The 144,179-nt window shown below is 41.8% G+C and overlaps 1 protein-coding gene and 1 pseudogene across 4 annotated transcripts; one reads left to right on the top strand and one right to left on the bottom strand.

Annotated features, from left to right (window-relative positions):
* Positions 1-53,524: 53,524 nt before the first annotated feature.
* CA8 (carbonic anhydrase 8) lies at positions 53,525-119,492 on the top strand. 4 transcript variants are annotated; one of them, XM_060116213.1, is made up of 9 exons: positions 53,525-53,624; positions 54,898-55,089; positions 66,369-66,493; positions 99,533-99,628; positions 106,358-106,420; positions 108,684-108,732; positions 110,356-110,472; positions 111,029-111,072; positions 119,358-119,492. In XM_060116213.1, exons 1-9 carry the CDS (start codon positions 53,525-53,527, stop codon positions 119,490-119,492), a joined length of 921 nt encoding a protein of 306 aa, XP_059972196.1. The 4 variants fall into 4 exon arrangements, with proteins under 4 accessions (XP_059972196.1, XP_059972197.1, XP_059972199.1 ...); XM_060116214.1 differs by lacking the exon at positions 111,029-111,072 and having other exon boundaries at positions 110,356-110,468; XM_060116216.1 differs by lacking the exon at positions 119,358-119,492 and having other exon boundaries at positions 110,356-110,474; positions 111,029-111,055.
* LOC132501096 (developmental pluripotency-associated protein 2-like) lies at positions 95,917-96,838 on the bottom strand (annotated as a pseudogene).
* Positions 119,493-144,179: the final 24,687 nt, after the last annotated feature.

Raw genomic sequence — 144,179 nt, 5'->3', positions numbered from 1 at the left:
TCTAATAAAAATATAACGTGAACCATATATGTAATTAATACATTTTTAGTGGCCACATTAAAAAATAAAAAGAAGCATGTGAGGTTATTTTGAATGATACATTTTATGTAACCAAAATATTGTCCAAAATATTATCCAAAATATTATCATTTCACCATGTAATCAACATAAAGAAATTACTGATGAGACAATTTACATTCCTCCTCCCGTATTGTCTTTAAAATCAGTATGTATTTTACATTTAAATTACACCTCAATTTGTTCAATTTGTGGCATTTCAAGTGCACTTTGGACACAAGTGACATTGGACAGTGCAGGTCTAAGCCCTTAACACAGTCTCTGAGTCTCGTATGATTCTGGTTGGTAATTGGGTTTTTCAAAGGGCTGAAGCATAGGTTTTCACCCTTTTCCTAGGAAACTCCAGATTCAGCATTTTGCTCTTAACGTCCTCAGTTTTATTTATGGAAACTGTGTTAAGTCTATTTCTGTATTTCATTTCTAGGACATTCCTATTTAACTGCATTTGTTCTCTAAACTTGGTCATAAGAGACATGATTGGGTTGATTACAAGAAGCAGGTAACACTGTCTTGTAATTGTCACGGAATGTGATCAGTGTCTGTCTCCAAACTAGCTCCTGAGTCATCTGAGGGCAGGTTAGACCTCCAGGGCCTAACACATAATAGCTGTGCTGTAAAGTTTGCTGGATGTTAAGTGAATATTTCCACAACAGACCCTGTCAACTGTTTCTTTCTTTTGGTGAATTACTTGGAATCAGGCTACTATGCAAGATCCTGAAAGGTTTCACCTGTAAATCTGTTCAACTCTGACATGGATTTTGGACCCAACAGAGTCACAAAAGCAATCTGTATATAAGTGAACTTGCTATTTCTTGTAAGTTACCAGTATTATGAAATGGAGAGTTTTTAGAACACTCTTGAAACATTTTAAAAACAAGACCTGGGACTTTCCTGGTGGTGCAGTGGTTAAGAATCCGCCTGCCAATGCAGGGGACACAGGTTCCATCCCTGGTCCAGGAAGATCCCACATGCTGCAGGGCAACTAAGCCCGTGCACCACAACTACTGTGTCTGCACTCTAGAGCCCGTGAGCCACAACTATTGAGCCCGAGTGCCACAACTGCTGAAGCCCGCGTGCCTAGAACCCGTGCTCCACAACAAGAGAAGCCACCGCAATGAGAAGCCCGTGCACCGCAACGAAGAGTAGCCCCTGCTCGCTGCAGCTAGAGAAAGCCTGCACATAGCAATGAAGGCCCAGCACAGCCAAAAATAAATAAATAAATAAATTTATTAAAAAACAACAAAAAAACCCAAGACCTGATAGCCCATTAACAGGAATATGGTTTAGTTTGCAGAGTGATTCATAGAGTTCATGATCCTTTTTAAATTCATGTTACCCAAGTTTGACGACTATCTTTGCACAATCACCAAGACTAAGGTCTACATGAAAACAATGGGCCTTGGCTGTCAGGACCTTGCCTACTCCAGGTATTTTTTATTGTATATTCCCATTTAACAAATATGAGAGCTCAGGTTGGGATATGCTGCTGATAGGAGCAAAGTTTTCCTAACAGTGAGTTTTTACTCTGCTTTTTGGTTGCTGGAAATATAAGTTTCATCTTGCAGACTTCTATTTGGTATTTCAACCACGTTCCCTATACATTCCCAAATGTCAGTTGTTCCCTCTGTAAAACTTGCAATGGAATTTTTACTGGCACACAAGTGTAGATTTTGCTTATCCTCCAATCTCTATCAGCAAATTGAGGTTTGGGATTTGATGGGGTCATGTCAAAATCAAATTCCCTTAATTCTCATTTTAACACAGTGTTCTATCTAGTTGAAATGTCTTCTGCTCTCTCGATGTTTATTTCTTCAACATGGGATGAATCAAAGAAGGAAGTATTAGAGTCTTGGGTTTTAAACAGTCTGAACTCTGGCAGTAATGGCTGATGTCTCCTACACTGTGGATTCTTAACTATGGTATATGAATGGGAAGTTATGGGTTTGAATGTCTTGATCGAAAATGACTTTATAATATATCAAGTGTTGATGACTTGTCCCAATTTCATGCATATTTTCAGCATAGCTTCATCTTGTAAACACACATTATAGCAGCAATATTAAACTGTTAATTTGATGTTTACAGCTCTGTGATTCACCTTTTCTTAGGAACAATACTATTTTCTATTTTGTCACTGTGTCTCCAGTATTTTTTGGACCATTTTTTGGTGACTTTGTTCTCGATGTTTTTGGGAAACATATTCCTGTCGGCTGAAGCTGTTGCAAGTAAATGAATAAATGAAACCCTTACTCCTGTGGAGCTAGTCTGTTCTTTCATTTTCCTAAACTTAGAGTCAAACCACAATATCTGACCAGCACTGTCTAGTGGGATTTACCATGATTACTTCTAAGGTGAAAATTTTACATTTGATTGTTAATATTCTTCTTTAAAAAAAGTACTGATTTTTTGGGGGGGGTGTTTGGAAGGGGTCTACATTTTTGAAAAAGTTTAGATAGAGGTAAAATGCATACTTAAAATGCATAGTTGAACATACCTAAATTGAAAAGGACTCAATAAAATTCACATCCTGAGTCCCTGAAAATAAATACAAGCATTTTATTATAAGTGGATCATATGTTTTGAGTTCAATGAACAAAGAGTGACCTTAACTGACACCTGGAAAGCCTTCCTTTACAAGTATTTCCAGAAAGAAGGACTTTAGAAACTAAAAACTCCTAAGTTTTTCCACACTCCCCTAACCTACAGCCAATAGGGAACAGCCCTATAGAGCAGGTCAATCCAGTCAATCATGTTAGGGCCAATTCAGCCAGCTATCTTGGGAGGTTTGGTGAGTAGTTATACTACTTAAAGTTGGATCTCAAAAGGGGCTTCAATGAGATTTTTTTTTCCTGAGATTTTGGTAAATAATTTTCCATACAGAGATGCTTGTTTCCATGTTCTAAATAACAGAGCTTTGAGACTCAGCTGCTCATTTTTCTGTGTATTGGAGTAGAAAATCTTGCTTGTGTCCCCCATACTCTTAGCACCCTCACTGCAGGACTGGTGCCTTCCTACTCTGCATATGACTTTTTTTAGGTGTCTCAGCTTTTATAACCTTACCCCTCTCTCAGCCTACTACAGAAATACACATGTTGGCTTCTAAATGGCAACAGGGAACTCCTGCACTTTTAGGTACTGGCAGGAGGGTTCCTATGATCCCAGGGTGCTATGATGCAGTTTTTAGGGTCATGTGCCTGAAAGTCGTGCAGCCCATTTTCTAGATACCCTCACTTTTACTTCTACTTTTTTATTTTATTTATTTTTGGCTGTGTTGGGTCTTTGTTGCTGCGCCCAGGCTTTCTTTTAGTTGCGGCGAGAGGGGGCTACTCTTCGTTGTGGAGCATGGGCTCTAGGAGTGTGGGCTTCAGTAGTTGTGGCACGCGGGCTCAGTAGTTGTGGCGTACGGGCTTAGTTGCTCCATGGCATGTGGGATCTTCCCGGACCAGGGCTTGAGCCCGTGTCCCCTGAATTGGCAGGCGGATTCTTAACCACTGTGCCAGCAGGGAAGTCTCACTCTCACTTTTATTTCTTCATGAAACCTAAACCACATTGTTTTTGTTCTCCTACAATGAAATTACTTTGCTGAATTCAGTTTATATGACATGCCATGGATATACTTTGAAGGAATATTATAAATGCCTTATGAATATTCTTGTGTTTACTATAAGAATATTGGTGAAGATACAGGGTACTAAATTAAAGAGAAACTTCTTTATAAAGACCTACCACAGGAGACATTATGCTCAGATTTCAGATACTGAAAGTTAAAGATTTTGCTTATGATTTCGTTTTTGTAGTGATTGCTAGAGAGCTCAGAGTCAAATTTTCAGGCCAGCTCAAGCAAGTGTACATGCTGTTATGCACTGTTTCATCTATGGCTTTATTTTTATCTTTCAACTATTAAGTTTCTATAAACTCAGTTCCTACTTGTTATCATGTTTCATTGTACAAATTTCTGGACTTTAAATCCTTTGGAACTAGATATAGTACAAATAAAGAAATAGCACAGAACTAATTACTTTTGGGGGGGGTGGTTAGAACCAATTAAAATGTCCACAGAGTGCAATTCCAGTGGCAGGAAGTGACTCCAGCATCTATGGCAGTGGGTAGGCCTTCAACAGCTGGGTGGGCAGCAGACTGTGGTTCTCACTAAAAGGGGATGGGAGCAGAGTGATAATAAAATGACAGGTTCAGGGTGATAGCAGACAGGATAGGAGCCATCCTCTCTCCTCAATAAAAATACCTTCCAGAAATAACTGGAGCCGGGGACTTTCTAATGGGAGGTACTGGGATCACAGACGGATGGATAAATCAGTGGTTTACATGTCATTGCTGTTGGGACAGCTTGATTTTAAACAGAAAATGGGTTGGTCTAAGGAGACAAAAGTTACATACAAATGAGGTAAGCAATTCTTCAGGATGAATTCTGAGGGGAAGCTCCATAACCTGCTGTAAAGACTGCACTGCCATGATTTGAACTTATCCCGAAGAATGAAAGTTTTGCGTTTTCAGGAGTCTTTTGTTAAAGATCTGTAAGTCTGAAGGCAACACAGTGAGATTTGGCTGTCACTACCAATACACGGGGACTAGCCTATCAGATTATTTATGTCTGGGAGGGGATATGAAAGCAAATGTGTCACAGAGGAAAGTACGAACTCTGCCTGGTTTGGGACATAAGACCCAGAGGACAGGGAGGTGGTCTAGCCCTGGGAGAGAGAAGAAATGCCATGAGAATAGAACTGGAATCTGTATCGCTGTGGTTTAAGAACCCTTCTAGAACTGAGGAGGCTAGAAGTCCTACACCAAGGAAGGTGGTCCTCAATTCTGACTGATACTGAGCAGGACCCTGGGGGGCTCCTGGGCACAAAAGCCTTTCTGTGTCCCCTGTTTCTTGATTACAGGAAATAGGCTTCATTCAGCCTCCAAGACCTTCCCTGAGTTCTAACAAGCAGATTCAGTTGCTAATAGGGAAGGGAGGGGATGCCAGACAAGGGAGGAACAGTCAAAAGAAACAATAGTGCAGCCTTGGGGCAGGGTCCCTGTCCTCCCTCAAGAAATACACAACAGTATCCCTGAGCTGTTTTGAAGGTACTGAGACCCCCACCAGGTGGGAGAAGTTAGCTGTGTGCTGCCCACAAGCACATAGACCCCAGACGGGTTGGAACCAGAAGGTTGATGCCGACTTCCACTTACCTTACCACCGACCAATCAGAAGAACGTCCATGAGCTGACCATGCCCTCTTTGAGCCATTACTATAAAATTTAATCAGAGAAGTGAGAAAATGCAGAAACAAAAGAAAACAGTCAAAGGAGACCAAGTAATAACAGTTTAGTCATTAAGCAAAGTCAAGGACTTTTAGTTCCTCCTCAAGGGCTATAGATAATATTCTGAGCCATATCCTGTGAGCTGTCTTATAGGTACTGAAACCCTCACCAGGTGGAAGAAGTTAACTATATGATGAGCAGACTGTAGCCATGACATAAGCTGCCACAATTCCAAGAATTGGCCTCAAAGAAATGGGAACAAACCGACCCCATTGAAAATTAACTGTAGTTAAAACAATCAAGATGACGCCGACCAGACCACTGATGACCAATTTCAAGATGACTGTCAGAGCTGACTGTGCTGTTTCTGTGTGTAGCCCCTCCCTGCACCTGTGAAAGCTCTTGCCCCCTGGTTGTTGCCGGGAATGTGTTGGCCTTTGGACAGGAGTCCTCCTCTCCCCCACCCCAGTTGCCAGCATCCAAAAGAAAGCAAACTCTCCTTTCCACCAACCTTGGCCTCTTTATTACCTTTTGAGTGGTGAGCAGCTGGACCCCACCTTCGGTTATACTAAGAGTTCTTATGTGTTCTTGAAACAAGTCCCTTATCAGATGTATGACAGGCAAAAATGAGTTGGGAAGTGTTTCTTTTCCCCTCTTTTATGTTTTGGAAGTTATTGTAAAGAATTGGTATTAATTCTTCTTCAAACATTTGGTAGAAGTCATCAGTGAAGCCTTCTAGTCCTGAGCTTTTTATTGTGGGAAGTTTTTTTTTTTGATTACTTTTTGATTAATTCAATCTCTTTACTTATTACAGGTCTATTCAGATTTTCTATTTTTTTTGAGTCAGTTTTGATAGTTTGCATTTTTCTTGGAATGTATCCATTTCATCTAAGTTACCTAATTCTTTGCCATACAGTTGTTCATAGTATTCCTTTACACAGTAATTCTTTTTATTTATGTAATATTTGTAGTAATGTTCCCTCTTTCATTTTATGATTTTAATACTTTGAGTCTTCTTTCTTTTTCTTCTTAATTAATCTAACTAAAGTTTTGGCAATTTTTTGATCTTTTTAAACCCCCCCCCCCCCGCCACCAAATGCTCCTGGCTTCCCTGGTGGTGCAGTTGTTGAGAATCTGCCTGCCGATGCAGGGGACGTGGGTTCGTGCCCTGGTCCGGGAAGATCCCACATGCCGCGGAGCGGCTGGGCCCGTGAGCCATGGCTGATGAGCCTGGGCATCCGGAGCCTGTGCTCTGCAACGGGAGAGGCCACAACAGTGAGAGGCCCACGTACTGCAAAAAACAAAACAAAACAAAACAAAACCCAACATTTGGTTTTGTTGATTTTTCTTTATTGTTTTTCTAATCTCTATTTATTAATTTTAGCACTAATTCTTATTATTTCCTATCTTCTGCTTGCTTTATGTTCAATTTTCTCTTCTTTCTCTAGTGACTTAAGGTGAAAGGCTAGTTTGTGGATTTAAAAATCTTTCTTTTTCTTTTAAGGTAGGCACTTGCAGCTATGAATTTCCCTCTAAGCATTACTTTAGTGACATTCCATAAGTTGTACTACTACGTATGTCTTCATTTTCATTCTTCTCAAAGTATTTTCTAATTTCCCTTTTGATTTCTTCTTTGATCCATTGATTATTTAGTAGTGTGTTGTTTACTTTCCAAATATTTGTGAGTTTGCAAAATTTTTTTCATTTTAAATTTCCTATTTCACTCCATTGTGATCAGAGGAAATAACACTGCATGATTTCAATCTTTCAAAACATGCTGAGGTTTGTTTATGGCTTAATATATGGTCTATCCTGGAAAATGTCCCATGTGCACTTGCTCTCACCTGTGAATCAGAATTTGCAGAGCCCCTGACTATTGTGCTGCTGGGCTTAGGGAGTTGCTCTTGTTGATTTTGAATTCTCCTGTTCTCAGGGCACTCAGTTGCCCCAGTTTCCTTTTTCCACATGAATGGAGATATCAAGTAGGTCTTGTCACTATTGGTGGTTCAACCCACACTTATAATAATTTGAAATTCTTATCAACTAGTTTTATTGTAGATTCTTATATTCCTTTGATAGTGTGGTTTTACCCTAGATATCACCATACGAATACATATGTGGTTTCCTTCAACTTCTTAGATCACACCTAGAAATAATTCTATACTTTTAAATCTTTATGTGAATCACAGAATACTGCTTCTAAGCAGAGGGGAGATGACAGAATGACTGTCTAGGGTTTTTCTCACAGTGGTGAGGTCTCTGAGTCTGCTTAAACCTGATGAGCTGGTGTCTCTAAATTTCATCGTATCTGAACTTTGTCTCTGATCCAGTTCTAAAGAGCTTCAGAAGGGAGAAGTGGCAGTTTAAGGCCATTCTATTTCTGTGTTAAAAAATATTCTCCAACCTAGAAAATTAATGTCTTCACCCTATGAAATTCTTAGTCTCTTGAAATCACTAGGTTTTTAACTAACCAGGCCTTGATCTTCAATTAGAACTAAAATATACAAAGTCCTTAACTGCCAAGGTATTTGATGATCTACTTTCAAGGCAAGCCGAAAGTTATAAGCTAATCATATATATGCTAAAAGAAATCACAGTTGAATTATGGTCAATTTTTCATTATCAGAGATGAGGCTTGGAATTTTCAATGAGTTCCCAGAGTCAGTTATTTTACATGTGTATGGGGTTAGAAGCAGTGAACATTTCTTTGCTGAACTGCTGGTGTATAAATCTGGGGCATATCCTACTTTACTAAGTTCTGTAATAAAATGTAAGAGCTGGAGCTATTAAAAAAAAAGCAATGCCCTAGTGTGTTGAACCTTTCACTTGCTCAGAGACAGAATAATTGATGGGATTTATTTATTTATTTATTAAAAAAATTTTTTTTTGAAAAAAAAATTTTTTTACATCTTTATTGGAGTATAATTGCTTTACAATGGTGTGCTAGTTTCTGCTTTACAACAAAGTGAATCAGTTATACATATACATATGTTCCCATCTCTCTTCCCTCTTGCGTTTCCCTAATTGATGGGATTTAAAAAATCATAATCATGACTTTGACATTCCTAGTTTCTTTGGTCCAATTATTAATTACTGTAAATCTCATTTAAATTTTCCATGCATTTCCTTATCAACAAGTAAAAGTGTGTGATCTCTATTTCCTTTGGAATCATATGGAGATGGAGAGATAAAGAATGGGAAAGAGTGAAATAAAACAAAATAGAAATTATAAAAATATTTGCTTCTATATATTTCGAATACTTGAATTCACAAAGAAATTTGGTTTCTTTGAAGATTAAAAAAATGGCAACTCAATGGTCTACAAATGGACTGTTTCATTTCATTCAGTGTGTTTTCTATAATTTTTTCTCTTTAGTAATATAAAACAGTTTCCAGCTTGCTCCCCAAATTTCCTAGTGATATGTGTTCCAGGGTCCTGCTATCTGTTGGAGTAGAGACTGAAGGGCTGCTGGGAAACTATGATTCCCACTTTCTGCAGCACTGTAAGCCTCCAGCAACACGAGATGGAATAGGACAGTGAAAGGAGAGAAGCAGGAGTGCTAATAGGCAGTGCACCACTGAAGAAGTCCTGACCCCCTTTCCAGAGATTACTGTCAGCTATGTGCTTTTGGAAGTAGAATTTTCTATTACATTCTCCACTTAGGATGCTACTCTCCATACACCAAGTAGGCACAGCGAATAAATGAATTGAAATTCTGCCCAATCAGGATAAAACTCAAATACTGCTTCCTCTTTGAAGCCTGCCTTGATCCCTAGTCAGAAATGATCTCTGATCCTTACCTTCTCTGATGGCTTATGGAGTCCTAAGAGGAGATGTGTTTCCTGGTGTTGACCAAATTCAGGGCTCATCCTAAAATCTTTACCAGAATGTAAGGTTGTGGGGAATTGTATTTCCTGTTGGTGGCTACTCTTATGTGTTCGATCCCATCCCACTGCTCTTATTACAATATGACTGACACTCCTCCCACCAAGAGATGGGGCTATTGGAGGTTGTATTCCCTCTTCTTGAGTCAGGGGAGGGTGGGGACACTCACAAATTGTCCCAGCTGCCCCAATGGAGTATTGCTGAAAGGGTCCTTTGTGACTTCTGAGGCTCCGTCATAGAAAGGAGACAGCTCCTTCTTCCCATCCCCCCATGATCTTACCCTCAGAACCCAGAGCTGGTTTTGTAAGGAAGCCTAGGATGCTTCTCAATCTGTGACCAATGGCCAGCATCAACACCATACATGTGTGAATGAATCTTTGGATGATTTCTTTTTCTTGCCTAATTGCTCTGGATAGGACTTCCAATGCCACATTGAATAAAAGTGGTAAGAGTGGGTATCCTTGTCCTGCTTAGAGGAAATCTTAGAGGAAAAACTTTCAGCTTTTCATTGTTGAGTATGATGTTAGCTGTGGGCTTGTCATTTATGGCCCTTATTATGATGAGGTAATTTCCCTCTATACCTACTTGTTGAAAGTTTTTTTAAATCATGAATGGATGTTGAATTTTGTCAAATGCTTTTTATGCATCTATTGAGATGACCATATGATATTTGTCCTTAATTTTATTAATGTCATCACATTGATTTGCCAAAGTTGCACAATACTTGCATCCCCAGTAAATTCCACTTCATCATGGTGTATGATCTTTTCAGTGTGCTGCTGAATTCAAATTTGGTTGAATTTGCTAATATTTTGTTGAGCATTGGTTCATCTATATTCATCAGGATATTGGTCTATAGTTTTCTTTTCTTCTAGTGTCCTCATCTAGCTTTGGTATCAGGGTAATGCTGGCCTCGGAAAGTGAGTTTGGGAGTGTCCCCTCCTCTTCAAGTTTTTGAAAGTGTTTGAGAAGCATTGGTGTTAATTCTTCTTTAAATGTTTGGTAGAATTCACCTGTGGACCCATTTGATTTTTGTTTTGTTTTGTTTTGTTTTTGAAGGGGAGGACTTTATGGAGTTCCAGAGGAGAGGAGAGATATAAGGGGACAGAAAGTTTATTTAAAGAAATAATGGCTGAGAACTTCCAAAATCTGGGGAGAGATGGATATCCAAGTTCATGAAGCTCATAGGTCACCAAACAAAATCAACTTAAAGCAATCCTCTCCAAGACACATTGTGATAAAACTTTCAAAAACCAAAGACATAGAGAGAATCTTAAAAGCAGCAAGAGAAGAAAAGCTTATACCTTGCAAGGGAACCCCCATAAAGCTATCAGCAGATTTCTCAGCAGAAATCTTACAGGCCAGGAGAGAGTGAGATGATATATTTATTCAAAGTGCTGAAAGAAAAAAAAATCCAGCCAGTTTTTACTGGTTGGGAAAGTCATTTTCTCACCTTCATTTCTGAAGGACAGTTTTGCTGGGTAAAAACTGGTTCTATGTCTCCCTGGACAGGAACAAACTCAAGAAGAGAGAACAAACTCAAGAAGAGAGAACAAACAGCCATAACTTCTTATGTGTTTTCACTCCTATCTGTACCGAGTAAGAAGTCTCAGGTCATGAAACTCTCATTTGAAGACCAGTATGAGAAGATTAGGGGTGGGGCAATTTCTCTCTGTCCCTTTGTCCAAACACCCAAATAAATAGGTCCTATTTTTTTTTTCTTTTCTGTGCTTAGCATTAAAGTCAAGATATTACATTGATTTAGCCTTGAAATGGGTAACAGAGAATTGAAATAAGCTGTCTGCAGCATTTTCAAGTGAATCCAAGAGTCAAGTCAGTTATACTTTCATTTTCAGGTGGTACATCATATTCTGCAGCCAATGGAAATTATATTTCGTTTCTACTTACCAAATGATTCAGTATTCTTAATATCACTTTTCAAAGAGGATTTTGAATCGGGGACAAGTTTTACCATTTTTCTACTCTTGTATTGTGGAGAATTTGCAATCTGGTGAAGCTGGATGGAATGCCTAATTTCAGAGCAGTGACTGAAAATAAAAAGATATAAAATTCACCAAAGTAGCATGGCAAACAGAGTACTGCCTATAGTCTTTGTTTTTAGTATATACAATTATGGTTAAAAAAAAATTCTAGAACTAAAAAAAAAAATCTTTGCACCGAAAAGAGTAGCTAATTTAGTTTAGAAGGAAATGGGGAGAACTGTAGAGTCTGAATTTTATTTTTTTTTCAGCGTCCTAAGTCATAGAATTTCATCAACTCCTCATTTAACCTTGCATCAAAAGGGGGATAAATCCTTTGGGAAGCAGGTTTTCAGGGCTCCCCTGCATTACTGCAGAACTATTTTCTCTTGACATTATAAAGTCCCTTTGAATTCACATCCAAATTGTTCATTGTTGGAATTCAGACATTCAGGCGTTGACAAAAAAGTCTGCTTCCTCTGATATATGCTTCTCAAGCGCATTCACAGTAATCTTCAAAAAACTGCACCAGAACCTCATTTGGGATAGAAGCTATGTTTTTAAAATAGAAATCGATGAAGAGCATCATGTTTTCTATTTTGTCAATAGTTAATCATTACTTTCCTCATCACATGCAGGGTTTTAAAAACAATAAGAAAAAAACCAAACAACAATAACAACATCAGACACCAGCCTTGTTATCTCTAAGCCGCCCCGCCTCTTTTACTTCTAGATGTGGGTGGAGGGGAGAGAGTTTGCAGTTACTTGGAGGCCTGACGTTTCGGCCTCCTCTTTTTAACGTGTTTGCAACTTTAAACTTTGAATCTTAGTTTTAGGAAGCTGACGATGAAATCTACTGAGTAATGAGTTTCTTCCCCTCCACCTTCCTTATTTCTCTGACTCATCTGATCTTGGGGATATCCTGGGGGCCGTTGACCTTGACGAGCCTCATAGTGTAACCCCATCAAGCACACAGGGCTCCTTTGTGTGACTGGGTGTAGAAAAGAGAAATTTTTTTTCCCTAAATGTTTCACTTTTTCCATACACAAAACCCTAATTTTGTAGTAAACTTATCTTTCCTCTGATTCGAATACTTGTTCTGTATAACTATTTGCAAGACAAATAGTTTTCTCAGGGTATATGCCCAGTAGTGGGATTGCTGGGTCTTACGGTAGTTCTATTTGGAATTCTTTTAGGAAGCTCCATACTGTTCTCCATAGTGGCTGTATCAGTTTACATTCCCACCAGCAGTGCAAGAGGGTTCCCTTTTCTCCACACCCTCTCCAGCTTTTATTGTTTCTAGATTTTTTGGTGATGGCCATTCTGACCGGTGTGAGATGATATCTCATTGCAGTTTTGATTTGCATTTCTCTAATGGTTAATGATGTTGAGCATTCTTTCATGTGTTTGTTGGCAATCTGTATATCTTCTTTGGAGAAATGTCTATGTAGGTCTTCTGCCCATTTTTGGATTGGGTTGTTTGTTTTTTTGTTATTGAGCTGCATGAGCTGCTTGTAAAATTTGGAGATTAATCCTTTGTCAGTTGCTTCATTTGGCAAGGAAATTTCATGCCCAGTAAAGAAGATCCCTTGTGTTTCCTATCACAACTAAGCAAAAATAGATGCCAAACCAGGTAGTTCTTAATGTTTAAAAAAATTACACTGAAACACTCTTTACTGAGTCCTATTAATATTTTATTGAGGAAATAGCACATTTACTTCTGAGTAAGGGTTAGTTATTGCAAAATAATTTTTATTGCAAAACAATTTATTTGCTCCCTCCCACTCCCCCCCACCCCGGCCCCTGCCCAGGTCTCCTAAAGGTCTTGATTATAACTCAACAAACCTGCTACAAAAAATATATAGATGGTTCGAAGTGTTTTTTAAAGTTCATTTGAAAAAAATCATGGCAAAAAATTGTACTGGTTTATCAGCTCATGTTGACATTATGTTGTTTTTGTAATCCTCTTTCCCGAGTATTTATTTAGAGTATATGGGAATATGCATCGTTACATACTTAACATGAACAGGGGCTTCAAATATTTTACAAAAGCAGGTTTTTTTCCAGCACGTTTGGTATATATGTGCCAAATGCTGAGTCAAATGCTTGACATGAATTATTTCATGTATCTCTACAACAACTTACTGAAGCAGGTACTATTATTACCATTGATCTTTATAATTTGAAGCTTCTGTATTCTCAAATTCATTTACTTGCTAAAATTTACTTGTAACCCCACATGGATGCTTGCCATACTTTTTCAGTCATTTGTGGACACACACCTGTTAAGAGCAGGCAAAAGTTCGAGTTGCTTGATGCACATGTTCCCAGGTGAGGTGCAACAAGGCCACACTCGGCCTTCTTGTTTCAGCCTCACACTGAAATGAACTAGAGAAATAATCCCTGAAAGTCTAGTCTTAGCCTCACATTGTAAATAAGTGTCCTTTTTTAGGGTCTATGTAGTGCTGTTTTTGTATTTTTATGCTTTATGTTGATTTCGTTGTTTAAAATGGCCCCCAAGCACAGTGCTAAAGAGTGTTCTTAACAGTATGGAAGTGCCTTAAAAAAATAAAAATAGAGCTACCATATGGTCCAGCAATCCCACTCCTGGGCATATATCCGGAAAAGACAAAAAGTCTAATTCGAAAAGATACATGCACCCCACTGTTCATAGCAGCACTATTTACAATAGCTAAGACATGGAAGCAACCTAAGTGTCCATCGACAGATGAATGGATAAAGAAGATATGGTGTATATATACACAATGGTATATTACTCAGCCATAAAAAAGAATGAAAGAATGCCATTGGTAGCAACATGGATGGACCTGGAGATTATCATACTAAGTGGAGTCAGTCAGGCAGAGAAAGACAAATATATGATCTCACTTACATGTGGAATCTAAAAAAGTGATACAAAGGAGCTTATTTTCAAAGCAGCAGTAGACTCACAGACATAGAAAACAAACCTATGGTTACCAAAGGGGAAGCGCGGGGTGGATAAGTTAGGAGTTTGGGATTAACAGATACACACCACTATATATGAGATAGATAAAACAACAAGGACCCACTGTATGGCCAGGGAACTATATTCAATATCTTGTAATAACCTATAATGGAAAAGCATCTGAAAAAGAATAGATATATATATCTATAACTGAATCACATTGCTGTACACTCTAAACTAACATAACATTGGAAATCAACTATACTTCAATAAAAAGTTGCTTGTTTTGGGAAACAAACAAACAAACAACAAAGCTAAACAAAAAGAGTGCTCTTAAGAGATGTGCCTTATGGAGAGAACAGGTGTGTCAGATAAGCTTCATTCAGGTATAAGTTAGAGAGTGATGGTGGTTCGTTCAATGTTAACAAGTCAACGACGATGTATATTAAATAAGGTGTCTTTAAACAAAGCATACATAAAAGAAGGCCGGGTGTTGATGGGTTGATAAAAATATTGTGACCAGAGGCTCCGAGGACCCTAACCCTGTCTTTCCCATAGGGTCAATGGTTCCACATTCACGAATTCAGTGTTTACGGCGGCTTCATAGAACGTAACTACTGTGGACACGAGAATAACTGGTATCTCCTTTTGTGGACTAGGAAGCTGAGACGTGGAGGCCTGTGTCCGTAGGCTTTCTGTGCCTAAGTGGCAGCACTGGGATTCCGTTCAGTGCAATGACTTTCCTACTCTGATGCCTCCAAAACCAAGGGTAAAATGGTTCTTCTGCTTCTTCCCATCGTCTCCCGCTGTGTATACTTTCTCCTTCAGCCATTTGTATTCCGAGGAACCTGTCTTCCACTTAGACATTTGTGGATGTCTGTTTGCGTTGGTGCTTAGGGATTAGGGCTGGCCCTGATAACAGATCAGCCCTGGGTATTCTGGACCCACTCTCCTGAGTCCACAGGGCATGAGTGTCCACGGTCCCTGGTCGTTGGGGCAGAAGGAAAGTCAGTCCACGTCTAGGGTCAAAGTGAGACAGGCTGGGACCTGGGACCCTTTGCTGTGCTGCTGCAATGCTTGCACCTGGTAAAAGGTCCCCCAGAGCAACAAAATACAAAGAAACTATAAGGGACTAAAAATAACTGCATGCATGCACAGTTGGGGCAAATTCTGGACAAAAGATATAAAAAAAACCCCAACTGCTACTTCTGAAGAGCTGGGAACAAAAACAGGGTGTCAGGAGCAAAAGCAGGGTACTGCTCATGTGCCCTGCACTCAACACCACCAAAGGGGTGGGCAAACCACCTAAGCTGCTCCCCACTGCTGCAGCAGGGGCCCTGATAAAGCCTTGCCTGAATTTCTTGTCTGGCCTCTCATCAATTTCTACTGATTGGGCAAGGCCAAGAATCCTAGTCGGTATCAAAAGGAATTGTCAACCTTTGTTCTTATGTCCAGGAATTCTGAGCACAACACCTGCAGGAAACTGTTATTGCCTACACGCTACTTCTTGGCCGACATTTTATTCCTTGGCTGTTTGCTTCAACCCACCGGCCCCACTAAATGCTCATCCAAAACTTCCTGAAAAAACAGATCTGTTTTCAACCACTTAAGGGAGTTGAAGCATTATCATTTGTGAACACAAAATAGCTAGTGGGAAGCAGCCACATAGCACAGGGAGATCAGCTTGGTGCTTTGTGACGGCCTGGAGGGGTGGGATAGGGACGGTGGGAGGGAGGGAGACACAAGAGGGAAGAGATATGGGAACATATGTATAACTGATTCACTTTGTTATAAAGCAGAAACTAACACACCTTTGTAAAGCAATTATACTCCAATAAAGATGTAAAAAAATTTAAAAAAAGGAGCAACAGCACGCATTTCTGTTTAACGTAATACAAGTCAACACATACCTTAATCTGCAAACCTTTGCTCTCAAAGAGCTCAGAGAGCTTCCAACGACTGACATTTGTGCTCCCAAATTTACTTTATTGTTCTGGAAATTACTTTTTTCTGAATATAAAACTAATACATATTTATTGCAGATTATTTGGAAAATATAGAAAAGCAGAGAGAAGACTATAGAAGGTAGTTGCTAATCGCATCACTCATAATTCCTCTTAGAGTTGGGGTGTGTGTCCCTTCAGCTTTTTCTTATAGTTTATACAGTACAAAATGTTACATTCCAGGCTTTTTCCCTGAATGCTATTCTATAAATATTTTTCTATTCATTTAAAGATTGTTATTACTATTAAATGATAGCAAAATATTCTAGTGAAACACATACACCATGAATTATTTAAAGATTTCATATAGCTATATATTCAGGTGGTTTGTTTATTTTTTTAATATTATAAAACAACTCTACAATAAGAGTCCTTGTAGCTCAGTCCTTGCACAAACCTCTAGTTATTTTCTTTGGAAAAATTACTAGAAATGAAATTGGTAGGTCAACAATATGCACATTTTTGAGGCCTTTGAAAGACTCACACCCAGCTGCAGTGTAAATATTGGTTAGCATCCAAACATCTTTTACTCTTTAGCTGGATTTCCTGCATTCCAGCAAACGTATTACTGGTATGGTGGACAGGCAGGGTGAGGCTTAGAAAAATAAACTTCAAGGACAACATTTTGGGATAAAAATGGCTACCTTTTAAATCTTCCAAGTATTGATGGCAGCAAGATAAGGGTAAGCTAGAACCAGATTGAATGTGTGTGTGGGCATCTCTGTTTGGTAGCTGTCATCAGGGGTCCACTTTTTCCCACAATAAGTTCCAGACCATCCTGACTTAGGATGTATACTTGAACTTGCCTGGAATAGCTGCTGTAATGGGATCCTGACTTTTGAACACCTTACACTCAGAACCTGCCACCTCTCCTTTAACTGGCCAAATTCCCAAATAATACTCACTGAAAGCTTGAAACACTTGAAAATAAAGTAACTTTTGCAGGTGTAGTTGCTGTAGGGTAGAGCTCCGTTGGGTAAGTTCTTCATAGTGATGAAATAGAATCATTTAGGACAGAAGGTATATGCAGCTGCATGAATCTATTTTTATCTCTTGGAAAGACAGCCATTGTATCATCCGTGTACTATGTCATTGGCTAACTGGTGGCCATTATGTCTACAGAAAACCACCACCACCATCACCATTACTTCAGTCTTTCTGCTTAGAGAGTAATTGATGATCAATTCTTGGTACAGGATATGTATTGCTTACATTTAGCAATAAGGAAATAATCACAAATTCCCATAATGTGAATGTGAAATGAATTAGATCCAATAGAGCATTGCCCATTGTTTACATGTCAGATCAAAATTTCTTTTTGGGGTCTGAACACATCAGATGGCAGAGAGCAACAGCATTCTTCCTTTTCACCAAGGAAACTTTTATTGTGCCCGGTTTCTGTTTATGCATGCCCAAATTTGTCACAGAGACACGAATTTGGTGCTTCCCTGGTCTTCCAGGTAGCTGGTGGTGGCAACGAATGGTATTTACGCTGGGAACTCTGCTTGCACTAAACTCACTTGTGCGCTGGCAAGCAATCCAAGTGCCGGCTGTCAGGGCTGGCAAACCTGTGGTAGGCTGTTTGTCTCTGAGGTTCCTACCTCCCCTCCTTGTACACTTTCTTCACTTTCTGTTCTTCCTACTTCCTCTCTTGCAGCCTGGGTCACAGAGAAGAAAGATCCGATAAACAAATTTTCAGTTAAGTTGATAACAATGCATGTTACTCCTCCTAGAAATATTTAAAATTTAAAGTAGTTTCCCAAGAAGGAGGACATTCTTAACAAAAGAGTAATTAATTCCCAATGTGTGCTTCACTGCCGTTTCCATGTGTATGTACATCTTTATGGAGACATATATTTACTTTGGTGGTAAGAAGGCGAGAAATGTCAGAATAAAGCGTAGAAGAATATAGCTTTGTAATGCAGTTGTTTTTATTTGGTCCAAGGATTGTTGATTGATGTGACAATTTGTCAATGTAAACAGCCATTTGGTTGGTGCAAGATTCATTCCTTTTTCATTTATAGTTCTTTACCCTTCATCTGTTCTCCTACTATTAACGGGAGCAGAATTTAGAAGCTGTTAGTGATTTGATTACTATGAAAATCACTGACTATTTTCTTGCATTGTTAAAAAAATTCTTCATGGTTCACTGCAGCAAATTTCTGCCTGATTATCCTGGAAATGTTCGCATAGCTCATTATATTCTTTTTGAAATAAGGAAAACATTTGCTACGATTCCTAGTCACTAGTGGAACATGTAGGGCTTTAAAAATGTAAACAAGATAAATGCATTTTGTCCTGTATTTATACTCCAACGCTTCCTGTTCTTTTAGAATTCAAATTTCTTTTTAGGTAAAATACCTACTCATAAAAGGCAAAGAAAGATTGAAGAGACTGTATTCAAATAAACAGGAGATTTCTAGTGTGATTTCATGATATATACCTTTTAAATTATTTTATGTGCTTTTATTAGGAAGAAAATTTTACTTTATCCTTTTGGTAATAGGTAGTATACATTAGAATCTATGGGAAGCATTATGTATTTTTGCCTTTAATTTTGCTTGGAGGAATAAACTCTAAAAAGAAAAATAATTTCTTTGGTCTTTTAGGATAGTTATTGCTACGTATTGTACAGAAAAAGCTCCATATATATTTTCATTTTATTTGTTACCCAATTTTTAATGACTTTATTTCAATGTACCAGGAGCTCCTCTTTGGGCAGATCAAGCTATGAGGATTCTTCATCACCGTGAGAAGATAGTTCAGTGCCGCAAAAGAGGATGTGCCTTGTAGGTCTGTTGAGTTGACTCGGCACAAATCAGTAGCTAAAATTCAGGTAAAGGTAATAAATATCTCACAAGAAGACCAAGACTCTGGTCAGAGATTCTTCGTTTCTTAGGCCGTTTCTGAAGAAGTCATTTAATTTCTCAAGTTGCATCAGATGTTGCTCTGATGTTTTCATTTCTTTGATTCACTCTCTAAATACCAATAGCACTTACTGTATGAAATTCCATTAGCACGCTGACATTCTGCTCTTTTCTAAGATGGATCGTAGCACATAGAAAGGGCGTTCACACCACCACCACTACCACCCTCACTGTCACCAGCATCAACAACTTGATTCTGGCTTGGGTTGAAGCAAATTCATCTTTGTGGGGTTTCAAAGAGCAAAGGTGGAGTAAAGAGGTATCTCCCAGTCATGCTGTGCTTTATTAAACACATGGATCCACAGAGGACTAAACTTGCACTGCAGAAATGGGTCAGGTCAAGCAAATGAATATTTAATTAGCAAAAGAAGTTCACCATTGAAATGGATGGGAAACGCATAGAAAATTGTTCCTGGAAAATTTTCCTTTATTTATTTATTTAGGTATTTATTTACCTTAGGTAAAACGTTATTCTCTGTTTAGAAAAAGTCTTCACGTGCTGATCAAATGTCAGTCCTTGAGGGCTTGGGGTCTTATCCATAAAGGGATTAAGAAAAGTATATGATGAGATTTCTGGAGAAAGCATAGGCTATTCACTTAGTGAGAAAACGAAAGGACTAAATGTTGATATATAAACTTTTTATCATGTGGAACTCAACCAATTCACAGTCACAATTTTCACACTCAGATCCCCAGGATTCATGCACTTATCAGTCTAAGAAGTGTACGGAGAGTGGCTGCCACATGTTGGCACTGGGATAACTGTTGGAGATAAAAGGTGAATGAAGATCTCTGTTTTTCAGAAGTTTATAGCCTTGTGAGAAGACAAGGCTTCACAGAAATAACTATGGAAATTAAAAGAGGCATGGAAATTGCTGTGACATCCTGATGGACTAACTCCAGCCTGGCGAGAGTTAGGAAAAGCTTCACGAAAGAGGTGACATTGATTGGAGCTGAGTCCTGAAGAATGAGTAGGAGTTGAAGATGGAGAAGAAAGGAAGGCGTCAGAGGCAAAGTGAACAGCATGTTCAACGACACAAAGCAGGGCTTCCCTGGTGGCGCAGTGGTTGAGAGTCCGCCTGCCGATGCAGGGGACACGGGTTCGTGCCCCGGTCTGGGAAGATCCTGCATGCCGCGGAGTGGCTGGGCCCGTGAGCCATGGCCGCTGAGCCTGCGCGTCCGGAGCCTGTGCTCCTCAATGGGAGAGGCCATAACAGTGAGAGGCCCGCGTACCAGAAAAAAAAAAAAAAAAAAAAGACACAAAGCAGAGCTTCTCAAAGTCCTTCTGAAGCATGGGGGCAGTGGAGGGTACTCTCTCAAAATGCAGATTCCTGGGCTCACGCAGCTATATTTGGAATCAGAATCTCTGTAGGCGGGGCCAGTTTGGCAAGTGTTCAAATGTATTCTTACGTATGCCACAGTGTGAGAACCCACTGGCATGGGGGAGAGACAAGAATTTCTAGATTTCCTAATATTATTAATAACAAAGGTATCATAGGTAGTACATATTACAATTATTATCATAGGCTGGCAATTTGATGTCAGATAAAGTAAATGTCCTAGGCAACTGTTGTCCTTCTTGCTTTACTTTGTGCTTCTTAAATTTTCATGTCTGGAGGACCATCACTGGTGGAGTTGTGTCCCCCAAAAGTTATGTGCAAGTCCTAACCCCCAGTACTTGCAAATGTGACTTTATTTAGAAAAAGGATCTTGGCAGATGAAATCAAGTTAAGATGAGGTCCTAAGAGTGGGCCCTAATCCAATATGATGTCCTTATGAGAAAGGAGAGATGCAGAGAGAAGCACACACAGGGGGATTCTGTGTGATGCCAGAGGCAAAGGTGGGAATTACGCTGCCAGAGTCAAGGGATGCCTGGAGCTCCCAATAGACAGAAGCAAAAAAGGATCTGCCTTCAGAGAAGTCAGAGGGAGCATGGCCCTGCCAACAACTTGATTTCAGACTTCTAGCCTCCAGAACTGTGAGAGAATAAATTTCTGTTACTTAAAAAAAAGGGGGGGGGCTTCCCTGGTGGCGCAGCAGTTGAGGGTCCGCCTGCCGATGCAGGGGACACGGGTTCGTGCCCTGGTCCGGGAGGATCCCACGTGCCGCGGAGCGGCTGGGCCCGTGAGCCATGGCTGCTGGGCCTGCACGTCCGGAGCCTGTGCTCCTCACATGGGAGAGGCCACAACAGTGAGAGGCCTGCGTACTGCAAAAAAAAAAAAAAAAAAGAAAAAAAAAAAAAAGAAAAGAATTTCTAGATTTTCCCTGAAAAAAGTCAGTCTTATAATGGAATGTAGAGATTTAGCAGGCCCTTCAGGGAATACAGTAGACTGAGTGGTTGCCATATTGGTAGAATTTTTAGGGGTCAGGTGATCCAGGCTGTGCCAGGACATCTCCTCCAAAGCACTGCATCTTACCCTGTCTTTCACGAAGAAGGGGTCACAGTGCCTGTGTGGCCTCTTTGGACTGTAGAAGCAGCGGGTTCCACGGCTGGAAATACTGTTCCAGCTCCCATGCTAAGTGGACCAAAAGGCTACTTACCAGCTCTGAACGGGACGGAGTAGGAAAGGTCCCTGCAGCAGGTGTGGGATGTATCAGCAGAGTCGGGGGCAGAAGGTGTGTGGAGCACGTGGAAGGCCGCGGCGGGAGAATCACAAAGCAGGCCCCCAGCCTCCGCTGTGCTCAAGCCATTTCAGAGCAGCACGGAATTATACACTTTTGAAAAGCATCTCCTGCGGTGTTCCTGGGCTTTGGAACACCCCGTGACCATGCAGCTGGATCCGTCCATCATGAGTAGGGCAGACCTAGTAACTCATAAAGTCAGGCTGGCCCAGCAACAATCCAGCACGAGGTGAAACGGAAAGTCCAGGATTGAGGCCAAGCAGCACGAGTGGGCAAAGCAGATGTCGTGAACAGCAGTGCAGACCCCAGTGCGCCATGTCTGTTGTTCCGTCCCCCAGTGGCTTAGCCCCATAGCCGTACAGAGCTTCCCACTGCAGGGAGAAAAAACCCATGCTTGCTTGTAGAGGGTGAGCTTGTTAGGTGGGTGCAAACTGCAAACGGATGACCACCATGTTGCAGGCTCCCTGCGAGGTGGCCTTGCTAGAGTGTGGTGAGAGAAAATTCTTCCAGTGGGCAGTGCACCTGGTCACCCACTTTAAAATGAAAGAGAAGTGGCCCAGAGTTAGAAATCATGAGAATCCTGGGAAATAGTGAACGGCCTGGCCAACTGGGCAGGAGTTTAGAAGGAAAAAGGTTGGAAGACCATGGTTGTGTGTGGATGGACACATGGCGGGGACCTGACGACCTTTGTGTCACACGTTAACACGAGACAGAGTAGCCTCTGAAGAGACACTAAACAACGGAGCAGACAGAACGCCCCAGCCTCACTGGTAAGCACCCTAGCACTGGTGTGAGGAGCCCCTGAATGCAGGGGCCATGGTGACTATGCAAGGGCCCAACAGCATGGACCTACACCCACCAAGACCCGTCTGGCTATGGCTGCCATAGAAAGTCTAAGCTGCCAGCTCGGAGAAGAAGTATGAGAGCTTCTATCTTCTCCAGAGCCCTGCCCTGGATCACTTCCATTTTATCCCAAAGGGGCTTCAGATTCACCCTCAGAAGAGCTTCTTGAAAAAACGAGAGATTGTTCACTTTGGAAATACTACCATCATACTTAGAATTCTTAAAACTCTTCACCTGCTGAGCTGCTAAACTGGACAGATCCAGTTTTCTTCTTCTTATTTTTTCTTTTCCTTTGTGGGTTATTACAGGATATTGAATACAGTTCCCTGTGCTATACAATAGGACCGTGTTGTTTATCCATTCTATATATAATAGTTGGCATCTGCTAATCCCAAACTCCCAAGCCATCCCTCCCCCACCCCACCCCTTCCCCCTTGGCAACCACAAGTCTGTTCTCTATGTCTGTGAGTGTGTTTCTGTAAGATCCAGTTTTAGTCCTAGTAGAAGTAAGATTTGACTTAAAATTCTTCAGGTTGTCTTTAGACAGTTAATAAATTGACATTTATTGAAGAAGTCAGTTTTAATAGCACTAAAACAGCATCACAGAACTCTCATGTTGGGAGAGGTGGAGGCCTCATGCAAAGGCCATGGGCGAGAAGTTGATTTTCTTTAAAACTCCACTTCCCCCATCTTTTAAATCAAATGTGTCTCAATTACTGTAGGAAAACTCAAAAGCATTAATATTACCTTTCATCAATTCACAGTATCTCATAATAACGGGTGAAAATCTCATAGAATATACTTTAAAACACCAATTGTGTTTGAGAGAAAAAAACCAAAGTGATCTTTCACAGAAGCCACTGGTCATATAAAAGACCAATTCCATAGCTCGGAAAACATGAGAACATTCATTTGTAATGTTCGTAATCCGTCAAGATGTGAATATACAAAAGTCTACCTTTTGAGAAATCTATTCTTGGCAGGAGAGCAATTTCAAGTGGCAAAAGTAATCCTTTAATCAGTTAATGAATTATCTGGAATTTCAGCATCCAGATAAAGCCTGCTTATTTGGAATAAACCTGTTTTGTGGTTCCAAATTTGTAAAACTTTGCCCTGCCCTGTATTTTGAACTTTATCAAAGTGACTGGCAAAAAAAAAAAAAAGTCTCTATAGGATTTTGCCCTAGATGGACAGCATCTTACAATGATCTCTGGAGGTGTGGTGTCAACTACAGCACAGGACAAAAGCTTCTCTGGTTTTCAGTGATAGAAATGATCACGGTGTACACTGTAAGCTGTCGGCAGAAGAGGCGTCTACATTCCTTCACCGCAGGCAACTAGGCAGCAGAGCCTAACTCTCTGAATGCCTGATAAATAATCCAATGGCAAATGGAACTTGAAAGAGAATAGGAATTGCCTCAGGCATCTTTCCAAAGACTGTGCCTTTGGGAGGCCTCTGCTTTTAGAGATTTTGGAAGCAAAATAATCAGTGTTTCTCCTATCGAATTAATAGCTTAAAATTGAATGAAGTCGTATTAGGAACTTACACCTTTGCTTTAGGGAAGACTTAGCTTTGCTCTTCCTGGGGTTCCGACACCCTTCGGAAAATCCTGTACACCTACCTCGCCAGTTCTACTTCTCAGCAAGCGCTCGGCTCTCTCACTGTGCTGTGTGCTGTGCCCTGAATTCTCTCCTGTCCTAATGCCCCCAAGCCTCTGCTCTGTTGGAAATCCTCCCCTGCCACCCCTGCCTCCTGGTATCCTATCCATTCTTGAAGATCTAGTTCAAATATCTCTTCCTTGAAGAAACCTTCTCTGATCCGTACAACAGGGATCAGTCTCTCCCTGGTAAGATCACTCATAGCACACAGAATTCATCACATTCAGTTGTGTTAATGAAACTGGGCAGGACCCTGTGGGGCTCCTGGGCATGGAAGCCTTTCAGACAGTTGCTAATCAGGGAAGGGAGGAGATACAGAGATGAGAGAGGAACAGTAAAGAAACAATAGTGCCACCTTGGGGCAGGGTCCCGGCCCCCCCATAAGGGAAACACATAACAATATCTTTCAGCTCTTCTGCAGAACTAAAACCCCCGAACCAATGCAAGATGCTAACTACTTGATGAAGCATTCTTCAGAGAAGATCAGGAGACCACCGGGGCCAGATTAAAGGAATGCAGGCCCTGCACACACCCTGCATCTTATCAGCAACCCTGCCCTTGAACCATCGCTATAAAACTCACCAAATCCTCTCAGGTTGGGACACATAGTTTCTAGAGGGCACAAGTCCACTGCGTCTCCCTTTGCCTGGCAAAGCAATAAAGCTATTCTTTTCTACTTCACCCAGAACTCTGTCTCTGAGATTCGATTCAGCACCGGTGCACAGAGGCCGAGATGTCGGCATAGGGTTTCGGCTAATGCAAAACCTATTTAGTACAAGTGTATCTCCTTCTCCGAAGACACAAGCTGAGACGGGGACTTGCCTCCCTTTTCCTCCCCTCCCCTCCCCTGCTTTGCACACAGCCTGTGCAGGCCTCTACTTCCTGGATGTCAACACTTAACACAGACTCCTGCCACTGAGGTCTGAACTGTCTGCCTCCCACCCACCCCACCCTTCAGCAAGACGGTAAACTTCAGGAAGGGTGGTTGTTCTGGAGGTATCTTGGGAGTCATTGTACCCAGTGTTCAAATCACGTGAAGAGCGCATGACCCACAGAGGGCATTTAATATATATTTGTCGCTGCTTTATCCCTCTGCACTTCCTTTCATAGTGTGATAAAATTAATAATTATTTTTTATTTGGGTCAAACTGCATTAATTAAGAAGCCTTCCCAATCTGTCAAGTGCTTTTGGAAATGAAATAATATTATTGTTGTCTAAGCCCAGCTCGGTTCCTCTAAAGCAGAGGCCAGGCACTATTATTAATGATTTGAATGCTTTGGAAGATTACCAGATTGTTTATATAGTCGAGAGTGAACTTCTGCAGGCACTTGGCCTCTCTTAAATCAGCAAAAGCCACAATGTTGGATCAAAAGGAAGGTACACAAATGAACACAGGGTACATTTCCAGTGTTGTAACTTTTCCTTTCACAAAAGGATCTCTGGAAGCAACCTGTAACCCTATATGTATTCCTGTGACTTCTCAACAGGTAACACTAAGGAATTGTAGCAAACTGGAAACTATCATGTGCTAAACTAAGTACATTAGAAATACGTACGATTTATACCTGTGGTTTTCTAATTTTGTAATGTGTAAGACAACTGTGAGGATTTGGTACGAGAGTTGGCAAAATGTTTTCGTCTAAACACTGTTACATTAACTAACTGGCTGTTCTGCAGGGGAAAATGTAACTTAGGAAAACTTCAGCTGAATGGCATGAATATGCCGAGTTCCAATTCCTTGACCGCAGTGAAACCCTATTACCCAAGTTTAGAAACTGTTTACATAAGATAACACTAAATCTTAGAACTTCTCAGATGTGCAAACCCAAGATTAAACAACAACACGAGTGACACAAACCAGGGAAAAGGCTGTAACCCTTCTCTAAAATAGGTCTTTTCATGGAAATAAAATAGGTGATTTTTTTTTTCTGAGTTAAAATTTGGTTCATTTCAATTTAGCGTTGCTATTTGTTCACCATTATCCCAGCTGCATAACATCTTTGGAATGTTCTTAGAAACCAAAGATCCAGACTCCTTCACTCTAGTGAAAAGAAAACACAAATGCAGAGTGGAGATTTTATGCCCAAGCCTGTATTTTGAATTCTGCAGGGGGCGTCCCACAGACTCTACTTCCAATTCTTTCATAATCACTTCTGACATTTTCCAAGAGAAGAACAATGAGGTTGAAATGTGGTGAAAGCTGATTGTGTGAATTTATTTGGTTTTACTTACTTGGCATTAGGGCCATTTGGGGAAAATCTACTCTGCGCTATCACTGAGGAAGAGAAAACACCCTCCTCACCGGCCTGCACAGGCTTTTCTACTTCCATATCTATGTCTGGGTCCGTTTTTGCAAACCTTCCCCCTTTTCAACTTTGGAGCCATGATAACTTTTTTGGCTCTGATCTTTAAATAATTTTGTGTCTATTAAAAATGCTCAAATACATCATAACTTGATAAATGTCTTCCTTATGATAGTTGTAGAATAGCAGTTAAGTGTGGGTTCTGGAGTCAAACTTCATAGATCTAAAACCTGATCCCATTGTTTGCTGGCTGTGTGACCTCTGGCTAGTTACTGAGCCTCTCCAAGCTTCCGGGCACCATCTCTAAAATGGAGATGACAGTTGAACCTCTGTCTCAGGGTTGTTATGAGAATAAATGAGATAATGTTTGTATATAGCTTAGCAGTGTCTGCTAGACAGTGAGTGCTCAAAAAATGGTAGCTATTGTTTATATGTGGGTTACCATTACTGTGCGATCTTCTAATTTTTCAAATTCTATTGGGAATATCATCTTATTTGGCCCTTCATTATAATCATAACTGGGTCATCCTAAGTTATCTCTTCCAGAGAGGTGCTTCAGGCCTCACCTTACCGAGCACTGATATTAATTCATTTCTTTTTAATTTATCAAGGGACTTCCATCAGCTACTAATTTAGCAGAGCCCAGAGTCTCCCTGTGTGTCCTTGAGCTAAGATGTAGAAGATAAGTATGTAAGTGAGGAACAGATATGAATTGCTTAGCCTGCCAGCTGTTCACCTTCTTGTTTTTCAAAATGGCTCTTAGCAGCAAGCAGGAGACAAGAAGAAGGTTGTTTTAAGTTGGAACTTGATTTAATGTGTTCTGGACACAAAACTTTCACTTTCAGCCCCGTCAAGCCTGAAATACATGAACTACAACCTGCAGTGTATTCAGTGCACTGTGAGTGGCCTAGAGGTCAAAGGGAATCAGGTATTAGGGGAAATCTGATCCTGTTGAGAAGTGGCTCCTTCAGGCTGGCTTAAGACGGATGTGCTTGGGCTTCCCTGGTGGCGCAGTGGTTAAGAATCCACCTGCCAATGCATGGGAAACAGGTTTGAGCCCTGGTCCGGGAATATCCCACATGCCCCGGGGCAACTAAGCCCGTGCTCCACAACTACTGAGTCTGTGCTCTAGAGCCTGCGTGCCACAACTACTGAGCCTGTGCGCCACAACTACTGAAGCCCGAGCGCCTAGAGCCCATGCTCCGCAACAAGAGAAGCCACCACAATGAGAAGCCCGTGCGCAGCAACGAAGACCCAATGCAGCAAAAAATAAATATAAGTAAAAAAAAAAAAAAAAAAAAAAAAGACGGGTGTGCTTGACTTGGTTCCTGACTTGGGAAGCAGGGACAGGGAAGTTAACAATGGCCCCTCTGGAGCAGGGACAGAAAAGCCTTTCCAGATTCCTTTCTCTTAACGTCTGACTTTAGGCAGACTGAAGTGGCCGTAGCTGAGGCCACAGGTCCAGTGGCTCCAGGCACTGAAAGGACAATTGCAGTGTGGGAACACAACACTCAGCTCTGTCAGTGCTCAGACCTGCAGGGTCCAGGGCCTGTTTGCTGAGAGTGGAAAGAAAAAGGCTACTTCCAGTTTTTTGGGGTGGAAATTGTTCCTCTGCCTTGTTTTGCTCTGTTGCAACTTGTTGACTTTTATTCTAGTTAAGACTCATCAAGGGGTAAAAATCTATAGAATCTGAAAGGATATTTGTAACAGAAAGTAATCTAAGGATTATTTTTCTTTTTCTCCACTCTGTCTTTATTCAGAAAAAAAATTACATGCAATGTGCTTAAGTTGAAACAGATTTTTACAGTTGAAATCATAATTCTGATACTAAATAGTTGTTTTACTTTGGTCCCTTAATATTTCTGGATGTCTGCTTCCTCAGATAAAAAAATGAGGGGCTTAGAATAGATGAGCTATAAAGACCCTGTTAGATTTAAAAACTTTATGGTTCTTCCAGAGGCTTAATTTATAAAGAAATATACACCCCCGTACCCCAGTCAATCCCAGACAATGGGCTGTTTTTCACAAACATTACTGATATAGCATCTATTTTCAGTTTCCTTTGAAATGGAGAACAATGTGACACATTTAAAAGCTAGCTCATGAGAATATTACCCTGCGTTTATCAATCCTTCTAGTTAATTCTCTTGATAAGAACCACATGATAGAAACCTTTCTTTGCTGCAAAACTAACAGCAGTCTAGACTATATTTGATAATACTGTACATGCATGCTGTAATAGCTCTGAAAAATGATTTCATATTTGTCGCCAATTGAGTTTGCTTGAGTTGAGAAAAAGAAGAAAATTCACTTTTATGTTCATCTGTCCTGAATGACTGAACAGTTAAAAAGACATATGGTTTCTCCAGATCGTTAGAAACTATAGCTGTTAATTTCAACATGGATTGCTCTTGTGTTGATGATCCAGAAATGACTGCTATTAAGATAATTAAGACATTTCTTTTTCAGTTTTAAGAAAATATTCTTCTGTTCACATACATGCTTTCTTAGGATGAATTAAAGGATGTTTACTAAGAAAGACAGGAGAGTAACTGAATAATGGAAAGCAGCATTATTTTAATAAATAACTCAGTTCACGGATGTAGTTTCCTAAATTTCATCTATCTAACAGCAATCTGGCTAATGTCTAACCGTTGGTGATAGCTAAAAGAGATAGTAAAAATCTGTTTCCTTAGAGAGGGACAAGGCTGGGAGATATTGGGTGAGCGAGGTCAATGGCCCCTCATCTTTATATTCACTTAGTAACAAAGCTCCTATTCCTGATTAGGGGCAAACACCAGAGTACATATTTTTAATGATGTGTTAACTTCTAAATGCGTAAGTAAAAAAATACCACAAAGTGATGGTACCTTAGCCAGTAGACATTCTGCACACAAAGATACTTAAGGGCTTTTTTTTTTTTTTTTTTCGGTACGCGGGCCTCTCCCTGTTATGGCCTCTCCCGTTGCGGAGCACAGGCTCTGGACGCACAGGCTCAGCGGCCATGGCTCACGGGCCCAGCTGCTCCGCGGCACGTGGGATCCTCCCGGACCGGGTCACGAACCCGTGTCCCCTGCATCGGCAGGCGGACTCTCAAGCACTGCGCCACCAGGGAAGCCCAAGGGATGCTTTTAAAAAACAAAAAACCAACCCATCTATGCTGATAGTACTTCCCTTAATACTTTCCAATCTCTGATATCCTTTCTGGAACGTGGCACACATGCACGCACACACGCGCGTGCACACACACACACCTCTTGAGTTGCTGATGGTGGGGAAGGAGGACACACCCTGCGGTGGCATCAGGGGCAGTGCTGAGTGGGGCTGGGAACCCGAGTCACGGCAGGAGCACCGCAGGAGCACCGTGGGTACCGTCCCCTTACCTCCGAAGGCAGCTGCAGAACAAGGTACCCAGGAGAGGGGGAGGGCAACACGGGGTGTGAGCTGGGGAGCATCCTCAGCCGCTGCTCAAGGATGATGCCTCTATCTCCAGCTCACTTTTAACAGCAGTGATACGGAGAGAGTGTGGAAAGTGAGTGACGGGAGAAGAGGACAGTGAGACGGAGGGTGAGGGAGAGAAAATGAGGGAGGGGAGAACGTCTCTCCATGAAGCTCGACGTGGCCTCCGAGAAGGGCGACCAGGCATCCTGGGTTGCCTGTTGTCCTCATATAATTAGAAATAGTGTTCCTTCACTCTAAAAGTGTCAAATATGGATGACAAATTGTTACCCTAGCTACATGCCCCAAATGCCGGTAGCATAACTGATGACAGGTTACCAGTCCTGGGGCTCTAAAGGGTCAACCGACACAGCCAAGGAAGGAAAATTGCTGAGGATTCGCTGATAACTCGGACAAAAAGGGAGACAGTGTCACTGCATTTTTCCTGTATATTTCTATGATTTGATTGCTAGGCTTCTGGCAGCTTAGCAGCTTGGCTGTGTAGAGGTGTTTTTGTATCAAATATTACAATCTTAAGGTTCAATAAGACTTTCCCCTCATCAAATCTCTCCCTCTGTCTCTGTCTGCCTTTTGCTGCTAAGACAGTTACAATCTTAAGGTTCAATAAGACTTTCCCCTCATCAAATCTCTCCCTCTGTCTCTGTCTGCCTTTTGCTGCTAAGACAGACCTAGTGGCGCTCATACCCTTGTGTTATCCCTTCCCCTTGAACGTAGGCTGGGATTTGGGAACTTGCTTCTAGCAGATAGAATGGGGCACGGGTGATGGGATGCCTCTTCCAGGTTAAGTTATAAAAAGACTCTGGATTCATCCTCCCCCCTCTCTCAAACTGGCAGCCATGTCCTGAGCTGCCTTGTGGAGAGACCCACGTGGAAAGGAACTGATGTCTCCGGCCACCAGTTACCAGGGACAGAGGCTGCCCATGGCCACATGAGTGAGCGTGGAAGCAGACCCTGCCCCAGTAGAGCCCCAGGATGACAGCAGCCCCAGGTGACACCTTGACTACAGACTCATGAGTGTCAGAGGGCACCCAAGCCAAGCCCAGAGTCCTGACCCACAGAAACCATGAGATGATGTATTTTAAACTCATAGTTTGGAATAATTTATTATGCAGCAATTGATAACTTAGATGAACATCATTTTTGTCCCCTTTCAGGGTTCGTGGAGTAGCTTCCCACTGACCACACCCGATTAAAGCAAATCCTATAACTGGACTATCACTGAACAAGGTTAATCGAGTGTCTGCTGCTTCGTAGGAGGGCAGGGAGTCAAGAGTTTCTGAGGGAAACGGCCACAGTGAGAGGGTGTATATGCAGGGGAGGTGTCATCCTGGAGAACGTGCCCAGGGCAGACCTGGCCTTACTCCCGTCCAAAGTCTGTTACAGTTCGTACCGTCTATGGGAAGACGCCATCTAGACCCCTCACATGCAGCCACTTCCCCTTCTTATGAGCTGCTCTTCAGCGATGGGGTCCTCATTCAGGTTCTCCACCCGAGGCCCCGACCCTTCTAGTCCATTTCATTTGGGGCGGAGGCCGAGGCCAGGCGCATGGAGCTCTCTCGCTTACTTTGTTTGAAGAGTGATGTTTCCACTTCCTGCTGCTGACTACGAAACTTTTGGTTGACTTGTTCCACATTTTACTTTGTAGGTTTGAAAGCACAGCTGATGTCATGGATAAATGAGGCCCCCATTTCTCTCTGATAAGGGCTCTTATCCGGTTTCATTCACTCTTGAGAAGCAACAAAACCTGGTGGTTCAGAGCTTGGCTCTGGATCTCGACTTCCTGGTTTCCAGTTTTGCTCTCATGTTTACCAGCTGTGTGACCTTGGGCAATCTGCTTCACCTCTCTGTGTACCCGTGTACTCAACCAAACACTGGGTAATAACAACTGTTACTGAGCACTGATGACCATGTATCTCTTATTTATTTATTTATTTTAAAAGTTTATTTATTTTTGGCTGCATTGGGTCTTCATTCCTGCGCGTGGGCTTTCTCTAGTTCTGGTGAGCGGGGGCTACTCTTCATTGCGGTGAGTGGGCTTCTCATTGCGGTGGCTTCTCTTGTTGCGGAGCACGGGCTCTAGGCGCGCGGGCTTTAGTAGTTGCAGAGTGTGGGCTCAATAGTTGTGGCTCGTGGGCTCTAGAGTGCAGCATCAGTAGTTGTGGCGCACAGGCTTAGTTGTTCCGTGGCATATGGGATCTTCCCGGGCCAGGGCTCGAACCCACGTCCCTTGCATTGGCAGGCGGATTCTTAACCACTGCGCCACCAGGGAAGGCCCCTAAGTTTCTCTTATTTATAAGAGAAGTTTCTCTTATTTATAAGCCCCATGTATCTCTTATTTATAAACACTAGAAATGGTTAGCTATTTTTTTTTTTTTAGGAAAGAACTAGAAACTGAGTTTGACTTTTTATTTATTTATTAGGCTGTGCCAGGTCTTAGTTGCAGCACGTGGGATCTAGTTCCCTGACCAGGGATTGAACCCAGGTCCCCTGCGTTGGGAGCTCAGAGTCTTATCTACTGGACCACCAGGGAAGTCCCAAGAAATGTGTAGCTGTTTTACAATGCTGAACAATCAGGAATACATGAGAACAGTCTCGCAGCGCGAGCATGAGGAAGTTAGCCTGTGCTTACAGGACTGCCTGGCTTTCAGAGAATGCTCTGTGAACCTCAGCTATTATTATCACAATATCATTTGGCACAAATCATTTAAAAATCAAAACACTTTCTTGAGCTCTGACTACTTTCTCCGATTTAAACTTTTGGAAGTTGCCGTGAATTGTGAAATAACCCATGGGCATAGAGTGGATTCTTAGAGAGTGGTGCATGACTCAGGTTCCTCAAAAGAAATAAGCCCTCCCTCTGCAAAGCCTTTGGAAGTCATTTGTATTCAAAGAGTGGGGATAAGTCCTGAATTCTTTCAAGAAAAGAGAAATTGCCTATTTAATGGGTGAAAAGAGAACACTACAGAATCGCTTATGGAAATTTTGAGGAACTGAGATATGTAAAATAAATGAGGCACTATGGAAAAGTCAGTTCTGTTAGTCAAAGGAGAGTGTGATTTAAGTTTCACTATTTAAAAAAAAATTTAATCAATTAATTAATTATTTTTGGCGGTGTTGGGTCTTCATTGCTGTGCGTGGGTTTTCTCTAGTTGCGGCGAGTGGGGGCTACTCTTCATTGCGGTGCATGAGCTTCTCATTGTCGTGGCCTCTTGTTGCCGAGCACGGGCTCTAGGAGCGCAGGCCTCAGTAGTTGTGGCGCACGGGCTTACTTGCTCTGCAGCATGTGGGATCTTCCTGGGCCAGGGCTCGAACTCACGTCCCTTGCATTGGCAGGTGGATTCTTAACCACTGCGCCACCAGGAAAGGCTGCTAAGTTTCACTATTTTTTATCGAGGAGATGAATCTGGACCCAGTGATGATGCAGAGATATCCACAATAACCTCATGTCATACATGCTATTCATAGCAGTAGTTTTCAGTGGACTAAGGACATGTATGTATAGAATGCTTGGTTTATAAGGCCTGGAAATTGATGATCTGTTTTGATAATATATAGTATATAATTATAATATATATATTATATATATAATATATATGATATGATAATATATGATATATATGATATGATAATATATTATGATAATATATTATATACATATATTTTGGCCGTGCTGTGTAGCTTGCAGGATCTCAGTTCCCTGACCAGGGATTGAACCTGGGCCACGGCAGTGAAAGCCTGGAATCCTAACCAGTAAGCCACCAGGGAACTCCTGAGTATATTATATTTTTAAAAAATGACAGCAGATCCTAGACCCTTGAAACTCAAAGTGTGGTCCTTGGACGGCCAGCACTAGCATCCCCTGGGAGCGTGTCAGAAGATCCCCAAAGATCTGTATGCCCATTAAAGTTTGAGAAGCATTTCCTGAGACACATATCAGGTTAAAAGTCAAGTGCTCACGTTGGTCTGGCATAGTGGTAAAAGCATGGAAACTGAAGCTAGCATGCCTAGGTTTAAATCCTGCTTTCACCACTTACAGTCTGAATCAGACAACTTTCTTAACCTCTCAGAGGCTCAGTTTTCTCATCTGTAAAATGGGAATGATAACAGCACTATCCTATTGGATTGTTAGTTGAACTAACAATTGTAGAATGCTTAGACTGGCATATAGTGCCATAGAAGCGTTGTTTAAACACATTTTTCTAAACCTACGTAACAATCAAAAAGTTCTAGAACTTCTTTACACAGTAAATTTATGGACTGATTACCAAGGCCTACCAATTTCTCCACATTCTCGCCATTACAGTGGTCCCTCAGTATCTGCAGGGGATTGGTTCCAGGACCCCTTGCAGACACGAAAATCTGAGGATGCTCAGGTCCCTTATATAAATATCCAGTCAGCCCTCCATACCCTCGAGTTCTGCATCTGTGAGTCAACGGAGGGTTGACTTACTTCCTTACTCCCCCTCTGGGCTTCCTCTGAGCCTCACACATGTTTCTACTCTGTGCTTAGTGCTCTGAAATGTGGCTATCTGTTTATCGCTCTGCACTCTACACTAACTAGGAGCCCTTGGGAACAAGGACTGTATCTTAGTCTTTTTGGTATCCCCCCAAAGTCTGGCACAAGCATCAACAAATCCTTTTAAAGTGAATGAATAGATGTTTGGTCACTTTTTTGTCATCTTTCTCAAGGCCCAGACATTTGTTTTTCTCATGCATTTTTCTCTTCATATCATTTTAACACCATCAGTTGATATTTGTGGAGAACCCATTATATGTAGCTGTATATATTTCTTGGTTTACTAAATACATTTTTGCATTATTTTTTTATTTTTTATTTTTTATTTTTTTCTGTACGTGGGCCTCTCGCTGTTGTGGCCTCTCCCGTTGTGGAGCACAGGCTCCGGACGCGCAGGCTCAGCAGCCATGGCTCACGGGCCTAGCCGCTCCGCGGCATGTGGGATTTTCCCAGACCGGGGCACGAACTTGCATCCCCTGCAGCGGCAGGCGGACTCTCAACCACTGCGCCACCAGGGAAGCCCCATTTTTGCATTATTTATATTTGAAAGTGGTGCCTGGTAGTCCTAATAATGCAAAACCCCGCAGATTTCTATAACATGATTTCTATGACATGATTAGAGCAGGGAAGATTTTCTGCTCTAAGTTTGGCTCCTGTATCCTTCGCAAACAGCAGGATGTGACTTCATCCAGTCTTAGCCCCTTTGTACGCATAGTATAGCCTGTATCACGCACCTAGTTATTTAGGCCTAATTAAGGCATACAATCCTACCTTTGAATACTTAAAATACTAGCAAACCAAATACAGCAATATATAACAAGGATTAGACACCATGAGAACTTGGGATTTATTCCAGGAGTGCAAGGTTGGTTTAACATCAGAAAATCAATGAATGAAATACACCATATTAATAGAATAAAAGACAAAAACTACGTGATCACCTCAACAGACACAGAAAAATACTTGACAAAATCTGCTGCTCCTTCATGATAAAAACACTTACCAAATTAGGAACTGAAGGGAAATTCCTTAAACTGATAAATATGCCAAAAACTATCAACAAGGATCATACTAAATGATGAAAGACTGAATGCTTTACCCTTAAGACTGGGACTAAGGCAAGGATGTGCACTGTCACCACTTCTATTCAAGTTCACAGTGTAGGGTTGTTGAGATGGGGGAATGGAAGTGATGCTAATGGGCGTAAGGGTTCTTCCGGCTGCGCCGTGCGGCATGCGGGATCTTAGTTCCCCGACCAGGGATCGAACGAACCCGTGCTCCCTGCAGTGGAAGCGCAGAGTCCTAACCACTGGACCTCCAGGGAAGTCCCTAAAGTTTCTTTCTGAGATGATAAAAATGTTCTCAACTCAGATTATGGTGATGGCTGTACATCTCTGTAAATACAGTAAAAACGGGCTTCCCTGGTGGCGCAGTGGTTGAGAGTCTGCCTGCCGATGCAGGGGACATGGGTTTGTGCCCCAGTCCGGGAAGACCCCACATGCCGCGGAGCGGCTGGGCCTGTGAGCCATGGCTGCTGAGCCTGCACGTCCGGAGCCTGTGCTCCGCAGCGGGAGAGGCCACAACGGTGAGAGGCCTGCGTACCGCAAAACAAACAAACAAACAAACAAAAAACGTAAAAACCATTGAACTGTACACTTTCAACAGGTAAACTTTATGTTACATATACTTGAATATAAGGGTTAAAAAGTCATTACAATACATACTGACAAATGACAAATGTTGTAACAGCAGCTAACCTTTTCCTAAGCACTGAAGGTATCCTGGGCAGTGCAGGCAACTATTTAAATACATTATCTCCAAAATCACATGAGAGGTAAATGTTGCTATTACATCTTACTGCGTTTTACAGGTAGGGAAGGTGAGGCTTAGAAAGTTTTAAGTGATCTGCCGAGGTTATACAGCTGGCAATCGGGGGAGATGGAATTTTGTCCTAAATACTACCAGGCTACAGTGTACAGTGAGATTAAAAGGGAAGAATCTGGGCTTCCCTGGTGGTGCAGTGGTTGAGAGTCCGCCTGCCGATGTAGGGGACACGGGTTCGTGCCCCGGTCCAGGAAGATCCCACATGCCGCGGAGCGGCTGGGCCCGTGAGCCATGGCCGCTGAGCCTGCGTGTCTGGAGCCTGTGCTCCGCAACGGGAGAGGCCACAGCAGTGAGAGGCCCGCGTACCGCAAAAAAAAAAAAAAAAAAAAAAGGGAAGAATCTTCCAAACTCTACTGTTACTGAACACATGCTTTGGTCATTAAATATTTATGCCATTACAATTCTGTGGACTTATACAGACCACTTCCCTTGGTATGAAGTGGGGGCCTGGACTCGCAAAAGGGGGCTTGTGTGAGTCATAAACCGTTCCAGAAGTGGGCTCAGCTGAAACTCAAATTCACACATGTGGGATCACACACCCTTTCATTCACCCTACAACAATGAGAACAAAATCCACCCAAATTATCAGCAACACACGCAGGCAGGGCAGTAGGATCTTTCTCTTCCTTCAGCTCCTGGGGAGACAGCACAGAGGTGGACGAGCAGCATGGCCTTCTACCGCTTACAAGGCAGCCTAGCCCATGAAGAGTGAGCGTTTGAGAAGAAGGGATGGAGCGCTAGCAGGTGAAAGGGACCACAGAAGGAGGTTTTCCCTCATGTTACTAAAAAGACGGGACACTCGGTGAGCGCTAAAGCACATGGTTCTTCTGTTCTCTTCTTCCGCAGAGGCCAAGGGGAACTCTTTCACCCTCGTGTACTCTCTCTGGCTTCCCTTTTGTGATGTGTCTTGACTTTCAGGGCTGTTGGGCGTTTCTTTTTTTTTTTTTTTTTTGGTGGTACGCAGGCCTCTCACTGTGGTGGCCTCTCCCATTGCAGAGCACAGGCTCCGTATGCGCAGGCTCAGTGGCCTTGGCTCACGGGCCCAGCCGCTCCGCAGCATATGGGATCTTCCCGGACCGGAGCACGAACCCGTGTCCCCTGCATCGGCAGGCGGACTCTCAACCTGGGCATTTCTTTTAATGTGTTTAAAAATATGGAATTAGAAGATGAGAATACGTAGGACAGGGTGAGAAATCTGAGTTTGCTGGGCTCATCACCACCCACAGTGATACATGGGACATGACTGCCAAGGGAGCTAGGACTTACTACTGGCCCCCGAGGGCCCTGAACCATTCTTTTGAAAGTTCCCATTAGTGTACTATAATTACAAAAGTAAGACAACTTGTTTTTATAAATTTGATCCTCAATTTCACTTACCTGTTGCTTTCAGAGCCGTCTCCCCATTGTTTCACTCTGGGAAAAACCCACGTTAACTTCAGGCGCTTGAAAATAGCTATTTATGAGACATCTAAAAGAGAAAACAGAATAAGCTCAGGACAACTTTTAAATAAACCTAATAAAAAATAGGTGCATGGAGGCTTGTATGTATCTTTTTTTTAAAATGAATTTATTTATTTAGTTAGTTTTGGCTGCGTTGGGTCTTCGTTGCAGTGAGCGGGCTTCTCATTGTGGTGGCATCTATTGTTGTGGAGCACGGGCTCTAGGCGCGTGGGCTTCAGTAGTTGTGGCTCGCAGGCTTTAGAGCGCAGGCTCAGTAGTTGTGGCGCACGGGTTTAGTTGCTCCATGGAATGTGGGATCTTCCTGGACCAGGGCTTGAACCTATGTCCCCTGCATTGGCAGGCGGATTCTTAACCACTGTGCCACAAGGGAAGTCCATTGTACATATCTTTCATAAGAGGTAAGGAGTCACAGAAACAATGACATAAAAATTGTGACCGTGCATAAATCAGCCCAGGTACTGCCAGCCAGTTAGCTGATGCAGAACAGATTCACGGGGAAGCCAAAGAAGCTCAGGTCAGGGTCCCTTACTTTCATGGGGTCACTTGCAAGACCCTTGAAGGCGCTCTGGCAATTTTATATTCTTAATTTTATATTATTATTATTTTTTATTATGAATGAAAAATTTTTATTCTTTTTTTTTTGGCTACAAACGCGTGTTTATTTAAAAATAATGTTCAGGAATTTATACTCACAGGACATGTTATAGTTAACATCCAAAGACAATCAAAAAATACTTCTGGATGATTTATTATATGCTTAGTACTAAAAGTACTCCTAAATCTGTACAGTATTGGCATTACAAGATTAGAGAGTTGTTTTTGGCTAATGATTTTTATAGAAAAACAATGAGGAAAATATCAACCATTACCATCAATCAGGTATAATTTTGTATTTCACAAAGGACAGTAGTTGCATTTAGCAACAGCCGCACTTATAAAGTGTACTCACTTCAAGGTTGTATTTTGATGCTGTTTCTTTTCCCTTCTCACAAATAACCAACCAGATACAAACTGCTTCCAACCGACAATCCAAACAAAGGAGGAATCATGGCTAACCATCGAGTCGCTAACATTTGTGAAAGGCAAATTGCAAACGTCACCAAAAGGAGTAAAACTGTTCCCTCTGACCACCTTATTCCATGAAAAAAAGTGTACTCTGACTTCTAAGATGGATTTTTAAAATTCAGGAGAAAGATTTAGGAGAGTCATTTTATTGATGTATAACGTAACATAAGGAAGAGTGGACAACTGTGAATTATTCTTCCAGAAGAGCAGGCCCCGCCCTCAGACTGTATAAGTCTTAGTCCTACCACACCCATGTCAGCCTCTGCTTGCCCTTGCTTCTGTAGAGGGTCTTCTTGCTCTTCCTCTCTCTCATCCCTCCTGTGGAAGCAGAGTTTGCTTACCAAAAGCATCCCTGAGTTCTGAGTGATTTTTGGCATCCAGTTTGCATTTTGATAAAGACAGAAATGATACAATAGTCATTTCTTCAGGTTGGAATAATGTACTCAAATTCTCAACATTAAATTTAAAAGGCATAAATGTAAGAAAAAAATCTAGCATCTGAGTTATAAAATAAAAGGTATTCGGTAGGGGAAACTTAGCTAGAGTATCATCTGTGAAGAAAAGAATGAATGTTTTGCTTCTGTAGTGCTAATGAGCTCATTAGAAAATTCTGGAGTTAGGAGATGTGGAGTAGCCAGGCAAGCAGAGAGGAGCCCACGGTGCTCAGCGCACATCCACTGCGTTATCCTATGTGCCAGGAATCCTATTTCAGGAGTGTTAAAGCATAATTTTCAGAAAGGTAAAATCACAAAAATAAAATGAATATGTGTCAAATATTTTATTTAACTCATTAATTAAAATCCACTTAAATGTGTTTTTGACTTATAGAGATTTATCTTCTCTGCCAGACAAACTTCATTTGCATTGCCATGAACAGGAACCATTTGCACTGCTATGGGCATACAACATTTGTGTTGCTATCTATTTTCTATAACTTAAACTCTATCCCTGCAGATTTGGAAAATGGCCTTGTCAATCAAGTGAAAGTGCTCAGCCCTTTGGAACTAGATAAGCCCAGAGGGTCTGGTAACAATGCCCTGAGCTCCAGAAATCACTTTGGCCCTTTTCCAATACGTGGACCATTTTTTGTATACGAGGGATATTTCCAAAGAGGAGGATGCTTGACAGAGTAACCGTGAAAGCAGAAGCTCTTGAAGTCATGCATTATGTGGACAAACGATGGTACAGGGGATATTTTCAGCCTAGCAAACACAAAGACACATTGTTGACAGTGGTTCAAGTTATAAAATACTGAAGAATTGTCATGAAGCAAAAGGTTATCCTTATTCTGTGTAGTTCTGGAGGTCAGAACTAGGTAAAGGAAAAAAACAAAACAAAAAACAAACAAACAAAACAACCAAAAACAAACAGGAAGTTACAGCAAGGCAGATCTTTATTCAATATATATGAAAGACCTGTTCAGAAGGTGCTCATTTGTGGATTCCCCGCCATTGAAAATATTTAAGCAGAGGTTATATAATTTTCTATAGGAATTTTGTGGAGTGAATTTTTACATTTTTAAGAAGCTTGGTCTAGAGCAGTCTTGTCCTATAGAAATATAATGCAGCTCATACGTAATTGTAAATTGTCTTATAGGTGGATTAAAAATTTTTTAAAAACCGATTAAATTGATTTAACAGTACACTTTGTTTAACCTGATATTCCAATTCATTATTATTTCACCATGTAATCAATATAAAAACATTAGTGAAATCTTTTAATTTTTTTTTTTGTACTATGTTTCTGAAATTCACTGTGAATTTTACACTTACCTACACATCTCAATTTGGACTAGCCATGTTTCAAATGCTTGATAGCAACTTGTAATTACCTTACTGGACAGCACAGGTCTAAGACCACTGGTTCTCAAACTTTAGCCTGGAGGACTTGTTAAAACACGATCGCTAGCTCTAGCCTCAGAGGTTCTGATTCGGTGAGTCTGGAGTGGAGCCCAGAAATTTGCATTCCTAACAATTTCTCAGGTGATGTGATACTGCTGGTCCAGGACCACACTTTAAAAACCACTGGTTTACACAGTGTTCACTGCAGCTCTATTTACAATAGCCAGGACATGGAAGCAACCTAAGTGTCCGTCGACAGATGAATGGATAAAGAAGATGTGGCATATATATACAATGGAATATTACTCAGCCATAAAAAGAAATGAAATTGAGTTATTTGTAGTGAGGTGGATGGACATAGAGTCTGTCATACAGAGTGAAGTAAGTCAGAAAGAGAAAAACAAATACCATATGCTAACACATATATATGGAATCTAAAAAAAAATGGTTCTGAAGAACCTAGGGGCAGGGCAGGAATAAAGACACAGACATAGAGAATGGACTTGAGGACACGGGAAGGGGGAAGGGTAAGCTGGGACGAAGTGAGAGAGTGGCATGGACATATATACACTACCAAATGTAAAAGAGATAGCTAGTGGGAAGCAGCCGCATTGCACAGGGAGATCAGCTCGGTGCTTTGTGACCACCTAGAGGGGTGGGATAGGGAGGGTGGGAGGGAGATGCAAGAGGGACGAGATATGGGGATATATGTATAGCTGATTTCCTTTGTCATAAAGCAAAAACTAACACACAATTGTAAAGCAATTATACTCCAATAAAGATGTTAAAAAATATATATATATGGAAATTGAAAGAAAAAAATACAGGATACAAGAATATCTGAGACTCATGAAAGAATCTGATAAAATTGATTAAATACAGTTTATTCTGAAAAAGAAAAATAAAAACCACTGGTTTAGACAAACCTAAGATCTTTACACATAAGACGAAAAATGCTTCTCTTGATAATGGGTATGCGTGTTGGATATTTGTTTCGTGTTTTTGTGAGATGATGGTGTTTGTTCAGGGAAATTAAGACTTTCAGGGTGGACTCCGAAGAATTCTGCCTTTCTCAGTCTTTGTTAAAGTTTCCTCTCTTATATCTTTATCTCATTCTTGAGCGCCTAGTGTTTTATTTGCTTTTGACTTCCAACAGAAGGTTATAGATTTTGAGAATATGTAAACATTAACATAAGAATAACTCAAAGGTGGAGTTTCAGATTGTTGTGTTCTTACAAAGGGCATTCAGTGCTGGGACATGATTTTCCAATGTGTTAGACCCCAGAGGCATCAATAGCCCTGTTTTTCTTTTGTAACATACCCATTGGCTATTGAACCCATGAATTTATCTAAATCTTTCAGAAAACTATAGATTTTTAAAACTATAGCATAAGTTTTCAAAACTTATTAATTGTACAAAATAGACTTTCTTTTAATTTTTCCTAAAATTACATCTTCTAATCTCCAAAAGGAACTTTCTTAATTTTATTATTCCAGAAATTGGCAAATACATCTATAACAAATTTACTGATGCCACATCATTTCCCAACTAGAATGTATCTAGTTATCTCCTTGGGAACTTCAGTTGGGGTTTTGCCCATTGGTGCTTATCCAATGGTTTTATCCCTCAATATCCATCAGGTATTCCTTTTTCAACTTATGCTATCAAAACTCATATTTCTTGCACAAGTTTTTTGGTTTGGCCCCTCAAAGATCATCAGTTAGTGCCAAAGCAGTTATGAAAAGGAAAAAAAAGGGAGGAGGAGTTATATTTCCATGTACTGGAAAAGGAGACAGGTCTGGGTAGTCTTGGTAGCCAAGAAGACAAAAGTTTCTTCTTAGTAGATACAAAGAAACACAGATCCTTACAGAGAAACAAAAGTTTCTTCTCCTTAGGAAGTTCTGGAATACAGCAGGGACCACTTTCTCACAGTCATCACAAATGCACATGGTTTCCATCAACTCCAAATACAAATGGGCTTGGATGTGCTCACTGGTCAGGAACAGCAGGTTCTCATCAGGCTTCTGTTACAGAGGGAAGCTTATCCAAGCTGGGGCAATTCCCAAGGAGGACAAAAATCAATGGTTTTAAAAGATGAAATGTAGAGACTTTCAAAATGTAATAAAATTTTATGAAGCGTTCCATAAAAAAGAACTGATTCAGATGTATTGTGGCTTAGAAACTCTGTGTAAGAATAGGACTTTGACCTTCAAAGTGTGCAGTATATGAAACAATACAGTTCAGTTATTTTTGCCTGGAAGTGTTCTGAATCACTTTTTGCAGACCCAGAATGTTCATTTTAGAGTCAAATTATGGACTTTCCAAAGCATTTGTTCTAGGTTATTTTTAAAATGATTAAAATCTGGTCATGTGCATTAGTCAACAAGCATTATTTTGAGTACCTGCCTCTTACTAGGTCTTGGGGATTCCAAGACGAATAATATGTAGTCACTGTTTCTTGAGAGCTTATACTCAAGCGCTGGAGAAAGATATGGAAGCAATGATTATGGTGCAAATGCTTCCAGAATAGCACCTGCTTTGGCAAACTGTGGGAGGTGGGGACACCTACATAGGGAGGAGGAACTTGAGCAGAGTGTTGTAGATAGTCAGGGGCTAAGAAGGGCTGAGGAGGGGGAACAGGAAGATGAACAAGAGGAGTTCTCCATTTGTGTGGAGAAAACACCACCTGCAATGTGAAATACACGGTATATCTGGGGACCAGAAAGTATCTGGTGTTGTAGGTACGGAAGAGGTTGATTCAACCCAGCTGAGACCAATTCTGTGTGCAGCGCATGCATGGGAATTTTGAGAGCATAGAAGAGTCAAGATTGAGAGAATCTAGGAGGGGTAACAGCTAATAGGGAATCGGCAACAGTCGGTGAGAGACGGTAAGGTCTAATTAGCTAACATCTTGGTACTATACTGTGTACATCGGTAGGGATCTAATACCTTTTGAATGTCAAATGCCTTTCTGAAGGACAGATTTTAGCTTGTCAGTGATCTGTCAGCAGGTATTTACTGGTTGTCCAACATGCTCCTTGAGTCACAACATTCGATTATTGGAGTAATGGAAGCCATACTATCTTTCAAGCGAGCAGATTGTGTGCATATCCTAATTTCATCACTCATTGTTTCTTTCATTTTGGGGAAGTTATATAAACTCTCTGGGCCTCAGTTTCCTCGTCTGTCAAATAGTGGTAATAAAACTTACATCACAGAGTTGTCACAAGGATTAAATGAGTAAATAAGTCCAGTAGTATTTGATTCATACTTGTTGCCCAAACTGTGCTCATTTCCAGCCCTAATTCCTTCCCCTGCTTTGGTGTGAAGTGTGGTTTTCCCGTGTCTGCTTACAGGATTAACATTGATTGGATTTATTTAAATAACATTTAGAATTTTTGGCATCTCTGGTTCACATACTTTGAGCAATCTCACAAATGTGCAAATCATAAAGACATTCCTGAATACGAATACAACAACAATAACATTAATAATGGAAAGATGGACAGTATTCAAACTAAATGATGACAATAATCAAATTAACTCAAAGATAAAATGATCTAAGAAAATAGCCAGGTCATATACACCAAATGTCAGTTTCTTATATTACAACAATAATAATTATACTATTTGAGTGCTTATTAGTGGCAGATACAGTCCATTTTGCTATAATGTGATACGTGTGTTCCTAAAAAACACTGTGTTATGAAAAATTGGCAAAAAAAGCCACAGGGCTTCTGGGGAAAATGGGATTAGGGGCACAGCACTCAAACCCTTCATTGGTGACACATTTAAAAAAAACCCAAAGGAATGGAATAAAATGGTAGCAGCTATTACACACTTCAAAGGTTAAGAAATGCATAAATGCTAAAATGAGTGCAGCATTTTAACTTGGAAAAGACCTGATGTTTGCTTGTAGAAGTGTTTGCAGCTTGTGACTGACTGGAGGGGTGGAAGGAGGGTTACCTGAAGTCTGATGGAGAATTGTCACGTCAGACATAGCTGGCCGACGTCTGAGTGTGTGCATGTGTGCACATGTGTAGTCCCTGCATGACTCAGGTCAACTGGGTGAAGTTTTTTCTGCTTCCGTCTCATGTTTCTCACAGAAAACAAAGTGGCCTGAGCAAACAGGGAAGTCTTGGTGTGCTCAAATTGTTCCCTGATATATCAATTGCATTGGAACAAATCTGCATTTTCACAACAAGCATCCTAGTAGAAGTGGCTCTTCTAGTTCAGATGCATTATCTATATGAACTTAGGTAATCTTCTCAACACTGCTTTTGGTCTGGTACCATTATTGTCCTCATTTTATTGATGAGGAAATCGAGGCAAAGAAAGCTTAAATGACTTCATGAAGATCAAACTTATTAAGCAACAAAGCCATTATACTATACCACCTTCCAACATAGTGTATTATGCTAAAGACAATAATCCATTTAATAAGATATGTATTTCCATCAGACGTTTGATAATTCTTTATACCTGATCATTATTCTGTCTCACCTAAATCTCTCATGTTGTAGTTTTAGTCTATTTCTATTATCTCCTTTCAAGCTGGGGACTATCAAGCTATAATGTTGTGTGTTGCTGCCCCTTAAATAATTAAGGTCCAGTGGAAACTAGTGCAGTCAGTCTGGTTTAGTGCCTTGTGGGGACTGAGCACCATGCTACCCTCTTTCTTCCATCATTGAAAATTATGCTAAAAGTGATGGTTAGTGAAGCCCAATCAATGGGGTTCCTACCATAATGTCAACATGTGTGCTCCAATAGCGTTAGGAATGTTTATTGCTTTGTGTATTTCATTAGTGTCCCTGGTTCCTCCTCATTACACAAACTCTTTATGAAATAGAAATATTTAATATAAAACACCCTGAAGGCTTTCTGTTTTTTGAGGAGTAGTGTATTATATGGCTAAGGAGGTACTTAATTTATATCCCATTGAGTGCTGGTTGCAAATGTGAATGGATGAATAACTAATGACACTTTGAATGGGATTTTGTTACAATAGTGGCTCAAACCTGACTCTAAGGTGAGAGGTGGGAAAGGGGCATGGAATAAGTGTTGGCTGTAGACCTGGGTAGACCTGGTTAACTCCCGTACTTGTTAGCTGTGTGAACATGGGCAAAGCACTTAATTCTCTGAGTTTCAGTTTCCTCATCTATAAAAAAATACTTTTTATCATATTATTATGAATTAATGAGTGAAATCACATTACACACATAATACATAATAGCAAGTTTTGATTAGCAAATCAACCAGTGAGAGGGACCCTGCAGTCTGTCAAGAGACATCAAATCCTGGGACTTCCCTGGTGGTCCAGTGGGTAAAACTCTGCACTCCCAATGCTGGGGGCCCGGGTTCAATCCCTGGTCGGGAAACTAGATCCTGCATGCATGCTGCAACTAGAAGTCTGCATGCCACAACTAAAAAAAAGGATCCTGCATGCTGCAACTAAGAACTGGCACAGCCAATATTAAAAAAATAAAAAGAGAGAGAGAGAGAGAGAGATCAAATCCTGAGTTGTTAGTCTGAGCAGGGCAAGCCTGAGGTTGAAGCAGAGGCTAAGACAAACAGAAGGACAGAGGGAGAGAGGTCAGAGGAGCAACAGAGATGGACTAATGCATGGCTGCAGAGTAGGGTTAATTTGGGAGCAAATCTCTTCAACATGGGATTCCAGCCACAGATTCCCTTTTCTATACCTAAGCAAAGTCTTTCTTTTTTTTGCCACTCCACACGGCTGGTGGGATCTTAGTTCCCCAACCAGGGATTGAACCAGGGCCACAGCAGTAAAAGCGTGGAGTGCTAACCACTAGACCACCAGGGAATTCCCACAGCTGGATTATGTTTGGAAATGGGATTCCAAGAGCAGAATAAAAATACCAAATTTCATCAAATCCCCAAGGCAGAGTCTTAAAGTTATACACAGGATGTACAATATAAAGGGTGAACCCTAATGTAATCTATGGACTTTAGTTAATAATCATGTATCATTAATATTGGCTCATCAATTGTAACAAATGTACCACACGAATGCAAGATGCTAATAATAGGGGAAACTGGGCTGACATGAGGGGGTAGGTGGCAACTGTCTGTACTTTCTGCTTAATTGTTTTGGACCAAAAACTGCTCAAAAAATAAAGTCTATTAATTAAAAAAAGTTTCAGTTCTGTATGGCTCTTTTTCCAAGCTTCCTTTCTTTTCTTTTTTCCTTTTTTTTTTTTTTTTTTTTGCGGTATGCGGGCCTCTCACTGTTGTGGCCTCCCCCGTTGCGGAGCACAGGCTCCGGACGCGCAGGCTCCGGACGCGCAGGCTCAGCGGCCATGGCTCAAGGGCCCAGCCGCTCCGCGGCATATGGGATCCTCCCAGACCGGGGCACGAACCCGTATCCCCTGCATCGGCAGGCGGACTCTCAACCACTTGCGCCACCAGGGAGGCCCTTTTTTCCTTTTTTTTTACAGTACGTGGGCCTCTCACTTTTGTGGCCTCTCCCGTTGCAGAGCACAGGCTCCGGACACGCAGGCTCTGCGGCCATGGCTCACGGACCCAGCCGCTCCACGGCATGTGGGATCCTCCCAGACCGGGGCATGAACCCGTGTCCCCTGCATCGGCAGGCAGACTCTCAACCACTGTGCCACCAGGGGAGCCCTCCAAGCTTCCTTTCTTAGCTTCCTTGACCCTTCTATTTTTGACCCTCTTGGCTCCAGCTGCCAAGGCTGGTCCAGCATACCTCCCTGTTTGCCCAGAGGCAGGATGCATTAGAGCTGGAGTATGCATTTAAATTGCTGTCTGGTTCTTAACTGTTTTACAGCCCACATTCTCCTGGTTGTGGAGTCAGAGCACATTGGCTGAGTTCACCAACTCTGCGGGCAGTCAGTTTGGCAGCTCCGAGCACAGGTTCTAAGAGAGGCAGATCTCAGGTCACCCACCCCCTCTGTCTATGGCCACCGATGATCTCATCTGAACATGGAATGATATTACTAAAGCTCTTATGAGACTTAAAGGAGACAATCTATGGGAGATGCTTGACATAGTGCCTGGGACACTGTTAGTGTTGTTTCAGTTCTTTATGCTGCACAATTAACCGCCCCAAAGCTTAGTGGCTTAAAACAATGATTTATGATTTCTCACAATTCTGTGGGCCAGGAATTCAGGCAGGTCTCAGACGGGCAATTTTTCTGCCCCACACACTGTCAGGTGGAGCCACTCACCTGGCTGCATTCGGCTGGTGGCTAAGCTGGGCTGGAAGGTCTCAGTCACCTGTGCCTCTGGGCTGCTCCAGGTGTTGTCACGTGGCTGGCTTGGGCTTCCTTACAGCATGGCGGGCTTGGGGTGGTAAAGTTTCTTCCAGGATGACTGGTTCCTAAGAGCAAAAGAGGAATCGGCCAGCCCTCTTAGAGGCGAAGCCCCAAACTGGCCCAGGGTCACTCTACCGCCGTCTACTGGACAAAGCAAGTCACAAAGCCAGCCCTGATTCAAGGGAAGGGGAACCAGCCTCCCCTCTCATGTGCCTCCAGGACAGGAATTACAGCAGCCATCTTTGGAGATAACTGTAGTGCCCGAATATGATTTCCCTATGAATTGGCTTCGCCATTTTGCACAACAGGCATAGCGCATCTCCTACTGCCAACAGCATGCTGTAGGGCGGAGTGAGGCATCCCAGTTGCTGTGGGAACTGAAGTATGAGTCAGGCCAACAGCCTACTCTAACTTGGCCGTTGCATCGTTTCTTCATGTCAAGAGGGCTCAAAACATTTTTTTTTAAACCTATTTTTTTTTTTTTTGGCGTAAAAGTCTCTGTACCCTTGAGGATAATTTTTTTATTTTTTTGGCCATACCGCTTGGCTTGTGGGATCTTAGTTCCCTGACCAGGGGTTGAACCCCGGCCCTCGTCAGTGAAAGCACAGCGTCCTAACCACTGGACTGCCAGGGAATTCCCTCAATACATTTTTAGTATTGTTGTTCTGTCAACAGTATGTACCTGCCTATCATTTACTTTGTACTTTATTTCATGTCATGAGATTATTTTGAGACTTAAAAAAAATCACTAAAACAGAGACACACTATTTAAAGGTGTCCTTTTGTCCTTTTACTAACACCACAGAAAGCCTTCTATTAACACCACAGAAAAAGAAAAACTTGATTACAAAGTGAACCCGGGCTGGCTTCTATATTCGAGTTTTTGCTGTTTGGTTTTCCTTTTCACTGGAATGTCCTTCTTGCCTCGCTTCCTTCTCCCTTCTGTGGGCAAAAGAACACTTATTTATCCTTTAAGACCCAGCTCACATGTCACTTCCTTTACGAAAGCCCCTATTGACACACCTGCCACCAAGTGAACTTGATCACTCCCTTTTCTGTGGTCCCACTGTACCCTGAAAGCTTCCACCTTAGCAATTGTAACTTTTATTGCACTAATATATTGGTAAAGGCTGATCAGGTGGCACGTGGAAGCTAAGTCCTAAGTTCTACCATGAGGGGATGCAAAGAGAAATGAGATGAACTTCTTGCCCTAGAGGAGCTCACTGTCTATTGGAGGAGGTTATACAACACGTACTTCAAACACAATCTTCATTTCAGGGCTAGAGATCTACACAGATTTATTATGAATGCACTTGAACCACTTGAGTGGGCGATTTCCTTTGGCAAACACTAGGAAGGCTCCCTGCATAAGGTTTTGCTTGTTATAAAGATAGATTGTGGAGCCATCAATATAATGGTCTCAGACATCCCAGATTCAGCCTCTGTCATTTTGGTGCTGAAGGGGGCACTGGGCCCCAGACATAATTGGTGTGATCTCAGAGAAGTGAAGAGAGCTATGGCCCATGTCTACTGGAGGAGATGGGGGGTTTTCCATGGATAAGGGCTTTCTCATGGTGTGGTGAGGTCGTGAGGATCCCAGTTAGGGCCAGGGCTTCTAAGAAGTTTGCAAGGCAGAGATAAGTGCACTGTTTTAGGCTGTTTAGTTTCCTTACAGGTCAGAGAGGTACTTTTACTTTGAAAAAAAGACAGGTGCAAAAAAGCATTTGAGCCAATGAAGATTACCCTTGAACTCATCTTTACCTGAATGGCTACTGTAACAATCAGCTTTTGCTGGGTTATGCTGCTGTAACAAACAGCCCTGAAATCTCAGTGCCTTATCAAAGGTTTATTTCTCACTGACATAATAGGTTGACTTTGGGGTGTCTGTGGTTCTGCTCTCTGCATGTTTTTTATTCCAGGATCCAGAGTGACTGAAGGAGCAGTGCCTTTCTTGGACTGGGTCATTTTGGGGCAGAGAGACAAATATGGTGGTGGAACCACATAATAACTCCTAAAGCTCCTATTGGGAAGTGGTGCATGCACGTCTACTGATATTTAATGGGTCAAAGCTGTGAGGTACAATCTCACAGAAAGGGCCAGAGAATGACAGAAAAGATACATACAAACCTTCAAGTTGTGAACTTTCAAAGATGTAAATGTACGTTGCATCAGTATCAGGCATGAGTGACATTGCAGCTTGCCCACTGTCTCCTGTTGCTGACGATCCTTCAGCTCTATCATCTCCCACCTCCTCTCCCTCCTCCAGCCAGTAACTCTTCCTGCCTGTTCACTCGATGCCAGCCCCGTGTGCCAGCTGTTGTACTGTACTACTGTATTTTCCAAGGTACTGTACTGTAAGATTAAAAATGTTTTATTTTTTGTGTTTGTTTTTTTATGTATTATTTGTGTGAAAAGTATTATAAACCTATTACAGTACAGTACTATATAGCCGATTGTGTTAGTTGGCTACCTAGGCTAACTTTGTTGGACCAACGAACAAACTGGACTTAGGAACGCGCTCTCAGAACGGAACTCATTCACATGTAGGGGACTTACTGTACAATCTTCCACAGCTACACTGAACCCAAAGACTAAAAGTTGATGATTCTGAAGACAAGAGACCAAGAAGAGGTCAAACAAATTAGGTTGATAAATGCTACTCGAAGCAGGCAAAATACGAGATTACTCTGTTGCAGAAAGAAATATGAAAGAATCAGAACTTGCCTACTAAACAAAGCTTGAAACCTTCAGAAATCAAAATGTACAGAGTGAGGAAAATTTTGACATCTATACTGACAAAACAAAAATCAGATTAGTGAACGTTAACAACCAGAGAAGCGGCTTACTTCAGACGTGAGCCCACTGAAGCGCACATTTTTTGAGCATCGCGGATGGGTTTTGGCAGGTCACAGAAGGCTCTCAGAGAAGAAAATGGATCGATGACAAGCACTTTCATGATTCGGCATCATTGGTCATGGCCGTAATCATACTCCCTCACTCACTGCCCACCCAAAAATCCTACTCATCTTTTTTTTTTTTTTGTGGTAGGCAGGCCTCTCACTGTTGTGGCCTCTCCCGTTGCAGAGCACAGGCTCCGGACGCGCAGGCTCAGCGGCCATGGCTCACGGGCGAGGCCGCTCTGCGGCATGTGAGATCTTCCCGGACCGGGGCACGAACTCGCGTCCCCTGCATCGGCAGGTGGACTCCCAACCACTGTGCCACCAGGGAAGCCCCCCTACTAATCTTTTATGGTGGGCCTCAAATGCTATCTTTTCCCAGAAACCCTCCTGAATCATTTCCTTGTGTGTGAATCGCGTCTTCCTTAGATGGTGATGGTACTTGCCTCTCTATTTAACATACTGCCTTTATTACACTTAATTATCTCTTCTCACCTCCTCACTCCCAAGACAACTGTAAATTCTTTAAGGGCACAAACAGGATTTTATTCATTCTGGGGTCTCCCACAGCAGAGCAGTGCACACAAAGGAACACAATTCATTGTTGGTGACGTTCAGAAATTGATCTGGTTCAAAGCTACTTGACATGCAAATATTAGCTCCATCCTTGAGGTGTTCCTAGAGCACAAGGTGCGCACAAGACGAAGGTAATGATCGTTTATGACGACTCTAGGGCCCAAACTCACCAGAACAGTAAGAAAGCCTTGGGAAGGTAGATAAAGGGTGAGAAAAGGCTGGGAGCACTGGGCTGTGTAAGTGTGCGGTGCTGTGATATCTCGATTAGTTTGCTCCTGTTAGGTATTTCTATTTCTCTTTTCTTAGTATCGGATAGTAATTAGTTACATATATCTTCGTTTTAATAAATTGTTTCAGGATGTGGTTTGACCTCAGTTATGCAAACGCTAAAAGCAAGCAATATACAGTTAATTTAAGGAATTATCAATAAAAATGATATTAGGTTGAAATGCATTAAAATTATACAGAGGGATATGTGTAGTACTAATATTCATAATATAGAGCATGAATATTTTTAGACTCTCTGATATTGGATTTAGGTGTGCTTCTTCTATCTTGTAAATCAAAGCAATGGCCTATATCTTTGATCTGTGTGTTTAGGTTTTATGGCGACAGATATCTTATAATAACTAGAAATAGAAACTCCATCTTTAGTGATATATAGTACAGCAATCTGAGAAGAGAAGGTCTTAAGGTGCTGTTAATTAGCAGAATTCTGAAGCACACAGTCTCAAAGCAATTAAGCCTGTTAATTGAATATTTGGACGCATGGTGGAATAGCTCATATGTTGCTTGCTGGGCAGGTATCCTAGGCTTGCAGAGAGGAGTTACATTACACACATGATGTTGAAAAATTCACAAAGAACAAATATGGGTAAACATACGTTTGTCTAGTAGCTAACTGTATTTACGAATGGTGATACATTTTGCTATATGCAAAATTGTCTATGAGTTGCAAAATTCAGCATTAACAATTCAATCTTTCAGCCTATCTGTTGTAGATACGGCGCACCATTTACTCATGGAAAACTGAGTTTTTCCCACAAGATTTTGCTGTCCTCTGGTTTGGTAAACATCTCTATAATTCATGTGATCCTTTAAATGAAATTGGTGGTCACACAGTGGTTGCAATCTAGCATCTATGCAGGTTTGGGGGCAAAGGGGAATGGACACTGCTGACGAGCTCAAGGTCACAAAGTGATCTATCTTGTTCTCAAGATCCTGCCTGGGTTCCATGAGTTGCAGCATTTGATGAACGTGTGAACCAACTACTAAAAAGAAAGTCGATTGAAATTTTCAAGACTGTGAAAAAGTTTTCAAAAACGGAAAAAGAAATAAAATGTTCCTTTTAGAAGAACTTCAGTGGAAAGTGGTTAATATTTTGGGCAGTGCTTATTATTTTTAAAGGCTATATCTTTAGGGTAGACCTCTGCTTCTGTCAATCCCAGGCTTATTGGGGTGCAGAGGGAGGGTCTCCACTAAAGAACACCAAAAGGCAGTGAGTGAAGAAGGAATTTAGTCTCTCTCAAACTGGGTATCAGTCCTCTGAATGGTGGACTTTCTGGTCTCTGTGTTAAGGGAAAAGTGTTCTCCTGCTTCCGCGCATTCGGCCCGGAGCCCCGGGGCCTTTTCATGCAGTCCATCCCGGGCCCCCGCCTAAGCGCAGGGGGCGGTCCCTCCCCTGCCAGCCACGCCCCGGCCGGGTTTATAACTCGCCTGATCACGCTCCCGGAGCCGCGGCTTCCCTCGCGCTCCGGCCGCACTCGGGCACGCCCTCAGGGCTGGCCGCCCGACAACTCCCGCCTCACACCGCTCGCGCTCGTACGCGCGCTCACACCCACGTTGCCCTTCACCGCACGCGCTCACACTCATTCTCGCGCGCTTGCCTCACGCACACACGCGCGCTCCCACCGCCCCGTGCGCCCTCTCGCGCGCTCCCCCTCGCGCTCCGGAGCGCTAGCCTCGCAGAGGCGCAGGCACCGCAGGCGAGAGCGCCGAGGGGACCCACGGCCTCCCCATGGCTGACCTGAGCTTCATCGAAGATTCCGTGGCCTTCCCGGAGAAGGAGGACGATGAGGAGGAAGAGGAGGAGGGTGTGGAGTGGGGCTACGAGGAAGGTAACCGGCCGCGCGTCGGGAGGCTGCCGCCGCTGGTGTCCCGCTGCTCTGGCGCGCTCGCCGCGCCCCGCGCCCGCTCGTTCCCACCTGCGTCCCCGACGCTTGCGTACGGCCCCGGCCCGTTTCGGGGCACCAGGCGCTCCGGGAAGAGCGGGAGTGCCAGCCGCCTGCATTCGCGTCGGGGAGCCCGGGCTTGCTGCCGGGCAGCGGTTGGCACCTGCCGCGATCCGGAGGGCGAGCCTGAAGGCTGCGGCGGTGACATTTCCGTCTTGCGAGTAGCGAGAAGAGCCGCGCTGTGCTGTACTCAACACCTTGAGAATACAGCGTTAGTGAAACTATTAGTTTCTTTTTTAAAAAAATTTTATTGGCGTATAGCTAATTTAGAGCGTTGTGTTAGTTTCAGATGTACAGCCAGGTGATTCAGTTATGCATCTACATATATTCATCCTTTTTCAGATTCTTTTCTCATATAGCGTTAGTGAAACTATTCGTTTCTTGCTTGCCTGCGGGGAGAAAATATTTGAGCCACTGATCTTTTCGCTGAGGATGCTGACACCGCTCAAGGCTTCCTAAGTTTTGTGCTGAATCAGTGGACTTGGCAAGACGGGGGCTGACCTTTTAATAAAAATTTAGTTTCCTAAATGTATCCCTGAAGATGTAGGACTCCTAACAGAGCTGACTACTGGTGCTGATGTTCGCTACATATGTTGAAACAAATGTAGAGTTTACAACTTGAATTATAAAAATACGAAAAGAGTATTATGTATATATTACGTATATACAGGTATGCGTATATACGCATATGCACACTTCAGAATACTGTGTTCGCATTTCTGATAAGGAGTGTTTATTCACTAGCAACAGATTTATGGTTTTTGGCTCTCACCAAGAATGCTGAGTGTTACAGGAATTTCCCAAGTACTGCACATAATTGAACTAATGAGCAGAGGAAATTTTTGTGGTATTTTTTTTCTAATCACTTAAAGATGACCTAAATTTTCTAGAGCCATAAATTAGTACCTTTATGTAGGCAAATAGAATATCTTATTAGCCTAGGACTTTGAATGTGTTCTTTGATAACATTAGATCATTCAAAATATGAATGCAAAAATTCACACACATTACCATATTTTATCTGTAAAGGGACAGTAGTCATAACCTTCTTAATAATGGCAAGGATCATAAGCAGTGTTTAAACTAGTTTTCCCCATGTTACATTTTGCTGTAACTTATTTTTTCAGTCTGTTCTAAGTTTGCTTCCTTTTGTCCTCAGGTGTTGAGTGGGGCTTGGTGTTTCCGGATGCTAATGGGGAGTACCAGTCTCCCATTAACTTGAACTCAAGAGAAGCTCGATACGACCCCTCACTGCTGGATGTCCGCCTCTCCCCGAATTATGTCGTCTGCCGGGACTGTGAGGTCGCCAACGATGGGCACGCCATTCAGGTTATCCTGAAGTCAAAATCAGGTATTTTAGATGTTTCTGCATGCTTCTTAAATTAGAAGTTTATATAGCTTGTGTAACCTTAAAGGTAGAACTAACCTAACTCTGTTGTCAGGATACCTTTATAGACTATAAAATGCATTTCGGGGGGATAATTTTCTGAAACATTTTTGGAAGGATGAAAGGATGAAATTATGAAGGTGTCAGTTGGTTGTTGCATGTTGTGTGATGTTACTGGAACAACTTTAGTTGGTCCAATTCCAACCCTGTGGAATTTGAGCAAAAGTATACACAAGTGTACCAATCTGCATTTTGTCCTAAAGTGTTGATTAGCTTAACAATATGTTCTAGATTGGTCAGTCTTAACAGTTTGCCTGCTGTATTTGTATTAACCATTTTCCTTGGGACTGTTCAAGCAAAAAAGGTAACTAACTCCATCTCCTTTTACACTTACTTGGAAATTTTGGTTAGAGTGTTTAACTGGCATGAATTAATAGGGTTGGATTTTTATTTTTAAGAAAAATTCACAAGCTAACTTCCACTTAATTCATTACCATTTGTTTTATTGAAATGTATAATTAACTGAAAAAAAGATTCTTGGGAGTACATTGTCATAACATTTAAAGAGATTTCCCTTCATTTAAACTAAATTACTATTTTATGTTGATCTGCATATTTCTGTATATTTGTCATGACAGTGCTTGCAGTCTATTTGGTGTACTGAGCAAATAAACTTTCCATTTTAAACAAACAAAAAAAATAAATCATGTAGATAATTATAATTCTCTGTTTTATTAACTTGTAAAACTAAAGATTCGGATTTATTGACATAATCTGACATTCAGGATAGACTTTCCAAATTAATTTTCTCTGCTAAATTAAAATGACAAGAAGAATTTTAATTAATAGCAATCAAAAACAGCCTGTAAACTCAGCAGAAGATTTAAATGGCAAACAAAGCTCTTTTACTCATTTATTTTTTAACTCTCTTCCTCACCTCTGAACCTATTTGAGATGGATCTGAAATGTTTTTTTAGAAAAGCTGTTGGGTAATTACCAAGGAAATTGGCTTTTGGCTTAAATGTAGGAGAGAGGAGAGTGGAATATTTTAAAATTAGCATTAATATCTTGCTTTTCATAGTGAATAATAACTCTATTTCCCTCTTGTAAAGGATGTAAAATTAGGAGTACGTTGAAATACTAGGAAGCATTTGATAAACAGAGATCAACTGTACTCAAATTAATTCTGAATCGATAAATTCGATATTTCAAGCCATAAAATCTTTGGGTTTATTATTAGGCAGGGCAGGTATTGATTACCAACTATGGATATTTTATTCATTGTGAATGTTCCTGAGCTTTAATTTAGAGTCTTTCCAGCTGCCCTGAGTGTAGTCAAGGTATGGGCATCACCCAAAACAGAATCTAGGTGTTGGATGTAGTCAAAGAGACAGCTTCAGATGTAAATTTGAACTTAAATCAGATTTTTTTTGGGGGGTTATCTATGATGGGACATTATGTATTATTTATAAAATATATAGTAAAATTATTGTATGCTGACTGTCCTGACATAAAAAACATTTTAAGGTAATGTTGGTTTACGTTTTAAGGTTTATTGGTATGTTGACATGCTTTTTCACTTCTGGAAATAAACGTTTATATATCTATACAACTAACTTGCATTTCACATCAAGCACCATGGTGATTGAATGTTGGTTTGTATACAAATGGATAAGAAGGTTCTTGAGGATTCCTATAAATGAAAACACAGTCGTTTAGAGCATCAGTGTAAATACGACATGGTAAGTGTTATAAAGTATCACGGGAGCGTAGAGGAATGACTGAGTCCAAAGGATGTCAATTAAGACTGTGTGTCCATTCCTGCTCAAAGATCAAATTTACTCCATCACATTGAGTTGACCATTTTCTTCTGGTAACTTCTCAAGCCTTCTCAACCTTTTCCTTGGCCCCCTATCCCCTCCCAAAACACAGCCGATCAAGCAGTGTTTCGACTCTCCGCCCACAGCGTCCACCCCGACCGCCGAGGAAGAGCTGTCTGTATTTTTGTCTGGGTCTGATTTGACGTGCATGCTCCAGACCCCTTACTTCTGACTCCTTTCTGCCAGTATAATCATTTCTTCATTGTTTCTTCCCTTTCAGTGTTTCTCCAAACTTTAAAAAAAAGTAACCAAAAAAATCCCATGTCTGGACCCGTTTATTTATTTGCTTCCTAGCATATATAAGTTTTTCAAAGGTCTGCAAGCCCTGAACACCCTGTATTTCATTTATTTAATTCAAGCTTTATCTTTATCAAGATAGAATGTAAACATAATTTAAATAGTTGGCTAGAACTATATTTGTCTCTGCTTCTGGTTATAACCCACCGCTCCCCACTTAAAACTGTTTGCCTTGATTACGACCACTTTCATCTCTGAGCTGTTTTCCCTGCTGTCACTGCCACGTTTCTTAATAGCATATTTATACTGTCGTGCTTTGATATTTAAGATACCTGTGAGCCCCCTATGGTGGACGAGTTATTACCTTCTCGTATTACCCTCCCCCATCGTGGGGTTGCCCCCCCATCGTCCCTGTGGACTTCAATTACAGTTGCTATTTAAATTAGCTCAGTGTTTTTATTATTATGACTGTGTAACTATCACTTCCAGCTGAGACTATATTCTGTTTCCTTTATTGAATAATGTGGGGTTCCCCGCCGCCCCTGCCCGGAGTTGGTATATTTTTGTTTCTTTGGTGTTTTGTTTACCATCATGATTTCATTTCCAAAGTCTCTGATGTCTAGCAGGCACATCTTCTCCCAGGACATTCAAAAAGTCCTTCCAGTCCTCTCGTCCATCCTTCCCCTCTTCAGCCCGTCCGGACTGCCATCGCCCACAGCTCCCTGGACCTCAGGCCTAGAAAGTCCCTTGGCTTGTCTGTGTGTCCATTTCCGTGTTTCCTGGAGGATGAGACATCCTCTTTTTGAGGTTGTTCCCTCATTTCAGGGATTTGTTGGTTTATTCCCTCCTACAGTTCATCTCCCAATAACTTGCTGAGAAGGAGGGCTTGTGAGAGTCATTGGTTACATACCTTGTGTGTCTCTCTGCTGGGTCCTTGGTGGGCCCTTTCAGTCAGGATAATTGTCTTTTATTTCTTAGAAATTTTCTTATATTATTTCATTGATAAGTTTTTTTTAAAAACTCTTTTTCTTCTACTTTCTGATAGATTTCCTCAACTTCTATCTTTCTATTAAACTTCTAATCTCTGCTCTGATATTTTTAATTTCTAAAAAATTGTGTTCTATGAATTAAAGAAAATATGGCTACCACTATTTATTTCATGATTATAGGATCTTTCTTCATTCTTTTCTGTATTGCTTTCTTTTCTGTTTCCCGTATGTCTCTGTTTTATTCTGGGATCCTTCTTCTGTTTGTTTTGGTGTCCTGTTTTATGTTGGAGATTCTCCTCAAATGTCCAGCAATCTTTGGCTCTTTGTTCATATTTAGGAATGGGTCTAAAAATTGAATCAGAGGCTCTGCACGTGGGCAGGGATTGAGGTCTGGTGGATGTCACAGTAACACGATTACATAGAACCAGGCTGTGTTGTTGGAGCAGCCTTTGTAGGTTTATGGATTTCTCTGAGGGAAGGGGTGTGACGGCTCACACCTGGCTGGCAGCATCTGGTTGTTGACCGCAGGCAAAACAGTGTAACCAGAGAATATCTCTGTTACAGTTAATGAACCTGCATTGACAGCTGAACCCTCAGCGCCCAAGTCCATAGTTTACACTAGGGTTCGCTCTTGGTGTTTTACATTCCATGAGCTTGAACAAATGTTTAATGACACGTATCCACCACTGTAGCATCGTATAGAATGGTTTCAGTGCCCTAAAAATCCTCTGCGCTCCTGTTCTTCCTTTCCTCTCCCCAGCCCTTGGCGATCACTCATCTTTATACTGTCTCCATAGCTTTGCATTTTTCACAGTGTCATATAGTTGGAATCATACATTGTATAGCCTTTCATGTGGCTTCCTTCACTTGGTAATAATGCATTGAAGTTTCCTTGGATGCTGCTTTTTTTTAAATAAAAATATCTGTAGAATAAGCACAATTAAAAAAATTTTTTTGCTTTGTTTATATTAAAGAAGAATACAGAATTACCAAAAAGAATGACAACAATTGTAGCATAATTTAAATGCTTCCACTTACTAAATTAAAGCTTTTAAAATAATCCTAATGGTATAGTTCCCATATATAATAACCCTACCTGGGGTTTTAAATTTGAGGCATGTCACGAACAGGAGCCTTTCACCCCCAATCCCCTGCTGAAAGTTCCCAAACGAACGTCATTGATAATCTCATTCTACGATCGAATGGCCACTTTATTTTTATTTTTTTGCGGTACGCGGGCCTCTCACCGCCGTGGTCTCTCCCGTTGCGGAGCACAGGCTCCGGACGCGCAGGCTCAGCAGCCATGGCTCACGGGCCCAGCCGCTCCGCGGCATGTGGGATCTTCCCGGACCGGGGCACGAAACCGTGTCCCCTGCATCGGCAGGCGGACTCTCAACCACTGCGCCACCAGGGAAGCCCTCAACTGCTGTTCTTGCTCTTTGCTGGTACACAGTCCATGCAGACCTGGGAGTAATATATATATATATATATATATATATATTTTGTTTGTTTGTTTTTGTTTTTTTAAAAATAAATTTATTTATTTACTTATTTTTGGCTGTGATGGGTCTTCGTTGCTGCATGCGGGCTTTCTCTGGTCGTGACGAGTGGGGGCTACTCTTTTTTTTTTTTTTTTTTTTTTTCGGTATGCGGGCCTCTCACTGTTGTGGCCTCCCCCGTTGCGGAGCACAGGCTCCGGACGCGCAGGCTCAGCCGCTCCGCGGCATATGGGATCCTCCCAGACCGGGGCGCGAACCCGTATCCCCTGCATCGGCAGGCGGACTCCCAACCACCGCGCCACCAGGGAGGCCCGGGGCTACTCTTCGTTGTGGTGCGTGGGCTTCTCACTGCGGTGGCTTCTCTTGTTGTGGAGCACGGGCTCTAGAGTGCAGGGTCAGTAGTTGTGGTATGCGGGCTCAGTAGTTGTGGTTCACAAGCTTAGTTGCTACGCGGCATGTGGGATCTTCCTGGACCAGGGCTCGAACCCGTGTCCCCTGCATGGGCACGCGGATTGTTTTTTTTTTTTTTTTCTTTAAAATGAAGCTTTTATACATAGCTATACACATATGAACAAGTAGCTCTGAAGGCCAGAGGACTCCAAATTCTGGAAACTTGGAGGCTCTACAGATGATACTGGTTTCAACAAGTTACAAAATCTTAGGTAATAGCACCTACAGGCTTGGACTTACAACTGTGTGGGAGAAACTAACTCAAGAGCAAAAGCTTCACATTCTGAACATAAATAGTGGCGAAACACAGCATTCCTGGATTTAGGGAAATCAAATTGAGAGAGGGACATGATTGGAAGGAAACCTCTAGAATTCTTCTAATCCCAGGTTCCTCAAATTGGTACAGATGATAGCAATCTGATAGCACCACCAGAGCAGTCCCCGTGGGAGTAATATTTTAATCCATTTTTTTTTTTGGCCATGCCACGCAGCATGCAGGATCTTAGTTCCCCAACCAGGGATCGAACCCATGCCCCCTGCAGTGGAAGTGTGGAGTCTTAACCACTGGACCGCCAGGGAAGTCCCAGACCTGGGACCTGGGAGTAATATTTTAAAATGCAAAAATATTAGCCTCCTGCTTAAAAGCTAACGATGATTCCCTCCACGATAAACTCCAGCCCCTTCACATGAGCTGCCATCCTGTCCTGATGTTCACACCTTGAGGGCTGCCTTTGGCCATTGGGTACCTCTGACTTTATTGTCTTGGAGTACCCTCAGGCCGTTTCCCATCTCTGAGCCTTTCTGAGCCTCTTCTCTCTGCTCGGAATGTACTTTCTCACTTCTGCTGTTAGCTTACCCTTCAAGACTCTGCTTAGATGTCATCTCTTCCAGAAAGTCTTCCCTGGCTTTCTGACCGCCCCTCCCCCACCCCTTGGTTTTGGCTTGGACCCTGCTGGGCGCCCTCTGAGTGCCTTGTGCATTTTCCCCTACTGCCTGATGCAATCACGTTTCGTTCCTTAAGCACAGAGAATGCCTTTTCAGTGTTGAGACTATATCCTTCCCTTTATACACTCAGTGGTCAGCACAGGGCCAGGCATGGAGACCATCTCAAAACGTGTGTGTTGAACTCAAATGAAACGAGGGGCAAACAGCTTTTGAACTATCTGGCAAATCTGTTTTCAGCAAAGGAGTATAGAAGCTTAAATGGATTTGGGTAAATGTATATATGTCATGTCTCTATGGGATTCCCATATTTTGCAGAAGCTTCTGAAGGGAACTCTTTTATGTCTATAAGCGTAATGGCTGTGCCTATCAAAGAAAAAGCATGAAAGACAACGGAGGTAGTGGCAATGGCATCGGTGTCTACTGTATTCTTTTCACAAGTTTGCTATATTCTCAGGAAACGTAGCATGTCATCAGTGTGAGGTTCATGTTTCCCTGTAATTTTATTGGACATAATGGCACCACAACTAATAAACCTGCCAGATAGTGACAAAATATCACTAAGCAAAGTTTGATCTTCATAGATGTAGGAAAAATGCTCTTCTTTTGGTATGACTAGTTTTCTTATAAAACAAGTAAATGGTCAAAAGGAAGAGTAATGCCTTGAGAGGATGTTTCCAAATGGATAAAAGAGACCTGCTATTTATTTGTAGTCTGTAAACACAATCATTCTTGGGGGATGAACAGGTAATGCTTTTACCTGGCACCTCATAAAATTCTGAATTCCGGATTTTGTCATTTTTTATGGCTTTGCAGCGCCTTGCGATTTTAGCGTGGTTTAACTTTGGATGCTTCTTCTGCAGCAAAAGTGAAAGGTACCAGAGCCAATTCCTGGCTGAAAGCTGCCCCTTTGTCGCCTCTCCCTGGGGACCAGGCTTGGGCAAAACGCTTCCCTTCTTTGTGTTCATTTTCAACCCAATAGAGTGTAAGACCCTGAGGATCTGGTTTCATTATAATTTTCTTGAAATAATGACCATGTAATGACCAAACATCACAGTAAAAGTCTGATCTTCACAAATATATAAATTCTCATTTCATCCCAATAGGATGTAAGATCCATGAAGCCGGTGAATTTTGTCTGTTTTGTCAACATCAGTGTATCTTTTGTAAAAATGTTATTTATATATTTTTGGCTGTGTTGGGTCTTCGTTGCTGCGCCTGGGCTTTCTCTAGTTGCGGCAAGCGGGGACTACTCTTCGTTGCAGTCTGTGGGCTTCTCATTGCAGTGGCTTCTCTTGTTGTGGAGCACGAGCCCTAGGCGCGTGGGCTTCAGTAGTTGTAGCACGCGGGCTCAGTAGTTGTGGCTCGCAGGCTCTAGAGCACAGGCTCAGTAGTTGTGGCGCACGGGCTTAGTTGCTCCGCGGCATGTGGGATCTTCCCGGACCAGGGCTCAAACCCGTGACCCCTGCACTGGCAGGCAGATTCTTAACCACTGCACCACCAGGGAAGCCCAACATCAATGTATGTTAAACACTGAATATGGTGCCTGCTACAGTGTAGGTGATCAAAAAATATTGGTTGAAATATTTTTCAGTGGAACCCCTGTGGGCCTGGAACTTCTCCCCAGTAAGACATACATCTGTGCAGTTTGAATTTCCAGGGCATTTAAAATATCAGTTCTATTCCCAAGGTTTAATCTAAAGAAATATTGGCCATCGGTCAGGTGAGGGGTATACGTGTGAAGCACAGATCTCTTTTTGGCCCCTGAAATCACTGACAGAATCAGCTTCATCCTTTGCTATAAGAAATTACTGGTGGACTGCTCTGTAACAGTTTCAGAAACTCTGTGTGTATGTGTGTGTGTGTACCTGATGAAAATGTTTTGGGAAAAGATATTTTTAATCCTCTTTCTGATCTCACATATGCTTCATCCCACAGTACTCCCGTTTCTTTTCCCCTGGCCGTGTGGAGCTAAGCCTCGTCCAAGACAAAAGCCTCAAGTCGGGTCGTAGACCCACAAGGTGAAGGGTGTTTCCATTTCAAGTGGTGCAGGCTGGAGTGGAGCAAGCATGAGGCTGCTCTCGGGGAGATAGCAGTGAGCAGTGGCTTGAAGCGAGATCTTAGTTCCCTGCCCGGGAGTTGAACCTAGGTAGCCTGAGTGAAAACCAGGAATCCTAGCCGCTAGTCTACCAGGGGCTAGAGGCTAGAGGCAAAGTTGCCCTGGCTCTTGCCCTGTTTGAAAAAGGAATTTCTCAAGGAGGCAAAAACTGCAAAAGCAGATACAGAGTTTATTATCAGAGACACAGCAAAACATGTGGGAGAGCACACAGAGAAACTATTTATTTAAGACAGAAGCAAGGCAGAGATACACACCTGGAGAGAAAGGGTGTGGGTGTCCTCCCTAAGGAGAAGCACAGTAAAGAGGTGGTTGAATCATTTATACAGGGCAGTTCTTTCGGCTCTTTGTCTACCTTTGGCCGATTATCTTTTTTCTCTTCCCACACCCGACCTGTCCTAGGGTCCTTCCCTGATACGTGTGCGCATCTTTTTGCCAAGATCGATTCCAGCGTGGAATGGGGTAACGCCCCCTCCCTTTTTGACTCCCGAGGAGCCTTTCTGTGCACTTGCAGTTGGGGAGTTCTCCTTGACCTCAGGAGGGGTCATCTTATCTCTTTACACCAGCAGAGCTCAGCTCCCGCTATTAACTTGGTCCTTGGAGTGTCTGGGAAAACGAAGCTCCAGTTTATTCCACTTGACAAACTCCAGCTGTCCAGTCCGGAGCCCCATCTACCTGCTACCTCAGGACTCCCAAGAAGCCTTTCCCATTTATTCTTTTTGGTTGGGAGGTGGGGTACCCAGTGGGTGGACTCCAGGCCTCTTTCCCAGTTTTTCTTAAGACCCGGTTCGGACAGCCATGGTAAGGGAATGAGTTTGGAGGGTATTCAGAAGCTGCGGCACGCTGGTTGAGATCAAAACACTTTAGACCGGGGCTTCCCTGGTGGCACAGTGGTTGGGAGTCCGCCTGCCGATGCAGGGGACACGGGTTCGTGCCCCGGTCCGGGAAGATCCCACATGCCGCGGAGCGGCTGGGCCCGTGAGCCATGGCCGCTGAGCCTGCGCATTCGGAGCCTGTGCTCCGCAATGGGAGAGGCCACAACGGTGAGAGGCCCGCGTACCACAAACAAACAAACAAACAAACACTTTAGGCCTTCTTCAGTCCACAGCATGATGGTTACTGAAGAAGATGCAGTGAGCCTGCATTGTGGTTCTGGATTCAGTAATCCCTTTTTAGCCATGTATTTACATTTTTTCTTGGATTGTTCAGGAAATAGGATGAGGTGTAATCCTCAAAGGAGGGGCTGCGGTTTAGAAATCTAGGCTTAAAGACCACTGTTTTCTGGGTCATGCTCACAGGCACCGAACGCTCGGTCTGCCCGTCTCACCGCGGGCTGTGGGTCACAAGCTCGAGTCCCAGGCTCCTGGAGCTGGCTCACTGGATGACTGGGGCTGTTCACGCTCAGCCCGTTTCCGCCACGTCGATGGGATGATAACACCGACCCCTCTGAGTTGCGTCGAAACTTAAAAAAAGACCAAGCGTGAAGAACGCATTACAATCTTGTGACATGGTGTCATCCTAAAGGCCATCACTACACTTCCCTTTCCTCCAGACGTGAGGGTTAAGCCCGTGAAAAATTAAAGTCCCTTTGTGCTGCTGCTGGTTTTCTTCTTTGTTGGAGCTGGAGGGAGGCTTAGCACCAAATCTGTAGGACGCTTTCAGCGAGGTCTGCGAGGCGTTCCTTTGTACCACGGCCTCGTCGCTCCGTCTCTTTTCTGCCTCTGTCTTTGTTTGCCCTTTGCTCTTCCTTCTGATGTATGCCATCTGGCTGCAGGATAGGAACTTTTTTTTTTTTTTTTTTTTTTTTTTTTTGCGGTACGCGGGCCTCTCACTGCTGTGGCCTCTCCCGTTGCGGAGCACAGGCTCCGGACGCGCAGGCTCAGCGGCCATGGCTCACGGGCCCAGCCGCTCCGCGGCATGTGGGATCTTCCCGGACCGGGGCACGAACCTGCGTCCCCTGCATCGGCAGGCGGACTCTCAACCACTGCACCACCAGGGAAGCCCAGGATAGGAACTTTGTTGGAAGCAGCTTTAAATTCTTTTGGGGAAAAGTTATTAGATGAAGAACGAACCAAACAAATATGGCTGCACCAACTCCCCTTCTTCTTCTTTGAGTTTAGAGGAAGTTTGGAGAACAAAGCTGGTCTGCAGTGGGGCACTCAGTTTGGCCACCGTTGCTTGCTGCACAATGACAATCCACGTGTGAACACTAACCTCTTTCAAAGAGACCACATCTGGGGGAGAGGGTGAATTTTGTCAGCTCCTTGGCTGAAAATAACCAGTAATTCTTAGCTGATACCATTTAGAATGAACAGTTTTGTTAACAGGAAGAATTCAAGCAACCTTTATTTGTGTCAAAATTAACCCTTTGTAATAAACTGAATGTCAGGTTTTTCCATATGATATCAGGGAGTGTTACCTAATCAAAGTGTTTTGTTGCTTCAAGACAAGATGTATTTTTTTTATCATCCTTTTGAGTGCCCTTGTTTGGGACAAAGTTCTGGGTTATCTCCAGAAATGAGACATAGAGACAGGGCTTTTAAGTATTGTTAATATTTTATTATAATTTTGTTTACATTTATGTGACACTGGATGATAGATTGCTTTTTAAAAAATGTGATTTCATTGTTGAAAAATCAACTTGGCTTAATAATAATTCACTGCATGGATAATTTTGTTGGCTGACATCTGTTGTCTCAGTTGAAAGCCTGCTCATGTAAATGGATTATCTGTAAACAAGGTTCAATTTATTGATAGGTCTATAGCGAATTATTGGTCAGCCTGAGACTCAGACCATATTCTTGTCCCCTGATCAATGATAAGTTTAAGTGTCGGGGAGTATAAATAGCTACTGTGTTTATTTTCTGTCAACTCCTATGCCTAAAATACACAAGAAGTTAACATATACATATCATTCCCAGGTATTTCAGAGTTTTTGAGCTTTTACTGTATTAAGATGACAGTATAAATTCATCTTACAGTTGTGATTCACTCTTCATTTTGGTTATGTGAATTTATTCTATAGAGCTCATGAGACCTTTTTGGCAAAAAAAAGTCCCTAGTGTTTATAGTGATGTGCTGATGAATGTGTTTGAGATGTAATTAAATAGAACTTATTTTCTTTTTTCAGTTCTATCCGGAGGTCCATTGCCTCAAGGGCATGAATTTGAGCTGTATGAAGTCAGATTTCATTGGGGAAGAGAAAACCAGCGTGGTTCTGAGCACACAGTTAATTTCAAAGCTTTTCCCATGGAGGTAAGAAGAACAAATCAGCTTGTAAGACTTTTGTTGTTCATGTAAAGTATTCAGCGATTTACTGAAAATGGTTTAGTTTAAAAGTAGATGTGTAGCTCTTGAATGTAGTCAATTTATATTAAAATAAAAAAGTGCTCCATGAAATATAAGCTTGGGGCAGCAAATGAGGCTTCCCATCAGCCTTAGTGGGCTTGGAGAATGCGCATGGGCTGTTGGTTATAAAGGCAATCTATGCTATTAAGTTTCATCTTAGTATTATCACTGTTGTAAAAATTCTGCTGCCTCTGCAAATTCAGGAGGTCACTTTTGTGGATGCTATGAATAGATGATAAGCTGAAAACAAATAACTTATGGAGAAACCTCAACAGTAATTAAGTCTGATTTAACTCTGGTTAAAATTGGTAAGTTGGTTTTATTCGCCTCAAGCAGTTAGAGAGCGAGAGAAAGAGTTTTAGAGAGTCATTCTTTTGTCTGAAGAATTCTCTCCCCTGCTTATCTTCTTAGCCAACTCCAGCTCTTTCTTCAGTATCTAGTTAGAGTATTACTTCTTCCATGGGACTTTTTCTGAGTTCCTTCTCTAAGCAGAACTAATTTCTTACTCTTCTATGCTCCCAGTGTCCTTGATGGATTGCTGCTGTGACATTGATCTCATGCATTGTAACCTTTAGTGTTTAAAGAGTCTTTCTCACTGAGTGTGGGCTCCTGTTATGGACTGAAGTGTTTGTGATCCCCGCCCCCCCCAGTGAAATTCATATGTTGAAACTCTGCCCCCTGATGTGATGGTATTAGGAGGTGGAGCCTTCGGGAGATGATTAGGATTAGAAGAAGTCATGAAGGTGGGGCCCTCATGAGTGGAATTAGTGCCCTGATAAGAGTCCAGAGACAGTTTGCTTCTCCCTGCTTTTTGCCGGGTGAAGACACAGGAAGACCGCCATCTCCAAGCCAGGAAGTGTGCCCTCACCAGACACCAGATCTATCGGCACCTTGATCTTGGACTTCCCAGCCTCCAGAAGTGGGAGAAATAAATTCTGTCGTTTAAGCCTCCAGTCTATGATAATTTGTTATTGCAGCCCGAGCTAAGACAGCTGCTGAAGAAAAAGTCTCCCTTTCACTCTCTGTGTTACTCCCAACATTTAGTGCAGTGCCGGGTACATTAGAGACAACCCACATTGGTGAAATTGACAGGATGTCTCTGTTGTTCATATTTATTTCTATAAGGACAGCTGTTCTCTCCTGGGAAATAGCCCATCAGTGTCAAGGAATAGTACATTTCAGGGGTGGCCGAAACACCAGTTTTCCTTGTCTCTTTCCCAGCGGCACATACTTAAGGATGGAATTGCTCCTGGCCAGACACCACATCCATACCTGCCTCATTGCCTGGAAGTCACTACTGTTTAACTTATATAAATGATATATGTGCCTTAAAGAATGAGGTTAGAGAAAGTATTTCTCAATGTTACTTTAATAATCATTAAAACATTTCTTTTGAAAGCCCAAAATATCCCTTTCATTAAAAAAAACTCAGGTTGGGCTTCCCTGGTGGCGCAGTGGTTGAGAATCTGCCTGCTAATGCAGGGGACATGGGTTCGAGCCCTGGTCTGGGAAGGTCCCACATGCCACGGAGCGACTGGGCCCGTGAGCCACAGCTACTGAGCATGCGTGTCTGGAGCCTGTGCTCCGCAACAAGAGAGGCCGCGATAGTGAAAGGCCCGCGCACCGCGATGAAGAGTGGCCCCCGCTTGCCACAACTAGAGAAAGGCCTCGCACAGAAACGAAGGCCCAACACAGCAAAAATAAATAAATAAATTAAAAAAAAAAGACTGAGAAACAACTTATTTCTGGATGGATTATTATAAAAAAAAAAAAAAAACTCAGGTCTTAAAAGTGAGATATTAGGACTTCCCTGGTGACACAGTGGTTAAGAATCCGCCTGTCAATGCAGGGGACACAGGTTCAAGTTCTGGTCCGGGAAGATCCCACATGCCACAGAGCAACTAAGCCCCTGTGCCACAGCTACTGAGCCTGCGCTCTAGAGCCCGTGAGCCACAACTACTGAGGCTGTGTGCCACAACTACTGAGGCCCACGCACCTAGAGCCCATGCTCTGCAACAAAGAGAAGCCACTGCAACGAGAAGCCCACACACCTCAACGAAGAGTAGCCCCTGCTCGACACAGCTAGAGGAAGCCCGCACGTAGCAACAAAGACCCAATGCAGCCAAAAAAAAAAAAAAAAAAAAGTGAAATATTAAATGTTTCGAGGATGGAGGGAAAAACAGTTGCAGTGTGTTGAATAATATATGTGGTATGTGATGCCGAGGACAGTAAGAGGAGACAGCTTCTTTAAGGCCTTGATGGGCGATGTTGGGTCTTCAAACGTTACCTTTCTAGGGGCTTTTTTCTCAGTTCCCACAGACATCCTATCACCTCTAGTGCCTTGAAACAATTCAGCCCTGTCTCTGTGTCACCTCTGGCTGTTGCCCTGTCCTCACCCAATGTGAAAGGGAAGAGTTCACACCAGAACATATCAAAGAAGAGGGAGGACACAAGACAATCCCAAACAATTAAACCTGCAGGGAAGTGGAGGGCCGAGGAGGGGCAGGAAAACACTGGGCTGTCAGGGCCTCGGCCGTGCCCTCTTCTTTGGGTTTGAAAAGCTTTTTCATCTCAGTCAGCCTTCAAAGATACAGTCTCATAATCAAAAATTTTGGGAGAGATGGGAGTCCTTGGGTAGGCTCCAGCTTCTGGAGGGGATTCAGTGACTTTGCCTGTGACACACAGAATTTACAGCCTTGGGAAGTTTCATGAGATTAGGCTAGGTGGTGATGTGTGCACTTCGCCCCACGGTCGAATAGAATTTTGGACCCAACGTGCAGACTGGTCCTGCTACTTGGTGCAGTTTTAACTGCCCTGGTCCATTAAGCACAGGTAATGATTTGGGTTGAGTGGAGATTAAATTCTGGTGGTGAGGCTTTGTTTCTGCAGAAGTATTTATACTTATGATGATGGAATTTCTGACTAATTTTTCCAAAATAGGTGATGAATAATACTTGAATTCTTTGTTATCTCAGATTATCTCTGATCCAGTCCTAGAGAAAATACTTCTGTCAGTCATCTGACGTTCGTTGAGTGCTGGATCCTGTGGAGTGCATCAGTGTTTTGGGTGCACAGAGTTTGAGGGGCATAGCTGTGAGTCAGGTGCTTTTTGTTTTGTTTTAATGGAGGCTGTGAAGAGTGAGCTGGGTTTTCAGGCAGAGAGGGCTGAGCTGGTGAAGGAGAGGAGAGAGGGACTCCATGTAGAATAGTCTGGGAGGGAATGAGATGCCTAATGTGGGGATAGGTAGGTAACTCCCCACCATCCCCCTGTTCTGTACTGCCATCAGGGCTGCTAGGAACCCAAGGACATAGCCAACAGGACAGTGGAGAGTGAGGGCACTGTTTACCTGGTATGTGATTTAAAAAAATAATTTTTTAGGACAGTTTCCATATCTTATTTACATTTTAAGACTAACTTTAATCTCCAAAAGACACATCAATACGTATTTCCTTTTTGCTGATTTCACTTAAACTTAAATGGATGGTTTATTCAGCAGCCATCTGTAAACAAATAATTACCTTGTCTGTTACATATAACGTGGGAATGGCTTTTTTAAAAAATAAATTTATTTTATTTATTTATTTATTTTTGGCTGTGTTGGGTCTTCGTTGCTGTGCGCGGGCTTCCTCTAGTTGTGGCGAGCAGGGGCTACTCTTCGTTGAGGTGCACGGGCTTCTCATTGTGGTGGCTTCTCTTGTTGTGGAGCACAGGCTCTAGGCACACGGGCTTCAGTAGTTGTGGCACGTGGGCTCAGTAGTTGTGGCTCGCGGGCTCTAGAGCGCAGGCTCAGTAGTTGTGGCGCACGGGCTTAGTTGCTCCGCGGCATGTGAGATCTTCCCGGACCAGGGCTCGAACCCGTGTCCCCTGCATTGGCAGGTGGATTCTCAACCACTGCGCCACCAGGGAAGCCCGGGAATGGCTTTTAACAGAAGCTCATCAAGCTCCCCTCTTGACTTTTTAAAATTATAAATACAGGTATAAACGCAATCCTGAATATATTTTTGATGCTACGAGTAGTCAGCACCCACGTCACTTCAAATATTAACAGAGTTTGTGACATTAAAGAATTTATTTATTTTTCAAAAGATTTATTTATTTATTTTTCTGGCTGTGTCGGTCTTAGTTGTGGCACACGGGATCTTCGCTGAGGCACGTGGAATCTTTTGTTGTGGCGTATGGGCTCCTCTCTAGTTGTGGCGTGTTGGTTTTCTCTCTCTAGTTGTGGCACGTGGAGTCCAGAGCATGTGGGCTCTATAGTTTGTGTCAAGCAGGCTCTAGTTGAGGCACGTGAGCTCAGGAGTTGTGGTGTGTTGGCTTAGTTGCCCCACGGCATGTGGGATCTTAGTTCCCTGACCAGGGAGCAAACCCGCATCCCCTGCATTGTAAGGTGGATTCTTTACCACTGGACCACCAGGGAAGTCACTAACAATTTAAACTGCAGCTCTTGTACTCAGCAAAATAGATAAAGCATGTCCTTTCTGCTTTTCCTTCTTGAGGTTTGTAGTTTTCAGAAACACACATGCTTCCACAGCTACCTGACATTTTTAGCCATGCTTTCATCTTGTAACAGAATTCTATTACGAATACTCCAGGTTTCTGCTTAAATGACAGCACCTTAACAGGAGAAAAGAGAATTGTGCTGCATTTTTCTTCCTGTTACCTGAAAACATAATGGGTTTGCACGTGTTAACTGTATTCTTATAAATGTCTGGGTGATGTCTACCAGCTGGAATTCTTAACGTGTGAGTATTTTGCATCGAGATATTTAATCAAGACAGCAAATGTGAGTAGAATGTTGTTGATTTAAAACAAGGATGGGATCCAGTCAAATTAATTCCTGTATGTTTGTCCTGGCAGTTGTGGTAGCTGCATGTTTTCTTTGGACGGCATTAGAGTCTTAGCTCTTGAAGTACAACTTTAATGCTGTGTGAATTTTGTGATTTCGCCAATAGCAGTATCCTTTCTGCATCCACCGTATCACTAGAATTATTTATTCTATTCATGTTAATTTTGTTACAAATCTAACTAATGGAGGAACTTCCAGGTATTTAGGTTCAGATTTAACTTTCAGGCTATGTATTGTGTTTTCGTCATTTTGTATGTGGAGACCGTCATGTTCTTTGCTACTTCGAGGTAGCCTAACTGTATATATAACTCCTGGTAAATTATGATTAATCTTTGCACATGAATCGCTACTTTCATACTGCTATGGGAAAGTACATCCCAGGCATTTAGACTTTATGCTGGAGCAGCAAAATTTAAAAAAATAATTGGGGGTTGGGGAGACCAACAGAGTGGCCAAGTTTTATTTTTTTCAAGTAACATTGTAACTCTCTGCTGTCCCCATCAGTTTGTAAAGAGAAGATCTCTAATTTAATAGTTAGATGTAGGAAGGATATGGTCTCAGAATAAACACAGGCCTATACATTTTTTAAAAATTTATTTATTTTTAATTAATTTATTTATTTTTGGCTGCATTGGGTCTTCATAGCTGCGTGTGGGCTTTTCTCTAGTTGTGGTGAGCGGGGGCTACTCTTCGTTGTGGTGCGCGGGCTCCTCACTGTGGTGGCTTCTGTTGTTGCAGGGCACGGGTTCTAGGCTCATGGGCTTCAGTAGTTGTGGCTCGTGGTCTCAGCAGTTGTGGCTCACAGGCTTAGTTGCTCCGTGGCATGTGGGATCTTCCCCATCTAGGGCTCGAACCCGTGTCCCCTGCATTGGCAGGCGGATTCTTAACCACTGCGCCACCAGGGAAGTCCCTAGGCCTATGCATTAAATAGATTGAGCTTTTAACAAACTCCCTACGTTATTTCTGTTTGTCTCATTTCACCCCAGATGAATGATAGTTTTATTAGGATGGGCACTGATCCTACCCACAGACCAGCTAGAGATCGTGTTCGGGAGGTTTGACTTTCTTGCCCTTTGGGCCTAAAAGTTTACAATTTGAGAGTGAATTATCAAGACAGAGCACAGCATATTGTAGGGCAGACTCTTATCTTTATTTACATTGTATTTAAAGTGCCGGTCTTGCTCTGTGTACTCTGAAGGGCTCGGTGATAATTGAGCCACATACCAGCTGTTTATGGAAGGCTGAGTGCATTAGATAGAGTTCCACTGTACAGAGCAGGAGTCTTTAATTGTGAAGAGTCCAGATCTTGGCTGCAAAATAGGCCAACAAAACATTATGACGAATGTATCTCATAATAAAGTGCCAATCCTGAATATTATACCTTACCCCCCCCACCCCCGCCAATGTCCTGGGTTTCCAGATAACCCTGCATTTCTTCTTTTCTTTTCGGGGAGATAGTAGTGTCTGCTATTTAAGTGTTCTTTTAGTGAAAAAGACCTGGCTTTTGGGCTGCTGCCTTTCCAAGTGATTTGCATATTCATTTGACAGAAAGATAGTTATTTTGATTTATTTGTTTTACTACTCCGAGGAGATACCAGGAAGAGTTTGCCCGGTGAATAGTGAATTGATGATCTTTTCAAGTTATTTGGTTTCCACAGGCATCCCAAGTTGAGCTTCGAGTTTGTGAACCTCTTCCAAAACAGAGACTTCCATTGCCTTTCCAAGGAAATGTCATAGGGTGACTTCAGTGAGTTAAACTGTCATGAGGGGGCTTCGCTGGCGGTCCAGTGGTTAGGACTCCATGCTTCCACCACAGGGGGCACGGGTTTGGTCCCTGGTCAGGGAGCTAGGATCCTGCATGCCGCGCAGCACGGCCAAGAAAACCCCCCAAAACAAAAGCATCATGAGGATTAGACATATAAGGCATATAGATAATTTGTTTGTAAAAAGAACTTTAGAGATCACCTCAAAAAGGTGTATCAAACTAACCTTCCAAACTCCTGTTTAACCCCGGAGAAATCTGGGGCTCCAAAAGGTTAAGAGTCTCAGAGCATCTTATAGGAAACCATGATGTATGGCCTGGATGAAGAAGAGTGTCTTTTGTTTAAATAAATATTCCATTTAAGAATTATCCTTTACTACTGGTCTTGTCTCTGGTGGTGTCGATGGAAGGAGATAACACCACAGTCTTTGTCCCCCTCTCCGCCGCCCCTGGGAGGGCTTTTATGTCTGCATGCAGCCCCATTTAGAGGTGAGCGTGTTTTAACCTTGCCCGGAAGGGTTCTAGTGAAGCTGTGGCCTCGTGCCTGGGTCTTACAGGCTATGAAGACAAAGCTCAGATGGGCTTTGTGAAGGTACAGGGGTATGGGATCTCGAAGGCAGAAGCATGCTGCCCCCTGAGAATTGGGGTGGATTTAATGGACCATCTAGGTCTGCCCTCCCCCCTGCCTCCCGCCCCCCCAAACCCACTCTGCCGAGATGCTCCGCAGGGTCCTGGGGGGAAGTGACTGGTTCAGGAAATGACAGAGGACACATGAGACCTGTGAACTGACTTCTGCTCTGAGGGATGCTTTTTCCACCTCCCAAAGCCAATTCTTACTAGGAAAAGCAGCTCTACTTTGAGATTTTACTTGCCATGGTGGTTACGACTTTGGATTGAGATTGCTTTAATGGGAAAAAAAGGGAATCTTGCCGTTAAGAGGAGTTAAGACTGACACTAAAGGAAACAATTTCACATTTGAATGTTCAGCTTCTCTGGGAAGTGTTATCATTTTGACCAGAAGCAGGACTCTGACTGTAATGGTTATTATCATTTGGGTGTCCTGGGATTGTCCACAGCACTAGCCTCACGGGTAAGCAGATGAAGGAATTAGATCCCCATGCTGTGGCCCCTTCAGTGGTCGTAATTGTGGGAACTCCCTCTCCCATCTGGGTAAAGAAAAATAAAAACAAATTTTACGTTTCCTGAATTCTAATGAACACTTGCCTTTTTATTCCATAAAAATCATGGCTCCTGCTTTGATTCAGCATATTTATTTATTTTTCATTTATTAAAATGTATTTGGAGCAGAAACCTCACAGTTTACCGAGTAGAAAATAAGTTATAGTGTTGAACGCACAGAAATGTTCTTTTAGTGGTACCACATGATATGGCAGTCTGCCGTTTCTGCTTAGAAATAGAATGGTATAAGACCAACTTGACCTTTAAGTAGTCACTTTGAAGCTACCTTCAATTTTATCTTTGTAAGGATTTCTTGTACTAGATGATTCATTGACATTGTTTGAGGATGTATGAGAGAGTTTTTGGCCAACTAACTGAAAGAAACATTAGTATGGTAGCTGACTTTACTATGTAAGGTAAATTTGTGCAAAATGAAAAATTAGTTTCTATAAACGAATATGATATATAATGAATTTTTAGGTGGTTGTAGACTTGCTGCATGTAGAAAATATTTTAATTTGGGTTCTTACAGATCGAAATCCTCCAGTAAAATACATCTTCTCTTAATAGGCCTTCCAATAAAAATAGACTCTGGTTTAAATATGTACTTCATAACCAAATGGTCATCTTTAACTCATCTCCATCCATTCTTCCATTTGTCCATCCGTCTGTTTATCCATCTATTCATTCATTCAATCAACAGGTATTTCTTGGGAACCAGCTGTTCAGGCTGTGGGCTGAGTGATAGGCATATATTGAGGGCAATAGACAACTCATGGCATTTTTGTTACACTGGGGGAGTCCAAATGCAGTGTTCAGAATTTGTCTCCTCCCCCCTTTCCTCTAAATCGATGAGTGTTTAGAAGACTTAAATGAGTGTTTCTGTGCCATGTAAAGGGCCTCATCCCCTCTATCCTGTCTATATAGTATACAAATTCCAGCTATTTAAAGCTAATTAGAGGAAGATTTTTTTTAAATTAGTTTTTATTGGAGTATAGTTGATTTACAGTGTTATGTTAGTTTTCTGCTGTACAGCAAAATGAATCAGCTATACATATACATATATCCACTCTTTTTTAGATTCTATTCCCATATAGGTCATTACAGAGTGTTGAGTAAAGTTCCCTGTGCTATACGGTAGGTTCTTATTAGTTATCTATTTTATATATAGTAGAGTGTCTATGTCAATTCCAACCTCTCAATTTATCCCCCCACCCCTTTCCCCCTTGGTCACCATAAGGTTGTTTTCTACATCTGTGACTCTCTTTTGTAAATAGGTTCATCTGTACCATTTTTTTTAGATTCCACATATAAGCGGTATCATATGATATTTGTCTTTGTCTGACTTACTTCACTCAGTATGCCAATCTCTAGGTCATCCATGTTGCTGCAAATGGCATTCTTTCCTTCTTTTTTATGGCTGAGTAATATTCCATTGTATATATGCACCACGTCTTCTTTATCCATTCATCTATTGACGGACATTTGGGTTGCTTCCATGTCCTGGCTATTGTAAATCGTGCTGCAGTGAACACTGGGGTGCATGTATCCTTTTGAATTATGGTTCTCTCTGGATATATCTAGAGGAAGACTTCTGAAGACATTTATTAGAAAGCCAATATGTTATTTGAGGTATAAATTATTGTCAGCTAAATGAAATATTTATCAACTAGTTTGCACAAGGCACTGTGCTAGGTACAACCCTGTTATAGGTAGTTGTAAACTAGAGTAACTAGGATAACCTAACAGCATTAGGATTGGTGAGAGACAGGATAGGAGAGTGTTGATGGTGAGGAAGAGTCGGGAAAGGTCTAGGTTCTGGGAAGCAGCCGGAGAACATGGCACCAGTACTGCTGTCTTGATTAACAGTGGAACCTTGTGGGAGGGAGTCAGGATGGTGTAGCTGGAAAGAGTTTGGGCTTGGAAGTCAGAAAACCAGGATTGAAATCCAAGCTCTGCAACCTTGGGCAAGCTAGTAAACCTCTTCCAGCCTCGATGTTTCTGTCTGTAAAAGGGGCTTGAAACTAGCTCAGAGGCTGGCAAAGAGTAAACCTGTCAGTATGTACTTCCTGTTATTAGGAAGAGATTGGGGACGTCATTGTGGTTGTGATGATAAAAATCTAGTGAAAATATCGTGAGGGGGAAACCAAAAGCGTTTTTTGTTCATACAGGTAAGAAATGCAGACACTATGAATGGAGAAAAAAGTTGTTTTTTTTTTTTTTTAAAGCCCTACTCCCCTGAATACATTATCTTCTACAAGTCTAGTCAGTATGTCATTTCCTGGTCATTTTTCCTGACACATCTCTTTATGATTGCTATGCGTGCATATGCAGTAAAATTTATGTTATCAGCTTATTTTGTAGTGAAAATCAAGTAAACATTTCCTGTGTAAACAGTGTGATTAAACTTCCAATTGAATAGAAGGATGTTAAGAGATTTTTAACTTCATAAGATCTTAACCAGTATAAAAACTGCATATGTTTTTCTGGTTGTTTTTCATTTTTCTTTTTCGTTTTGGATTTAAGAATGATAGGTTAAAATGGCACAGTGAAGTTATTAGTAAGATAATTTTGCCCTGGCCACTGCTTTGCTGTGCTTGAATACATTTTTCCTTTCGGCTTCTTAAGGCTACACACAACAAAAACTCACTATGGAATCCTAGAGCAAAGTAGCACGAAGCCTATGGGAAACTGGACTTTTTGGTGCCATGGTCCCCTAGGAGGCAGCCTGCTCTGGTGGCATAGATTATCAGTCAGGGAGGGCTACACTCTGACTCCAATTCACCATGGTGTTTGCTGTTGGACTTCTGTGTGGTTGTTTAACCTCAATTCCTTTATTGGTGCATAAGGATAATACAATTGTTCCCACCCTTGTGAAACTTAGGGAGAGGCTGTAAAAATTAATGGTATACCGTTGGAAGCACCGTGCACTGAATATAGTGGTGGAAAATAGTGTTATTAATTACAAAATCTGGTATTAAAGTGTTTCCTAAAAGCATTTTAAGGGCATAATTAGTGTTGGATGCAAATGTTGTAACATGGGACAGTACAATTGTTTTGTTTTTTTTTAAGAAACCTTGAAATGAGTAGAAACAAAGAAATCCAGATTTTAAACTGTTGACTATAAACATTAAGTATAAAAGAAAGACATTTGTAATGATAAGACCTGATAAATGAAAGATGGACTTTTTTTTTTTTTTTATCAATTCATGCAGTGGTCCCCAACCTTTTCGGCACCAGGGACAGGAAGACAATTTTTCCACGGATGACGGTGGCGGGGCGGGGGGATGGTTTCAGGATGATTCAAGGGCATTACATTTATTGTGCACTTTATTTCTATGATTATTACGTTGTACTATTTAATGAAATAATTATACAGCTCACCATAGTGCTGACAGGAGGGAGAGCTCAGGCGGTAACGCGAGCGATGGGGAGCGGCTGTAAATACAGATGAAGCTTCACTCGCTCGCCCGCTGCTCACCTCCTGCTGTGCGGCCCGGTTCCTAACAGGCCATGGACCGGTACCGGTCCGTGGTCTGGAGGTCGGGGACCCCTGAATTAATGTTTTCACTTGGGCACCCTAGGGCAGGTGCATTCTCTAAACCTGGCTCAATGAATCACTTAGCGCTCTGGATGAGAGAGTTTATTCAGTGGAAACCAATTTATTTGGCTTCAGAGTTCATGTAGTTCCCATGAATATTCCTTGGTGGGTCTATAAATTGGTGAGTTCTCCGGGGAGATCCCATAAAGAGATTGCTTCTCCCCAGCCTGAGCTCTGAGCAAATAGGAAGTAGACATTGTTAGAGTCCTCAGATAATGGAGAACAAAGCATCACCTTTATTATGGATGAAGGACACTGGAGACATAGCTTAGTATGAGGGAGTCAACCTGCTCAGTTACAGGCAGTGGGTGGAGGGAGGTGAGATAGGAGGGAAGGAAGGGAGGTGAGGAGGTGGGGGGCGGTGAGAGGTTCCAGGTTGGGTTTATTAGCCAGCTCTCCAAGCCTAGCTCAAATTTCAAAAGAGGAATAGAGAGGAGGGTGGAGTTGGTTGAAGGAGTGGAGTGGAAGGCTAGCTTTCTTTAGGGAAAATCCCTCTTTATGGGAACAAGGAACAGAGAAGAGGTATTTCCTGTTAATAAGACTAACTCTTCAGAATTCTCCCAAGCACCCTTTAAAGTTCTATGGCACTGGACAGTAGCATGAGACCAACCGCATCTGGGCATCAGTGAAGGAAGTCCTGTTTCCTTTTACTGCAGGTTTGTCCCTTTTAACCACCTGGGACCACATCCCTTTCTGCCTGCAGCTCCATTGTACCTAACATAGTCGCACAGTTTTCCACTTTCTAGAAGGAGCTGGGGCTTGGAGTGAGCCAGGATTTTGAAGCATGTGTAGGATTTAATTTTTTTTTCTTTCTGATTCACTTGGGTGGGTTTTTGCCCGGTTCACCATCTCAGCTGTTGTTTAAACCCAAGATATAACTGAGGGCAGTTTATGGATGTTTCTCTTTTCAAGACTTGTGACCCAGGTCCAGGGCTGACATCATTAATCCTGTTCCAAATTTGGGTTGTACGGCTCTGGAAATATTTTACAATAATTTTAAAACACAAATATCACTTATTCACCTTGTGATGGAGAACAAATATTACAGATTTTTATCAGTGGGCATTGTTCCTAATTAGTTTAGCAGCCCTGACATGCTTTAACTGTGTTCCCAATCTTGCTGTTTTCTAACTGATCTAGAGCTTGACTGTGTTTCGTGTGTTTCGTCAGTGGCTTGGGTCTTAGTGGGATAAAGGCTGTAGTGATGCCTGCTACCTTTCCAAAAAAGACATTGCTGCGACTTATGTCAGAGTGTTCTGCCTATGTTTTCCTAGACAGCATTTGTTTTTAATGATTCTGTTGTCTGGTTGGAAGAGGCAGAATTAAGATAGAAACATATGAAATGATAACAATGGAAAGGTTACATGACAATGGAAAACAATTCACAACATCCGTAGGAAGCAACTCCTATGTGTTTGCTACTGTGGTTGGTGCTGATATAGGGCAGTAAATAAGAAATAATCTAGGTCTAGAAGAAGTTCCCATTCCCTATTAAAAATGGCTGTTATATATGAAAATAGCTTTAAGGGATGAAATATAAAGGAGGACATACATCATGGAATAATGGATTTCTCCTGGGCTCAGAGAAAAACTGTGGGAAGGGGTGGATATTGGAGCTGGGCTTTGATGGCTGGGTAGGAGTTTGCTGGATAAGAATGACACGGATGGAAAGAGAAGAGGTGGATATAAAGATGTAGGAGAAGACATGGGGATAGGGCTTGATGAGTGATTAGAAAAGACCAATGTGATGCTGAGAAGTGGAACGCGAGTAATTGAAATAGTGATGGCACAATTAATAGGAAAAAGAGGGAGTCAGACAGTGAGGGATCACGCTGGGGAGAAGCTAATTAATTTGGATTAATAAATGATACTATTTTAACAGGTGCCATTTTATCCTATTACTACCTACAGTGCTTTTCCTCCCAGCACACTTTCAAATTAGGTAAAGAATAATAGTAGTTGGGGTCACAGTTCTTTGAAAAATTGAAAAGATGCCCTTCATTGTAGGTGAAGAGGAAAATGTTTGAAACTATACTAAGCCTTATATCATTTGAGTCTTAATTAGAACTAATATTTCTCCACACAGCGGAAGAGTGAGTTAAAGTAAAGATGACTAGATTTTAGTTTTTACTTGTTGTTACTTGGAGGTGATTTGTGTTCTCAAGGGAAAAAATTTTCAGCTTTGTAATTTCCATTCCCTCTCTTTAGTCTAATGGTCTGAATTTATTGATCTTTACAGGGTAATACATATTTCTGCCTGGGTTTCCTGGGCAACACCCAGCAGAACCTCTCCATTTTGGTGTTTTTCGAGGGACTTTTTCTTGATGTCTGTGCTCCTTGGAATTGCTACACATTGCTGTGGTCAGTTGCTTGTTCCACAGTCTCTCTCTTCCTCTGTCACACCCTTCACACGGTGTTTTTTTTCAACATAGATGTCCATGACCTGTCAGTGCACCTGATGGCTTGCATAAGTTTCTGTATTTTAAAAATTAAAGAAAGTGGCAGAAATAAAAAAAGTGAAAGCAGCAACTGAAGATGCTTCAGATTACCTGGATATTTACATTTACATCCATCTCAGTTTTAATGGAGACTTTATTTTAAAGTTCATGGAATTTTACTTTAGATGATTAGAATTTGTCTTATTGGCATTACTGATCCGGGTGAGTGAAAAGCCTCTGGAGAACTAGACTTTTTGCTTCTTGATTCTAGTTAAATTTGAGCCCTCTTTGTAGGAAGAATTATCCTTAGTTGTTTGAGTCTAACGTCAGAACCACTTAGGTGGCATCTCTTATTGAATAAATAGTGAGTCCGGTGGGGACAAAGATTGGAGAGAATGGAGGTGATTCTGCCTTTCTCTCTCTGACCTTCTTTTTTGGTGGCTTGGGGAAGATAGTAGGTGCAAAAGTGGGCTGACCAGCTACTATAATTTTTTGGGGGAATAATATTCAGTGAGCAGGTACATTGTATTATGCATGTCAGAAATGAATGGAGATTTTGATTGGGAGGCTTGGGAGCATTGGCTATTGTTAAATGACTTGGGGATGCCAAGAGGGAGAGGGAACTGGGGGGAAGATGTCAAGGTCAGCTTAGTCATGCTGAATTGGAGATTGCTTGAGATTTGTTTATAATTCAGCTGAAAGATAAATTGTAGGAATTTTCATGTTTGGAAGTTTGGTTTGACTTCTAATAGAATTTCAGTTCCTGGCATGTAGGGGGCCTTAAATATAAACAAGTGGGTGAAAGCAGAGATCGGAAAGTTCGAGGCTTAATACCAGGTGCTGGGGGTGTAAGTAAGACAGAAAGTCCTCACTGAGGGACTTCGGCCTCGCCATCTCTGTGTCTAGAATGTTCTCCCCCCCCGATAGCCACATGGCTGCTTCTTCAGCACCTTTGGGTCTCTATTCAAATGTCACATCATCAGTGACTGTAGCGATTCTAGTGAGTTTGAAGTGGTAGCTCATTGTGGTTTTGATGTGCATATTTCCCTAATGTTAATCATATTGCACATCTTTTTATGTGCTTATTGATGATTCACATATCTTTCTATTCAAATGCTTTGCTCATTTGAAAAATTGCGTTGTCTTATTATTGAATTGTATGAGCTCCTTATCTATTCTTGATACAAGTACTTTATCAGACATATGGTTTGCAAATATTTTTTCTCATTCTGTGGGTTGCCTTTTCACTTTCTTAATGGTGTTGCTTGATGTCCCAAAGTTTTTGATTTGGATGAAGCCTAATTTATCCATTTTCTTCTCTTATCAGTTGTGTTTTTCATACCATCTCTATTAATTAAAGTAAAAATTTTATAGCTAAATAACATATAGACAGAAAAGTAACCAAATCACAAGTGTACAATTTGTTGCAGTTTCACAAAGTGAACAAACCTGTGAAACCAGCATTCAGATTAATAAACAAAGTAACTAGTCTCCCTTCATGGCCTCTCCAGGGTTACCCATGATCTTGACTTCTGACACCATAGATAAGTTTTACCTGTTTTGGGATTTTACATAAATTGAGTCATACAGTATGGGTTATTTTGTGTCCAGCTCCTTTTTATTCACCATTATGTTTAGAGATTCATGTGCATTGCAGTGTGTACTTTTTGTTTACTTGTTCTCATGTATGGTATTTCATTATGTGAATTTTCTATAGTATATTTTTTCAAATGTTGATAGATGTTTGGATTGCATTCAGATCTGATCTGTTAGAAGGGAGTTTCTCTGAATATTCTAGCCTTTTGGGGAACATATACTTAGGAGTATATCCGGCGTTACAGGACGGTCAGAGTTCAGTTCTAGCGGACTCTGTCAAGTAGTTCACCAAAGTGGCTGTAGTAATCCACGCTCTTACTAGTTTTTGGATCTCTATTTAGGAACTAGCACACGTTTTCCCAGAAGTCTTCCTCATCTCCACCCTCAAGCGGAATTCCGTCACGTATCTTTGGCCAGAACTTCTGTGCACACAGGTTCCTGAAACAGTCATTTCAAGGGAAAAGACGAGGCTGGAATGGTCTTGGCTTGGTCAAGATTCACCCCACGGGGCTGGGGAGGGGTCCAACCTTCCCACTAGCACTTGACCTGCTGCTGTGTAAACGCAGTTGGGTTTCTGTTTGCCTGGAAGAAAGGATGTCGAGGGGAAGTCAGCTGTATCTCCTGAGAGAAGGAACATCCAGTGAAACCAGTTAGATGCCTACCTGAAAAAGTGGCTTTTTGCTCTACAAGATAACTCTTCTGGAATTATTTTGAAAATTTACCAGGCTTTTTAGTTTCAGGGTAGCTAAATTAGTAAGTGCTCAATAACTGTTTTCTATAGTGATTATATTTTTCTCACTTTAATTTACATTTTTATACCCGTATGTTTTCAGTAGGGCTGACATTATGAATTGAATGTCCGCGTTGGTACAGTGTCACTAGTCCTTATGTGCTTACATGTATCTCCATCACAATGCCTTCTTGAAAACGGGCTATGAAGTGCTCATTTATAAAGCTTTCCCATTTTCCCAGACAAACACATTTTTATTGAACTTTTATTTCTGTTAAAGGCTTAATAGCAAATTCATTAAAAAATATCTAGTACTGTGTTATATAAAAGCAAAGATAATAAAACAACTGTATACCTCTATAATAATTATAGATGCAAAATTATCTTCCAAGTTATGTTGCTTTATTTATTTATTTATTTATTTGAAGATTTAATTGTATTTATTTTTGGCTGTGTTGGGTCTTCATTGCTGTGCGCGGGCTTTCTCTAGTTGCGGTGAGCGGGGGCTACTCTTCATTGCGGTGCACGGGCTTCTCACTGCGGTGGCTTCTCTTGGCTCTAGGTGCACAGGCTTCAGTAGTTGTGGCACGTGGGCTTCAGTAGTTATGGCTCGCGGGCTCTAGAGCGCAGGCTCAGTAGTTGTGGTGCACGGGCTTAGTTGCTTCGTGGCCTGTGGGGTCTTCCTGGGCCAGGGCTCAAACCCGTGTCCCCTGCATTGGCAGGCGGATTCTTAACCACTGCACCACCAGGGGAGTCCAGCTATGTTGCTTTAGAGCAAGAAAGGCTCTTGCTTTTCTAAGGGACCCATCTCAATGAGTATATACTCATGAAAATAGAGTTTTGTTCTTTAATATATTTCATTTCTCTAAAACATGTATGTTATCAGTAATTAAAACTTCTAGAAAACAATGATTTTGTTTCTATTATTTGAATTTGCATAGGGTTTTGGAGGACAGTTTTGGATGGCCAGGATGATAAAGGCTTTGAGCAGTGGAGCGTATGTACTGGTTAGACAACAGTGACTACATGGACCAGGGGAATCAGGAGTGTTGTAAAACAGAGACTCCCCCAAGTCCTGGAGAGGCAGGCCCGAGGTAGGCAAGATCGGGCATAAGCGAAGTCCTCATTTCCTAACTGGTGTTCCCATATCTGCCCTCTGAGCATCTGAAGCACTTCAGCATTGCTGATTATACATTTGGGATTATGTGCAATACGTAATCATCTTGTTTTAGAAATGCTTTTCCCCCTGTGTCAGAATGAGCTGTACAGAATCACAGTGTATTGCCATGTAAATGTAGGTGAAGTTTCCTATCTGAATTGTGCTTTTCTGGTGCACACCCACTGATGTCTTTCCTGTTCCTAGCTGACCTTTTTTGACCTGAGCTGTTTTGGTACAAGTCCCACATCAATCAAGGAAATTGATACTTAACCTTATCACAGCATTGAAAAGAAACTTGGACTCTGTGTTTTAGGTCAGTAATAAGTCAAAATCCAATTTTCTAGAATGTCCTTTAAAATAATTTGATTCATACTTGGTTCCCTAGAGCCCTGCTCATGTGTTGGCAGGAAAGTTTTACACAAAGCTCTGGGAAGCACCATCCCCTTTAATTAGCACTGAGAAGTGACGTGGTTTATGGTGAGTTTGCTAAAGAATGGTTCTTTGTGCAACCGTCTTGAGCAACAAGTGAGTTGGATTAATTCATTATGATTTTAAAGTTAATAACAAAACTTATATAAATAAGGAAGCACTTTGTGGGAAGAAGCATAGGTGTCAATCTTTACAGAACTTTTTGTCCATAAGATTAGGGCAGCCTTTCTATGTTCTCATCTAGTTGTGTAGCCTGTCAAAGTTCACTCTTCTCACAATAATTCGAAGATGCAAGATGTTTATACTGTTGGAAAGTTTTCTGTCCCTTGAATTTTCTCATAGCCACGGAGTTAATGCAAGATTCATTTTACTGCAGTTCTCAGGGAATTGTGGGGACAGTGTTAACACTTTTGAAGGCCATCCGTGTGCCAGGCACATGCCATATCTTATTTAATCATTACAACATCCCTGAGAGGTAGATGTTATGTCTGTTTTTCAGGTGAATAATCAGGTCAAGAGGCATTAAATAAGTTGCCCAAGGTTACACTGGAAATGGCTGAGACCCAGACCAACTACCATTGTTTTCCCTCTACAATATGTGCCTTCTCATATTTCTAATAAAATGGTCCTCATTTTTGCTCTAGATAATTGCCATTCAAAAAGTGAAAGCCTCTGAGTATGCTTTGTTCACAGACAAGTACCTTTCCAGGTACAGTGAGGATTAAAATGGATTTTCTTCAACATTTTCAGATAAATGCATTCTTATTATAAATCGTAATCTTTTGAATATTGTAATTGGATTAAAAAAGTATTGTTTCTGAAAATTAGGTTGTTAGCCAATGTACTAGGTATATAATAAAGTTGGAGGGTGAAAATTGACAGTGGTATTTCACAGAGAAATGAAATAGTTCTGAATTTTAAATACAATTAAGATTGCTTTCTATGTGTTCTTACTACTAAAAAGAGGTTATTACTATAATTTTTATGACCAACTCACCTGAAACAGTTAATACATAATAAGCCAAATTTGCCACACTTTCAAAGGTTATAGAAAGACGTATTCTTTTAGTGCATTGCGAGGACTGTGCCCTATGGACAGGGAGAAGCCTCTGATGAACTTTCCCAGGTGGACAGATGACATAACTGCAAGGTGGAGTCTTCAATGAATTTGAAAAGCCAATTCTGGAGGCATGGAGGCTAGTTAAGAGACCTGGGCCATAATTCTGGCAATAGATTGTGGATATCTAAAGTAAGGAATTGCTCGTGGGAGGAAGCCGAGTGCATGGATTTGGGAGATGGTAAGGAGGTAGAAAATGTCAGCACATAGTTCTTTCTTCTTTCTTTTTGATTTTGTAAAACTCTTTGTATGAATCCATTTTACATATGAATTTCTATAAATACACTTACAAAATTTCTTTTCTGTTAAAGTTGCCTATCATTTCTTCAATTTTGTAGATTTCTGAGAATTAGTAGAATGTTCTTTGCCTGGTTGTCGCTCTTATATTTTAGTGTGAACACTAGCTTTCACTAACGCCTTTTCAACTCCTTGGTCTGGTTCTGTTCCGAACACACCTCTAAATTAATGCTCTAGCGAGGGTCAAGCACTTTGAGCAGTGATATTAGAACAAGCTCTCAAAGTTCTCTAATAAAGAAATATTAAAAAATTTTTTCATCACATTCACGTGGCTATATTTCTTAGTTGTAGAAGTTGCAGGACATAGTTCTTGGCTCTTTGTAAGGGAAGAAGAGAACAGAAGAGGTTTTTGGCTTGGGTCCATTAACAGCTGGGGACAAAGAGGGAGACAGAGGTCTGGGGGATGGTGGAGGGACTTCAATTTTGAAATGCTAACTATAAAATATTTCAGAAGGCAGTTTAGTAGAGGGATCTAGACACGGGACAGAGATTTGGTTAAAGATGTTGACTTTGGAATCATGGGCATCTAGGTGACAACTGAAGACATGGGGTCACCCAGCAAGAATATGATTAATGAGAAGAGAAGAGGTGAGAGGATGGAGCCCCAATGGCACCACCCCTCGGGGGGTGTCAGGGGAAGGAAACCAGTAGAGAAGCCTGAGATGAAACTGGTATCGAGGAGGTGGAAACCCACAGAGTGTGGTGCAAGGCATGCACGGGGAGGGGCGGTTCGAGAACAGGCAGGTCTCAGATGCTGTAGAGCCGTCAAGTCAGCCCAAGCCAGAGATGTGAGTTTGAAGAAGGTTCTGGTGAACTTGGCGAGAGCAGTTTCACTACAGTGATAGGATGAGAGATGGATTTCAGTGGATCGTGGAGGAAATGGGCAGGGAGGAAGGGTCCATGGGGATCATAGGGAAGTGTTTGAAAAAGTCTGCTGTGAAGAGAAAGTAGTAGGAAGGGTTTGAGGTCAGGGAAGTGTTTGTTTTTTAAAGATGAGAAAAATCTGCACATATTTAAATGATGATGACAAGGAGCTAATTAGAGAGGGAGGCGTCTGGCCGCAGACCTGATGGAGCAAGGCCCCTGGCGGGGGCAGGGAAGAACAGAGCAGAGGCAGGTGTTGACTCAAGCGTTGCCTTGGGAGGAAGGAGGGGAGGATGGCAGGATGTCCTGGCAGGAAGCAGAGACAGTTCCCTTTCCGATGGTTTTATTTTCACTTCCAGGCAGGAGACCTTGCTGTTGGGATATTAACGATGTTCCCGAGGGGCTGCAAACCGGCCTTTGGGGCTGGATTTACGGCTGGACCCCGTTGGCACTGTGCTTTTATTTATTTATTTTTTTGCGGTACGCGGGCCTCTCAGTGTTGTGGCCTCTCCTGTTGCAGGGCACAGGCTCCGGACGCGCAGGCTCAGCGGCCATGGCTCACGGGCCCAGCCGCTCCCTGGCATGTGGGATCCTCCCGGACTGGGGCACGAACCCGCGTCCCCTGCATCGGCAGGCGGACTCTCAACCACTGCGCCACCAGGGAAGCCCGGCACTGTGCTTTTTAAATTTGGGAGTTTAAGCACCGCAGGCAGGGCACCGATTCCCCTGTTTCACAGCCCCTCCCTCCTGCCCCATCCCACATTTCCCCCATTTATCAGCCTACTTCCTGGAGGCCTTTGAACGGCTGACTGACTTTCGTGATCTGGCTTTCTATAACGGAAACATTATTAATTATCGTTAAACCTTAAGAAAATAAACCTAGAGGGGTAGGATAGGGAGGGTGGGAGGGAGACGCAAGGGGGAGGGGATATGGGGATATATGTATATGTATAGCTGATTCACTTTGTTATACAGCAGCAATGAACACACCATTGTAAAGCAATTATACTCCAATAAAGATGTTAAAAAAAAAAGAAAGAAAATAAACAGCGAGTTCAGGCGGCATAATGAGAAAATAACCAGACAGAAGGTAGATGAGCACACCTTCGTTTTCAAAGATCGAGCTGTTTAAATACAACCCTGCCCACCTTCCCATGGCACCTCCTGCTTCTCTTGACCGTAATTGGCTCTAGCCAGCGCTTACTTGCTATTTACCAGGAACTTTTTACACATTAGGTGTTCTGATCTCTCTTTTACAGCTGAGACCCCGGGGGCTCAGATAATTTTCCCAGGAGCTTGTAGTGAGAAAAGAGCATTCATTCACACTGCGTGTGCTCTTGGCCTTGGGCACAGCCTGGCTGGATCCTAGCTGTTTCTTGGGTCGTACATTCTCCGTTCCTCTTCCCTGGTTTTTCTTGTCTCTACAGAGGACGTTGTTTGTCGTTCCTCCACGTGTTCTGTGAACAATCACTCTGAGGGTTCTAACCTGATCAGTCTTCTACCCTCCCTCTTTGGAGGAGAGAAGCAGCCTAGAGGTGATGGAGCCAAGCCACCTGGGACCAGGTCTGGCTCTATCCCTTGTCAGCTGTGCAACCCTGGGCTGGCTACTTCCCCCTCTGTGCCTCCGTTCCCTTCTCATTAAGATGTGGGACTGGGGTTTCCCTGGTGGCGCAGTGGTTAAGCATCCACCAGCCAGTGCAGGGGACACAGGTTCGAGCCCTGGTCTGGGAAGATCCCACATGCTGCGGAGCAACTAAACCCGCGAGCCACAACGACTGAGCCCGCGTGCCACAACTACTGAAGCCTGTGTGTCTAGAGCCCGTGCTCCGCAACAAGAGAAGCCACCGCAATGAGAAGCCTGTGCACCACAACGAAGAGTAGCCCCTGCTCGCCACAACTAGAGAAAGCCTGCACGCAGCAACAAAGACCCAATGCAGCCAAAAATAAATAAAAATAAAATAAATTTATATATTAAAAAAAAGATGCAGGGTTGGCAGCAGTCATGGCATCTACCATCGTAAAGATGATAGTGAGGGCTGAGCGAGGTGATGTTTTTTAGGCACAGCGCCTGGCAGAGCAGGTAGTACCAGTGCTCGTTAAATAAATACACATACTCAGCATCCTCTGTCATTTACAGGGCACGCAGACCCTTTGTGCTCATCTTTTTCTTCTGTTGAATTATCAATTTCATGTTTTTATTTATGCATGCCCTGGATTCTTTTATAAAACTATTGGAGGTCTTTGTATTTCCAGTGTTGAAAGCAGTGCACACTAAAACCCTAGATGTTATCGGTGCTCAGTAAATGTTTTGATGAATGCCTTGATTATTTTAGAGCTCTGTTGTCAAATGTGGTTCTCATTTGGGGGGCAGAGGGGGATCGAATAACAAATGCAGTCTCTAGATGACTTACACTCTATAACACCAAGACCCTTTGACAGTCTCTTTACCTTCTTTATTTTATAGAATGATACATGAAATATAGAGGATTTAAGTTATAGTGACTTAATTGCAGCCATAACCCACAAATAAGACAGAGGATATTTCTTGGCAAACCAAGAAACCAATGTCAATGAATCAGTTTTAACTGCTTCTGATCTTACATTAAATATAAAATATTTCAAAATGATGTATTTTTTCTTCGATTCGCTCCAATGAGCCTCTTCCAACCTTCCATAGTGAATTTCCTAAAGGCAGCTTTGTTTTTTGGGAAAAGAACCCTAACCACACTGTGATGCCCTGCTCCTAAGAAGGCAGCAAAATCGAAGTAAACAAAAGGAAATTAGCATTCAAAGAGGAAATCATTCTGCTTTGGAAAAAGTGTTTTCATAAATTACATGAAACTAGTACCTTTTCTTTTTTTAAAATAAAAAAAATTGAAGTATAGTTGATTTACTAGTGCCTTTTCAAATTGAGGATTCTGAACCTTAAGAACATATAAGTAGCTTTTGATATTAATATGTTAATAGATGAAGTTGCCCTGAAATGTTCCAACACAGCCTCCTATTTCTCTTTTTCCGATACCAGAAAGTACATAATTAAGTTTAGGCAAATGTAACAAGTAGGCGACAGTTAGAGGTAGAGTTTCAAATAATTTATTTTCCATTCCTTGCTTTACAGCGCTTTGTCACTATTCTATGTCTACACCTTGAATGTCCTTTTCTGAATAATAGCGGCATAATATATTGACGATGACATCTTAAATGCCACAGCACCTGAAAATAATATACACTAAATCTCAATTTATCTGCAGATGGATGGCTGCTCCGTACAATTAGGAGTGGATATGGAGAGAGGGGTGCTTTCTCTGCTGTTTTTCAGTTTTTCAAAGCTCCCATTTTGTTACTCAGACATTTCACTTCCAGTCTTCTTGTCTTTTTAAAAATGCCAATACTTAACATCTTCTTTCAACCCTCAGTATCATAAGTGTAGTGGAGACATGAACCTTTCTTTTTCCTTTTCTAATTCTGTAGCTCTTTCCCAGTGCGCTGAGAATGGATATTTTGGGTGTGATAGGGCACGGGTGAGAAACTCGGCTCCGGAAACTCAAAATCTAGTGGGAGATCTGCTACAACTCTCACGGTTGACTCTTTGGGACCGAGGAAAGCAGTTAAGTCAAGTCGGCACAAAAACCAGGACGTGCTCTTGGCGACTCCTTTTCTTCTGTGACTCTGTGTTGAATTGTGCCCTAGCTCAGAGGAAGGGTCTTGATGACTGTAGTTTTCAGAAAAATGGTTTTCAGATTCAGTTACATCTGTTGTCATAGGTGCATCGAATACTTCTGATTTTTCAACGTTTATAGCAGCCTGTGATTCTTTCAGGTTTTACTTTTGCCCATTAAAAGGGTAGATTAAAAGAATGTTACAAGGTAAAGGTGACACATGTGGAATCTAAAAGATGACACAAGTGAACTTATTCACGAAACAGAAACAGACTCACAGAGAGAACAGACTTGTGGTTGCCAAAGGGGAGGGGGAGAGGGATCCAGTGGGAGTTTGGGATGAGCGGACGCAAACTATTGTATACAGGATGGATAAACAACACGGTCCTACTGTAGAGCACAGGGAACTGTAGTCAATATCCTGTGATAAGCCATAATGGAAAAGAATATGAAAAAGAATGTATATATATGTGTATAACTGAATCAGTTTTGCTGTACAGTAGAAATTAACATTGTAAATCAACTATACTTCAATTAAAAAAAAAGAATACTGCAAGTGAAAGGTGAATGTTTCTTAAACTCAGGCAAATCCCTTAGCCCTCCCTACAGCTGCCTTCCGATGTGTTTTCTGATCCTCACTGCCCACCTCTAGGCTGAGCTGTTCCTGCCTCACGTGTTCATCCTGAGGTCTTTACACTCTGCCTCTGATCCTTTCATTGTATTGCAGCCGCCTTCTCCATAAACTTAAAGACATCAATCCAAAGTCTCTTTCTGTCCTCGTTTTCTTTCTTTTCTTTCTTTTTTTTTTTTTTTTGTAGCTATTGTCGCTTTGTTGTGGTAGAGCCTTGACCCTGCGAACCACACTTTCTTCCAGAAAGTCTTTTCTCGTTGGTCCGAACAGGACTTTGGAATTTTCTGGGTTTCCTCCTGCGTATTTGATAGTCCCCTTTCCCTCATCTCACCCTTACCCAAAGCTCAGTTCTTACCCTTCCGTTGGTCTCTTCTGTGACTTGATCCCTGGGTGAGCTGACCTTGTAAGGCCGTCTCTCTGGGTGTCTAGGGATGTCTGCAGTCTGCACCTCGAGCCCCTGCTTCTCCAGGCAGTTCTGGTTCTGCACCTCTGACTGATGGGACCCAGTTTGCCTGTATTGATGTAACTTTCAACACCTAAAACTGGACTCATCCTACTTTTGGTTAGTGATTTAGGATGGAGACCCGTTATCCCTTTCCCTTCGTATCTGTCGGTTCATGTTATCTCTATCTCCAGCTCCAATCTATCTGTCTATCAGATGCCTGTTGAGGCCTCGGAGGGTGGGTAGAATTTGGGTAAGTGGCAAGACGGGGGGAACAGCATTCCAAGTGAGTGGAACAGAAACGGAACGGGGAGGGTGTTGTGAGGAGTCAGGGGTCCCACCTGATTTGAGTATTTGGGGATAGTTAGGATGGGGAAGGATGGGGTTGGAGAAATTTAAGCCCTGTAGGGGCAGGCAATAAAGGAAGTTAGAGATTTTGAACAGAGAAATACGGTGAGAGCAGTGTTAGAGGGAGATTGGTTGAGCTTTGAAATGCAAATGATTAGGGGTCAGCAAAGCCTTGGTGAGTTGGAGATAAAGGGGTGGGGGTCTCCGGGGGGTTGGGGGCTCCAGGAAGAAAACAGTGAGATGGTGCCTTTGAAGGGAACAGTTGTCAGTTCTGGAAATACTCAGCTTGAAGTGGCTCGAAGCCACTTGAAAGGAAATGTCCATTAAGCATTTGAAGATAGAAGACACAGAACCTGTGTGAGTACAGGGCTGGGGAGAGAAACGTGTGAGTCATAATTACCTTTTCAGTTTTTATTGCTTTTCCCATTCCTCATGATTCATTCTTTTGTACTCTAATGCTGTTGTGTTATTTATGTTAATAATAAACCTCATTTATCTTGACGATAGCTTTCTGTTAGGCTGCCATGAACCGTTCAAACTTATTTTTTCTCGGTGACAAATAAATGATTATAAGGCTACGGCTTGTCACAGTTTCATAACTTTGGACACATTTATCTATCGCTGTGAGTTAAGTACATTAAGATGAACGTTTCGCAGGTACTAATGGCGGAGCGGCATAATCAATGGCCGGAAATTGGAATTTGTGAGCCCTTCAGCCAAAGAGCAAAGATTTTCTCTAAAACTGTAAAAGGGTGCTTTACCGTTGTTATCCTAGGGTCAGATTTTTTTTAATAGAAAGGAATGAGGGTCATGATGGCTGACAGAGTAATAATGGGTCTTCGCTCTTTTATGGCTTTGTAGTAACGTACATTGTTGACACACAAGGCCACATGCACGGAGGCCTTGGTGGGCGGGGCGGAGGAGGAACGGTAAGAGGTGAGGAAAGACTCAGCTTTACCTGTGGGCTTCCTGCTCTGATATCCCAGTTTGGGAGAAAGACAGAACATTTTGCTTCTCGAGGAAGAGTCCCTGAGGGGGTTGGGGAACTGCCCCTCATTTCCGTTGAGGAAGAATCATCTGTTGTTCGGCTGCTGTTGTTGGCAAGCTTGGCAGGAGTTTGGGTTCAAACTGCAAGAGGCAACCCCTCTGCCACCTGCTGTCCCGTGTGTTTACAGGCAAAGAAGGTCTAGGCTCCAGAGACCTTCGTGAGGCCAAGTCCTGGCTGTGTCGTCGGAGGAGTGAGCTGGCTGAGCGGGGGGGCCCCTCTGAGTCGAGGCAGCGGACGGAGTCAGCACACCCTCCAACCCTTGTCCTCCTTAGAAACGAGCAGTGTTGATGACCTTGGGCTGCACTGCAAGCTGGAAAGCTGCTTGCCGTCCTCCACGGCATCACCCCGCTTCTCTGCCTTTGTGGGTTATGTATAACTAAAGCGAAGGAGGGCGACATGTGATAGGAATATGGGGGTGAAGAGAGCCCAGCGGGAGGACAGAGGAAGTGTGAAGAAGCCGAGCTCTAAGGCGTAGCTCCCCTTATGGCATAGGGTGACATGCTCCAAGAGGTGGTGGCTTGTGAAGTTCACAGAGCTAGGAGCTGAAACAAGCATCTAAGGCTGGTGACTCCCAGCTCAGAAGTCTTTTATGAGAGCTGTTGCCTCTAAGAAGTTAGCACTAGAGTCGCACAAGTGCAGGGTTGCCCCGTGCTGTTCTGCCCTCTGCCGTAGACCTGCCCCGCCCCGGAGCGTGTCTGCACTGTTAGACTTGGAAATGAGTCTTCCAGGTGCCCTCAGCAGATAACTGTCTGCTTGGACCTCTGCTAAGCTTCCCTTGGACTCCATGGGCTGCGTCATCATTATCTAAACCATATCCTTAGTATCAAATGCCTTTCCGTTCAGATCCATTTGTTCCCAGACAAATTTCAGAGCACATGTCCTCAGTATGTGCATATTTATTACTAAATTAGTTCATGCACTAATATGTATTATAGATGTACTGATATGTATATTATATATATAATATATAATCTATTTTGTGTAGCATAGGAAAATTGAAATGAAAAGACATTGGATAAAAATAAATGTAAGCAGACGTTCTAATATGTTCTTTTTGAGCGTCAGTAGATCATTTTGTCCCCGACCCTTTGCCAGAGGAGCCATGTTTAGTCTTAGTAGAACAAATTGCAAACACTGTCACATTAATTGTTAGAGCCCTTTGTCTTTATTCCTGTTGCTTCTAATCTTGTTCAGATTTAAGCCTCCATTCATCTCCACACTTTTTTTCTCATCACACAGTTTTTGTTTGTTTGTACAACCTGTATTAGAGTTCTCAGGAGAAACATTATATGTATATTCTGAGACAGAGAGAGGAGAGTTAAGATTTATTTTAAGGAACTGGCAAATCTGAAGTATGCAGGGCAGGCCAGAGGCTGGAAATGCAGGTAGGATTTTTTTCACTCCAGAGGTAGAATTCCTTCTCCTTCAACTGATCGGATGAGGCCCACCCACATAATGGAGGGTAATCTGCTTTGCTCAGTCGACTGATTTAAATGTTATCACAGCTAAAAAATACCTTCAAAGCAACATCTAGACTGATGTTTGACCAAACAACTGGGCACCATAGCCTAGCCATGTTGACACACAAAGTTAATCATCACACGCCTGTATCATAATCTTCTGTTGGAACTTTCGTGGTAGCCACCTAGCTTACCTTCCCACCTCCCACGCCAAATACTTCCATCCATCCCCGTTCTGTCAGAAGAACCTTTGAAGGGGGATTTCGATTGATTCTAAGCAGCATAAGTAATAATAATATTCACTGCAATAATATATTGCTTAATGTTTCCCAAAGCACAGTTATGATAAAATTTAAACCTCTGTGCCATCCAAACCCCTCTAACTTTCCAGCCCCACCTCTCCTGTCACTGCTGGTCTTAGGTGCCCTCTAGTTACCCCCAAAGTACTCAGTTCTTCACAGGCACGGATGATTTTCCTGTCTCTAATGGCTTTGCTCTATGAAACAGAACCAACACTAATATAAGGCAAAATATAAGATGATAGGAATAAAGATGGGGCTGAGGGAGATGGGGAGGTGATGTGAATAATTCAGGCTTCTCAGACCTGAAAAAATTTCTTTAAGCTGGGGAGAAAGGAAAGGGGGAGATAGACGGTGTTAGGGGCTGCCCCTCCCCCCCACCAACCAATTCATATGTTGAAGTCTTAGCTCTTAATACAGCAGAATGTGACTGTGTTTGGGGACAGGATCTTTACAGAGGTTATTAGGTGAAAATGAGGTCACTGGGGAGGGGCCCTTGTCCAGTATGACTGGTGTCCTTATAAGAAGAGGAAATTTGGACACAGACGTGCACAGAGGAAAGACCATGTGAGGTCAAGGGAGACGGTGGGCATCCACAAGCCAAGGAGAGAGGCTTCGGGAGAAACCAACCCCGCCCACACCTTGATCTCGGACTTCACGCCTCCAGAACTTTCAGAAAATACACTTCTGTGGTTTAAGCCACCTAGTCTGTGGCACTTTGTTATGGCAGCCAGCTAATAGGGGTGGACTGAGGTAGGGCTCAGGGAGCACAGAGTGAGCTGAAGCCGAGAGGCAGCAAAAATGTAGACTGTGCGATGGGTGTGGACCGCTCACCTATGTGACTACTACCGGTTACAGCTGGTTTCCAGAATGTGTTGGAAAGTTGCCTGGTCCTTGAATTAACCATCCTCTAGTGGCTTGGAAAGGGGATTTCTTTTTTTTTTTTTTTCCTTTTGCGGTATGCGGGCCTCTCACTGTTGTGGCCTCCCCCGTCGCGGAGCACAGGCTCCGGACGCGCAGGCTCCGGACGCGCAGGCTCAGCGGCCATGGCTCACGGGCCCAGCCGCTCCGCGGCATATGGGATCCTCCCAGACCGGGGCACGAACCCGTATCCCCTGCATCGGCAGGCGGACTCTCAACCACTTGCGCCACCAGGGAGGCCCGGAAAGGGGATTTCTGATGATGATTTGTTTGGTCTTTTTTTTTTTTTTTCCACTGGTGTATTCTAACAAACATTTTTTTATATTGAGGTAAAATTTGTATAATGTTATGTTACAGGTGTACAACATAGTAATTTGATATTTGTGTACACTACAAAACTGATATAAGTCTAGTTACCATCATTACCATACATTTATCCCCCTTCACACATTTCACCCACACCCCACCCCTTCCCCTCTGCTAACCATTTATTTTGTATTAAGTCATGGCCCATCTAAAAACAATGATGTTGGTATGTCCAAACCAGGTTTCTTCCTCTTCCCCATTGCAATTAATCTTTTCATAATTTTCTTATTCCTCTTAGCACATTCAGGACATAACATATTATCTTCTAGGTCTGGGGATGGGAAAGTGCAGTCAGGTAACATGAAGAGAGAGATCATCCTCCTGGGAGTGTTAGGCACCCAGATCTGACCTGCATGGAACTGCAGGCGAACCCAACCTTCTGTGTCTGCCAAGAGTGGTCTGCCATGGACCACACACCACCGGACAGCGGAAGCTTGCGGCAGAAAGGACTCAACAGAGGTAGGCAGGCAACGTGGTTGAACAGTTCTTGCAGCAATTCTTGACCATGCTGCCAACATGGCTGCCTGAGCTGAAGTTATCAACTTCAACCATGTTAGTCCTTTCCTCATTCTCACTCATCTTCCTTTTCTGAACACTTGCTCTCTTGGTCACCATCTTGTGTTTCCCTGGACATGACTGCAATCTGGCCTCCCGTGATGATTCAGGAATATACTGATCTTTTTCAGGATAAGCATGTTTCTGGAGTCTCAGATAAACCTCTATTTTCTGACCATTGGTACTCAAATTAAGTTGTTGGCACCATTTCCGCAAAGTGTCCCGACTCACGTTGTTAATTGGAGGCAGTATGGTTGGCAAGGGATAAATTGGTTTACTACGACTAGATTTTGGGCAAGCTTTGACCTGTGCATCTGTCTGAGGAGGATGAACTTGATCATCTGGACTCAGTGACTCCACTTTGACTTCTGAAGTTGAAGAAACACTTGGTTCGGTTTGATGGTCTTCAACAATTTTCTCATTAACTGGAAGCAATGTAAGAACCATATTTTCTTCACGTAAGGCCTCTTCAAAGAAATTCTTCTCATAATTCGGGTGTGCCATTCCAAGAAACTCTCAGAGAAAGGCAGAGCCAGCCATGTTAAGGACATCTGCAATTTAATCCTCTTAACCTCTTGTTTGGTCTTAATGAGAGAAAGCACCTCCAAGAGTGGGGCGTTTCTCAGTAAATACCAGGCTGGAGCTTTGTTTCTGAAGTTTGGGTTCCTTGTGGACTGTGAGGGAAGAATCTCTTTTGCTCCTTAATGGAGTATCAACTGACTATAAGACCCAGATGGTAGAGAAGACAACGGTGGTAGAGATTCTCTTGCTATTTTTGTTCTGTGTTATTGTACTGGTCACACAAGGGTCATAGCGATCTTCTGTTATCCTTTTTAGCTTGAGTTAGTGGAAGTGCCAGGATGTCCCTTAATTTTTCTTTTCTTTCTTTCTTTTTTTAAAAAATAGGCTGTATATTTTAAGAACAGTTTTAGATTTACAGGAAAATTATGAATATAGTACAGAAAATTCCCACCTGACCTACACCCCGTTTCCCCTGTTATTAACATCTTACATTAGTATGGTACATTGGTTATAATTAGTGGACCAATCTCAATAAGCTAAGTATTTTACTCAGTTTCCTTCATTTTCATCTAATGTCCTTTTTCTGTTCCAAGATCTCACCTAGGACACCACTTTACATTTAGTTCTCATGTTTCCCTAGACTCCTTTTGGCTGTGACCTTGTCTCAGGCTTTCTTTGTTCTTTGACGACCTTGACAGTTTTGAGAAATACTGGTCAGGTATTTTGTAGAATGTCCCTCTCTTGAGATTTGTCTGATGTTTCCCTCTGGGTTAGACTGGGGTTATGGGTTATTGGGAGGAAAAATGTCATTTTCATCACATCATGTCCAGGGTGCCTATATCAACATGTCTGATGACTGCTGATGTTGGCCTTGGTCACCTGGCCCAGGTGGTGTTGGCCATATTTCTCCACCATCAGGTATTCCATACTGTGCTCTTTTTTTTGGGGGGGGGTGCGGTGGTGTGCTGCGAGGCTTGTGGATCTTAGTTCCCCGACCAGGGATTGAACCCGGGCCCCAGCAGTGAAAGCACCGAGTCCTAACCACTGGACTGCCAGGGAATTCCCCCATACTGTACTCTTTAAAATGAGATTGTCATGTACAGCACACACTTAAGGAGTGGAGACCCTCAATTTTTTAAACACAAAAACATGTGAAGTAGTTTTTGAGGAACAGGTGTGAGTGATGATGTTGCTGAATTATGGAGGAGTGGCAAAAAAAAAAACCCAAAAAAACCCCCCCAAAACATACTTTTTTTGGTTTGTTTTGTTTCAGAAAAAAAAAAAGCTCCATACTGTCACTATGAGAAGGAAGAAAAATGTTGATTTGAACTTTGCAATTTGTGGAATAAAAATAGATGTCAACCTTGGGCTTTTTTTGTTGATTTAATTAAGGCAATCAGTTCTTATCTGTACCACTGTACACTTATCTGTACCACTGGGGCTCCAAAGCTATTGTTGCAGCCAGAAAAGGAAAGATTAAATTGGTCTGTCTTTCATTGCTAACTGAAAGGTTATAGAACATCGCTTTCTTAAAGGCAGTGCCTTGACAGTTACATTTACTGGACAATCCAAGTTCATGTGGGCTTTTCATAGCCTGACCTGTCCTGGGTGACCGTTTCTATTATAGGCAGAGGACCTCATTACTTCCCCCTAGTGGTCAGCTTTATAATCTTGAATTCTAGTTGGACAAATTCAGCAGGAGAAACTTCAAAGTTAATGGCAATCCTCATGATAATTTTCCTTAATATTTTAATATGGATGCTAAAATGACATGGTGATTGAATTTTAGTATGTCTTTTTGGATTAAAACTAATTTTTAAATGGGTCAGTGTTTTCAGGCAGCAAGTAATGGTAACTTGATTAAAAGCTAAAGTGATGAAAATTAGTATTCTAGGCGGAAGGTTTACCTTGCTACTGTTCTACTGAGAACCTCAGCGGCCATTTGATTTTTAACCAGGGAATTGAATCTGGCTTCTTGCAAGTGTTTTATCAGCACTGTAGGAGCAAGTGCACATTCTAGATAAACCTGAAGACTACAGAGCTTTATGGGGCTAGTAGCGAGAGAATCTTCTGGAGTATTGTTGGTCATTCCTTCACGGGTAAAATTTTATCTCCAGGACAGGAAATGGCTTTTGTTTAGAGTTCTACATCAGCATCCATTATTTTACCATGCTTTAAAAAGATGCAGCGCTTTTTATAGGATGCTATCTGTCTACATATTCTTAGAGAGTGGAAAGAATTTACAGAATTGGAGACTGGTTTTGTATTATCCTTGATGGAAATACTGGGTGACACAGTACTTGAGTATGTAGGTGGTAATCCTTCGAATGAGTTCTGGTGTTTGTGCCCAGACTGGAGTGCTGTTTTATTGAGAGCCAGAGGGGATGGCGTCTAAGGAAAGGCAGCTAAATCAGTGTGAAATCTGCGAGTCTTCTTAGATGTGCTCCTGATTAGGACAAAAGCAGAACCTGAGTGGCATTCAGCACTGCTTCTGTTCAGAAATGAGAAGGGAGGCATTCACACAGAGAACCAGTATTAAACCAGTCATCTATTTGTGATACTTGCGTTGTGTATGACACCATACAGATACGGTCAAGGAGCAGTTGATACGTCTTTGTTTTCCTGAGCGGAAGTACACTTAGTAACAAGGTTACCTGTCTGTTGTTGCTCACCCAGCTCCACCTGATACACTGGAACTCCACCTTGTTTGGCAGTATTGATGAGGCTGTGGGGAAGCCCCATGGAATCGCCATCATTGCCTTGTTTGTTCAGGTAAATGGTCTCCTGCTATGATTGCTATATTGTTCAGAGATGCTTATTTCTAATTCATTTTGCAAAAGGTTTTTTGTTCTCTCTCATTTTTACTACTTAGAGGTGACATTAAACACCTATACAGAGAGCACTGATACTTTAAAAATGGAAAACTTGGGGGCTTCCCTGGTGACGCAGTGGTTGAGTTCGCCTGCCGATGCAGGGGACACAGGTTCGAGCCCTGGTCCGGGAAGATCCCACATGCCGCGGAGCAATTAGGCCCGTGAGCCACAACTACTGAGCCTGCGCGTCTGGGGCTTGTGCTCCGCAGCAAGAGAGGCCGCGATAGTGAGAGGCCTGCGCACCGCGATGAACTTGCCACAACTAAAGAAAGCCCTCATGCAGAAATGAAGACCCAACACAGCAAAAATAAACAAATTAATTAATAAACTCCTACCCCCAATATCTTCTTAAAAAAAATAGAAAACTTGATCTCTCTGGGTCAAGGATGAGCAGCCATATTCACTGGTAGAAAATGGTTCATTGGCTTATTAGAAAGTTTCTTCAGAGTGGCATTCAGGGTCTTTGGAGAAAGGAGTTAGAAAATGTGTCCTGAAGGCAGAGTTCATTTTATTATTGAAAAAGAATTTCAGAAAATATTTTTGGACCTCGCCTTCCTGCAAAATTTAAGAGAAATCAATACTATAATCATGTAGTAGATTCCTTTAGCTATTTGTTATTAATAATTTTCACTCTAAGATGATTTGAAGTGCCTTGTAGAAAACACTGATAAAATGAGAGCGGCAAAGACCTTGGTGGATATAGTCAATGTAAAGTTTAGATTTGAGCTCTTTGGTGGGCAAAGAATATTATATAAATTTAGTGAAATGTACAGAAGCGGACCATATGCTTTCAAAGGTAAAAATTTAATTTAGTTCCTAAGGTGAATCTTTTAAACTTTGTCTTGATGTAATTACTTGATGTAATAAAAGATTTAGAGGTGAAGGAGACCCTGGAAATTGTAGGCTTCCCCCTTCCGCCTCTTATAGAAGAGAAACCAAGGGCCAAAGAGGCCAAGTCATTGTTTATAGTCACACAGATATTTGATGTCACCAGTCAGGACCAGAAACCATTGTCCACTCTGTGTGGTCCCAGGCTGTCTTTGTTTTTTTTTTTTTTTTTTTTTTTTGCTGTACGCGGGCCTCTCACTGCTGTGGCCTCTCCCGTTGCGGAGCACAGGCTCCGGACACACAGGCCCCGCGGCCATGGCTCGCGGGCCCAGCCGCTCCGCGGCATGTGGGATCCTCCGGGATCGGGGCACGAACCCGTGTCCCCTGCATCGGCAGGCGGACTCTCAACCACTGCGCCACCAGGGAGGCCCCCAGGCTGTCTTTGGATAACCTAGTGGTCCTTAATAACTTAATTTTCCAAAGAGAGCTGAGGAAGGGGCCTTTTGAAACCTCTTTTTTTTTGGGTGGCATATATTTCAATAGTATTAATTCCTACAATTTCCTGTTATAAATACCTCTAAGATATTTCTTTATTGATGTTTGAAAGTAGCCTTCCAGTTTTATTTAGCCTTTTGAAATCCATGTTTTGTCTTTTTTTTTTTTTTTTTTTTTTGTGGCATGTGGGCCTCTCACTGTTGTGGCCTCTCCCGCTGTGGAGCACAGGCTCCGGACGTGCAGGCTCAGCAGCCATGGCTCACGGGCCCAGCTGCTCCGCGGCACGTGGCATCCTGCCGGACCGGGGCACGAACCCGTGTCCCCTGCATCGGCAGGCGGACTCTCAACCACTGTGTCACCAGGGAAGCCCGAAATCCATGTTTTTAAAGTATAACACATGTCATGGAATATAAAACAAATCCTTACATTTAAAAATAAATCTTCTTCTCACTATTTATTTCATGCCTTTTTCACAGGCAGGGCCCTATATTCCTTCTGTTTTATATCTGCATTGTATAAGGAGAATGGAATCACAAAATGTTGATGGAAAAGTGTTTTAAATTATACTACAAATATATTTTGATAATCTTTAGTATATTGAAAATAATAACTGTTAAAGTCCATCTTTTGTAACCTGAGAAAGTTAACAGAGCATCCAGATTTGACAGCACGAGGCAGTAGAAGTAGAGGGCAATGTCTCATTATTAAAAAAAAACTAAGAATAAAATAAAAATAAGAACACAAATAACCAAATAATCGTCTGTAGGAGGGGAGGGAACATGTTAGTTTCATCTTTGGAGGCGGTACTCAATACATACTTGTGAATGGAATTCAGTATGATCACTTGATGTTTTCACTTGCTGCTTCTCAGTGTAGAACACCTGACATGCAGTAATAGTGCACTAGATTGCAAGCCGAGTCTCTTGGGACCAAACATCGCCGTTCCCTGGAAGCAGCTCGTTACTGGAGGCAGGCAAAGCTTGGGAGCTTGTACTCTGGCTCTAACTTTCCATAGGAGGGAAAATCCACATTATCTACATGAAAATGCCTTTCTCGGGAGAGAACAGAGTCCCAGAAACTATAGAGCAAACATTCACGGAGGAAAGAAGCGCTGATGGGAGTGTCAGCCGAGGCAGAGAGGAAAGGACCACATGCGGGGGTCTTGCGCTTAGGCCAGAGGCTGGGAGAAGCGGAGGGAGGAAGTCCAGGCGGTGAGGATAGACTTCCCTTCAGGAAGCTTGACTCAAAAGACAGACGGGGTGATAACTGGTGGTGACGTGCTCAGCAAGGTTCAGATTGTTTCACACTGAGACCCGAGATGGGCCTGTGTTTTTATTCTGAGCAAAAAGGGCTAGTGCAGATGTTGTTTAAACCTACCAGCAAGAAAGGGGATAATTGATGTAGAAAAGCCTCAGAGAAGGTGGAAAGGCATGAGATGAGAGCTTAGGCATGGGATGGACTGACCCTGGACAGGACGGGTCCCACCCCTTCTCCGAAGTAGAGGGCCAGGAGGAAAGGGTGGGCACAAATGGCCCACATGTTTAGGTGAAAAAAGCCAGGAATTTAGGGGGAGTTTATGCCTGATGACCTGTATTATCTCTGAGACATGCAAAGCAAAATTATTTATAGAGCAAAGGAAATATGGGTGTGGGATTGGGTTTTGAGATAGCGCAGGAGAGGAAGGACAATAGACTTGACGGTCCTCGTGGGAGACCCACTTGAGATTGGACATCACAGGTGGTACAGGACAACGGATCGTGGGCTGTTCTCCATCCAGGGAGAGGAGCAGAGAATTCTAGCAATTTTCTTTTTTTCTGGCCATGCCCTGCGGCATGTGAGATCTTAGTTCCCCGAGCAGGGATCGAACCCATACCCCCTGCAGTGGAAGCACGGAGTCTTAACCACTGGACCACCAGGAAAGTCCCTCTAACAAATTAATTGTTGTATTGATCCGTTACAGAGCATAAGGTTTAGGAGGACAAAGGGATTAGAGAACGGGGAATGGTTGAAGAGGTGTCATTGAGCATAGGCAGGAAGGGAAAGAGATGAAGCCAGGAGAGACCTGTGGGGCGTGATGCCTTGTGATCAGTGAATAGGAAGAGAGAGTAAAGAAGAGAGAGCTGGACGGATGGGCACTTATGGTCAGAGGCAATGGTCTTTGTTTGGAGTTGCAGTTTTCAGAGTGAAGACAAATCCAGGGTGTGTTCTCAGGATTGGTTTGCTGAGGAGGGCGGGAGCTGATGAGCATGGACTGAGGGGTAAAGAGACAGGCCAGGGAGGGCACAGGTCGCGCACAGGGATGCTGAGGTCCTCCAGAGTGACGGCAGGAGGAGATGAGCACTGGGAACGACCGGTGGGTCAGTACGCGACAAGTAGAGCAGGATAGCATCGGAGGAGGGCAGTCCGCTCAGAGGAGGAGGATGGCTTTGGGCTTGTGGGGTAGAAGACCCATCTGAAAGTGACAGCTGGGAGCTGGCCACAGCTCTCACTCCTGTCTTGAGGGAGACTGTGCAGTGTCCACGCCAAAGGCTTGGGAGGGTGGTGGCCTTGAGCAGACCCGAGGGGTTCACAGAGACCCCCGGGAGGAGGTGGTGGGAAAGCTTGTCAAAGCTGTGGAGTCATCCAGTTTCAGAGGCTGCGGTGGAAAATGAGGGGGGATTAGCGTTAGAAGCGGAAAAGCACAGGGCTGTGCAGGGCTGAGGTTGTCGAGAGGAAATTCACCAGAGGGCTGGCATTTGGGGGGGCGGTGAAAGACGGCCAAGGGGAGGGTCAGGAGTTACTGGGTTCCTGGCAGACTTTTGGTCCCATGTTGCGTTGCCACCTGGACTGCTGTAGGATTTTAGGGGCTGAGGTGTGCAGGGGATCCATCTATATTTTCTTTTTGGTGGCTGTAACCCCTTCAGACAAAACTTTGACAAAGAAGGAAAGAGATCGAACAATAGCTGAAGTTGGTTGCAAAATATAAGTTTTGCCCATAAGGTAAAGAACCTTTATAGACAGAAGGAGCCAGTAAGAGTTATTAAGTGCTACTTTATGTAAGAACTGTATTCGATGCTGTGTAGCATTCTGATTAAGAGTAGTCTGGGTGATAGTCACTGAATTACAATGCACCGTGCCCTGTTCTAAGGTTTGTTTTTTTTTTAAATATTGATTGATTGATTGATTGATTTGACTACGTTGGGTCTTAGTTGTGGCACGGGGGAATTTTAGTTGCGGCATATGGACTCTTGGTGGCGGCACATAGGATCTAGTTCCCTGACCAGGGATTGAACCTGGGCCTGGCCCCCTGCATTGGGGGCGAGGAGTCTTAGCCACTGGACCACCAGGGAAGTCCCTGTTCCAAGGTTTTTGTTTGATTGAGTCTTATCTTCAATCCCATCACTTTTGTCCACCTCACTGTATAGAGGAGGAAGCTGAAGGACACAGAGGTTAGGTAAACTTGCTCAAGACTAAAAAGGGAGTCAGGCTCAGAGCCTAGCATCCAACGCAAGTGACCTTGCTCCTGGGCCACTACATTGTGTGGCCTTACAACACTCAGATGTGGACTCTTCAAGGAGTTAAGCTCTGACAAGAGATGCATGAAGTAAAGACAGAGCCGACCTGTGGGTGTAATCATCCTAATGCTACATTGTGGTTAAACCAGTACAACAGAGGGGTCTGTTTCCCCTGAAGATGGGGTGAAGATGTCTGCCTACAGGTCCAGGCTTTTGCACCCAGGAGTAAATTTTCCTAAGATATATATGTGTGTGTGTGTATATGTGTGTGTGTATATGTGTATGTATATATATATATATATATATATATATATATATATATATACACACACACACATATGCACATATAATATATATATATACATTTTTTAACTTAAGAGAATTCATTTTCTGTTTTTAGTGCCTATCTCAGGAATTGCAGACACTTGGAAAATGATGTCCCAATTATTTTGAACTGATTGGCCTATCTTAGGTTATGTAAGTTTCTTGTCTCACCTCTTTCCTCTGATGCCCTTTCACCTAGCCTGTTTCCCAGTTGGATCACATGGAGAGAAACAGGGAATATAAACATGGTGACAGCTCTTCTAGCTCCTTGTAGGTCATTCTCCAAAAATTTTTTTTTAACATCTTTATTGGAGTATAATTGCTTTACAATGATGTGTTAGTTTCTGCTTTATAACAAAGTGAATCAGTTATACATATACATATGTTCCCATATCTCTTCCCTCTTGCATCTCCCTCCCTCCCACCCTCCCTATCCCACCCCTCTAGGTGGTCACGAAGCACCGAGCTGATCTCCCTGTGCCATGCGGCTGCTTCCCACTAGCTATCTATTTTACGTTTGGTAGTGTATATATGTCCAAAATTTATGTGGAAGAGAAAAAGCCAACCGTAACAAGGATTGTTTGAGGTTATAAATTGTCTCTGCTGTGACTGCCCTCCATTATCATGGACTGTTGAAACTTGGCTGAAAAATGGAAATCAGATTGCACTTACATTTTTTAAAGTTAGAGTCAAGAATATTTAACACCATATTCTTTTTAAAGTCTCAAATTCTTTGGAACATTTTACACACTGAAAAAATGTAATGATACATAAAGCTTTAAAAGAGAAACCTACTGGGAATTCCATGGAGGTCCAATGGTTAGTACTCAGAGCTTTCACTGACATGGCCTGAGTTCAGTCCCTGGTCAGGGAACTAAGACTGTGCAAGCCACTCAACAGGGCCCGGAAAAAAAACATAGAAAGCTACGAACAGCATATTCTTATTTATTTAAGAATAAAAAGGGGATAATAGAACTATGTCCTGTGGTAATCAAAAATGTTGTCCTGATTTCAGTGACAGGACAATGATTACGTATGAAATCATGTACTCATTTTTCTGAGTTAATAAAATTTTTTCAACATGGATAAAATCTTTATAGTAATGACCTAGCAATGCCCAGGGTGAAAATGGAAGGCTTTGGGCATGTGATGAATAATTTTAATTCAGAAATATCCTCGAAATTTCTATATTGCAGTATTATTACTTTATATATATATGGCACAGTGGGTAAACCTGAACTTAGCAAGGTGAATTTAGAATGGATTCTTGAAAATGTCTAGGAACATATCTAACACTTTCTTGTACTGGCTTCTGTTACACCTTTAATTGCCTTCAGTAGATGTTGACCTGGCTATTACTAAAAAGGTCATTTGTTCCCCGGGAAGGACATTCAGGTGAACTTGAACTTCACTTCTGTTGGTTATCTTAAGTAGAAACTACATATTTAAAAGCTTTATGGTTATGGTTTATGCTTTACACATTGCAGATCGGAAAAGAACATGTAGGCCTGAAGGCTGTAACTGAAATCCTCCAGGATATTCAGTATAAGGTAAGTCATTCTTTAAAAGAAAATAATAACTACTGGCTGTGTCAGAGGCTTCCAAGCCCACCTTCAGGCTGGGACATTCCCTAAAAGGACTCACAGCCAAGTTCTTATCCTCCTGGTTGTGGTTTCTTCCAGCGGAAGGCTACAGTCCCAGAGAAGTGAGCCACAAGCTTCTAGACAGCCCCGCCCCATGGAGTCGCATAGGGACACACCTGATTCTCCTAGCGGTGATGTCACAACAGGTGTGAAGCATTGCCAACCAGGGAAGCTTTCCTGGGCCTTGGTGTCCAGGGATTTTATTGGGGGTCAGTCATGCCAGCTGGCAATGCCTGAGGGACTGACCTCAGCTACTCTGACTCTAGCCCTCCCCCACCCTGAGCAAAACCGGGCTTTCACCATAAATCACAGTGTTGGGATATACTTATCTGGTCCAACTGGTGAAGCCTGACCCAAGGCCTCAGGCACACAGAGCCACTCTTCTCAGGCAGCATATTCCAAGGGCTCAGAGATGATCTCCCAGGAGCCAGCCAGGGGCCAGTCTTGAAGACAGGCCTTTTAAATTTTTTTTGGATTGTGTAGGATTCGAGCAACCCAGGCCAGCTGAGTTACCCCTTTCTGCCCGCTGGTTATAGGAAGGTACTGTAAATGAAACAAATAAAAGTTGTGGCAACCACACTTCAAAGTATTTAAGTAAAAAGGCAAAAAGAGACAAGTACATATAAGCCATAAGATGATATATCCCGTAGAAGGTGATTTAGGTTGATTTGAGCCTGTAGCGATTCGGCCTAGCATTACCGGGAAGCCCAGTTCTCTTATAAACAGTACCTTCTATGCTCACGTTGAGTCAGTAGAATCTGAGTGGCCTTGTGGGGGAGAAGTTCAGTCCCATGTGGGTGCTGGAGATACTGCACAGGGGTCCAAAGACCCAAGGCCAACCCTAAAATCTGTCTGGAAACAAAGTCTCGCTAGCTCTAGACTCACTAGCTCAAGCCCAGAGCATCTGGAACCAGGCAAGAACCTCTACAGAAGGTCTCCTGAGCGCAGGCTCAGAGTGAATCCAGCTGCCAAGGGAAAGCACAGACTGGTCACAGAAGCTGATGAAAAGGGGACAAGGACACATTTTCATTGGCATTTGTTGAATAGAAATGGGTTGAGAAATTTTCCTTTATTGCTTCAGCTAATGTGACATCAGTCGTTATGGAATACAGGAGATTGGTGGGAGGTAAATAAGCTGGCTTCTTTAATGTGTCCAGCAGTCCCCGGAAGTAAGGAAGAGACCAAGAGGTCATGCACTAACATTCCCTGTTAATGTCTGCATTAGTGGAGTAATCTTATAAGAGACATCCAGCTGGCGTGACAGGTGTGTCTGTCTAAGGACCGACATTTTAAATGGGACTATTTAAAATAGTGATTAGAAATGTGAATTGGTGATGGTACAAATAGTTTATCAAAATTTAAATCTAGTTTTAAATTTTTAAAAGTTTAAAGTTTTAAACGTATATTGAAATTTAATATTTTTTTTTTTTTTTTTTTTTTTTTTTTTTTGCTGTACGCGGGCCTCTCACTGCTGTGGCCTCTCCCGTTGCGGAGCACAGGCTCCGGACACACAGGCTCCGCGGCCATGGCTCGCGGGCCCAGCCGCTCCGCGGCATGTGGGATCCTCCGGGATCGGGGCACGAACCCGTGTCCCCTGCATCGGCAGGCGGACTCTCAACCACTGCGCCACCAGGGAAGCCCTGAAATTTAATATTTTCATCTGAGTATCAGTTCTGCCTCTCTGGAGGAGGAGAGCATCCAGAATAGGTCCTAGAGCTGAGCTACCAAATCCAAAGGGGGCAAAACGAGAATTTGGAGGCAGCCCGTCCTGCCAAGAAGGTTAGGAATTGAGATCATAGTACCAGGAAGAAAGTCATTTCTAAAGAATTCCCTGAGCCAAGGCCTAAGTCTCTGGTCTGGATGTGCCAGGAGCTGGAAAGGTAGCTGACATGGGGCAGATGGACACTGGTCGATTTTAAGTTTCATACCTGGAATTATAGGGAAAATTGAGCTGCACCAGCAGAGAAAATAGCTACAGACTCAGAGCCGGAGTATCTTGTTGGAATCAACCCCTGTCGCTCCAATGAGAAGACAGATTGACACAAATCTGTGGGGTCTGATAATGCCATTCAGAAAAGACTTCAACCTGGATTTTTAGTGCTAATAAATGTTCTTATTCTAAAATTTAGAAATTTTATGTTAACATGGGGTACATTGTTTTCTGTTTCAGGGGAAGTCCAAAACAATACCTTGCTTTAATCCTAACACTTTATTACCAGGTAAGCATTCATCTGCATAAGATGAATTTTAACTGTGGATATGACTGCATTGTTTTCCTCAGAACATACACAACTGTATCTTATTAGTTAATAAAGTTTCTTTACAATTTATATTCTCTGTAGTTGGTACCCGTTTCAGATTGCTCTAAACCTGGGAGTAAACCTTTTGAAATAAACACTTTACCACTAGTTCCATTAATCCATGAAGAGGTTTTTTTTCGGATTTTCATTCATACAAATTTCTACCTCTGTGTAAAGCACGACTGTAATAACATAACCTTGATATACATGTAAGATTGGTCAGTGCAGTTCTTATTAATCTCTGGTGTGAAATAAACTTTATATCTAATTTTAAAAGATAACCTCTTTGCAATGATATTATTATTTAGCTATTATTTCTAAATATCTAGGTATGCCTGAACAGGTAAGAATTGTATATAAAATACTCAAAATATCATTTGTAGATAAAGGTTGTTTTGTACAAAATTTTGGTCTTCACATTTCTCTGCCTAAATTATGTGAAATTTTTTGGTATTCCAAACAAAACCAAATGCATTGTATCTTCTACTTTCTACGTTTAATTGCACTGCTACAAACCAGTTTTTTCCATATGTTGAATACTCACCCATCACATTTAATCACAAATTCTTCTAATGTAGGCTACAAGATTTTATAAGAATGATTTTTTTATTCTATCATAATATGATTTCAGTATTTTGCTATTGAAGAAGCAATATAGAGGTAGCTAGAACAGCATGGTTAAATGCACAGACTGTTTTCTTGTCTCTATTTTTATTAAAAAAATCAGATATATGATTTAACATTCTTAAAAGAATCAAAAGCTCTAAATAATCACACCTGGGAACAACTTAAGCAGTCTCTCCCTTTAAATCCCAATAGCTACAAATGGTTGACCTTTTTTTTTTGTATTTTACAAAAATTTATTTTAACTGAATTTTTAAAAAGATAATTTAAACACACAGACTTTGAAACCAGACTGCTTTCGTTCTCATCCTGGCTCTGGCAGTTGTTAGCCCAGTGACTGTGGGCATATTACATACCCTCTGTGATTCAGTTTCCCCATCTGCAACGTGCGGGTAATAATGGGACCTATCTCACTGGTTTGTTGTAAGAGTTAAATAAGTTAATGTAAAATGCTAGAAGAGCACTTCACATGTAGTAAACATTCAATAGATATTGGGTATAATCAGTCAGGTAAATCATCCAATAAAGTAAAAAGAAAAAAAAATGGATACACTTCTCCTCAAGTGAGTAAACTTGATATATAGTATATAGATAGTATATATATCAAGTATGTATATATATAATATAGTATATCAAGTTTATATACATCCAGTTTATATAGCCATATTTAAATATGTATAGTAACCCATTGAGAGAAACTGCTATAAATAATAGAAAGAGGATTCATCATGTTTTTTATTGATTGTTTTCTCCATGATGATTAGATTAAAAACACAGACGTGAGGCTCTAGTTTAAAAATGACATCAGTCTGAGAAGTGTTATTTGGACAGTTTGTAATTTTGAAAATTATTGTTGGAATCTTCCAAATTATTTTTCATTAACTTGCCTTTCCGTGACACGTCCACGTGATGGCACAGACCCTCTGCTGCGCGATTACTGGGTCTACGAAGGCTCTCTCACTATTCCACCCTGCAGTGAAGGCGTTACCTGGATATTATTCCGATACCCTCTAACAATATCCCAGCTACAGGTGAGTGCAGTGCTTTTAAATCTTCCAGAATGAAGTTCTGAGTTAAAGGTTAAATGTTGTCTCTACAAAAGGGAAACATGTCTGTTTTACGTTTTGGCTCCCTTTGGATCAGTTAGATCAGTCACATCTTTTCAGAAAAAGTTAAATGTCTTGAACCAGTGAAAGCAATGGAAAGGTCAAGGATGAAGAAAACCCAGCTCTCTTTTATGATCTGTATTTTAAAAGTCAGTTTTTTTTTTTTTTTTTTTTTTTTGCGGTATGCGGGCCTCTCACTGTTGTGGCCTCCCCCGTTGCGGAGCACAGGCTCCGGACGCGCAGGCTCCGGACGCGCAGGCTCAGCGGCCATGGCTCACGGGCCCAGCCGCTCCGCGGCATATGGGATCCTCCCAGACCGGGGCACGAACCCGTATCCCCTGCATCGGCAGGCGGACTCTCAACCACTTGCGCCACCAGGGAGGCCCTAAAAGTCAGTTTTTATACAGTAAATAGAAGTCAGTGAAATAGCCAAACTTTTGATTATTAGAGTTATTCCTTCAAGTGGGTTTTCCCAGGCATTGGAGAGAAAAAAGGTCTTGGAAGTAAAGTGAGAATGCCAGTTATTTCTGTAAGTCACATGCAGGCTTTGTAATAGCTCTTTCTTGGCTTGCACAGGAAAATCCTGTATGCAGAGGGTGAGGGCGCTAAAAAGAACGCCCCGGAAAGTTCTGGATTGTTCTCTAGCCTCATTTTTGTTCACCTGCCACCCACCTTGGGTACAGCATAGGTGCTCTAAATGCTAATGCACAATGTGTGTGGCTCCAAGGTGAGCTGTCACTAGGATGTTAGCTGGCAGAGCAGGAGGCAACATCACTACAAGGTGTTTAAACAATGGTTTTGATATTATTACAAAAAAAGCTTTAAATGTCTCCTATCTGTCTAAGGATGTGTTCTGGAAGGCTATACTTGTTCTTCATGATCAGTCTCAAAAGACTTGGGCCGTCCTCTCAATAAACCAAGATTCCTTTAGAAACTTTTTACAAACTTTTATTATATCCCGTATCATTTTATAAGAAGTTCAAGTTGACTCACTACTCAGGAAAGCCTTCTTTTGTTTGTCCTTAAATCTTTAAAATCCTTCTTTCAACCTTTAACAATTTCTGATTTCTCTTTTTTTCTAAGGATTAATTTAAAAAGTGCCTTATTCAGCATCTTCATTGTTTCATTATTTTAGAAACTTTGATCACACCACCTTTGGGCCTTTGTATTTTTAATATGACAACCCCCAATTCCTTTATTTATTCATTCATCTGTTTTTTTCTTACAAGAAACTGTTCCTGACTGCCAACCAGGTACAGAGGATGCAGAGATTCAGACACAGTGTTTACTCTGAAAAAGTTCACCATGGAGTTGTGGAGGCAGATGATTATTAGACAGCTATGTTGTGTCATAAGTAAGGTGCTCTGGAAACACATAGGACAGAAACCCAACCCGGACTGGGAGGTCCAGGGAATAACTCCTGAAAAATATTAGGAGTTAGTCTTGTAAAGGAGAGGGAAGAAATTAGGAGTTTGAGTCTAATGTTAAGAGTAGAGGTTTGGACTAATGACATATAGATTTGGAATTTAATAGCAAAGGTGGTAACTGCTGTAACAGATATAACTCAAAACTTCAGTGACTTATCACAGTAAGAATTTATTTTTTACACACGTAAAATGTGTTTTTACATTTTACAAATCCAACAAATGTGTTTTTGATTCACAGTGAAGGCTTTTCTTTGTGCATTCAGGGAACCGGGTTGAAAGACACTCTGCCATCTTTAATACCTCACTTCTAGGTCCTTAGGTGTGGTCATGTAGCCAGCAGGAAGGGAAAGAGCGTGGAGGCTCTCAATGGAGGATTGCTTTTAAAGGACCAGACCTAGAAATGGCGAACACCATTTATGCTTACATTCTGTTGGCTGGAACTCAGACACATGGACATACCTGATTGCAGGGGAGGCTGAGAAGTGAATTCTAGCTTCACGTCCAAGAAGAAGAAATGGATTTGATGATCAGATTAGCTCAAGTTGAGGAAGAGACAAGATAGCCCAGCTGAGTGCAAAACCCCAGTGTAGGTAGAGGAGATGGCACCACATAGGGAACTACGGACTTGCCCAAGGGCCTTGGGAACAGCCAGCAGGGCGTGAGTCCAGGACAGGAGAGAGTATCTGCAAGATGCGGAGAAGAAAGGTTCATAGTGACAAATGCTACAGAGAATTTAAATAGGATGCATGCTGCCCACCCAGGTAGAAAATAACTACACTGTATAAACATGTGCCCAGATGCCACTGCTGGGTTCTCACCCTTGACTCCTGTTTCTTGGTCTTGTGTGTTCACTGGTGGATCCTGGTATTGACACTTCTCTGTTGCTGAGCTTTGGCTTCTCTTCTCCAGTATTATTCCTCCACCATCCCTTCCGTTACGCTCACTCAGTGTTCCAGGTCAACACCCCAGCCCATCCAACCAGTTTGCCTTGAGCCTCTACCATGGAGAAAGCCTTCATTTCTTTTCAGAGTTGCCATCATGCAAACAAGATTCATGAACAAGGACCATCATTGCCAATTAACTGAATTGTTAACGGAAGTGAGATGTTTCCATGGAGTGTGGAACTGAAAGGAGAAGGGGACCAAGGGTAAAAGTTTTAACTGGCATTAGTCACAAGGAGGGGAGACTGGCAGAAGTAGTAGAAGCAGCTCGGGGTCTACAGTCACATTTGTTCAGCAGTTTAAAGGTAATTTTCTAAAAATAGGTCAAATCTTTTAGTGAAAAATAAAATTTTCCTCTATAACCACAATAAATGTCTATTTATTGCAAGTCAGTTCGAATTAACCTTGCTGAGCCACAGAAAAGAAAATTCTCAGTTCCACTTAGAATTCCATTAAGGATCCCTTGCTAGCACGGTGTGGGGAATGTTAACAGACAGTCTGTAAATGTGAACGCGGATGTTTTACTTCCATGTCAACCGGTATGCTATGCGAAAATCCAGAGACAAATCATCATGCCTTCCAGTCTCTCTGTCTTCAAAGGGAGCCTTGCTTTGTATTGTCCCTTTGAGTAAGGCCAGTGACAAAGTCTAGCCCTAACTCACTAAGTGATGCTCCTCAATTATTGGGAAATAAGCTGTATCTTCCTCAAAGGGAGCCAGAGCCAAAGGAATGTACATTGGAAGGAATAATCCCAACTGCTCTTGGAAATAGATGAGTTTCCAGTTAGCTGTGGCTTTTCAAGAAAAAAGATGTAGGTTCTGTTAGCACAGAGCTCCATTATAGCATCTGTTCAGAGGGCAGGAATGTTGAAATGGACACACACACACACACACTCGCGTGTAAATTAAAATGGAATTTAGAGTGATTTAGGAAAAAATTATAATTTTAGGAGAATATAAATCAGTCTGTCCTTGGCTTGAATGTTTCACTGTTGCTGCTCATATAATTTCATAGAAAGCAGAGCCCCAAATAGAGAAGGTCCAGAGAGGTCAGTACAAACAAGAAGAACCCAAGAGAGAGGATGTGATTCTAGAATCAAAACCAAGAAACATTGAGAAGCCTCACCCTATGTGCTTAAAGAGGAGCAGAGAGATATAGAGACGGAGGCAGAAAGAGAGAGACAGAGGACTGATATAGAAAATAACAAAAGAAATAGCAAATGGCAGGTGGAGTGGCCACTAAGTTGATTATATCGAGAAATAGAAAACTTTGTATTGAAAAAATAATGTGTCCTCTTATAGGCGTAACATGTAATTAAGCAGCTGGATATTATTGTAGAAACAATTGTATCTTGAAATGTGTCATCTGTCACAGGATAATAGTGTCTGCACTTGCAACGTAATTAAGGGAGAAGCTCTAGATCATAATGCTTTCCTAGGAAATGCACAGCTGCTGGAGGTGGGGGTGGCGGGGAGAAGGAGTTAGCGGCTGAAGTGTGGTGTTGACAGCTAAGCCTGTCGTGGACCATTTGCATCTTCCTGGGCACTAAGAATTCTAGCATCTGGGACTGGAAGCTCCTGATTGGTTGACTTTTTCATGTTATTCCTGGTTAGCACACCCTGTGCTAGGGGAAGAAACCCACACAATTGGATGGATTTGGATGAGTGTAATTTAAAACATTTAAAAAAGTGATCTGTAACCATTAAATTACTGTAAGATAAACAGTGGTGCAAAACATTAGGAAGCCGAAGTGAAAAAAAAATTTTTTTTTTCAGCTGGATTGTTTTTTGTTTTTGTTTGTTTTTGGTTTTTTTTGGCTGCACTGTGAGGCTTAGTTCCCCGACCAGGGATTGAACCCAAGCCATGGCAGTGAAAGCACAGAGTCCTAACCACTGGACCACCAGGGAATTCCCTCAGCTGGATTGTTATGTTTGGAAATGGGACTCTGAGGGCAGAATAAAAATACCAAATTTAATCAAATCTGACAACGGAAATTGTAAGACACATTCTGATTTCACAGTGACATTAAAATGTGAACAATATTCAGAATTGATCACATGTGGTATTTTGATATAATGGCACATGTATAGATATGTGAGCATGCCCATACACACACACAAATAATTGATTCTTCAGTTTTACTCTTATTTTCCTGTCTTTTTTCTCCATGGTCCTCTTACTCATCTGTTTCTATTTCTTAACTTACCTACTTTTCCCAAATTAGATGTGTCTGCCTTTGTTTATTCCTTTCTCTTTCAACTTCAAGTAACGCCAGTGAAACAAAGGAATATGGATGTTTTTATTGGTTTTCACCGTGTGGATATACGCCTGTTAGAACTCGGAAAACCATCTTAAATTTTGTTTCCTCCCAATCTTGCCTCTTCTTCATCCTTCCCCATTTCAGACTTCCTGTGGATTGAAAAGTGGGACTCTTCCTAGCCCGATTTCTGGCACAGATGCTTGTGGCCTGTGGGGTCTGGGAGCCCGTCTGGTCTTGGACCTCTGAGGGGCAGGCTTTTTTTATGCTCCATGTGGGATCTGAGTGGCCATGAACCCTGAAGACCAGGATGCTGTGGAACCCCAGCACGATTATGTTTGAAAATGATTCCAAGTGATTTGGAACATTTGTTGTGCATTTTCTTCTGTGTCTGTGTTTCTCTAATTTGAGTGTGCAACAGAATCCCCCCCAGGAGGGCATGTTAAAACACAGACTGCTGGGCTGCACCCCAGAGTTGCTGATTTGGTGGGACTGGGGCACTTATTCCAGGAAGCACACTTTTTTTTTTTTTTTTTTTTTTTTTGCAGTACGTGGGCCTCTCACTGTTGTGGCCTCTTCCGCTGCGGAGCACAGGCTCCGGACGCGCAGGCCCAGCGGCCATGGCTCACGGGCCGAGCAGCTCCGCGGCATGCGGGATCCTCCCGGACCGGGGCATGAACCCATGTGCCCTGCATCGGCAGGCAGACTCTCAACCACTGCGCCACCAGGGAAGCCCCCAGGGAAGCCCCCAGGAAGCACACTTTGAGAACCACTGTTTCTCATCTACCTGCATTTATGTCCCCAGCTAATTGAGGTCAGCAGTCTTACCACCAGAATGCTGAGTGCCTGAAGGCTGGTGTGCTGGGTGGCACTAGACCAGTCCTGTCCAATGGAAACACCGTGTGAGCCGCATATGTGAGAGAAAATTGTCTAGTAGCCACAGTAAAAAAAAGTCAAAATAAACAGGTGAAGTTAATTCAGGTAGTCTGTTTCAACCCAGTGAATCAAAAATATCATTTTAACGTGTAATCCGTATAACAGACCATTGATGAGATTTTTCACATCCTTATTTTCATACGAAGTCTGACTTTGTGTGTATGAATCCTCCATTTCCAGTACATCTCAGTTCAGACTAACAACATTTTGAATGCTTGGTGGCCCCGTGGGGCTGGCTGGTGGCTACTGTCCTTAAGCAGTGTAACTCTAGGACTTTCACTTGCTCCTGGGAGACTCCCTCTTTCCTTTCTTAATATGCGTTATTTTTAGGGACTTGTGAGAAAGTTTGTATTTATTCATCATCTTCCATGATACAGAGCGCTTCCCGTGGAGTCACGAGCTCTGTAATCTCTACGTCTGGAGTAAGTGTCCATCTGTGTGGCTCATTAGTAACTGTCCTAATGATGGAACGACAGTGGCCGAGCCCAGAGCCAGGGATTGGGATGATAGGAAAGTTTACATCAGTGTTCCTGGGGCAAGAAAGTTCTTTTCTCTAAGCTCTTCCTCAAAAAAAACAAAAAAACAAAAAAACAAAACCCAAAAGATCAGACTAAGGACTGATTAGTGACAGAATGAGGGTTGTTTTAGGGATGAAAGTTCAGGAAGAGAGAGCAATGATTCTAGAAAGAAAGTTAGATAATGGGCTAGAAGAAAATGAAACCAAAACAACGAGGTTCAGGACATGAAAGGTGGAGAGATATGTATGTGTATATATATATATATATATATATATATATATATATATGAAATCTCATTATATATACACATATATGGACTATTTAAGTACAATTTGCTTTGTTCCCTCTATTTGACTACCACAAGGAATCCTGTTCCTCTAATTCATGGATCATCATCGCCTGGCGATGAAAGAGAATAAGATGAGAACACCGACTTTTATGTGTTATTTTTCTCTTTTAACATGATGACATATGAACTGTAAGTCAAAATAAGTCTATTATAGGATGTGCACAGGACCTCGGAAACTACTAAAATTAATGAGTGCCAAACCTCAGACCCTAGACATTAGCCCTTTAAATGCAGTCATGAAAGCAGTTTGAAAGCTGAACTTTGAGTGAATCATCAGGGTCCTGCAATAAGGAGGGCACAGTAAATGCCTGAGACCCACTGGCGTGCCACCCGGGCTCAGAGGAGAGCGGCCGCTCAGCTCTGCTACCTTCAGCAGGTGAGGACTTGCCTCTGAAGTGTCGGAGCTCTGTCCTCTCCATGTGTCTCCTTCAAATTGGCTAAAAACAAATACCGTGTTTAAGTAGAGTAGCATTAAAAATCGATGAAATCGTACATCCTGATATATGTGATGACGATAGTCTCTGTACAGCCATGACATTTGAGTTTTGCTGAAGACTTTTATCCTGGACTATTATTCTGTTCCCTTCTCACTCTGCCTCATTTCAACGTGAGATAACGCAGTGTGTACTTGAAACCACTTGAAGTGACTAAAAGGTTCCGAGCGGTGGTTACTTCCGAAAAATTGGCATTTCAGAGAGATGTGTTTTACAGGGGATTCTCGTGCCGCCGTGGCTCTAGACATTTTTCAGATGCAGCAAGCAATATGGGTGCTGCCATAGTCCCCCCTCTAAGACCGTGTGACGGTCTAGTGGAAGACCGTTATGTAGATTAAACAGCTAATGGCTTAGCTGACTGGCACTTCTATATAAATACAGCATGTGGAAGTTATTTTAGTAAACAGGACAATTCTAGTTGGATCAGGCTTATCCCATTTAGTGAAATCAAACAGTATTTGAAGACATGGAAAAATGGAACATTAGAAGTCAAATTTCTAACCTGGGTTCTGATCTAACAAGCCATTTAATTTTCCCCAACTCTTGTTTTCCAACACATATATGAATGGTTTGAATCTTGTGAGGTTCAACTCTTTTGGAGTCAGGAACCTCTTCTTAAGAAACTACTACACAGGGAAATTTTTACAAGTCATTCAGGAGTTTCATGGATCCTCTAAAGTCTAGGTGTTTTTAGACTTTTATTCGAACCCTGAATTAGTTAATCTCTCGCATTTTTTTCACCTTATGATTGGGAGAAGTCTGTGGGTGTGCTGTATGAACCTTTGTAGGCAGAAGCCTCTGGTTCACAGATGGTGAACTTTTGGTGGATTGATGCTGTTCAGATCACACTTGCTCAACATTCTGGGATAAGTGCCAGATGTAGGGTCTACTGATGACTAGAATTTCTGAAGAGGTGACTGTGAAGCTGGGAAAGGAGCAGCTGGACTTGGCATTGTCAGACCCGGCTAATCTGGAAACTTCCTTAACCCATGTAGCCTCAGTTTCTCCTTTTGCGTAAGGAATGAAGAATATCTGTGGCATGTGATTTCATGGGGCATTTAAATGAAATAACAGACCGTGACTTAACAGAGGTAAGTCAACTGCTAGATGGCAGTGAGCCTGGTGAATGCTTATCACGTGCTTACTTGGTGTTCAGACACTTCCCAGAGGGTTGTGTCTGGCACACTATGGATTCTTAGGAGGTGCAGACCCGGCAAGTCAGGGAAACTGCAGTGCACTTAATGGGAACGGTCCCGTGGGACTATGGGAACCTCTTCGTGTGTAACAGAACACCACGGTATCTGGGGAGGCCTCCTGAAAAGGGAGATGAACTTGAAAATCGCTCTTGCCAGGGGAGGAAGATGGGCTTAAACTTTTGGAAAATCAGAGGCACTCTTTGGACCTGTGCTTTCCAGAGGGCTAGACGAATATCAAAGAGAGTCTTTTGATGAAAAAACCTCCATCTGATACATTTAACATCTGGTCAGTGTTAGCATACAGTAACACCAGAGTTCGTTACTTAAAGAGATACTTGGGAAGCATTTCAGAACACTGCTTCATTTGTTCACTTTTTCTCATTATGTCACAGGCGGCCGTAAGAGCTTCTTGAGAGAAGGGTGTATCATTTTCGTACAAACAGAGCCAGCAGGTTTCCATGGCAGTTTGGGTTGTCTGCAGACCTTCATATCCCTACTTCTGCGGTCTTCATTCTTGCAGGGGTTGCGTCTAATGTCTTAGGTCTGGAAGGATGAAGTTCTTTTTCTCTCTTTGAAGTTTAATTTGTCTCTTTCTAAATTCTTATAATTTATGCATATTTTAAGCCATTGATGAAACTGCAGTCTTGTTCATGGCCGGTAAGTGATTAATCTGTTTTGTTCTGCATTTATTTTCAGATTGAAGAATTTCGAAGGCTGAGGACACACGCAAAAGGGGCAGAGCTTGTGGAAGGCTGTGATGGGATTTTGGGAGACAATTTTAGACCCACTCAGCCACTCAGTGACAGAGTCATTAGAGCCGCGTTTCAGTAGCTGAAGAGAGCAGAAGCCGGTGCGTCTGCATCTGGGTACGTTTGGATTAAGCAAGGAAAGCGAGGCACACGCAGCTGAGCCTGTCACACCAAAGCCACTCTCATGATGGTCCTCATAATTTTGCAATGTCAGCGCACTTCATTTTTTTTCCAATTAATTTTATTTATTTATTTATTTTTATTAGTTTCTGCTTTATAACAGAGTGAATCAGTCATACATATACATCTGTTCCCACATGCCTTCCCTCTTGCATCTCCCTCCCTCCCACCCTCCCTATCCCACCCCTCCAGGCGGTCACCAAGCACCGAGCTGATCTCCCTGTGCTATGCGGCTGCTTCCCACTAGCTATCTACCTTACGTTTGGTAGTGTATATATGTCCATGCCTCTCTCTCGCTTTGTCACAGCTTACCCTTCCCCCTCCCCATATCCTCAAGTCCATTCTCAAGTAGGTCTGTGTCTTTATTCCTGTTTTACCCCTAGGTTCTTCATGACATTTTTTTTCTTAGATTCCATATATATGTGTTAGCATACGGTATTTGTCTTTCTCTTTCTGACTTACTTCACTCTGTATGACAGACTCTAGGGCTATCCACCTCATTACAAATAGCTCAATTTCATTTCTTTTTATGGCTGAGTAATATTCCATTGTATATATGTGCCACATCTTCTTTATCCATTCATCCGATGATGGACACTTAGGTTGATTCCATGTCCTGGCTCTTGTAAATAGAGCTGCAATGAACATTTTGGTACATGACTCTTTTTGAATTATGGTTTTCTCAGGGTATATGCCCAGTAGTGGGATTCCTGGGTCATATGGTAGTTCTATTTGTAGTTTTTTAAGGAACCTCCATACTGTTCTCCATAGTGGCTGTCCCAATTCACATTCCCACCAGCAGTGCAAGAGTGTTCCCTTTTATCCACACCCTCTCCAGCATTTATTGTTTGTAGATTTTTTGATGATGGCCATTCTGACTGGTGTGAGATGATATCTCATTGTAGTTTTGATTTGTATTTCTCTAATGATTAATGATGTTGAGCATTCTTTCATGTGTTTGTTGGCAATCTGTATATCTTCTTTGGAGAAATGCCTATTTAAGTCTTCTGCCCATTTTTGGATTGGGTTGTTTGTTTTTTTGCTGTTGAGCTGCATGAGCTGCTTATAAATTTTGGAGATTAATCCTTTGTCAGTTGCTTCATTTGCAAATATTTTCTCCCATTCTGAGGGTTGTCTTTTGGTCTTGTTTATGGTTTCCTTTGCTGTGCAAAAGCTTTGGAGTTTCATTAGGTCCCATGTGTTTATCTTTGTTTTTATTTCCATTTCTCTAGGAGGTGGGTCCAAAAGGATCTTGCTGTGATTTATGTCATAGAGTGTTCTGCCTATGTTTTCCTCTAAGAGTTTGATAGTTTCTGGCCTTACATTTAGATCTTTAATCCATTTTGAGCTTATTTTTGTGTATGGTGTTAGGGAATGATCTAATCTCATACTTTTACATGTCCCTGTCCAGCTTTCCCAGCACCACTTATTGAAGAGGCTGTCCTTTCTCCACTGTACATTCCTGCCTCCTTTATCAAAGATAAGGTGACCATATGTCCGTGGGTTTATCTCTGGGCTTTCTATCCTGTTCCATTGATCTATCTTTCTGTTTTTGTGCCAGTACCACACTGTCTTGATTACTGTAGCTTTGTAGTATAGTCTGAAGTCAGGGAGCCTGATTCCTCCAGCTCCGTTTTTCGTTCTCAAGATTGCTTTGGCTATTCAGGGTCTTTTGTTTTTCCAAACAAATTTTGAAATCTTTTGTTCTAGTTCTGTGAAAAATGCCAGTGGTAGTTTGATAGGGATTGCATTGAATCTGTAGATTGCTTTGGGTAGTAGAGTCATTTTCACAATATTGATTCTTCCAATCCAGGAACATGGTATGTCTCTCTATCTATTTGTATCATCTTTAATTTTTTTCATCAGTGTCTTATAATTTTCTGCATACAGGTCTTTTGTCTCCTTAGGTAGGTTTATTCCTAGATATTTTATTCTTTTTGTTGCAGTGGTAAATGGGAGTGTTTTCTTGATTTCACTTTCAGATTTTTCATCATTAGTGTACAGGAATGCCAGAGATTTCTGTGCATTAATTTTGTATCCTGGTACTTTACCGAATTCATTGATTAGCTCTAGTAGTTTTCTGGTAGCATCTTTAGGATTCTCTATGTATAGTATCATGTCATCTGCAAATAGTGACAGCTTTACTTCTTCTTTTCCAATTTGGATTCCTTTTATTTCCTTTTCTTCTCTGATTGCTGTGGCTAAAACTTCCAAAACTAAGTTGAATAAGAGTGGTGAGAGTGGGCAGCCTTGTCTTGTTCCTGATCTTAGTGGAAATGGTTTCAGTTTTTCACCATTGAGGACGATGTTGGCTGTGGGTTTGTCATATATGGCCTTTATTATGTTGAGGAAAGTTCCCTCTATGCCTACTTTCTGGAGGGTTTTTATCACAAATGGGTGTTGAATTTTGTCGAAAGCTTTCTCTGCATCTATTGAGATGATCATATGGTTTTTCTCCTTCAATTTGTTAATATGGTGTATCACATTGATTGATTTGCATATATTGAAGAATCCTTGCATTCCTGGAATAAACCCCACTTGATCATGGTGTATGATCCTTTTAATGTGCTGTTGGATTCTGTTTGCTAGTATTTTGTTGAGGATTTTTGCATCTATGTTCATCAGTGATATTGGCCTGTAGTTTTCTTTCTTTGTGACATCCTTGTCTGGTTTTGGTATCAAGGTGATGGTGGCCTCGTAGAATGAGTTTGGGAGTGTTCCTCCCTCTGCTATATTTTGGAAGAGTTTGAGAAGGATAGGTGTTAGCTCTTCTCTAAATGTTTGATAGAATTCGCCTGTGAAGCCATCTGGTCCTGGGCTTTTGTTTGTTGGAAGATTTTTAATCACAGTTTCAATTTCAGTGCTTGTGATTGGTCTATTCATATTTTCTATTTCTTCCTGAGTCAGTCTTGGCAGGTTGTGCATTTCTAAGAATTTGTCCATTTCTTCCAGGTTGTCCATTTTATTGGCATAGAGTTGCTTGTAGTAATCTCTCATGATCCTTTGTATTTCTGCAGTGTCAGTTGTTACTTCTCCTTTTTCATTTTTAATTCTATTGATTTGAGTCTTCTCCCTGTTTTTCTTGATGAGTCTGGCTAATGGTTTATGAATTTTGTTTATTTTCTCAAAGAACCAGCTTTTAGTTTTATTGATCTTTGCTATCGTTTCCTTCATTTCTTTTTCATTTATTTCTGATCTGATCTTTATGATTTCTTTCCTTCTGCTAACTTTGGGGTTTTTTTTGTTCTTCTTTCTCTAATTGCTTTAGGTGCAGGGTCAGGTTTTTTACTCGAGATGTTTCCTGTTTCTTAAGGTGGGATTGTATTGCTATAAACTTCCCCCTTAGAACTGCTTTTGCTGCGTCCCATAGGTTTTGGGTCATCGTGTTTCCATTGTCATTTGTTTCTAGGTATTTTTAAATTTCCTCTTTGATTTCTTCAGTGATCACTTCGTTATTAAGTAGTGTATTGTTTAGCTTCCATGTGTTTGTATTTTTTACAGATCTTTTCCTGTAATTGATGTCTAGTCTCATAGCATTGTGGTGGGAAAAGATACTTGATACAATTTCAATTTTCTTAAATTTACCAAGGCTTGATTTGTGACCCAAGATATGATCTATCCTGGAGAATGTTCCATGAGCACTTGAGAAAAATGTGTATTCTGTTGTTTTTGGATGGAATGTCCTATAAATATCAATTAAGTCCATCTTGTTTAATGTATCATTTAAAGCTTGTGTTTCCTTATTTATTTTCATTTTGGATGACCTGTCCATTGGTGAAAGTGGGGTGTTAAAGTCCCCTACTATGATTGTGTTACTGTCGATTTCTCCTTTTATGGCTGTTAATATTTCCCTTATGTATTGAGGTGCTCCTATGTTTGGTGCATAAATATTTACAATTGTTATATCTTCTTCTTGGATTGATCCCTTGATCATTATGTAGTGTCCTTCTTTGTCTCTTCTAGTAGTCTTTATTTTAAAGTCTATTTTGTCTGATATGAGAATTGCTACTCCAGCTTTCTTTTGGTTTCCATTTGCATGGAATATCTTTTTCCATCCCCTTACTTTCAGTCTGTATGTGTCTCTAGGTCTGAAGTGGGTCTCTTGTAGACAGCATATATATGGGTCTTGTTTTTGTATCCATTCAGCCAGTCTGTGTCTTTTGGTGGGAGCATTTAGTCCATTTACATTTAAGGTAATTATTGATATGTATGTTCCTATTCCCATTTTCTTAATTGTTTCGGGTTCGTTATTGTAGTTCTTTTCCTTCTGTTGTGTTTCTTGCCTAGAGAAGTTCCTTTAGCATTTGTTGTAACGCTGGTTTGGTGGTGCTGAACTCTCTCAGCTTTTGCTTGTCTGTAAAGGTTTTAATTTCTCCATCAAATCTGAATGAGATCCTTGCTGGGTAGAGTAATCTTGGTTGCAGGTTTTTCTCCTTCATCACTTTAAATATGTCCTGCCACTCCCTTCTAGCTTGTAGAGTTTCTGCTGAGAGATCAGCTGTTATCCTGATGGGGATTCCCTTCTGTGTTATTGTTTTTCTTTTGCTGCTTTTAATATGATTTCTTTGTGTTTAATTTTTGACAGTTTGATTAATATGTGTCTTGGCATATTTCTCCTTGGATTTATGCTGTATGGGACTCTTTGTGCCTCCTGGACTTGATTAACTATTTCCTTTCCCATATTAGGGAAGTTTTCAACTATAATCTCTTCAAATATTTTCTCAGTCCCTTTCTTTTTCTCTTTTTCTTCTGGAACCCCTATAATTCGAATGTTGGTGCATTTAGTGTTGTCCCAGAGGTCTCTGAGACTGTCCTCTGTTCTTTTAATTCTTTTTTCTTTATTCTGCTCTGCAGCAGTTATTTCCTCTATTTTATCTTCCACGTCACTTATCCGTTCTTCTGCCTCAGTTATTCTGCTATTGATCCCATCTAGAGTATTTTTCATTTCATCTATTGTGTTTATAACTGATGCTTGATTCATCTTTAGTTCTTCTAGGTCCTTGTTAACTGTTTCTTGCATTTTGTCTATTCTATTTCCAAGATTTTGGATCTTGGAAATAGAATGTTGGATCATCTTTACTATCATTATTCTGAATTCTTTTTCAGGTAGACTGCCTATTACCTCTTCATTTGTTAGGTCTGGTAGGTTTTTATCTTGCTCCTTCACCTGTTGTGTGTTCTTTTGTCTTCTCATTTTGCTTATCTTACTGTGTTTGGGGTCTCCTTTTTGCAGGCTGCAGATTCGTAGTTCCCGTTGTTTTTGGTGTCTGTCCCCAGTGGCTAAGGTTGGTTCAGTAGGTTGTGTAGGCTTCCTGGTGGAGGGGACTAGTGCCTGTGTTCTGGTGTTTGAGGGTCGATCTTGTCTTTCTGGTGGACAGGTCCACGTCTGGTGGTGTGTTTTGGGGTGCCTGTGGCCTTATTATGTTTTTAGGCAGCCTCTCTGCTAATGGGTGGGGTTGTGTTCCTGTCTTGCTAGTTGCTTGGCATAGGGTGACCAGCACTGTAGCTTGCTGGTCGTTGACTGAAGCTGGGTGCTGGTGTTGAGATGGAGATCTCTGGGAGATTTTCGCCATTTCATATTATGTGGAGCTGGGAGGTGTCTTGTGGATCCGTGTCCTGAAGTTGGCTCTCCCACCTCAGAGGCACAGCACTGACTCCTGGCTGCAGCACCAGGAGCCTTTCATCTACCCGGCTCAGAATAAAAGGGGGAAAAAGTAGAAAGAAAGAATTAGTAGAAGAAAGAAAGAGAGAAAGAAAGAAAGGAAGAAGGAAAGAAAGGAAGGAAGGAAGGAAGAAAGAAAGGGAGGGAGGGAGGAAGGAAGGAAAGAAAGAAGAAGGGAGGGAGGGAGGAAGGAAAGAAAAAGAAAGACAGGAGGGAGGGAGGGAGGAAGGAAAGAAAGAAAGAAAGACGGGAGGGAGGGAGGGAGGAAGGGAAGGTAGGACAAAAGAGAGAAGATAAAGTAAAATAGAATAAAGTATGATAAAATATAGTAATGTTATTAAAATAAAAAAGTAATTAAAAAAAAAACGGACGGATAGAATCCTGGGACAAATGGTGGAAGCAAAGCTATACAGAGAAAATCTCACACAGAAGCATACACACACACATTCACAAAAAAAGAACAGGGGGAAAAGGTCGCAAATCTTGCTCTCAAAGTCCACCTCCTCAATTTGGAATAGTTCGTTGTAAAAAGAGGAAAAGGGGAAAAAGTCTTAAATCTTGCTCTCAAAGTCCACCTCCTCAATTTGGGATAAATCGTTGTAAAAAGAGGAAAAGGGGAAAAAATCTTAAATCTTGTCCTCAAAGTCCACCTCCTCAATTTGGGATGATTCGTTGTCTATTCATGTATTCCACAGATGCAGGGTATGTCAAGTTGATTGTGGAGCTTTAATCCGCTGCTCCTGAGGCTGCTGGGAGAGATTTCCCTGTCTTGTCTTTGTTCTCACAGCTCCCGGGTCTCAGCTTTGGATTTGGCCCCGCCTCTGCGTGTGGGTCGCCGGCGGGCGTCTGTTCTTTGCTCAGACAGGACGGGTTTAAAGGAGCCGCTGATTCGGGGGCTCTGGCTCCCTCAGGCCGCGGGGGAGGGAGGGGCACGGAGTGCGGGGCGAGCCTGCGGCGGCAGAGGCCGGCGTGACGTTGCACCAGCCCGAGGCGCGCCGTGCGCTTTCCCGGGGAAGCCATCCCTGGATCCTGGGACCCCGGCAGTGGCCGGCAGCACAGCCTCCCGAGAGGGGAGGTGAGGATAGTGACCTGTTCTCGCACACAGGCCTCTTGGCGGCGGCAGCAGCAGCCCCAGCGTCCCACACCCGTCTCTGGGGTCCGCGCCTTTAGCCGCGGCTCGCGCCCGTCACTGGAGCTCCTTTAAGCAGCGCTCTTAATCCCCTCTCCTCGCGGACCAGGAAACAAAGAGGGAAGAAAAAGTCTCTTGCCTCTTCGGCAGCTCCAGACTTTTTCCCGGACTTCCTCCGGGCTAGCGGTGGTGCACTAACCCCTTCAGGCTCTCTTCCCGCCGCAGCCCCAGTCCTCTCCCTGCGCTCCGACTGAAACCCGATACCCGAGCCTCAGCTCCCAGCCCCGCCCGCCCCGGCGGCGGAGCGGACAAGCCTCTTGGGCTGGTGAGTGCCGGTCGGCACCGATCCTCTGTGCGGGAATCTCTCCGCTTTGCCCTCCGCACCCCTGTTGCTGTGCTCTCCTCCGCTACTCCGAAGCTCTCCCCTCCGCCACCCGCAGTCTCCGCCCGCGAAGGGGCTCCTAGTGTGTGGAAACCTTTCCTCCTTCACAGCTCCCTCCCACTGCTGCAGGACCCGTCCCTATCCTTTCGTCTCTGTTTATTCTTTTTTCTTTTGCCCTACCCGGGTATGTGGGGAGTTTCTTGCCTTTTGGGGGGTCTGAGGTCTTCTGTCAGCGTTCAGGTGTTCTGTAGGAGCTGTTCCACGTGTAGATGAATTTCTGATGTATCTGTGGGGAGGAAGGTGATCTCTGCGTCTTACTCTTCCGCCATCTTGCCCTGGACCCAGCACACTTCATTTAAATCTAGGACACATTCTCAAGCCCCATTAATTACAAGTCAGGTGGTTTGTAAAAATTTCATGCCATGTTGGACAGAAATCTACAGTCCTTATGTTTTCGAACTGAGCAGACTTTCATTCTGAGTTTTGCTCTAATATCGGCTTTCGTAAGGGAAGGTGCCTGTGGCAGGGGAACAGCGACACGCAAGTACCTCTTTGGTATTTTACTATGTTGTTGCACCCTTGAAACTGCAGCTGTCACCTCCTATTGATGGGGGAGTGTAAGGGAAGGGACTGGGGGACCTGTTGAGCCTCAAAGGGGCCCTTGTTCAGCGCAGATTTGGTCGTCTTGCTTATCGGGGTAGGTAGGTGAGGGCAGATCTGGCGTGAATGAAAATACTTGTCCTGTGGAAGTGCTTTTATTCGGTAGATCAAGAAGCCCTTGCTAATTATCTGAAGGTAGTATGTTTCTGTACTGATTAAAACCTAATATGGGGCTTCCTGGTGGCGCAGTGGTTGAGAGTCCGCCTGCTGATGCAGGGGACATGGGTTCGTGCCCCGGTCCGGGAAGATCCCACAGGCCGTGGAGCGGCTGGGCCCGTGAGCCATGGCCGCTGAGCCTGTGCGTCCGGAGCCTGTGCTCCGCAACGGGAGAGACCACAATAGTGAGAGGCCCGTGTACTGCAAAAACAAAAACAGAAACAAAAAAACCCCTAATCTGTACATTTTAATGTATCAAATTCAGTGTTTGTATTCCTTACCCTTAAGGACTAACAAAGTAAAACATCACAAACAAGGAAAAGATAAAATATACATAAATGCCTCTGTACTGGGTTACTTCTTCACCTTGTAGATTGCCCAGGGGCATGTACCTAGGTCAGTGTGCGTTGCTGGGAAACCACTGCTTCTCGTAAGAGGGAAGCGTCTGTTGGAACAGTTTCCTAGGAGTCAGGTCAGAGCTCTGGCTGCTTAATGGACCGTTAAGAGTATGTACTCTCATCCCGTGTGAAGGGTACAGTGGACCAGAGAGTCACAGAGGAGCAGACATCTCTGGCCTCAGGGAGCTCACAGTCTCGTGAGCCAGACAGCTGATAGAGGAATTTTAAAGGGTGATCACTTTGTCCACGTGTTTCCCTCTCCATTTTTCTTGCCCCTCTATTATTACTCTACTGATGCACCCAGTACTTCAGCCAGTCTGTCTTTTCTCTTTTGTGAATGTGCTTTGCTCACCCAATCCTTCCCCCCTTTCCTTTTGCTCGTTGAAACCCTAGCCGACTAGAGGCCCGACTTGCATACCGCTCTCAGCAGGAGTTCTCTCCTTGTCCCTTATATTGTACCTCTTGTTTCACATTTTTTCTTCCAATTAGCTATTCGTATATTTATTTCCTGTGTCAGATTTCAAGCTTCTTAAGGGTTGAAACATGTTGATTTTACTTTGAATCAATCATGGCATGTAACACTTGGAGTTGTGGATGTCGTTAGGGAAATTAGAAATTCCTTAGAACTTATGTGTGTCTTGTATCAGCCAACTGTGTTCCAGTCCTCCGTTCCTTCTCAGTTTCTGTGTCAGCCAGTAGATGATGAGATGATGGGGATGATGATGATGAGGCCAGGCAAAGTCACCTGTGGTAGGAATGAGAAGGAGCTTTCAGTAATTCATATATGATAACAATGGAGAACATCTCAGAGGGCTTTAAGCTGAGCCTTATAATGGATGAGCTAAAGAATTAAAATAATATTCAGTCAGAGGTCATTATTGAGCACCTACTATGTGATTGGTTCTGTGTATACAGAGATGAGAAGAACAGATGTGGTCTCTGCCCTCATAAAAGCTAGAGTCTGAGATGGGGAACCTGACAATGGAGAAACAAACACTTCTGGCACAGGGAGATCAGCTCCGTGCTTTGCGACCATGTAGAGGGGTGGGATAAGGAGGGTGGGAGGGAGATGCAAGAGGGAGGGGATATGGGGATATATGTATGCATATAGCTGATTCACTTTGTTATACAGCAGAAAGTAACACAACACTGTAAAGCAATTATGTGCCAATAAATATGTTAAAACAAATACACAGTTAATAAATTCCATGAATGAAAAGAACCAAGAAATGGAGTGAAGGAGATTTCAGATAGAGGGAATATCTTTTGCAGAGACCCAGAGGGCCCAGTCTCTGTAGAGGTGATAAGAATTTGATGCATTGATGCACCTGAAAGAAGCCTTGAGAGTCTGGGGTATGGAAATAAAAAGGGAAGGTCAGGCAGGGCCCATGACTTAGAGGGCCTCGGCAGCCGTGTTAAGACATCTTTATTTCATCGTCAGTGTGCTGAGATCTAGGCATTCTCAGGGGAGTGGCCTTCTCAGGAGTTCACAGTGGCTGGAGGACGAATGGATCAGATTATTGTGGGCCAAGCTGTGGCGGTGGAAGGATATTTTAGAGGTCCACTGGGTAGCCAAGGTGAAAGGCAGGCAGGCATGGGTACCAGCCTAGGAGCAGTGCATATGGAGAGAAGCTGACATATGTGAAAGGGTCTTGGAAAGTGATATCTAGGGATAAATTGGACGAGGGTGGGGGGAGATGGAAATATCAAAGATAACACCCGGGGTTTGGGGCTTTAGAAACTGTGTGGCTAGAGTGCCATTGAGTGACAAGAGGGAAGCCGGAAGAGGCTCTGTCTGAGATGGAGAGCGGGAGGGGACTGAGAGAGGCTTGTCAGTCACAACAGTGGGCCTGGCATGAAGGAAGCTGGAATTTCGAGAGCGGAGATCAGAAAAGAGGTTTGAACAGAATGCGGGAGTCGTGGGCATAGAGGTTTTATACATACAAGTGTGTACATATAATGTTCTCATGCTACATGGGGATGACCTCGGATGTTCATAAAATCTTACGGGATGCTTTATGGCCAGTTAACCAAAGCTCAGAGAAGTTAGGTCATCTGCTCAAAGCCACTGGGCAGCGGGCCTGGAAGTTGGACCCAAGCAACCTGCCTGGCAGAGCCTCTTGTTGTAAGCACTGCAGGACAGAGGTCAGGGAGTGTCCCCACGCTGGCGCTCAGGGTGGCAGGAGGACGAGGGAGGCGGTTGCAGTGGGCAGCGTGAAGGGAGGGGGTGAAGATACCTTGTGGTGGCAGCTTCAGACAAGCGTGTGTGCGTTTAAGGTGTACGACGTGTGCTTCGATTTGATCCATTTTTATATTACAATATGATGCCCACCTTAGCGTTGGCTAACACCTCTGTCATGTCCCATGTATATCATTTCCTTTTTGTGGTGGGAATGAGACTTTTTTTTTTTAAACAAAAGAAGTAGTAAAAGTTTTCTGTATGTGTGTGTGTGGGGGGGGGATGAGCCAATGGATGGGCAGGGCTGAAGGTGCTGTTTCTCGAGGGGCTGGTCCTAGCAGTGAAGTCCCTGAAAAGTTGCCAGGGGATGGGGCCCTCGGCACACATGGAGACCGACTTTTGTTATGGGAACGGACACTTTGTGTGCTATCACAGGAAGGAAGGAGCTGGCGGTTTATAGACAGCGTTTCACGACTTGCTTTACTGTTTTAGGATGGTTGGGTAGAAGCTAGAAGAGGTGAGCGCTGCCAGACAGCTGGGAGATGGGTGCAGAGTGAGGGTCCAGAGGGCTTACGGGCACGACCCGGTTGGAGAGGCAGGCAGAGAGGGGCGGTGAGGTTGGTGAACGTGAATTTATGAATTTCCCCAGTGTAGGTTTGGTATACACTCTGTGAATGTTGGTAACTATAAATGACGCTTTTTATGAAATAAGATTATTGGCTTTAATTTTTGATCCATATCTGGTCCTACACCAGAATTGCCTGTCTCTAAATATCTAAATAGCCATCACTACTTTATCTCTCTCTTGCATACACACACACACACACACACACACAATTTTAAATGTTTATGAGAAGATTACATATATTTCAGATACTTCATATTCATGGTATGATAGGAGGACAGTGTGTAATTTTCAGTCTTTGATTAATTGCAGTTTAGATATTTTAAGAGAGAGGATGGATTTATGTCCTTGTCTTGGTGGCTGAGATTACTTAAAGGAGGTCATTTCCCCCCAAATTCCTAAGAATGGTGCAGAAATTCTTTCAAAGGCGACTTCACTTCTGACCGTATCCTTTTATGAATACATTTTTGATCCTTTTATCTTGAAATGTGTAATACAAATCTAGTCATACTGCTACATAAAAATTATATTGGGAAATCAGACTTATGGATGTGTGCTTTTTATTTGATATTTAATAATGCCCTAAGGCAGGTAATTCAAATTTTTATTAAAGTGAAATGACTTGACAGTCAGACTTTGAATTTAATGCATGAATGTTTCATTTAAGCTCTTGGAACTGAAAAGGAAAAAAAAACTTTTTTTCTGATAGTTCTCTAAAAAATGTTCAAAATAATTCAGATTTATTTTAGCTATGTGCTTTACTAAAGTAACTTTAGTTTTTGGACTTAAAATGACATTTATTTTTGCATGACATGTCTAGACATCTGGAGGGTTTTGATAACCAAGACTTATTACTCCTATGAATTATCTGTGACTTTTTGTATTACCATTTAGGAAGCATGAACTATGGTTTTGTACTTGTTTAAAGAGTTAGCACATAAGTCACCCAGGTGCAGAGCCAGTTCAGATTTCTAGGAGCCAATTTACCCACTGAACTTTCTTTACGATGCAGGAGAACCAAATCTTAATAACAAACCAAAATAAGACCAAGCTTTATGTCCAGTTTCCTTGCTGCCCTTGGCATGATGATATTGGTACTACCCTTCCAGTGAAATGATTATTTGCTTGTTTGTTTCATTAAATATTAACCAATTTTTAGAAAGCTATTCTGACTGTTCGAAGATTTGCCTGCTTCCCCTGTGACTCAAATATTGTTAAACTGCACACGTTTGCAGTGACTATAGTTAATTATAATTATTTTCTGTAAAAACCAATGCCACAGAGCTCTTTAAATACCTCCCTGTAAACAGGTAAATAAATATCCTACATTTCTTGGCAACATTATTTCCAATTACATTAACAGTTTATCTATTTGTGAGATCTGTTATTTACATAAAACCATGTTTCTTGAGTTGATTTAGCTTTAGAACAAAACAATATGATTAAACAACATATATTTTAGCCATAGAATTAATATAATTATGAATAAAAAATGTTTTCTCCAGAAAAGAAAGTAACCTCCCTTACCCCCCTTAAAAGGGGAAAATATGTGTGCTCCAAATAGATGAGAAAAAAGAAAAACAGAAAAAAGGAAGAAGAAAAAAGAGGGTTATTAAACAAGTATCTCTGATCCATGTGTCAAACTTACCCTCATATTTGGGCAAAGACCCATTTTGGGTCTTTGAAGTCACATTCAGACTGTACTGAGCTCTTCCCCATGTGTATTTTTGCAATTAATAATGTTGTCTTCTTAGCTTTAATAAATGCTATAGCTAGCATCAATTTCATAGCAGCTTTCTTTTATAACCTGACAGAGTTGGAGGTTAGAAAAGACTAAGCCATTATGGAAAAGGAGAGGATTTGTGGGAAAGGCATAATGTCAACTCTGAATGACCAAGTAGGTAAAAGCTATTATCCTTTCAGGATAAATGGAAAGCTCAGAGCCGTATTTTCAGTCAATAGAACTTGGACTGACTTCACTCCAATGATTTAATATGATGTACAGCATTAGGGTGAGAAATGAAAGCTCGATGGTAGAGCTGTTTTCTGTTTACTGTATCCTATAGAATTGTCCGAAAATGAGTGGATTTCCTAAAGGATCTCAATATGATTTCAGGAAAAGGCCAAAATACCAAGGGTGGTCAACCCATCTATTATGTTTTGATTCTGTGATACAAAAATTGTTTTTAACCCAAGAATGAAAAATATCAAAGTGGTATAGACATTTCTTCAAGATTAGTAAAGAAGGAAAATAATCCCTGCTTCCATATCTGTCCTTTTTTTCCTTTTTCAGTATTAGAAAGGTTAATTTACTGTGGGTAAAAATTCCTGAATGATTTATTCCCCTCCCCACCCATGAATTTAAACAAAATTGTGTTTGGGAGGAAGGAAAGAGGACATCTTGCAGTCATGGGTCAGCTTTCATGTTGAACATTAATATATTATGATACCCTAAATATAGTAGATTTCATGATTTTAAACTTCATATATTTTCCATAAGAAAATCACCGAGACCAGGTTATCTCCTCTAAACATGTTGTATTATGTCTTTTTCTTCATGGATGCTCATTTTTGGTAATTTCCTCAAACCAATTTTTAAATTTTATTTTTCCAGTTTGAGACTTATTAAGAAAACATCGTTCACAAAGAAGCGTTCATTTCAGTTTCTTCCTCATTTACTGTCTGTCCTTTCCAGTTCCTCTTTTCCATGATGAAGTTCATAGAGACTTAGGAAAGCGGATTCATCATAGACCCAGGGAACTGTGAAAGCCCAGCACACAAAGGGACCTTCCTGGAGGCCACTTGCTGTTGGAGTCCCCATGGCTCAGCCTGTGGTGCTTCCTCTCTTTGTAGGTGGATCATCTACACCCACAGCCTCTGTTACCACCAAATGCAGATGACCCTCTCATTTATCTGCCGACACCAGGTCTCTCTGTTAAGTTCTAGAATTGGATGCCCAACCATTTGCCTCACTTTTCTTTTGGATGCATCAAAGGCATCTCACACTCAATATATAAAAGATTGAAGTCCTTCGCAGACTTGACCTTCTTCTAGTTTTCTTAGGAATTCAAGTCACACTTGACACTTCTCACCTCACCTCACCTCACATTTCCAATTTATCGTCCAGTTCACAGATTCGCCTTTGGATAGCTTCCAAATCCACCTCTGTGATCATCACAACCCATAAAGTTTGCATCAGCTCTCACCTGGGCTGTTGCAGGAACACCCCCCTCTCTTCGACATAGGATTGTTGAAGAAAGATTTGTAAAAATAAAAGACACGGGTGACAGAGAGCCCTCAAACTTGCGTGTCAACTCTGATTGACTGATATAAGCTGTCTAGAGTGTTGAGAAGGATTCTGCATCCACGGCTGAGCGCAGTGCGAAAGGGTGACAGGACTCGCGACATCTGTCGCTGGGGGCTGGTGGCGGTATTGTAGTTTGTTATTCCCATACGCAGTGGAAGGTTGGGTGATTGGCATCTGACTTAAATGTCTCAGTTGTGAAGTTGCAGAGTCTTGAATGGGTTTTGGAAAATTGACCTGCGTTACATCTACTGATACGTAGCTGGATGTTAGCAGTTATTGAGGAAATACAGAAACATGATGAAAAGACTGAAGTCCCCTGATCAACCTTCTTTTTAATATTTTCACTTTCTTTTGTATTAGTTACTAAACATAGCAAATAGCTTACATATAGCAAAACCTAGGAGATCTGAAATCTCAGCATAGAAATGAAATGGCATGGGGTGATGGAAGGATCATGGCCTGAGAGTGGAGGAACTTACCTGCTCCAGGCCCTTTGTTAGGGATGGAAGCCATCTCCTGAAAAAGGGAAAAGGGTTTTGTTAAAGAAGAAACCAGGTAAGGGAAAAGTAGATACTGACATGCCACACACAAGGGTGAGAAACAATGTATTTTCAAGTATTAAAAAAAAAAGCCATACCAAAAAATTGTCAGTTTAACTATATAGGTCTTAGAGATATTTATATGTTAGTACAAATAGATTTGCCTTATTCTTTCGACTACTTCATTTTTTAAAAATTGAAGTATAGTTGATTTACAATGTTGTGTTAGTTTCAGGTGTACAGCAAAGTGATTCAGTTATACGTATATCTGTTCTTTTTCAGATTCTTTTAACTTATAGGTTATTACAAAACTTTGAGTATAGTTCCCTGTGCTACACAGTAAGTCCTGTTGGTTATGTATTTTATATATAATAGTGTGTATATCTTAATCCCAAACTTCTAATTTATTACCCCCCCTTTCCCCTTTGGTAACCATAAATTTGTTTTCTATGTCTGTGGGTCTACTTCTGTTTTGTAAATAAGTTCATTTGTATCATTTTTTTAGATTCTACATATAAGTGATATCATATGATATTTGTCTTTCTCTTTCTGACTTACTTTACTTAGTATGATAATCTCTAGGTCCATCCATATTGCTGCAAATGGCATTATTTCCTCCCTTTTTATGGCTGAGTAATATTCCATTGTATACATAGACCACATTTTCTTTATGCATTCCTCTGTTGATGGACATTTAGGTTGCTTCCATGTCTTGGCTGTTGTAAAGAGTGCTGCAAAGAACATTGGGGTGCATGTATCTTTTCGAATTATAGTTTTCTGTGGATATATGCCCAGGAGTGGGATCCCTGAATCATATGGTAACTCTATTTTTATTCTTTTAAGGAACCTCCATACTGTTGTCCATAGTGGCTGTAACAATTTACATTCCCACCAACAACGTAGGAGGGTTCCTTTTTCTCCACACCCTCTCCAGCATTTGTTATTTGTAGACTTTTTGATGATGGCCATTTTGACTGGTGTGATACTTCAGTTTTAATTAAACAAACATGCCAGTGAAAACTTGTTTTGGTAGCATACAAAGTTAAAATAAACTAGACAATGCCCAATATCTTGGACAGAATCTGAAATATTTGTTGGATAATATGGAGGTTTCTCCAATCAAGAAATTTGCCACTATGTAACACCATTCTCAAAGTAAATTAATTGTTAAAACAATAAAACCACATTGGTTTTGGATGGGTCTATTTTCTATCACAGTACTTCTTTAAATGCCTGCAAAATTTCTGAATTCTTATACTTTATATATAAAGGTCTTTAGGGTTTGTCTGCAGAAAATATTTTCAGACACATCTTAGAAGCATGGAGTCAAACTGGATCTCAAAAAGTTATTTAATCTAGTTTTCTGCCTGAAAAGGTCTTCAGCTAAATTATTATAGATGATTAGTCCCCACATCTAGAAACAAACAAGCAAACAAACCTTCACTGTATGAGATACCCACTTCAGAGGTTCTCCTACTCCTGCATAATGCAAAAGGGGGGAAAAAAAAGAACCTCATGAAATACTCTCCTGGTAACGTATGAACTGAATTGGAACACCATTTTGATAGTAATATTTTTTTATGGTTTGCCATAAATGAGTATTTTTGATGAATGTAACCAGTTATATTCCAAGTATTCCAAGATTTATGTTTTTCTTGTGTTTGCAGCATGTGAGGGTTCCTATAACTTTTACAGTGCAGAGAAACTCATGTAATTTTTCACAAATATGAGTGTTCATTCTGATTTTAGTATGAGTACAACCAGTGGTTCTCTAATGGTACCATTTCTTTCAAGAATGATTATATTTAGTGGGTCCCAGCAATTAAATCACTATAATGAGAAATAAAAGATTGTAAATAAGAATAACAATGTTATTAATCATCTAAATTAGTCACTTATGGCACATTCCTGGACCTGAAATATTTCCATAGGAAATAATACTAAAATCCATATTTACTTATAATTAGACATAATACAAACCTTCTCTCATTATAATAGTTGCCCAAATCCCACTTCAACTTAATTTCATTGACTTTGATTTCTGGACTGAAAGCATTAAGCTTGAACCTAGTGAAAAATGTATAATATGTGCATTCAATTAAGAAGTAATTAGATATTCAATCACCCTTACAGTACCCTAGGGATTAGGGAAGGAGGAAGAAAAATGTGACGCACTGTAGTGTATAACACAGTTTTGTTAATTAGTGTAGTGCTAATTGAGATTGAGAAAGTGTCAGAATAGTATAACATAGGTTTGCTTGTGAAGAACTTTAAGAGCTAAGTTTAGTGGTTTATGATACTTTGATACAGAGTTGTATAGAATATACCAAACAATCTGATGTGTCCTTGAGTTTCAGTTAAAGTTTACACATTCATTCTAAGTGACACATACTAGTGAGTGATGAAGGGGAAACAACAGCTGCTTTTTTATGTTTCCGACCCTCTGCTATATTTTATCTCATTTAATCCTCACAACGGTCTTGTGAGGCATGTGCTTTTATTTCCATTTTAGAGATGGAGACCCTGAGGCTGAGAGGGGCTGAGTAACTTTCTCAGGGTCACAGCCAGTACAGGGCAAAGCCAGGGTTCACACCCAGGTAGGTTTCACTGCAAACCCTGAGCTCTTTTCACTATGCCTTTCAAATAACAAAGGGCAGGTAATTATGAAGTCCTTGTATATCTTTGCCTCCTTATCTATTTAGATAAGTTCCTGGGAATGAGATAGTCTCCCTAAGGGTTAACGCTAATCTATGCTTGCACCATGGATTGAAGGTGCTTTTGCCCTTTTTAAAATCAATCACTCTGTATGCTTTCCACCTCTTTCTTATCTCCTTTTTACTCCTCACTTTCTCGAAATGTGTTCATCTCCGTTTGCCTATTGAAATTTCTCTGGCAAGAGTAACCCCTTGGATTTTTCTGAATATGATACATATTCATGGCGGAAAATTCAAACAGTACAGAACAAAATGAAGCAATGAGGATCTCTCAGACACTCCTCTCGGTGACAGTCACCATGAGCACTGGGGTGAACGTGGAGGTCCCCCCATAGCTCAGTGGGGGATGGCTTAAGTTCCATTCTGACTCCACTGGTAGTTAGTTGTGTGACCTTGACCAAGTTCCTAATATCTCTAAGTCTCTTTTTTCATCACTTAAAAGAAGGCCATAGTAGTACCTACCTCACAGGGTGGTTGTGAAGATACAGTGAAGTAATACAATTAAAGTGCTTACCATGTTTTTGGTCCACAGTGTTAAGTATTTAATAAATGTTACCTTTATCATTATTTTTGTTCTTTTGATCTCTCTTTTTGCATATCTCTCATAAGCACATCTAGACATATAATGTTCCTCATGGGATTATATTATGCATGATATTTTTCTATCTGCTTGTTTGATATATCTTTTCACGTCATTCAATAGATACATGTGTACATTTTAATGATTGTACATAAGTTGTCTTTAATTATGTACCAAACTTTATCAAGTGTTCCTCTATTGTACATTCTAGGTCATTTTCAGACTTTGCTATAATCAACAGTACTGTGGTTAACATATGCATTTATTTCCTTAAAAACTTCTTAGTAGTGAGATTACTGGGTCAGAGAGTTTTAATTGTAATACTGTATATGTGCAAATTGCTCTAAGAGTTGTATCCCTTTATGTTTCCACTGACCATGTGTCCAACTACACATTTTTCTTCACCTTCACTGACATTAAGTATTTTCAAATTTCTTATCCTTGCCAATCTGATTAAAAATGATTCTGTTACATTATATTAAGTCTTTCTTTGAATACTCGGTTTTATCCTTGAATTTCCTGTTCTATTCCATTAATCTATCTGTTCATGAGCACCAACCATTGTGTTTGTGACATTGGTATATATTTCAGTGTTTGGTAGGACAAGATCCTTTACTAATCTCTTCTGCAGAATTTTCTTATTTCCATGTGTTCAGTTCTTCCAGATAAGCGATAGGATCATTTTACCAGAAGGATTGAAGTAAAGAACAAAAGAGAGGGTGAGAAAAAGAGAATGAAAGAAAGAGAAAAAGGAAGAAAAAGAATCTTGCTAGAATTTTTGATTTGGATTGCATTGAGTACTTAGAGTAATTTAAGGAGAATTGATATCTTTACAATGTTGAATCTTTCTATCAAGGAAGAATGCATAGGTCTATGCTTATTAAAGTTTTTTTTAAATTTTCTTTAGATGTTGTATAGTTTTCTCCTCTGACTGAATTTGCTACAGGATGTGCATTTGGACTCTGGAGTCAGCCTGGGGTGTGGCTTGATTGGGAATGTAGCACTTTCACCTCCTGCTCCATGGTTTGGGCAAATTTTTGATATTCTTTCAGCCTCAGTTTCCTCATCTGTGAAATAGGAATACTAAGAGTCATACCTCCTAGAGGTGTTGTGAGGATTAAACAAAATATGGTAAAGTGCATAGCATGGTGCTTAGCAGGGGGCTAGCATTCAATAAATGTGAGCATTACTATTATTATTGTTTTTGTATTCATTATCAATTTTGATTAGTGTCATTTTTCACTACATTTTTATATTGGTTAATATTTATTCACTGAAAAAATAATTGCTTGGCTTTGTCCTTGGCTTTCTTATTGACCTTTCATATAGTTTCCAATGACATTTTAGTTGATTGTTTGTATTTTCTAAATAGACCCTGGTGATATCTGTAAATAATGACAATTTCATCTTCTCCTTTCTAATTTTACTAGTTCTTATTTTATTGCACCCTCTAGAACTCCCAGAATAATGTTAAATAATTAACAGTGATACCTGGTTTCCCTTTCTTATTTCGGATATGCCTGGATTTCTATTTCCAAATCCTGTGTTATCTTTCCCACCCTGTGTCCTTTAAATCTTCAAAAGCAGTTGACACTCTTGACCTTCTCCTTTCTCTTTCTCCTTTTTCTGTTTATTTTCCTTCTTCCTGACCTGATACTGGTATTAGTGGGTGTGTTGAAAAAGAAGGTTCCTATCTTGCCCTTGCTTGTAATGGAAGGACATTTATTTTTAACCTTCTGTTCAGTGTATGGCAGTATTCTAGGGACTGTGTGCAAATATACACATTATCAGCATAGACTCCCCTGAGGAGCTTATAGCCTGGTGTTGGGAGTGAATCAGGTAACCCAGCTAACTCCAAATCCAAGCAGCATGAGAAAAAACTGCCCCGAGAGCATTCGAAAAGGGTTCTCACGTCTAGCATCTTGCTATTTCTTAAAAGACTCTTCTTCTGGAGATTTTACACTGAATTATCTTACTTAAAGAGGAATGTGGCAGTGGGTTATCAATTAGCTGAGCCAAAGTCACTGGAACTGAGGTCAGCCCTGTGACCTGCAGCAGCCTTTGTGAAGGACACGTGGGCACATGTGCTTTTTTTTTTATTTTTGATAGCTTTGTAGGAAATTCTCCAATGGTGATTTGATTTGTGCTCATCCCCAGGGGTCTCTTCACAGAAGATCATTTAAGGTTCAGAAATAGTCACATGAAAGATGGCATCTGTTATAATTATATTGAAATAGCTTTTGATTTAGAAGACTTCTTAGGATTATGGCCTTACTTCAAGGTCTCATTATGAACAATGATCACTGGATAATAGAACATTTCCTTTTATAGTTAAGCTTTCTTATTATTTATATATAGATAAATGGGTATTTGGGAGGAGGTCCCAAAGGGGAGAAAGTCAGCCTGATTACCTTTGTGTATTCTGAGTGTCATTTCTTTATCCAAATAATAGGAAATCTGGAGAGAGAGCAGAGAAATTTTAGGAGAGGACCAGCAACAAAATCATTCAAAACACTTTTTCAGAACTCAGGGACATAAATCTACAAATTGAAAAGACCCACTGAATTTCCAGGGCAGTAGATCAAAATGCATCCACACCACTATCATCGTGAAGTTTCTGAACATGGAGGGAGAAGTTACAGGGAGGAAAAAACAAGTCAGACTCAAAGAACCTGGAGTTTAAATATCAGTCTTCTCAACAACAATACTGGAAGCTAAAAACCAGGGAAGAATGACCTTCAGAATTCTGAGAGAAAGTTGCAGCCCACCTACAATTGCTCACCCAAACTTTCAATAGTCATGTTCAGATATCAAGGTCATTAAAAATTTATTTCCCAGGAAGCTACTGGAAGATGTGCTTCACCAAAATGGCATAAACCAAGAAAACAGATGTGGGATCCAGGAAACAGGAGAGCCGACAAAGGAGAAAGACAAAGGAGATTCCCAGAATGATGGTGAAGTGAGGTAGCCAGCATAGAGGGTGTGAGTCCAGATGTGAGCAGTTGAGAAAGTTCTAGAAGAGCTTCAGGAAGACGAAGTTGATAGACTGCATGATGTGCCTTAACTTCTTGAGAGAAGAGTCAGATAACTGTAGGTAGTTTTGGATTGAGGATGTAGGTGGAAAAAACTCAAGATAATGATTCACTCCAGAGAAAACAAGTTGTGCAAGAAAGGAAAATTAATGATATATTAATACATGTAGTTCAGTTCTGAATAATATTTACATCATCACAATGATAGAAATAAAATATTGATCCAACCCAAATTATTATATAACTGTATTGGGAGGGTGGAGTGAAGGGAAGGGTTTACAGTGTGTGAGTGGTGTGTGTGTGTGTAGAGAGGTAGGGGCTGATAGGAGGAAAGAGGGTCAAATGACATTCTCTACAGGGAAAGTTGACAGTGCTAAAGCAGAAAACTGAAAAGGAGTAATGCAGTCATATCGATTAGCTCTACAATATTAATAAAATAATCAGCTCAAAGAGTTGAGGAGGAGCAAAGTGGTGGCATATGGGACAGGAAACTGATAGTTTTCGTAACACACCCTTTAGAACTACTTAACTTTTTCAACTATGTGCATGTATAATATTGATACAAATAAAAACGTTAATAAAAATGTTAAAAATTTAACTTTTTATACAAGTAAAAATGTTAAATAAAAACGTTAAATAAATGACAGGAGCAATTGCTACTGTCATTTTGTTATACTTTTTAATGTATGTACGCACACATGCCTGGACACACACGCACATACCCAGACATACATACGTGCATTTTCTTGGAGTGTTTGCTTTGAGCCAGATGTTGTGTTGGGCCTTGGGAACACAGTGCAGATGAGATCAAGTATGATTCCATCCCATGAAAAATTTCTCTGAAATGCTGAAAAGTAAATGTCAAACACATGCTATAGAAAATAATAGGCCATACCGTAGTTCAGTTTTCATTTAGTGAGATGTCTGTAAAATCAACGAAATAGTCACCAGTCACTCAGTTATGTGCCCAGGAGGCACTGTTGTCACATTATATCTGTTGTCGTATTCCATTCTCACACAAACCCTACAAAGTAGGTATTGCTATCTGGGGCTCAGGGGGGGCAAGTAGATTGCCTAAAATCTTCCAGACAGTTGGTGGCAGAGCTGGGATTTGAACTTGAGTCTTTCCGATTCCACATCCACACCCCAGAGTGTGATCAATTGAACTCAGGGACATAAATTTTTTTGGTAATTTTTCCAGCTAATCTGGTATCATGCAGTGAATGAGATCAAGCATCCATCTCTGGGGGGAAGCTAATAGATCATCCTCAGAGTGCCTTGGCTTTGGGAGGTGACATTTTCTTTGTTTGAACGATGTAAAGGAGAAAAATTCAATAAGCATAGGGCATTGACTTTAGTTTTCCTGTGAGGGAGATTTTAACAGAGTGAGCACCTAAATTCACCAGCAGAGTCCACACTCAGGTGAATTAGAATTCATTCTACATTTATTGAGAATCCTGTAAATCAAGCCATTAGAGCTTTAAAATGAACAAGACACCTGCCTGAGAGCTTGTGCACCTGTTGCACTCTGGTTGTATGTTCAATGCTAAAATGCTTTGGGTAAGACCTGACCTCATGCTTTGGGTAGTACCACCTCATTAGAGTGACTGCATATTTACTTACCTGTCTTTTGTCTAATTGACGTAGACCATGGTAGCTTAATTTTTAGAGTAGTTGGGTAAAGCGTAATTGAATTACTTTCATAAATTTGGCATCTCTGCCTCTAGACCAACCTTTCCCAAATGTGTTCTGCAGAGCATTTGGTCCATCAAGATGTTTGTTAAATCAAGACATGACTGTCCCGTACATTTGGAGAATCCTGAATATAATATTTTTCTTTTGTAGATTTACAGTGCACATTAGCATATTAGAGACTGACATGGTTTTGTTTGAAAGAATCATTTTACTCTATGTAATCAGAGTTTTCACAGTATTTTTTGAATACAGATTCACTTTTTCCACCCAACTTCTAGAGTTATGTGGAACACATCTTAGGAAATGGGGGACTCCAGTTATTTTCCTTTTGCAAAAAATTCATCCATGCTGACTTTTAGGCTCCTTTTAAAAAGCTCTAAAGTGCTGAGGCTTTACAATTTGGATCATCAGTCTGTTTTATGTCGGTCACTTTGATTTATAAATGTGTTGGGTTATAGTTGTCAAATGTATACACAAACAATGTCCTACTTTACCTTTGAAATCACTTCTGTGAGGCATAATCTTAAAGATTTGGTCATGACTTACTATCGTATTTGAAATTTTAGTTTGGGAATATATACCCCAGCATTATTAATGTTTTCTAATAAATTGTTCCAGAAATTATATGTATGTGAACATATGCATACATGTGTGGACATGTATATGTACATATGTACAAGCATATCCACCCACATACCATGTATGAACAATTTTAAAGTATTCCATTGTATCATAATTTATTTTTTATTTTTTTTCACATCTTTATTGGAGTATAAATGCTTTACAGTGTTGTGTTCATTTCTACTGTACAACAGAATCAGCTATATGTACATATATATCCCTGCATCCCCTCCCTTTTGAGCCTCACTCCCTATCCCATCCCTCTAGGTCGTCACAAAGCACTGAGCTGATCTCCCTGTGCTATGTATCATAATTTATTAAGGAAGGAAATTATTTAGCTTTTTCTAGTTTTTTTTTGCTTCAGTGAATATCCTTATACATAAAATCTTTGTATGATTAGGTGGTTATATCTCTATGATAAGTTCCAAGAAGTAGAATTCTGGGTGAAAAGTATATGCGCTCTAAATTTTAATAGATATTTGTTGTCCAAAAGATTGGACTTGTTTATTTTTAGCAACTGTATTAAAGTGTGTTCCCCCAGTCCCATCTCTGGCAACACGAGTAGATGCATTGAACTGAAATCTTAGCTGATGTTGTTTTCTAAATGGGAAGACTATTAGTTCTCTCAAAATGTATGTTTCATGTGTTGTTCTATATTATTTCCTGATTTATTTAATAGAAATGTCACATTATTTGGGGACTAAGAAACAGTGGTCTTTGTGCTCAAACAGTTACCATCTGCAGTTATTACACAGGAAATTAATGGCAATAACTAAAAGCTTTAGTTTTATTTATTATTATGCATGACGTGTAAATTTTTTGTTTACAAAACAGTTCAAGCGTTCGTTTATTTATTTTGGTTGAAAATACATGTCTCTATGAAATTTTGCATTAATAGATTCAGCCAGAG

This window comes from Mesoplodon densirostris, chromosome 13 (genome assembly GCF_025265405.1).
Source record: "Mesoplodon densirostris isolate mMesDen1 chromosome 13, mMesDen1 primary haplotype, whole genome shotgun sequence".
Lineage (NCBI taxonomy): Eukaryota > Metazoa > Chordata > Mammalia > Artiodactyla > Ziphiidae > Mesoplodon > Mesoplodon densirostris.
This window is presented reverse-complemented; position numbering and strand designations above follow the sequence as displayed.

Coding starts and splice junctions, on each gene's coding strand:
- CA8 (XM_060116213.1), top strand. CDS start 53,525: ATGGCTGACCTGAGCTTCATCGAAGATTCCGTGGCCTTCCCGGAGAAG. Junction 108,733..110,355: donor TCCTAACACTTTATTACCAG/GTAAGCATTCAT, acceptor GTGATGGCACAG/ACCCTCTGCTGCGCGATTAC. Junction 111,073..119,357: donor TGAGAATGCCAGTTATTTCT/GTAAGTCACATG, acceptor ATTTATTTTCAG/ATTGAAGAATTTCGAAGGCT.